The following is a 144,179-nucleotide window of genomic DNA, read 5'->3' as shown; positions in this document are numbered from 1 at the left end:
AGGGGGCTTCCAGGAGCCCAGAAAATTTTGTTTTCTGAATTCAGAATTATCTGACTGCTGGTTTCACAGATCGTTCAGTTTGTGATAATTCACCCAGTTGGACACCACTTATGGTGCTAAACTTCAATATTTAAAAAAGTTAAAAATCAGTGGAAACCCAGTGAACCAGCGAAGTGCTTATTAAAGTCTAGGGGGAAACCATGCTGGGCTAAGGGCTCTGAGCCTGAGCACCGCTCCCTGTTGTGGAGAAGAGGGGTCAAAGTCCTGCTCCTCCTCCTCAGAAGGTTCGGGGGAGAGCTAGAAAGGATGTGGCTTTTTCACCGCGAGATTTCAACTCCCAGCACTTGGGAAAACACGCAAGGAGGCAGTCTACCCTCTGCTCCAGGTAACTAGCTGCAATGCGGTCCGGGAGGAGAGTGGGGACACTGCGTGTGTGCGAGGGAGGCAGGCCGGCAGGTGGAAGGGTGGGGGTTGGGGGACCAGCAGACATCGCAGCTGAAGCCACAGTGCTGGGGGCTAGCGGGGTGAGGGCGGGGGAGCTGCCCCAGGCCCCGCGGGGTTGCTGGCTTTGAGGCCTCCCCGGCGTCTGGAGCGGCCAGGCCAGCGTGAGTGGCTTTGGGCTGCTTACGCACCCGTATCTCAGGTCTGGCTTAAAAAGTGGGCTAATGCCTCCACCCTCCCAGGGCTAGGCCAGCCGGCAGACAGGATCCAGCTCCCCAGGTCGGTGCCACCTCCGTGCCCCCCATTCGCCCAAATTCTCAGGCGCTTGGAACCTAAAGGACGCATCTGCCCACCCTGGGCGTCAGCAGGACGCCCCATAGACACTGCCTCCGTGGGAGCCCTGGCGCCGTGGGAACCCCGGAGGGCCCCCACCCCCAAGCGCCGAGCCAGAGCCTCCAGGGCGCCCTCCGCCCCGACTTGGGTGGGCCTCCTGGGGTTGCTTTAGTATTAAGCGTTAATGATTAAATCCGGGGTTCTCCATTAACCCCGCTGCCAGCCTCGGTCCCAGGCCGCCTAGGAGCCTCCTCCTTTGAAATGCCACATAAAAATGATAGATGCTCTTTTCCTCCCTCCCGGGATCGGCAGGCCCTCTTTCCCTTTAAAGTTTAAGTCGGGTGCGCCCAGCTTAAACACAGAAGCACGAGGCGACCTGGGCCGTGCAGGCCGGGGACTGTGGGGACCAGCAGCGAGCGAGCGAGGTGGCTGTGGGGACCAGGGCAGCCTCCTCCGGCCCAATCGCGCCGGGCTTAGGGCCGGCCCTGCCTCTCAGCCAAGGATCTCGTTGTTGGCTATAACAGTAACGTCAACCACAGGGGAAGAAAACTTGACCTGTCCACACGGCAAAGCGCCGGAATGAGCGCTGAATGAGGAAGGATGTAGACACGGTTGGGTTGGTGAATTCCGAATTCTGCACCCCCACCGCTCAGAGCGGGGTCCAGGGACCAGCAGCACTGACATCACGTGCGAGCTTGTTAGAAATGCGGGATCTCCGGTGCTCGGAATGAGAATCGGTGCTTTCATTAGATTCCCAAGCCACTCGTGTGCGCACTAGGGTGGGAGAAGTCTGGTCTACCTGCACACAACCAGTGGTTCTGGTCAGCAGAGTCACAATGCGGGCTAACGTGTATTGAGTGCTCATCAGGAGCCAGCATCGTTCTAAGCACTTTGTATAATTATTCTGTTTAATCCTTGCAACATGCCAGATACACCATTTTGTGGATGCCAAGGTTGATTTGGTGTCTTGCCAGAAGTCACATGCAGAGGGATTTGAAGCCCCGGCTGGGACAAGCACCCACAGAAACCCCTTCCAGTTAGCTTCTGTGTGTGCGCCACATCAAGTTGGGGGCTGTCCTTTGGAATAACCAGAGGCCAACTCCTGGCGGCTCCCGGTGCACCCAGTTCAGATGGATCAGTCGAAAGCACACTCTTGGCCACAGAAAGACCTGCTCCTCGAGGCACCCACCTGCAGCTGCAGACAGATGAGACCTCTCACCTCCGTACTCCAGCTTTTCGGCAGAAATACCAGCGCTGGGTGTAAGCAACTCCCACCCCCCTGCACACGTACCTCCCAGGTCCACTCTGGTGCCACAAAAGGGTTAAATTAGGACTTAGCCACTACATAAATCTGTGTTTATCTGCTGCAAAGTAAGCTATTTAGGTTTCTGATTTACAATCCTGCGTTTTCATAAAAGTCAGTCATTCCCAGTAAAAGAATGTAGGTTAGATTTATAGGATCTGCGTTAGTCTTTAAAGCCCAAAGCTGGTCTATGACTCACTCTCTTTAATGTTTTTGCTCTAGTCCGGAGACATTCATGTGCAAAGAGAAAGATTCAGATCTCTGCCCTAAAAAATAAGACTTTTGGGGGGAACTAATTATAATGGCGTCAATTGTACTATGCTTGTAAACTTGCCCTCAGCAGGCCCCCCTGGAGCCTGTTTTCCAAGGGTTTTATTCCACAATAAAATGTGCTCTGGTTTGCAGCTTGGCATATAAGACCTCCAATGGTATGAGCGCATGTTTTTTCCTACCAAATTATTAGAAATAAACAGCCCACCAGTGGAAAGGCAGAAAAATTATAAGCAAGGAAAATAAATCTTGGAATGTTTGCGTTTGGTGACTTTAATAAAATCGGTCACTTAGCCCAACGGCCCAACTGGCAAAATGGAGGCAGCCTAGTATTTTTATTTTAACTTGAGTTTGTATTTTGCCAGTGTGAAATGGGGTCAAGGCAAGGCACGGTGGAAAAAGGCTTTGATGTCTCCTTGAAAAATATTTTGCACTGTGACTTTATGGTATTTCATGCCCTTCTCCCCCTCCCCACCCCCAACCCCCAGCTTGATGAACTGCATGTCTAACTCATGACCATCACACATAATAAAATATAGCCATCACCAACAGTCCTCTTTCCAGCCTTCTCCCCTCCCCCAATGAAGTCAGAATTCAAGGCAGAATGCTTAAAATAAAAATGCTGATCAAAATAATCAAATATAATTAAAGGGGACGGAGGAAACTAGCCTTTTAAACTTTTTCCAAAGCCAGACCAAGGTGAGGGGCCCAAGTGCACGAGGTGGGGAGGGAAGGAAGGTCTCAAGGACTGGGCTGTCGGCCAGGTCTGTTGGAACTGGGTTAGGAGGGAAGGTTTGCCAGTGTGTGGAGAAGCAGAGAAGGATGGGCTAAAAGGATGACCGAGAGCAGTGAGCCCAGAATAAAAGCAAGCTCTCCTTCACCATATGAGTGAGAGAGAAAGGTGTGCTTTTATGTACAAGACTTCAATTCTGTCTCAGCAGGGGCACAGTAGAGATAGAGCGGGGTAAAGTGACAGACTTGGAAGTATCTGCTCTTAGTTGTGGGCAGGAAAATTTTATTGTGGGCCTGCAAAGTGCAGGCTGAGGCCCCCCGGACACACGGATGCCTGTGACTTGCCCTTGACTTTTTCCCAGACTAGCGCTGGAGCAGATGAGTTGGCAGAGGGTTTCAGTATGAGCAAGCAGCACCCACAGAACAGTCCAGATCTGCCCTATGTGGCCCATTCATGTTTCAGTGGGGCTGCAACAAAAATCCTGTTGGGCTTCTTCCTTAATTTGTCTTCACCTTCACCTTAGTGCGGGGAATCCTGGTAGGTAGGTCCTGTGGGGCTCTCAGAAATGAACAGAATATGATCCTGGCCTGAGTTCACTAGCACCAAGAAGTATCCAGGACTCTCCAGTAGACCACAAAGAAGCAGAGAAGGGCAGTAAAGAGAGAGAGAGAATATGTGCAAATCCAGAAACCAGGGAAGGCTTCAGGGAGCAGGTGGTGTTCCTATGGCTCTTGAGGACTCAGCAGTGGGTTACCATGGAGAGGGGAGGAGCGAGGATAATCCAGGGAGAGAGACGAATTAAAAAAAAAAAAAAAAAGGAGTAGAAGTAGAAAAGTTGGCCTGTTTGGAAGGAGGCAGGAGCTCTTTACAGGTGCTTCCTGGAACATGTGAGGAGTCCAGAGGTTAGGAAAGTGAGCCCAGGCCAGGGATGGACAGTCTTGCACACTCGCTAAGGAAACTGGACTGTCCTGCGAGTACTGGGCCTTCCCTGACCCACCGAGTCTGCGGCTGTGTCCTTATTTGTGGCCCCAGTGAACCCACTCCCTCCCTCCCTGTTACAGAACTCTTCACCCTATAGTACAGCTCCCTGTTTGTCTCCCCTATGGGATCGTGAGCCCCCAGAGCCCTGTTCACTGTTCCAGCCCTAGCTCCTAACACGATGCCCAGCACATAATAGATTTTTAAGAAGTATCAGATACAGAATGAACACAAGGGATTTTCCATGCTGATCAACTGAAGGCTGACAGCAGGGACAGACAGCTTAGAGCCCTTGGACTTTGGGCTTAGGGTGGACTGGAGCAGGGGAACCAGGACCCTGGGATCTGTTGGCGTTGACTGACAGCTGGGGAGTATAGTCGTTGGAGGTAGCAAATAGAAGGGATGGGGAAGTCAGGATGCAGAGAAGTTTGGAAATGAGGAAGATGGGCAAAGCACAGTGAATGAATGAATGAATGAATGAATGAATGAATTCAGTTAGGGATATGCTGCATTTGAAGTGTGCTATGCCTCTGAATAGAGGCTTTGCGGCAGTCAGGTAGAAATTTAGCATAGAAACATCTGCACAGTGAGCTCCAAGAGAGACAATGCAAAGAAAAAGCCAAGACTAGAGCCCAGGAGGTTGCCTATTTAGGGGAGATGGAACATCAGACACTAAATCTGAAATTCCCTTTTCTGTGAAACCCCTCTCCTCTACCTATTTTAGTTGAAATCAGTTTGGATTCAGTGGGTCGGCCAATTTCCCTCTGATGTTGTTTTGATCTTAAACCCCCATAAATTGGAGGTCTCTCTAGGCATTTGAAACGCACCCCCCTCCAGCACATTGGGAAGTAGCCCAGCTGGCAGAAACCTTGAACTCTGTGTCACATTGTGATAAACAGCCCTGGACAATGAACAGGCCTCCACTCTGTAGGCTCTGTGCATTGGCTCTTTTGCAGGACACAAGCATTATCTACTGTGAGAAGCATCTAGAAGCGGGTGATTTCTGCTCCCATGATGGAGCTGGTTGAGAGGATCCATGGGTAATGAACAGAGGGGTTGACCCTCTTAGCCAGGGAGCAAAGAAATAGAAATACAGTTGACTAAAGGTCAGAAATGACAGGGAGCAAAATGGGGGCCAGAATGGAGTGAACGGCAGGAGGTGAATATTTTAAATCCAGGAAAGATTGGCCTAACCTGAGCCCAGGAGGAGAGAGTATTTCTGGAGATTCTGAGTAAGTGAGTCAGGAAGGAGAGGTGACAGAGAAAACACTGCCCAAGGAGCACTTCAGGCCAGAGCCAGGGCCTCCACCTGAACAACCAGCCGGGAAAGGCCTGGTATCCTTGGGGGGGAGCGAGGGAGAGAGTGAGGGAAGGCTTCCCTGGCTAAGGAATCCCACACAACTTAGGAGACAAGAGCTTTCCATTAAGTTGGCCTCTGGAACCTTCCGCCCAGGCCTCATCTCTAGCAAAACAGTCTTTCCTCTCGGCAGACTCTCTGGGGGTAGTGTGAGATCACTTGGTTACTCACCCCTGACCCCGAAGGAGAATACAGAACAGACTCTCCTCATCTCCGCAGTGGAGAGAGATGTCAGAAGTGCCCAGGGTGGCCTCAAGTATGTTCCCAATATTACTCAAGAAATTTCTGGAATCTGTGCCTCAAACCAGCTGCTCTGCTCTCCATGCCATGCTCTAGTCAACAAAGGCTGCTGAGATGAAGTGACCCTCTTCTGCAGAGGATTTATTTACATTTCCAGGAGAAGACATGCTTTTCCAGAAGACATGCTTTTACAGGAAGGATCCTCCCAGAAGTAAACAGCAGTGGCTCCCATCATGGGTTGGACCAGTTGAGGTAGAGGATCCAGCCTTAGAAGTGATGTCACCTTGGTGGGATCTCCAGAGTCTGGGGGCTTCATCCTGGCAGGAGTCATATAGCACGTTTAAAATAATTTAAAAAAGAATTTTTGTACACATACCATAAAACTACCATATAAACCATTTTAAAGTGTATGATTCATTGGTATTTAGTATGTTCACAACATTGTGCAACAATTACCACTATCTAGTTCCAGAACATTTTCATCCCCCCAAAAGGAAACCATTGTGTGTATTAAGCAATCACTCCCATTCTGTCTCCCCACAGTCCCTGAAAATCACTCATCTGCTTCCTGTCTCTATGGATTTGCCTATTCTGGACATTCCATATAGGTGAAATCATATACTAATATATGACCACACCTGTCTGGCTTCTTCTACTTAGCACCCCTTTCCAGGGCTCATCTATGTTGTAGCATCTATCAGGACTTCGTGCCTTTGAATTGCCCAATAATATTGCAGTGTATAGATAGCATGCACTTTTTTCATCCATTCATCCATTGATGTACATTTGAATTGCTTCCACCTTTTGGCTATTGTGAATAATGCTAATGGTGAACATTCCTACTGGTTTTTATTTGAACGCTTATCTTTAATTCTTTGGGGTATATACCTAGGAATACAATTGCTGGTCCCATGGCAAATCTATGTTTAACTTGTTGAGGAACGACTAGACTGGTCTCCACGGTGGCTCTTCCATTGGACATTCCCAGCAGCCAGGTATGAGGGTTCCACTTTCTCTACATCCTCACCCATACTTGATTTTTTTCTTTTGTTTCCATGATAGCCATCCGAGTGTGTGTGAAGTGGTACCTCACTGTGTTTTGATTTGCATCTCCCTACTGATAAGGATGGTAAACATCTTTTCATGTGCCTACTGGCTGGCCATATTTTCTTTGGAGAAATGCCTACTCAGATCCTCTGCCCATTTATTGATTGGGCTCTTTGTCTTTTTATTATTGAGTTGTAACAGTTCTTTATATATTCTGGATATAAGACTCTTCTCAGATATCTGATTTGCAAATGCTTTTTCCTGCCCTGTTGGTTGTCTTTTCACTTTCCTGCTAGTGTTCTTTGATGGGCCAAGGTTTTTCATTTTGATGAAATCCAATTTATTTTTTTTTCCTTTGTCGATTGTGCTTTTTTTTTTTTTGGTCATCTAAGAATATTGATAAATCCAAAGTCATGAAGACTTACCCATATGTTCTAAGAGTTTTATAGTTTTAGCAGGTATATTTATGTCTGACGGGAACTTTTGCAAAACATGTGTGCAGAGTTAAAGGAAACCAACAAGGAATGGTGCAGGACCTTGGGGCAAGGCAGGCAGGGGCGCTGTTACCATCCCTAAGCCTGGGGACAGAAGAGAGAGAGGAACAGTGGGGCTGAGTCTGCTGCTGTGTAGAGGGGGAAGGGACTGACTGCCAGGTGCTGTGTGCTTTAGGAGAGGGACGCACCCATCCACAGCCTGCCACGGAGAGAAACTGGGGGATCTTCTCTGTTTTCTGATCTTTGCTGATGCTTCCATTGGTTGAGTCCCACCAGAAACGAGAGAACAAGGGAGCCACTAGATGCAATTGCTACAGGTCAGTCTCCAGGGGCACTGAGCAGCTTGGAGGAGGTGAGGAGTGTAAATCTGGGGCCGTGGCCAGCAGGATAATAGCCCCCAAAGATCCACTGGTCCTAATTCTCAGAACCTGTGAATGCAATGCAGCTGTGGTTAAGGATCTTGAGATGGACTGATTGTTCTGGCTTATACGGGTTGGCATAATATAATCACAAGAGTCCTTGTAAGGGAAGGCAAGAAAGTCATTGTGAGAATTTGAAGATGCTACTGCTTTGAAGATGGAGAAAGATGTCATGAGCCAAAGAGTGTGGGTGGCCTCTAGAAGCTAAAAAAGGCAAGGAAACAGATTCTTCCCTAGAGCCTCCAGAAGGAATGTGGCCCTGAGGACTCCATAATTTTAACCCAATGAGACCCGCTTTGAACTTATGACCTCTAGAACTGTAGGATAATAAATATGTGTTGATTTAAGCCATGAAGTCTGTAGTAATTTCTTACAGCAGTAATAACAAACTAACACAGGAGGGGCAGGTGGTGTTTCTCTCTGCCTCCCTCTGCCCGGGGAGACCTGGGGTTACCAGTCCTGGAAGAACTCCAGGTGACCACATTTACTTTCTCTGGGAAGACCACATTTCATGAGTCTTGGTTGCTGTTTTCTCTAGAGGGGGAGGCTCCATAACTACCCTTGGTGATCGAATTACCCAGGATTCACTCAGAAGAGTAGATTCACTCTGAGGGATAGAGAATCAGGGGTTTATTATAGGAATTGGGTTTTATGCAATACTGGAATCCGGTGGAAAATTCTGTGCAAGGCTGTTTTTGCCTCTGGTGTTGAGCCTGAAGTGGATTAGGTCAGCCAGACCAGCAGTGAGGAAGGAAAGCTGATGTGAAGTGCAGGAGAGCAAGGATCAGCTGGAATCCACCAGGGGCGCTGGAACCCAAACCCCTCTCCCATGCAACTTTGATGACATGGGTGACCTGTCAGAGGAAGTGGGCACTGAGCCACAGAAATCATAGGTACCCGGTCCAGGACTTGAAGACGTTGAAGAAGGAGACCCAGAGGGCACTGACAGAGCTGCCCCAGGCCAACAAAGTGCCCTATACCAACCTTCCAGAGCATAAAATGGCCACTGCACCATTGTGTCTCCCAAATTTCCCATAGATGTCTCCTGTGGTCAATCCAAACCCAGAGCCATATAGGAAAAGGAATTCTGGGAATCACGGTTGAGCCTAGGTAGGTTAATATGTTTCAAATCAATGGTGTGAAAGGGTAAGCGTTTGTTAAGTGCTTACTATGTATCGTGGACCCCAGCTCCTTTACCTCATTCAATCACCTTGCAATTATGTCTATTTCAGAGGCAAGAAAACTAAAGCTTCAGGATGACATACCCTTCCCAAATCATGTGCAACTCCAAAGAAGATACACAGGTGGCCAGTAGATGCGTGAGAAGATACTCAATGTCATTATCCATTAGAGATATGCAAATCAAAACCACAGTGAGAGGCCTCTTCACACCCACTAGGATGGTTATAATAATAATAATTTTAAAAAAAGATGGACAAACCACGTATTGGGAAGGCTGTAGAGAAATTGCAACCTTCATGCACAGCTGGTGGGAAAGTAAAGTGGGGCTGCCACTTTGGAAAACAATCTGGCAGTTCCTCAAAATGGTATATGCATTGAGTTACCACACGACCCAGCAATTGCACTCCCAGGCACAAGAGAAATGTAAGCATGCATCCATGCAAAATATGGCGCACAAATGTCTTCAGCAGCCTTATTCGTAATAGTCAAAAAATGGAAACAACCCAAGTGCCCATCAACAAATAAATGGATAAATATAAAATGGTATATCCACGCATTGGAATATTAGCCATAAAAAAGAATGAAGTAGTGACACGCAACAACATAGATGAACCTTGAAAACATTATGCTAAATGAAAGAACCCAGATACAAATAGCCACCTCTTGTATGATTCCGTCGATATGAAGTATCTAGCACAGGCAAATCCATAGAGACAGAAGGCAGATTAGTGGTTGCTTAGGGCTGAGGGGTTAAGGGTAAATGGAGAGTGACTGCTAATGGGCACAGGTTTTTTCACTTGGGGTAATAAAAATGTTCTAAAATTGATTGGATGGATGATGGCACAACTCTGTGAATATACTAGAAACCAGTGAACTGTATGTACAAAGTATATGTGTGGATTGCACGGTATATATATCTCAAAGCTGTTTAAAAAAATCGTGCCCCTAGTAAAGGGCGAAGTACAGAATCCAGCCAGGGTTTTTCTGACTTCAAAACCATGCTGCTCCCCCTCAGTAAAAGTGGATCCCTAACTGGGTGGAAGGGTCACTCTGTGAGCTTGTTAAACGCACAGATTCCCTGGCCCACTTCCTGGAGTCCAGTTGAGTCAAGGTAGTGAGGTTGGGGGATCTTCATGCTTAACAAGATCTGGGTGAGTGGAGTGTAGGCGGTCTGTGGCCACCCCTGGAAAACCACTGGCCCTGGTTCTGCATCTCACAGCGAATCATGGACGTTCGTCGGTGAAATCTGAGCACGTGGGTGAGTAGAGGGAAAGGAAGGAAGGAGTAAGAGAGAGACATGGAAGCTCATGGACTGGGACATGTATTGGAGGGAGCTGCAGTGGAGGCCTGGGTCAGAGATCCATTCAAGGGAAGGCACATCAAAGAGAAAAGGAATGTCAAAGGTGTGTGGAAATTTCTCTGGAGGGGAGAGAGAGCAAATACATACTGGTCAAGTTTGCCACCTGCCTGGGCCTTCCGGAATGACTTGCTTCACACTCAAGTGTAATTCTTGAGAGGAAGAGAATTTCAGTGAACTCAAGGTAACCAGTTCTCTGGGGCTTCTTTTTGAAGAACTAATGTGAACAAGCTTGGAAAGCACCCAGCAGTGGTTAAATTTCAATCTTTTTGTGCTGTTACATCTTTGTTCCCTTTACCTTCTCCTTGAAGTGGAAGTGATTGATGCTTAAGTAACTTTGGCTATTGAGTAATGTTTATTCAGACTGCAGGGGAACAAGATAGGGCTTAAGAACGAGGTGGGCATGTTTCCTTTGAATGGCACAAGTTGAGCCTTTGAAAGTCAAGTGTATTCCCAGTTGCGCAGGAGAATAAAGAGTGAGGGGCCAGCGAGCAAAAGGTCTCCCGCAGATGATCAATGTGCAGAAGTTAAAGTGGAGCTCAAACAGTCTCATGAAGCCACATGAGCCGAAGTCCCAGGTTATAAATATTGACTGGGGCCTGGAACGTTCTGAGGATATCTTTGGTCTTGTGGTGAGCACTTTTGACCTAGGAACTGGAGGGCTTTGTAAATAAGCTTCGAAAGCTCTGAGGAAAGAGGCAGGTCCTGTTCCCATATTTCAGACCTTCTGTAGATAATGGCGCTCCCAGCCCCACCTGCCACCTCAGGGGTCAGCAGAGACTGGCGAGAAAAAGAAACCTCCCCCCTGACACCAGTGATGCTGGTGATCGCCTCCAGAGGAGCCCGAACTCCTCCACGTGTGGGCTCCTTCCTGTCCATTGGCTCTTGCTGGGTGTGGTAGCAGCTGACAGGGCTCAGTCTCGTCCAAAACACACCCAAGGATTTGGCTTGGCATGCTATTATTTGATCTTAAAATCTAAAAATATGCAAGCAAAAGCAGGAAAGAGTAATTGTTTGTCTTCCTTTTGCTAGGGTAGTCTAACACTTGAAATTGGTCATCTTTGAACCTATGGATTGAAGATGGGGTGAGGGACCTACACTCTCTGGGGAAGCAAAGGGAAGTTAGAGTTTTCTGAGCTCTGGGTGAGGACTCCAATGACGAGTGTTGGTGGTGCTCAAAATGGCTCTCTCCTTCTGGGGGCGGGGGTTGTGGAAGGAAGAGCTGAGGGCCTCTACGTATTCTCTCTGAGAGCTTCCAGAAGGAACGCCACCCGGCACCGCCTTGAGATTAGCCTGGTATGCCTGTATTGGCCTTCTAACCCACAAAAATGTGAGATAGGCTTGTGTTGTTTCAAGTCAGGACATTTGCGATAATTTGTTACCTCCTCAATAGAAAACTAATACACGGGTTAAGATCATGGATGTACGAGTTCTTTGACAAGTGCTACCTAGATGGAAATCAGAAGAGTCCCTGTTGCTCAGAGGCCAGGAGGGCTGGGGACGTCTGCTGAATCGATACCACATCCCTGCAGATGAATGTGTCAGACTTGCCCTCCCTATTCATTTTGGGCCCTCTACAGGTGCATAAAACTCGCAAAGACCTCAGTGCTCAACATCACCCTTCCTGCACCCACTGAGGCAGGGATCTTCGCCCCCAGCAGAGGGGAGGGCCACAGGACAGAAACGAGGAGCCTGTCCCCTTTCCTCCAGCTCTGGGGTCCTCGGCCTCAGCCAGTGGTTCTCAACCCTGGTGTCACATTAAAAGCACCCAGAGAGCTTTGGACCCCTGCCAGGGAGTGGGCCCCCCACCTGGGAAATTCAGATTGGCTTGGTCTGTAGGGCCACCAGCCACCAGCATCTTGTAAACACTCCCACAGGAGTGGCCAGTACTGGGAGAGCTGAGGAGTCTGGGAGTGTTGGGGAGAGCTGGGGAGAGGTGGGGAGTGTTGGGGAGAGGTGGGGAGTGTTGGGGAGAGCTGGGGAGAGGTGGTGAGTTGGGGAGAGCTGGGAAGAGGTGGGGAGAGCTGGGAGAGCTGGGGAGTGGGGGGGAGCTGGGGAGTGTTGGGGAGAGCTGGGGAGAGGTGGTGAGTGTTGGGGAGAGCTGGGGAGAGGTGGGGAGAGGTGGGGAGAGCTGGGGAGTGTTGGGGAGAGGTGGGAAGAGCTGGGGAGTGTTGGGGAGAGCTGGGGAGTGTTGGGGAGATCTGGAGAGTGTTGGGGAGAGTTGGGGAGAGCTGGGGAGTGTTGGGGAGAGCTGAGGAGTGTTGGGGAGAGCTGGGGAATGTTGGGGAGAGCTGGGGAGAGCTGGGAGCCTGCTGGCCCAGAGAGGCCCCCTCATGGGCCACTGTGGGAGAGCCTTCCCTCTCACCCCGGGGGGACTCTGGTGTCCGGTTTCTCCCAGCCCCTGCAGCCTGCCTGGCGTCAGTTTGCCCACTACACCAGCTCCTCCCAGACCATAAATTTTAATTCAAAGCTTTCCCTTTTTATTATTTTCAAATGCTCAAGGCCCTAAATGCGATGCCAAGCTCCTCTCTTGCTCTGACCTGCAGAAAAGCAGCGTTTCCCTTCCACAGGGGGCATCCTATTTCGGCAGCCCCACCCCTTACACACACACACACACACACCTGTGCACACCCCCCGTGCACACACACACACACACACACCCGCGTGTGCACACGCACACGTTAAACTGGTTATTCTTCGCATCTGTGGATACACTTCGAGCCAGTGGGAGCCCAGTGACTTCACCCGGCTCAGCTCTGCGTGGCGGCTCCTTCTCTGGGGCCAAAGGGAAAGCGAACCCAGACAGTCGCGGGTACTGCCCGCGAGGACGGGACTCGGCCCGCACAGGCCGCCGCTCAGGGGAGCTCCCGGAACTTGTCGAGGCAGGGATGACCGCTGCTTCGGCGCCCTGGCTCTCCTGCATTCCTGGGCTGTTGTGTGTCTTGACTGTGCGCCTGACGCCGCGTGGGCCTGCGAGTGACCGAGCCCCTTGGGCCTGGCCTCCCACCTGGAATATGGGAAAACCTAAGCTGAAGGCTTGCTGTGCCCCTGGTTTGCCCCCCCACCCCACCCCCCTGCTCTGTCCTCCGTGGCCTGAGCCTGGGCGTGGGATGGTCCATCCTTGACACCACGTTGCCCCAGGCAGGGACCACCGTTGGCCCAGAAACCCTCGGGAAGTCCCATCGCTCTGGTGAGCCAGAGAAATCGGATCCGGTGGGTCTGGGGCAGGGCCTGAGGTTCTGCGTTCCTAACTAGCTCCCCGGGCCCCCTGATGCTGCGGGCTCCGGGACCAACCACACCTGGGGCAGCAAGGCCTGGGGGCTTCCGGCTGGCTCTGGAGCTAGGTCCAAACCCAGCTAGAGCGTCCGTGGAAACATCTCTAGTGTATAGGCGGGAAGGTACAAGGGAGCCCTAGAGTGCCGTGGAAGGATGCACAGCGGCGTGACCACTCGTGGTTGTGGCTTCCGGGTAGCGATGATGTTGCTGAAAAGGGGTCAGTGGAGGCGGCCTCCCTCCTCCCTCCCCTCCCCACCAGCCTCTACCGGGCAGCATGGAAACCAGAGCCTGTTCCCTCGTCGGCTCCGGCTCCGTGTGCGGCCCCGGACACTGGGCGATCCCCTCCCGGTTGCTGGAGTGACACGCAGGGCCCCTCGGTCAGGTCGCAGTCCACACACACACACACATACAGCCTGAGCCCCTGGCGGGCCTCCCACCCTCTCTCAGGCCTGAGCCCAGGGCCACCCCGCCATTTCAGAGCCCCAGCCACAGACACCTCCTCCGTGCGGTCTCCCCAACTTTGGCTAGAATGATTCTCGTGCTCTCCAGGCCTCGCGACACTCCGCGGACCCCCGCCCGCTCTGGAGCTTTCCCGGTGGTGCTGTCATTGTCTCCCCTGCCAGCCTCCGAGCACCTCAAAAAGAGCACCTGCCAGGCATGTGGGTGGGCATCCAGGCCATGCGTGTTCAAGGTCTAAATCCTCACAAGGTGGGGAAGCGTAGCCTGGTTCAGGGCTGGACGAGGCACAGCGCGTATTCTCAGTGCCGAGAGCGGCCGGGGTGGAGAATTCCTGCCCAGAGAGCAGAGGCCTTGGATGGGAAGCTCTCCCGCTCACTCCAACACTCCCCTTAGTCCTTCCTGGAGGAAGAAGCCCTGTGTCTGCAGCGCAGGCCCCCGGAACCTGGCAGGTTTGTGGGGAACCTGATGGGGTGAGCGCCGAGGGTCCCTTGACGAGGAGGTGTATCCCCAACAGTGAGGTCAGACCCTCACCCAGAATGTCAAACAGGTTAAAATACATCTCTGCTAATACTGGAACACATCTTTGTATGAATTCTGAAGTCGAGTGAGGGTTGATTCTAAATGCGATATGTTTTGTAGGCGTTGCATTCAACAGGTATTCCTTTTAGTCCTGTTTTTTACTCCCTCTCTTTGAAGGAGGGCTGTGGCTTAAGCCCTTCCGTGGGGTCTGGGTCCTAAGTAAGCCCAGTGCCTCTAGAGCCCCTGCAGACACCCCCAGGCTGGGGACCGGGGGTGGGGGGGGCCTGGGGGGCTCTGGGGCAGGGAGGCAAGGCTTCTCAGACGGGCAGCAGTACTCAGCTAAGGGCTTCTCTTTTCTGCTTCCGAGCTGGATTCTTCCTCCAGCTCCCTCCTCTCCTGGAGGGAAGGGGAGTGAGTTCCCTTCAGGGTAGAGTAACTCAGCTCAAGCCAGGAACTCAGTGACAGCCACCAGGAAGTCATGAGGGCCAAGTAATCAGTGGTTTGCACTTTGAGAGGGGCCCTCCAGGTGGGATTGTAGAGTTGATCCTCGGTGTTGTACAGCCCGAAGCCCCCTCCAGGGGCCTGGCTGGTGCTGCCCAGAGTGCTCATGCCCAGGGGCCATCCCTCCCCCACCCCCCCCAAGTGTATGAGCCCCTCTAACCCCAGGTGTCTTCAATGCCCGGCCCCTGCCAGGCGCCCCAGGAAACACACCTGCAGCCTGCAGCCTCCTGACCTGGGCTGGGCCAGGCAGGTGCATGCTCCTGCAGCCGCCCCACTCCACCTTCCACCGTGCCTCACCTCTGGGCTAGCTCAGACAAGCAGTTCCCCCCTCCTCTCCCCCCCCAGCTCCGGATGCCCAAACAGAGGCCTCTCCCTCTCCAGGACTGGGCCTAATTGCAACCTGGATGTGAGTGTCAGGAGGGACCGGGGAGAGAGTGTTAACAAGCCAGGAGGCTCCTGCTCTGAATGCTTTGGCAGTCAGGACTCCTGCACCGAGCATAAGGCCGAGAAACAGAGATAGTGCAGGGATGGGAGCTAATTAAGCTGTAAACCGTCCCCAGAGCCCCAGTGCATTTGTAATTATGCTCTCTGATCTCAGAAGCGCCTCGGGCGCTCTGGGAGAGCTGGGGGGGTGGTGGGAAGGGGGAGCAGATGATTGAGAAGTTCATCGGGGCTTTGAGAATGGATTTTCATGAAATTGACATTTACCCCGTTCTTGGAGAATCTGCTCCTTGAAAAGAACCATAAACCGTGCCTAATTCTGCCACGTGATCTGAGGAGCTCCAATCGGCCAGCCCCAGGGGGTACTGACTTGTTTTATGTAGGTCAGGGGACCCCTGTGTGGTATGATTTTGGAAGCCCCCCTCCCTCACTCCTGCCCACGGAAATACCCCAGCTCAGCGCATCGGTGCTGAAAATCGTGTAGCTGTTTAATTCTGGTGCTTTTAACATCGCCCACATCCAAACATCGTGATTTGCCTTCACCGATGCTGCACCTCAGTGGGAAGGAGAATAACCCAGTCTCAAGGACGGGACCTCATCGTTCTATTCGCACCCTGTCTTTTTTGTTTTTTAAACAGTCAACAAATCAAAACATGACCTAATATTTAGGTCTAATTTTTCAAGTGGGTAAACTGAGGGCCAGAAAGAGCTGGGGACCTCATTCGAGATCACACAGGCAGAAAGGTAGCAGAGCGGGACTTGTAGCCAAGTCTGGCTTCAGATCTAGCAGACTCCGCAGTTTATAAGAAGTTGAGTAGGGCGCCTGGGCGGCTCAGTTGGTTAAGCAACTGCCTTCGGCTCAGGTCATGATCCTGGAGTCCCGGGATCGAGTCCCGCATCGGGCTCCCTGCTCGGCAGGGAGTCTGCTTCTCCCTCTGACCCTCCCCGCTCTCGTGTGCTCTCTCTCATTCTCTCTCTCTCAAATAAATAAATAAAATCTTTAAAAAATAAAAAAATAAAAAAAAAAGTTGAGTAAAAAAGAAAAAGCTGGAAAGCTCAGGACTTGTCAAGCATCATCCTGCAGAGGCTGGTACTGGGGAAGGGTGCCATGCACAAAGGGCTGGAGCCTGAAGTCGTCTCCCATTACCACCTTTGGCCATATTTTTTATTTGTTGACTGTTCAAAAAAATCCGGGTTGGGGATATAGCCTTGCTCCAAAGGATAAGTTATAAGCAGAAACTCTCACGACGATGCACTTGCATCCTCGTGCAGTGATGGGCCCTGCTGACAACTGACTCAGGTCTGGGCTGAGCACACGGTCCCCAGAAACCCCTTCCCCCAGACAGTCCCACATAACTAAATAGCAGCAGCTCATCTGTGCTCAGCCTTTGAAGAAAACCAGATAATACTGGGCTCAACCCAGTTTAGGCAGTGGCTATTTCTTTTAAAAACAAAGAAGGAGACAGAATTCCTGCCTGAATCCGTTCACCCTGCCCCTGCGGCCAAGCCCCAGGAATTCTGCCCTGGCGAGGAAGACTCAGACCTCAGCACTTTTCTGAGAAATGGGGATTTGGGCCAGAATCTCCCCCTTGATTCTGGTTTCCAGAGCGGCAGCAAGGCACGTCAGCAGGAGCCGGCCCTCCAGAGCCTTCCAAATCTGTGGAGCGAAGCTCGGGAATCTTGAGACTTTTTTCTACTTTTACTACAAATCATAAAATAGAAACAGCTAATTTTTCATCAAGCTTTAATACAAATTGAAGAGTAGAGGAACTAGCCCAGTGCCTGGCATCGAGTAAGCAACCCCCAAACTGTCATTATCAAAAGAATACATTTCTAGCTATAAAGGTAGCTCTCGCATTGTAAAAAACTTATAAAACCCCAAGAAGTACAAAGAACGTAATTAAATTCCTCTATAATCCAAACTCCCAGACATGGCAACTTGTGGATCTATATCCTTCCAGATTTTTTTCTACCCATACACTCAATGTATCTATCATATAAACTGGGTATGTCGATATCATACACCATAAATGGAATAAATCTATTCACAAAAACGGGATCGCAGCATAGGTATTGTTTGACTATAGTTTCGCTGTTCATCATTTCATGAACTTCTCTTCGTAGTAATGAGTATTCACCTAATCCATTATTTTTCACAAGTGCCGGGCATTCTGTTGTAACATAACAGCTCTCCGATGAGCATCCCTGCACATTGACGCACATTCTTGCACAGCTTTCACTCCCTTGCCTGATGATTTTCTCTGGATAATTCCCAGCAGTTGGGCTGTCAGAGTTAAAGATTTTAGGGATGCAGGGCCCAACTGCCCTCCAGAAGGAGCACACCAGTTTCCTTCCCGACATCTTTTCGGGTATCAACAACACCTTGACATGCGTCGATCCTCACTATTCAGGGATCCCATGTTTGCGGATTCACAAGAATTGGTCCAGAAAATCTCTATAGAAAAGAGGATCCAAATTTTTAATCTTTTCACTTGTGATACCCCTGGTATGTAGTAAACACTCAGTAAATGCAGGGCGTGTTGAGTGAATGGGAAGAAAATCAGAGGTGGTTATACAATTTGGACCCCAGGTCAGGATCCTGGATTTTCTGTTTCTTCTTTTTTTTAACCAGTATCTTTCCCTGTCCTGCTAAAGGCTGGTTCTCACAGGCATCTCTCGGAGGAACAAGCACCCCTCACAGAAAAGCAAACTCCAGATGTCACCCTTGATCTTTTACCACTCATTAATTCGGAAGGTCACCAATGGCGTTGATGTAGCATGGATAATCATATTTTCCCAACTAAAAAGTAGGAAACGAGGATGTTATCTGATTTACAAATCTATTTATGTGGAAGAAGAAAAATATTTGCAGAAGAATAATATTTTGTGACACACAAAGATTATGCAGAGTTCAAATTTCAGTGTCCATAAAAAATGTTGTTGGAACGTAGCCACGCCCATTTGTCACCGATCGGCTACGGCGGATTCTGCTGTATTACCGGGGAGTGGAGTAATTCCTACAGAGAAGGGACAGCCCCCAAAGCCTAAAATATTTACTCCCTGGCCCTTACAGGAAAATTTGCCAACTTCTCGCCTGGAGGTAGGATAGAATACTTGGTCACAACATACTTTAAGTGTACGTGTGTGCACACACAGACACGAGGAGAGCAAAAATTCTTTTGTTGAGAATAGTGGTCCTCCAACTACCTGGCCTCAGAACGCTTTTCCATCTTGAAAACCACTGAAGACCTAAGAGAACTTTTGCTGAATGTGGGTTATATCTATTGAAATGTGCCATATTTGAAATTAATTCTATGAAACAAAAAGTTATTAATTCACTGAAAATAACACAATAATCCCTTTACATATTAATGTACATACCACATTTTTATGAAAAAAACAACTATATTTTCCAGAACAAAAATGTCAGCTGAGAAGAGTGGCATAAATTTATGTATTTGCCCATCTCTTCAAAATTTGGGTGAATAGAAGACAGGGAGATTCTCATCATCACCTCTGTGGTCACTCCATTGCAACATTACACCTGACGCAGCCTCTGGAAAACTCTACCATGAAGGCAAAAAGGACAAATAACATCTCGTTAGTATTATAAAAATGGTTTTGACATAGTGGATCCTGTGAAAGTTTCTTAGGGAACCCCAGGGGGTCCCCGGGCCACACTTTGAGAACTGCTGGTTTAGAAACACAAGGACATATATAGGACAATGTTCGCAGGGTGAAGCCTCTGCGAGAGGGCTGACTGAGCTGGAGCCAAGAGCACGCTTCTTTTTTGCCCCTGCTTCCAACAACGTAACCAGAGTCTCAGAGATGGAGAAGATTAGGACAACCCGGGCCATCCCCTCACTTGTCCCGCAGACCTGGGGAGGGGACAGCCGCTCACTTGCAGCCCCAGCAGCCAAAGCCAAGGGAGAAGCAGGAGGGGCTTCAGAGGTGACAGATCCTCCTCCCCCAGTGCCAGCCTTTTGCCAAGCCTCCTCTGTCTTCCTCCCTATTTCTTCTCCTCCCCTCCACCCTCTCCATGAGCTGGGGTGGGGGTGGGGGTGGGAGAGAAGCCAGCTGACACGCCACCGTGGGTGTCGTTGGGAAGGACCAGGGCAGCTCTCATTTGCATTTCCCGTGGACACGTCTGTCTGAGATCCTTCCTCCAGCTGGAGGGGCCGCTCCCCTGGAGCCCGCACCTCGAGTCCCTTCCGGGGCTCCCCCAGCCGCCCGCTGCACCAGCGCCCTCATAATCCTATTTTCTCTCGCACAGAACATGAGATTCAGTCCATTCCCCTGCTTGCTTTTGCTTTTTCTCATTTTTAAATTGTTGTTGCTGCTCTGCGGAGACCGCACTGTCTACATACGGAGACTGAGCACAGACGTCAAGTGTTGTGAGCACGCAGGTGGGGTCCACGACGTGCATGAGGCATGACCCTCGGCTTCCAGCACGGCGGGACTCTGATGAGAGGGTGAGTCTGCGGGTACCATCCACGCACTAAGTACCAAGCACTGTGTCAAGCCCTTGAGACCCTTGAGACCGCAAACTGTACACCTCGACATCTGCTTTCCCCCTTTCCTTTCTTTCTAGAAGCCACAGTTTTAAGTGAGGCATGCGGCTTCCCAGTATAGCGACAGCACCTGCAGGCCTCCCTTGCATCCAGGTGTGGCCACAGGACTAAGTTTTGGTCAATGAGACGCACAGAGGAGCCCTGTGCCTCTGTTTCTCTCCGTCGTTCCTTCCTGCTAGCCGCAGTGAGGCTCTGATGACCGAGGCTCAGTGACCATCTGGGGCCATACGGTGGAAGCCACTTGCTGAAGAAGGTAGAGCAACAGGTGAGAAGGAGCCTGGGTCCCTGACACTGGGCAACATACCAGCCTGGACAGCCTGGCTGTGGTCTTTTGAAGGAAATAACTATCTTTCTTTTGTTTTAAGCCACTGTCTTCTGTTACGGTTAAATATAATCGCAATACAGACCTTTAAGAGTCATTTCTTTGGATCCTTATAACAACAGTATGACATCAACACTTTCCAGGCGAGGCAGATGGAGATTATATAACGAACCCAAGGCCATATCCTCCATGAGGGCTGAAACAAAGATTCTAGCCCAGGCAGTCAGAATTCCAATCCTGTGCTTTTAACAACTATATTTGCTCCCCACTATTTCAATAAATGACTGGCCTTCTCCCTTCTGAAGTTGGTTTTCTGGCTTCTTTCACTTCCTGTTTATAAAAATCTACTCCTTGATAGTAGATTCTGGAGTAGAGCCACTGGGTTGCCAACTACAAAATGGGGCAATAATACCCTTATTTATTATATTCTCAACTCCTGTGAACTTACAGGTGTAAAGGCGCACACGCACACACACACGTGCACAGGCACGCATGCACACGCGCACGCACGTGCGCGCACACGTGCACACGTGCACACATACGTGCACACACGTGCACACGCACATACATATGCAAACGCTGATGGTACGTTTCCATCTCAGATGAAATGCCGGGTGTCCTCTTAGCTCCTCAGCCATTGGCTTTTAGACTCTCTACACACTGATCATGATCCTAAACCCACAAATATATCCTATAATTTGGGATTATACTCTCTGGAATGTAGAACCTCCATGATTACCATGGAAAGGGAAGAGAACACTTGGATATCCCACCCCCTCTGTTTTATGCTTCAACCCAGAAGTAACAGGTCACTTCCTCTCACAACCCATTGGGCAGAACTAGTCACATGAGCCCACCTTTCCACAAGGGGTCTGGTGGAGGACACATGATAGGTATATGGTGAGCTGGAAGTGTTTCTGCCATCTCATGTAAGCATCAACACTCTACAATCATGAGTCCTACTAAAAAATATTCTGAGTTCTTTCCTTAGTTTTTGGTGGGCACAGGTGGACACTTCTAAGCTCCAGCTAATGGGAAAGCACGGATGCATAAGGACTTCCGTGGGCATCTCTGTCCTAGTGACAGAATGGGTTAGGATTTTAATATCTGATGGTTGAGGAGCAGTTAGTCAAGTGGTGCCTGAGAATTAAAAGAGAATACTTAGGGGCCTGAGGAGAAATAAGTCCATTGGTCCATGTGGTTCTGCCTTCCAGCCACGAGAAAACCTTCAGCAGCACCTGTGGTTACCCACTCACTCTTCTACCCACTCCGGTCCTCCCATAAGGTTGACAGGAAATACAGGCACAGATTTGGAACTTTGGACTTGGGAAAGAGATGAACTCAAGAATATGTATCAGGAGAAATGTACGTTATTATTTATATCCTGAGTCCTCCAGTCTAAACACATTAGATTTTATTTAGAGGTTTGAAGAGGAACGATCAGCTTCTCTTTGTTTTGGCTGGCCAATTCCAATTAGTACCTAAGGATCTAGTTGAACCAGGGGCTGACTTGTTTTTGCTCTGGATGGTAAATCAGCCACTCAGATATTTACTTTGTCCCTACCATGTGCCTGGTACAATGCTAATGAATACTTTGATGTTTGCAAAAGAACGGTACAATGCGCTACAAGACAATGAGACAAGTTTTGTAGTAAAACACACCACTTTGGTAATATTTACAAATAGCCCAGAAAAACTTGCCCTTCAAAGTAGTCTTTTTAGAAGTCTGCACACTTCTTTCTTTTTTTTAAGATTTTATTTCCTTTAGAGAGTGGGGGAGGGGGAGCCAATGCCGAGGGGAGGGGCAGAGGGAGATGGAAAGAGAATTTTAAGCTGGGCGTGAAGCCCGATGTGGGGCTCAATCTCATGACCCTGAGATCATGGCCTGAGCAAATGTGCAACCGACTGAGTCACCCAGGCGGCCCTGCTTGCTTATTTCTGAGATGTAGCTGAGAAGGGTCTTGATATCCTCTTTTGGAAATATCTTCAGGCCCCGGGTAAAGATGCCTCTGAAAGTTGACCCCATTACTACGGTAACATGTCCTTTCCTATACTGTTGTTATCCAGCAGAGTTATCTACGAGTCTACTACATTGGCTTTCAATACCTTTTGTGTATTCTCAGAAATCAAATACATCCTCAACAGAGGAAGAGTAACCATGCCGACGGGCTATCTAGAAAAATGTGCTGTAGCCTCTGAAGGCAAATCCCTAATTACATTTCAAAACTCCATGACATATTATATTTTCCAAAAGCCTACCTCTCATCCTATTTCTCATCCTATATACTTTCCAAGAAACTTGACACTCACCCATCAAGAGGTGGACTCTAATCCCCTTCCCTTTGCAACTAGGTGAGTTTCTGACTCACTTATAATCAGCAGAAGGCAGGGAAGTGATGCTGTCGGGCTTCAGTGTGGGGTCATAAAAGGTAATTCAGTCCTGCCATGTGAGTCACTCTCACCAGAGCCCCGAATCACCATGTAAGCACTCTGACTAGTCCCGTGGTGTAAATACTCCCACAACGGCCAGTGTGGTGAATGGAGAGTTGGAAAGAGACGCACACAGGGGGCATGCTGGCCCCAGCCCACCCCCTACCCAGAGCTGCCGCAGACCCTGAAACAGGTCAGTTCTGAACGGCCAACAGGTGCTCCTGAATGTGTTTCAAAGTTCCTTCCTGTTTATGGGATGGAGCCCAGAGCCAGGAAGCACTGAAATTTGTGGAGCTTACCTGTGCTCGCCTCTGGCCAAGACAGAGAATGAGACCCTTCTGGCTTCACAGACAAAGAGACAACAGAACTGGACAAACAGAACTGAAACCTCTAAGCCACCCAAAAGGACCCCTAATTGGGCAGTATCTTCCTGTGATACAGAAAAATGTAGTGGAGAATGCCCTCACCTCCTGAGGGGTAGATACGCTGTGGGCAGCTTAGGCCATCAGCTCTCTAGGGTTTTGAAAGGCCCGGCCTCCCTAACAAGGCTGGGAAAACCTGCCCTGAGGGATTTGGCCAGTGTGGAACAAACTGGTGGGCGAGGAGCTGTGGGAGGGCTGGGCCTGCTTTGTGAGAGCATGGCCCTGTTTCTGGTGCGAGAACATGCCCGCGCCCCACCACCGGGGAAAATACCCTGAGTCAGCATGAGGGGGTCAGAGAGAGAAGGCCATGCTCTTTGCAACGACATGGTTTCTATCTTAAATTAATACATTGTATTTTGGATAAAGAAAGCACATAAAAGGAGAAAATAAAAATTGTACTTGATCCCCCGCTCTTCCTACTGAAAATTCGGGTTTGTTTACGGTCTTTGAGAATATATAGTATACACAGGTTTTACACCCAAAGTCTTTCCCTTAGCATTAATTATATCATGGTCATCTCCCCATATCCTTAAATCTTAAAAAATAATAATGGGTGTGGGGTGCCAGGTGGTGAAGTCGGTTGAGCGTGACCCTTGGGTTCGGCTCAGGTCATGATCTCAGGGTTGTGGACTGAGCCCTGTGCTGGGCTCCACGCTCAGTGCGGAGTCTGCTTGTCCATCTCCCTTTGTTCCTACCCCCCCAAATAAATAAATAAAACATTTAAAAATAATAACGGGTGCATAATATTCCATCATTTGGAAGAAAACAACTCTAATTGCTGGCATATGATATAGGCTAACTTTGCTCTTCCATGATGGAAAAACTTGTAAGTCCGTCTTTGTGCTCTTACCTGACTCTAGAGCGTTTGTAGCAACAGGAAAGCACCGTGGAATGACAGGGTCGTTGTTAAGGCCCTTGATGAACATCACTGTTTTACAGAAACCTGCTCTCAGTCTGAGCTCCCACCGGGAAAGCAGACCAGCGCAGGTCCTACGGCAGCGAAAGGGGCAACGTGAATTTGCATGATTGGCTTGATCTCCATTTTTGATGAAGACATGGAAACACTGTACATGTTTGCTGACCACGTGTATTTTTGCAGTTGGCTCATGTTCTTTGTCCCTTTTCTTACAGACATCCCAGCACTTTTGTGAGGTTTTGCAATAGCCTTTCCACATCAAAATAAAATTCTTTGTGATATTTAGCACAAACATCTTCCCAGCATTACTGAGAGCTACACTGAGTTCCAGTTTCTGCGATCAGATGCAATCATCTCTTACTTTTTAACTTACGTCCAAGCTTTTATATCTACAAAGTCCTTCTCTCAAGATCTGAAGTTTACGTACGTCTTCCATGCTTATGTTATTTTTGCATATAACTGTTAAATGCCTGTGGACTTAATTTTGATATATGGGGAGAACTAGGAATTATCTTTAATCTTTTCCACATGGTTGGTCCTGACATCATTTGTTGACTAACCTTCCTTTCCTCACAGATCTTAACCATGGACTAATTTTTTTATCTATAGTATTTCTATTAGGGCCTGTGTGTGAGACTCTGTTATCCCCATCCATCTGCTGATGGTTTGATTTGGCTATTGAAATTTTATAATATCTTTGTTTTTCTTCTTTTCCCTCAACAGCATACTACTTTTACTACGGTTCCTTCTCAAAATATTCTGGATGAAGCTACCAAAATTTCCTACTTCAGGCCTCATCCGAATACAACTCTTGTTGATTAGAGTAAATTGCCAACTGTCCCCCAAGAAACCACTCTTTTAATTTCTCCCTGCTCATCCTGGCCTTGGGCTTTGGGATGGAGAAGCAAACAAGAGCAGGTGAAGACAGAGCTTGGGCCTCATGAGGCCACCTTGACAGGAAATTAATTTGTGTCGTTACCTTCTTCTTATTAAGGGCCATGTGTCTGTTGTAGCTAGAAAGTAACAGCTTGCATTTAGCCATGTCTCCAAGGCGCCGAGGCAGAGAGACATCGAAAAATGAGACTAGTAGCTGCTCATTAAAGAACACTCAGCAAAGGGTCTGGGCTCTACTTGCAACTTTATCACTAAGTTATCTCGGGCTCGCTGCTGTCACACTGGAATTCTGCCACACCGTCTGTAAAATGAGGCTTCCGGACTGGACTCCCTTCTAGCTCTAACATGGTGCAACTGGTCGTAGGCAGCCCCACCCAAATCTTGCCTTTGTTTCCCTGAAGCCAGCATCCGTCAGAACCTTTCTTTTTTTTTTTAAAAAGATTTTTTTTTATTTATTCATTTGAGACACAGAGATAGAGAGAGAGAGCGCATGAGCAGGGGGAGAGGCAGGCAGAGGGAGAAGCAGGCTCCCCGCTGAGCCAGGAGCCCGACGTGGGGCTCGATCCCAGGACCCTGGGATCATGACCTGAGCTGAAGGCAGATGCTTAACCATCTGAGCCACCCAGGCGCCCCAGTCAGAACCTTTCAATGGCTCTGAGTTCGGACATCTTCACATATTCCGGAGCCTTCTTGCTTTGTGAACGGTCCTTTCAAGATCCAAGGAATAAAAGCACCCCCAAAGTACGAAGCAGATAAAAAGGAACATCTATCCAAGAGAAGAAGAAAGTTTTATGTATGTTTCTCTCTCTCTCTTTCTCATTAGTGTGACTTCTGACCGACTCAAACATTTGTTACACTTTTTCTGGAAACTTAAAAGTTTAATTTGGAATATAGTCATGGAGAGAAAATTCTGCTGAGTGTATAATATAAAAATATGGTTGCTAATGAGTGGCACTGATTTAACAGGAAATAAGGAAGAAAAATACAAATTTTGGAAGAAAATAAGCAATTTCAAAATATTTCCATTTGCTCCAAATCCAACTTCATTGCTTCAAGGGGTAGCTTGGAAATTCTTCTCATGAAAGTGCAGTAAATATTACTGTAGACTGTTTTCTGGCCTGGAAGACATGGGTAGAAATGACAGATTTCCTAAAACAACTTTTGGGAAATTTGTGTTGATGGTACCTCTGATTTTAAAGTCTTTATTCTTTCTTCCAGCAAAAACACACCAAATTGTTGGAACAACACAGAACAGAGTTGCAAATTCCTGCTTCTTCAATTAAAAAAAAATCTTTTTAGTCTTTGTGTCCGTATCGTGTGTGTGTGTGTGTTGTGAGTATCTGAGTGTGTGTGTGTATGTTAGATATGTTTTGAGATCGTTTTGGGACACACCACAAAAGAATCTCCTTCCTCCCTATTAGAAATTCTCATTTTACACCATTAATTGGCATTTTCAAAACACTAAGCACCAGGTTTGAAGTCTACAAATAAAATACAAGCCCAGATGCTGTGTTTACGCTTGCATGCATTAACAGTTCATAAGCAGTTCATTAAACTGATAACACTTTAAACAGTAACACTGGCTCTTTCAGACTCTCTCAGCCTGTAATTGTCCTGAGGCACCAAATGAACCCTTTCTAGGCTGGGAACCACAGGAATTTACATTCTTGACGTGTGTCTCTTAATTATGGACACCCTGGGCCCTGGCTGACTCAGGGAGGGCCGGGCTCAGGCCTGCATGCCCCACCGACTGCAGGCTCGGGCCCAGCCCTGGAGCTGTGTGCTGCGGACACCGCCTGGGGAAAGGGCCTCAGGACCGGGCCAGGGCAGCCACAGGAGCAAGGCCGCTCCACGACTTTCCTGAAACACCTCAGCTGGGTTTGTGCTGAGCCTCTGACCAGAAACCAGTTCTCCAAGGTTTTGGAAATGAACGCTCACCACCTTCTCAAGTTCCTTTCTAAGAGCAGCAACCCCCATCTAGAAATGGGAGAGCCGGGTGCACTGTGCACCCCATCTCCCTGCATGAACTTCTAGGGCCCGGGGGCTTGCATTATCAGAGAGGAAGAGGAATGTCTGGGTGTCTGCCTACTGCGCCCAGTCCTCTCTCAGGAACATCAGGGTTAACTGTCCCATTGCCACCGTTGTAAGCTCTTCATGCATTTCACTGAATTCCACAACCATCCAGGAGGCTCTCCCTGTTTGGGATGATGACACCGAGGCCTCCCTGGCCACAAAGGGGTGATGATTGCAGTTCCCCAGTGCACTTGAGCACAGGGCGCTGGGCCGAGTTAGCCTTTTCTAGCATCATCTCCTTCATCCTGCCAACTGATCTGGACCCTTGTTATCCTCACTTTGCAAAAGAGGAAAGGGAAGCAAAGGCGGAGACGGAATTGGAATTCAAGTCCACCCTGCGCCCGCGGCAGGGCTGCGGCCTCTACGCGATGGCCCCCTCTGAGGGCACAGGGCGTGCACGGCGACTTAGGGGCTCTCAAAGCCCGGCTTCTGGGGTTTCAGCCCGAGGGCAGTGAGAACCCGGCCCTTCTCGCCCCCTCCTGCCAGGCCAGGGCCCGCTGTCCCTCGAGTTCCCACGCCTCGGGCCCTGGGGCTGATCTCCTGCCCCACGGAACTGATGGTAACTGATAGGTAACTGATGAGTAACTGATGGGTAACTGACCGGCTGCTGATTAACCTCAGCGAGGTTTCGGCGAGCACTCTTCCCAGACCCGGAGTCCCACGGCCGCTTGGAGGCGGGAACCGAACGGGGAATATCTGGCGTGGAGTCCCGGCCGGGAGTCCGGGAGTCCGGGAGTCCGCAGCGAGCGCGCCGCAGGCCTGGACACGCGGATGCTCCGCGGCCGAGCGCACAGCGCCATCGCGTGGCCGGAGCGGGCAGCGCAGCTGGGACCGTGGGCTCAAACCTTCTCCAGGACCAGGGTGAGTTAGTTGGGTGATGCCAGCTGGGGAAGGACCAAATCGTCCTTTTGGGAACATCCCCTGATCTCCAGCTCTGAATTCAGGAGGCCCGTGTGGCTCTAACAGCAGGGGGAATGGCCCGGTGGGGTCCTGCTCAGCGGGGACACTTTGGTCAGTCCACCAAATGGGGAAGCAAGGGTCCCCACCTCTCCAGGTGGGACAATGGATTTCTTTCTCCTGAAGAAAGGAACACAGGTGGCAAATGGCCCCAAGAGCCTTCTGCTTCTTCGGAGATACATGGGTCTCTGAACGCAGGCAAGGTCATATTAAGCTCCCATCACTATTCATTCATTGGTTTTATGGTTCATTCAGTAAGTCAGCCAACAAAAAATGTAATGAGCACCTCCCATGTGCCAGGACCCCGGGGCGTGCTGATGATACAAAAGTGGACCAAAGGGATGGCTTACAGTGCGACAGGCCCCTTAGCAGTCCGGGGAAGCCCCTGGGCTCCTTCTCAAAACATTGGAGAACACATAAAATAAGGTACACAGAATTACAAAGCAACCAATTACACTAAAACACGGTCCCCAAAATATTTTTTAAATCGTGAAATAGTCATGTTCTTTGTTAATATATAGTGTAGCAAGATCTACAGACCAGTATGCTAACTATTGTTATTTCATATAGCGACGGGCACAAATGATATTTTGGGACAAGTGCCCCAACTGCAATGTGATACGCAAGTAGCTATGATTTCTGTTAGTGACAAAGTCGCAGGCACTACTGATACGCTGTGACGAATTGCCTGTATTCATAATTGAAGGAAATGTTAAATTTCTGTTAGAGGTTGGCGAAAGGAATGATGTAACTGCTTCCTCATCCAAGTGCACGGAGCTCCTGGATTTCATCCACGGGCGACTTGGTTAAGAAGCTGGTGGGTGAGCAGCTTGGTTAACAGGTAAATAAACAGGGTGCGTGTGGATGGTGGATATTCACAGAGCCTGTTAAATGCCAGCAACACTGGGGGGGGAGGCGTGATCTTGACACATCAGGCCCTTGCCTGGGGCGGCGGAGGGGGGCTTACATTCCGGGGAGGGAGATACAGCAATGAGTAAAGTAAATACACCAACAGGCTAGCTGGTGCCTGGAGTAAAGGCCAAGAAGGAGCTAGAGGAGGGGATGCGGTGGAGAGGGCCTAGAGGTGGCAGCCATTTCGGAAGGGGTGCCCCTGAGGGGGGGAAATTGCAGGTGAGACGCTCGGAGGGAGGGAACCTGCCTGGGGAGAGCTTTGCAGGAAATCAGTAGGGGGGATCCTGACGTTAAAAGCCAAGGGCGATGGAACAGGAAGGCCTGGATGAGAAGACACCTGATGTTAAGAGACTCTTGCAGTGGCGGGCGATGGCCACCAGGAATTCCAGAACCTGCACAGTCTGCAAATTGGCCTCCCCCCTGCAGGCCCTGTCTCCACCCTTGGACCACAGTGCCCCGAATTCCTAAGGCCTGGTCGGATTCGCTCACACGCCTGCCTGGGCCCTGAAGGCACTTGATTTTGCTGCTTTCCCACCAGGGCAACCCGCCGTGGCAACCAGGATCTGCCCTATGGAACTGAACCTGTCAGAATTTAACCTGAAGCTCAGGAGCTCTGAGTTTCATTTGGGACCCAGGCTCCTTCAGCTTTGGAGAACCGCCTGAGCCTTCCAGGTTTGTGATTCCTCAGGGTGCGGGACCTCTGGTCTCCTCGGGGGTCCAGTCCAGGCAGTGTTTTGGGGGGTGGTTGGTGAGCTTAGGGCCGGGTCAGAGGCAGTCTTTGTAGTTGGGTACGAACCAGTGTGGCAAGCTTGTGGGTGATGTCGGGGCCTGGACCCGGCGAAGAACAGCTTTGTTGACAAGAAGATTAATTAGACGAATGTAGCGCCCATCGGTTACTGCCCCCACCTCCTCTGGGGTCAGCTCAGTCAAGCCCTTGCTGGAGGTTCTTTTTTATTTTTTCTTTCTTCATCTTTTTAAAAGAAAGCTGAATCTCCTAACAAGGCAGCCAAAAAACAATTCAAGGCACGCCAGGGGAGCAAGTAGGTACAAGCAGGTTCTGAAGGGAAGGTTCCTGCCAGGCCTTGGGCTGGCCCAGCCTGGGAGCCGACTGGGGCCTCTTCCTTCTACCTGTACAGACCCGACCCCAGGAAGCGTGTTGAGCCCTGAATCCTTCCTCGTGAGCGGGGACGCCCTGTCTGTGAGCTCCCTTGGTCTCTTTTTCTCTCTGCCTTTCATGAGCGCGTGTCCCCAGAGAGGGGCTGGCGGCCCGCCATGCTGGGCCTTCCAGACGTGAGGCTTCCGCCACCTACACTTTTCCTCGTTTCAAATGCCCTCTTTGTCCCGTGTCCCATTGTCTCATTCTGGGAAGCGACAGGGATCCACGGAGTCGTGGTGGCCCCATTCGTCATTCAACAGATATTCACGGAGCCTGTTAAATGCCAGCAACACTGGGGAGGGAGGCGTGATCTTGACACATCAGGCCCTTGCCTGGGGCGGCGGAGGGGGGCTTACATTCCGGGGAGGGAGATACAGCAATGAGTAAAGTAAATACACCAACAAGCTAGCTGGTGCCTGAAGTAAAGGCCCAGAAGGAGCTAGAGGAGGGGATGCGGAGGAGAGGGCCTAGAGGTGGCAGCCATTTTGGAAGGGACGCCCCTGAGGAGGGGAAATTGCAGTGAGACGCTCGGAGGGAGGGAATCTGCCTGGGGAGAGCTGGCCGTTTCTCAGCCGCGGGAGACAGGAGTCTGGTGGTGTCAAGGGAGGGAACGCTTGGCAAATGCCAGTTGATTGGATGAATAGAAAAATATTTCCAAGTTGTGCTTCTCACACTTCAGCGTACGTCTGAATCTTCTGGGGGACTTGTTAAAATGTAGGTTCCCAGCCCCACTGACTCAGAGGGGGCGGTGTGGGGCCCAGAAAGCTGCATTTCAGCCCTGGCCTGGAGCGCACCCCTCCCCCGGGGCTGGAGAAGGAGCTGCTGCGGGTGCCAGCCAGTGGCCGCCGCGCAGCCCCCGCCGTCGGACCGAGCTGTGGCCCCCTCTCCACGCGGCCTGCTCAGTCCTGGATTCTGCCCTCTCTGTCCCATCAGGCTCCCCGAGACTCGAGAAAGCCCTTGCAAGGCTGTGGGTGCCCAAAGCAGGCCTGTCCTGGCAGCTTTTCGTAACCCAGGCCCTTCGCCTCCTAGCCTGCCGGCAGCACGAAGGCCTGGCCTGGGGTGGGGCCGCGTCCACCTCGGCGTGGCCAAGACACTGAGCGCACCCAAGACTCGTAGCCCCAGAGGACGCCTTGGAAGTGGAGAAGGGATCTGGCCTTCTCTCTAAAGGGGGCAGGTCTCTGAAAGCCTCCTGGGGCTGGGGGCAGAGCTGGCCGGCCACTGAATTGTCCCGTCCAACCAGCACCCCTCCTGAGCCTCCCTCAAGCCCCATGGGGTCCTCAGAGCCTCCTGGAGCAGGCTCCCAAATCCGTTTTCTCTCAGAACTGAGAAGCCCACCTGTGGGAATTAGGGTAGCAGTTGGGAGCCCAGGGTCTGAGGAGGACAGGTCCACATGGAGGGGCCCCAGGGTGTGCAGGGGAGACGTTGACCCTTTGGGGGGTGAAGTGCAGTGATGGGCACTGAGCACGGGGTATTCAAGGCAGGAGAGCCAGCAGCGCTAACCCCAAGGCAGGCTTGGCCAGAGACCCCGGCGGGACGGGGAGGACCTGCTCCATCCACCCTGTCTGCAGGGTGAGGCCTCCCAGGACTGGGACGTGCCCAACAGCCCTTCATGCTGACCTTTCAGAGTTCATCTTGGGTACCTGGAGCCTTGAGCCGACACCGGGCCTGTGTGGGCCTCTCTCCCTGGGGTAGCAGCACAGCTGGGTGTGTGGGTGGCGGGGGGACAGGACTTGGACGTGTGGGGCTGTGGGTACACACGCGTGAGCACTCACACGTGTTCATGTGTCCCAACAGAGTGCTGGGGGCGGACCTCAAAGGGGGCAGGCCGAAGCCCAGCTCTCAGCACTGCATGTTCTGATAGGCAACTCTTGAGATTTCTAAATTCAAACCTGGCCTTCCAGATGATGAGAAAGATATATTTATCAAGGTAGAAAAATAATACATGTCTTATCTGACAGCTTGTTGTTTTGATTAATAACTTTTTAGTAAAAGGTACAGGCATGGGGCCTCTACTTTTGCTCTTGTCCTGGGTGTCCCAAACATCAGGACACTCAGAGATAGTTGGAGGAGGTCACCAGAACCAAGGAATGCTCCTCTTGGAGGGTGGGTGATTCTGAGGACAGAGACAGGAGATTTCCAGAGTTGGCCAGGCCTCTGGTCTTCTCTGCACCCAGGCTTTACCTCCATGCACTGATTCTCCAGGTGTGGTTGGGGAAGACCAGCCTGAGTCTCGTGGGAGCCTGCCTGACACGCAGATCCCAGGGCCACCCCCAGACCTGATGAGTGTGGTCAGGTGACTCAGAGTCACTGGGGAGTGGGCCCACACCAACAGATCCACACTTGGAAAAGGAGCATAGGGTGCTCTGTTTGAAGACCTACTGGAGGGGGGCCAGACCAGGATCATCTGCTATCTCTGATTAGATGTTTGGGGACCCCAGGGCAAATATTTGTAGGGAGCTCTCTTTTCTGGCTGCACATGGAGGGGGCTTTAAACTCATGGGGCCTAACTCAAACCACTCACGTCCTTCCCATACCCATGGTCCCTGGGCCTCTTCCAGAGGGGTCCCCCTCCCCCCAGAGCCCCATGGCAGAAAGCTAGACTTCAAGGCCACCTGGCCTGATTCTCTTCTAGGAGCGAATGTAAGACTCACAATGGGACGGAGTGATAGGCCTGTGCGTTATCCTGAGCCTGCCGCAATGTGTGGCCATGGGCCCTTTCTCCCTCTCCAGGCCTCAGTTTCCCTGTGTGCAGGACTATAAAGGTGGTTTAGCATCACCTGACTCTACTAAATAAGCTTCCATGTAAAGCATCAATTTACTGCTCCTAGTCACAAAAGAGAGCACAAATGAAATAGGACATTTTTTTTGGGTCCTTCGGTTAATGGCTTTTGGAGTGCTGAGCTGCCGGACAGAGCGTCCACCAGAAGACACTGGAGTGGCTTGCAGAGTTCAGAGGAGGGGTTGAGCCCCCCCAAATAACTCCATTTCCCAATCTCTGCTGCCCTCTGCTGTCCAGTGGTGGCTAGGACACACTGCCCGGGCAGCCCCGCGCCACAGCCCAGGGGGTTCTCAGACGGGGCAGTGATTTTCTTCAGGCCACAGAGCACGGTGGGCAGGGCTGCAGCTTCGCGCCCACCCACAGGGCAGAGTCCTCTGGCTCACGGACACTTCACGGGCGCTGCTGGCACCAGCAGCCTCAGCATCACCTGGGAAGGGACTAGAAAGGCAGCTTTTCAGGCCTCCTGCCGAGACCTTCTGAATCGGAACTGTGGGTGGGGCTCAGGGTTCAGCATTTTAGTAAGCCCTCCAGGTGATGCTGATGCACACGCTAGAGAACCTTTGCTCTCTCTTTGGAAACAGAAGTCCGGAGGGGAAATGGAATGTATCTATTTTGACCGTATTGTGCATCTTCAAAATTAAAATAAGACATGAAAAAATGTAGGAGTTGCTTTTCATTTCATATTTGGGAAGGCCAGTGCTCCGAGAACATCAGGGTCCCCACATCACACAGGTGGGCTCAGAGCTTTTGCGGAGAGCAAGACTCCTCAGGGACAAACACGTAAGAAGTTTTTCTCTGATCTGGGTGATGGGTATGCGACTCCAGCGAGTGACAAAGAGCCTCCGCTGTCCAGCAGGATTTCTGCATTTCAACAAGAGGCATCTGATGGCTGACATCATCAGGCACAGGGATTTGAACTTTCAGAGACGGTCCTGATTTGAATGCATTCATGCACTCACTTAGTGACTGCTTATCGAGCACTCACCATGTATTCTAAAGACTGAGCTAGCCATGGGGCATTTGATTCCTACCCTTGTAGATGCAGCCCACTGGGGAAGACAGGTGGTAGACCAGACATTGCACCTAAAAATGATTTAGCGGACATGAATTGGTCCCAGCTAAAATCAGCACTGTGATGAGAACATTCTGCGGGTGCTGATAGGCAGGAGGGCCCCGCCTAGTGAGAGGGAGGCTTATAAGGCCCTGTGATGGCACAGTCTCTGAGGGAGGTGATCCCGGGGCTGTGGGGGAAGCTGGGACACGGCAGACTCACCCTCCCCCGTGGGCTGCAGGGGGAGCCCCGAGGAAAGACATCGCACAGATTGGGGATTGGTGGGCTGAGTCTTTTTGTCATCAGAATTAAACAGTACAGTACTACTTATTATGGGACAGTTTTTATTGTTAAAAAATTTAGAAAATATAGATAATACCGATAAGGTGAACATTTTAAACCACCTATAATCCCACCATGTAGACATAACCACCACCAAGAGTTTGTTGTAGAGATTTGACTTTTTTCATGTCTATATATGTAATATGACATTACATTATATTAATTACACAAATGGGAGGGGGCAGAGGGAGAGAGACAATCTTCAGGACTCGACTCCTCAGGCTCAACCTCATAACCCCGAGATCACGACCTGAGCCAATAATCAAGAATCAGATAACCGACTGAGCCACTGAGGTGCCCCAGTGATTCGCTTTTTATTTTTTTATTTTTTTTAATTTTAATTCAATAATTAACATAGAGTGTGTTATTGGTTTCAGAGGTACAGGCCTGTGATTCATCAGTCTTATATAATACCCAGTGCTCATGACGTCACGTGCCCTCCTTAATGTCCATCCCCTGGTCAGTCATTTCTAAATGAACAGCGTGGCCCGGCCTTCTTTCTTCTGCCCTCTGTTCACCTGTGGGTACCACTCCGTAGCAGCTGGCCGTGCCACGTGCCTCCGCCGTCGTTCCACTCTGACACCTGCCAGGTCGTCCTCCCACCGCTCCCAAGTGCACCCTGGACTGCAGGGATCTTTCTTTCTTTCTTTCTTTCTTTCTTTCTTTCTTTCTTTCTTTCTTTCTTTCTTTCGTCTTTCTTTCTTTCTTTCTTCTTTCTTTCTTTCTTTCTTTCTTCTTTCTTTCTTTCTTCTTTCTTCTTTCTTTCTTTCTTTCTTTCATCTTTCTTTCTTCTTTCTTTCTTTCGTCTTTCTTCTTTCTTTCTTCTTCTTTCTTTCTTTCTTTCTTTCTTTCTTTCTTTCTTCTTTCTTTCTTTCTTTCATCTTTCTTTCTTTTTTCTTTCTTTCTTTCTTTCGTCTTTCTTTCCTTCTTCTTTCTTTCTTTCGTCTTTCTTTTTTTCTTTCTTTCTTTCGTCTTTCTTTCTTTTCTTTCTTTCTTTCATCTTTCTTTCTTTTGTCTTTCTTTCTTCTTTCTTTCTTTCGTCTTTCTTTCTTTCTTCTTTCTTTCTTTCTTTCATCTTTCTTTCTTCTTTCTTTCTTTCGTCTTTCTTTATCTTTCTTTCTTTCTTTTCTTTCTTTCTTTCTTTCGTCTTTCTTTCTTTCTTCTTTTTCTTTCTTTCTTTCGTCTTTCTTTCTTTCTTTCTTCTTTCTTTCTTTCGTCTTTCTTTCTTCTTTCTTTTTTTCTTTCTTTCTTTCATCTTTCTTTCTTTCTTTTGTCTTTCTTTCTTTTGTCTTTCTTTCGTCTTTCTTTCTTCTTTCTTTCTTTCTTTCTTTCATCTTTCTTTCTTTCTTTCTCCTTTCTTTCTTTCTTTTCTTTTTTTCTTCCTTCCTTCCTTCCTTCCTTCTTTCCTTCCTTCCTTCCTTCTTTCCTTTCTTTTTCTTTGACAGAGAGAGAGCATAAGCAGGGAGAGAGGGCGAAGCAGGCTTCCCGCGGAGCAGGGAGCCCGATGTGGGGCTCAATCCCAGGACCCCGGGATCATGACCTGAGCTGAAAGCAGATGCTCAACCAACTGAGCCACCCAGGCGCCCCTTCATGGGATTTTTCTTATTGAAAGTATGGTCACTTTGGGGCGCCTGGGTGGCTCAGTCATGGTTCAGCGTCTGCCTTTGGCTCAGGTCATGATCCTGGAGTCCCAGGATTGAGGGATCGAGCCCTGTGGAGGGCTCCCTGCTCAGTGGGGAGTCTGCTTCTCCCTCTGCCCCTCCCCCTGCTCGTGCTCTCTCTCGCTCACTCTCTCTCTCAAATAAATAAATAAAATCTCTTTAAAAAAAGAAGAAAGTATAGTCACTTTAAGAAGACAGTGGCAGTGTCCTGGGGCTTTTGTGTGAAAGTGACCGCACACTCTCAGAGATAACAATGCCCCGAGGGCCAGGAGAGCATAGAATTGGGATCTAAGAGGTCCAGGCAGGAGGAGGGCAGAGACTGGGGGAGGAGGGACAGGGAGATGGGGTCACACTGGGGGAGCCAAGGCTGGCTGGAGCCTGGGAGGGGAGCAGAGAGGTGGGGGCTAGGCATTCACTGGCCAGTGACCTCTCTGAGGGGCGTTCAAGGGGTCGACATCGGTAACAAGGACCAAAGCCTCCTTCCCACAGCCTGTGCCAGTCATCAGTGCCAGCCATGTGCCCTGGACCAGACGTGGCCTTCGGCCAAGGCTCTGGTGACACCGGGGCCGGCACGAGGAGGGTGGAGATCGCCCCCGGGGCAAGGACCTGCTTGAAGCAGCGTGGGAGCGTTTGCCTGGGAGCCGAGGGCAGGGCCGAGCTAGGACACACAGAACTGTCTGGGGACAGGAGAACACTCAGAAAGCCAGCATCGGGGTATGCACTGCCCTCCAGTTTCCTAGCTGCTTGCAGACATTTGCATTTCATCAGCATTAGCTTCACCAAAATGTTGAACGTGGGGAAATTCAGATGGCAGAGCAAAATGCCCCATTCAGCCAACAAGGGACAGGAAGGACGCCGCTCTGAGTCTCCTGATGCCCCACATCCCATGCTCTTGCCCCGTCCCTGTGATGAGTCTGGAGAATGGGCCCACGAGTCTGTGGAGAGGCCGATGCACCCCTATGCTGGGAAGACGGCCCTTTCTAAGTCATCGGGGCCTCTGAAGAATGGAGGGGCTGTCCTGGGCACATCAGCTCTCAGCCACCGTCACTCCAACAGAAGGATAGGAGAGGGATAAGCCAAGTACACGCAACCCTGACTGCACATTAAAATAGTCTGGGGCACAGTGCGGACCTCCGATGCTCAGACCCCACCCCTCGGTCCTCCAACAGCACGAGGCCGTGGGGTCATGCATATTGTTAAATTTGCACCTACAATTCAGGTGACCAGGAACGAGGCAGAAACACCTGGGATGCACACTAGAACCCAAGCGTGCCAGGGGTGATGGGAGGGGGGACGGGGTGGGAAGCGTAGGGAGCGCAGTAAGACCAAGGTGCTCCCAAGAGTTGAGCATCTTCTGGCTCTTTGCTTAGAACATAGTGAAGCTACAAAATAAAGCGTGGTGCTGGTGCTTTCTTGGTTTTATGATTATGAGAGTCACAAACTGTTGGCATGAAAGCCGATTTTGGCCCAGAGGTGTATTTTGTTTGGCTTGTACGGGATTTTTTTTTTTTTTTTTAATCAAGCCAACATTTAAAAATCTGGATATTCTGCAAAGTTATTTGGACTTTCAGCTTCTTGTGAAAGATCAGATCTGACACTCAGGGCCTTGGTCTCCTGCGCCAATAGGCAGCAGGCGCTGGGTGGTGGCTCCCGCTCTTCCTTCCTGAGCCTGGGGCCCCCGGACCCCCTCACACAGGGTGGGCAGGAGCACTGCGCCCTGCCTGTCTCGCTCACACTTACGACTGCTCCCCGCCTTGGCAACGTTTGCCTTTCTGATTTGTTCTAGAGCCTGTGGGTCCCTGTTATCTGTAAAATAAAAAGTTTTAGTGCATCTGAACTTAATCTCTATTAAAATCAAGCAACACAAATCAAATTGCTCATGGGCTCTTTGTGCAACACTAGAAATGTATGTACATTTCATTCTACCCCTGAGCCAGCGACACTGTATGTTTTCATCTTTTAAATATGATAACCACAAATCTAGGGGAAAAAAAACAACTGTGGACCTTGACACTACTGGTCATTTGCTCAGGAATGGAAGGTGAGCATGGTGGGACACGGTGGCAGATCAGATCACGACATGCCTTCTTTACGGAATGGGGAGGAAGGTGCCTTATCTGGCAGTTACCAGCGAGCTGGCTGTGGCCTGTGGCCTGCTCAGCAGAGGCGCCAGGCATACTAGACACTTACCTACCGCCTTCTTCAAGAAGTGTCCAAAATGGTTTTTTTCTGTGTTTAAAAGAGGTGACGGAAGAAGGGGGGGCAATCGGAGGAAGAGAGGAACCATGAGAGACTATGGACTCTGAGAAACAAACTGAGGGTTCTAGAGGGGAGGGGGGTGGGAGGATGGGTTAGCCTGGTGATGGGTATTAAGGAGGGCACGTACTGCATGGAGCACTGGGTGTTATACACAAACAACGAATCATGGAACACTACATGAAAGAAAGAAAAAAGAAGAAAAGAAAGAAAGGAAGGAAGGAAGGAAGGAAGGAAGGAAGGAAGGAAGGAAGGAAGAAAGAAAGAAAGAAAGAAAGAAAGAAAGAAAGAAAGAAAGAAAGAAAACAAAGAAAGAAAAAGAAAGAAAGAAAGAAAAGAAAAGAAAAAAAAGAAAAAAAGAAAAGAAAGAAAAGAAAAAAAGAAAAGAAAAGAAAAGAAAAAAGAAAAAAGAAAAGAAAAAAAAGAGAAAAAAGGTGATGGAGAGGTTGTGAATCTAAGTGGAACTTGCAGTGGCCAGAGTGGGGTTAGGGGCCCTGAAAGGCTCCCTACGCTCTAAAAATAAGAGTCAACTAGAAATAGACCAGCCCTCTCAAGCCTCAAAGCCCATTTGGGATCATCTCAGTTCCCAACTGGATCAAGGTAACCTGGGATTGCTAGGGCATCTCCCTTTGGCTGCCTGCAAAAGGCAAAAGGAAAACCTCTGGAGGAAGACAGCCCCATCCAAGGCTTCAAATTCTATCGAGGTTTTTTACATAGAATGTCCAACAATCAAAAATTAACAGGCATATTCAAAGGAGCATCAGTAAGACTGACAACTGGCTTCTCCATAGAAATAGTGGCCGTGGGAAGACGATGGAATGTCTTCAGAAAGAAAATAATCACCAGGCTAGGGATGCCTGAGTGGCTCAGTTGGTTAAGCGTCTGCCTTCAGCTCAGGTCATGATCCAGGGTCCTAGGATCGAGTCCTGCATCAGGCTCCTTGCTCAGCCTGCTTCTCCCTCTGCCTCTGCCTGCCACTCCCCCTGCTTGTGCTTGCTCTCTGTCTCTGTCTCTCTCTCTCTCTGACAAATAAATAAATAAAACCTTAAAAAAAAAAAAAAAAAAGAAAATGATTACCAGGCTAGACTATGCAGTGAAAATATCCTTAAAATAATGGAGCTGAGAGATGATTGTTTAAGCTGGGTTATGGGTACATAGAGGTTCATTACATTACTTTCTCTACTTTTGTATGCTTGAAATGTCCCACAAGAGAAATGAAAGCAAAATAAAGACAGCGAAGACAGACGGAAGCTGAGAGGATTCATTACCAGGAGACACAGAGTAAAAACCCCACTGGAAGGTGTTCTTCAGGCAGGGGGAGAAGGGTCCCACATGGCAGTTGGGTAAGACAGGAAGGACCCATCCTGACGTGGGCAAGTCTAAATGGATATTGACCACGTAAAACAGTAATTATGTCTTGAGGAGGTTTGAAATATACATAGAATTAAAATACATGATAACAATAGCTCCTGAGCCAGAAGAGGGATAAACGGAATTAGCATGCTCTAAGGTCCTTTTCACTGTCCAGAAAGTGGTAAAAGTACTAATTTATGTTAGACTTTAATAATGAGTCAGGATGAGTGTTGTAATCCCCCAGATAATTGTGAAATGAATAGAACAGAATATGTAAGTAACAAGATCATAGTGGGGAAATGCAGTATTAAAAAATCCTCATCTGAAAGACCAGGGAGTGGGGGGAAAGGATATAAAATGAACAGGGAAAATTGAAAACAGATAGTAAAGATTGCAGATTTCCACCGCATCGCATGAAGTCACACCGCTGTGTGTAATGGTCTAGCACTCCAACTGAAAGAGTAAATAAAAAACAAAAAAACCAAGTCCATGGCGCTTAGAAGGGACACCCCTTAAACATAAAATACTCCAGGCTCAAGGGACACGAAAAACAATGTGGTTGTGCTCATCGCAAGCACAGTGGACCCATAAGGCAAGAAGCAAAGGGCCCCCAAACCTGTGGGATATGGACCCGACAGCCTGTCGTAGCAGGAACCTCGCCCTCTGGTAACACATGGCCCGTGGATGCCTCAGACCCTGACCCATCATGAAGCAGCAGGTGTATAGACACCTGTGGAAAATGCTAGAGATGCCTGGGTGAGACCCGCCCTGCCTTCCTGGGGCCTCCAGCCCAGTGGAGGAAACAGACTGAGGAATGGGGCATTACGGAGTGGAGCAGGAGGTCTTGTGCTGAGCTCAGAGGCATGAGATGGGGTGGGGGGCAGGTGAGGCAGGGGAGGCGTGGGAGACAGCAAGAGCAACGCCATGATGACGTTGCACAGTCAAAAACCACCAGTGTGTCACACGGGGCAAATGGCAGGTGCTGAGTGGGAGAGGTGGGCTGGCCCTGGTTTACTGAGGACCTTCTATGTCATTTGAAAGTGAACGGTCTGCAGGGAGACTTGGCGAAGGGTTCTGGGCTGGAAATCGGCATCGTCCACTGATTTATGGGGCAGACTAGAGGGGCAGGGTGGTTTTTTTGCACTTGGAAGAGAAAGCCTTGGCAGGAAAGAAGGAAGGGAGGGAAGTGCCGAAGAGCACAATCAGCCAGGAGCACGCAGAGCACAGTTAAGGACTGTGGCCAAATAGGTTTAGGAATCCCAAATTCCATAATCCATTGCTTGGAGGTACACAATGTGTATCTGGCATATTAAAGGCCTTGGGAAGGTCTGCAGTAAAAAGAACTTATTTAACTATTTATTTTGGCATTTCCCAAACTAATTTGATGATGATGCTTTTAAAAATGTTTGTTAATATTTTGCACGTTCCAAGGAACACAGATTGGGATATATTGGAAAAAAAAAAATTCTTGGCTTCAGAAGCCTGGAAAGCTAAAACCACAGAGAGTCCCACCTGTGGAATCTTCCCCGAGCCACAGTCATGGGTCTGGATGGTTTCGACTGCCAAGCAGGACTTTCCTGGGCTGTGGGCTTAGGAACTGTTGGTGCCTGTAGTTGGTCCGATCAGCAGCGAGCAGCAGAAAGACGTGCCCACAGCGCGTGGTGACAGCGGCTGAGACCCCGGCGCTGAACACCGAAGGCCGAGAGCCCGGCTCGGGAAAGCCGGTGGGAAATAGAATTTCCAGCTCCGGAATTACAACTGGAAGCCTTTCTTTTCCTTCTGGAAAGCAGACTCTGAGAGAACAAAAGCAAGCTAGAGGCCACCCGCCAGGAGAGTAGAGTCGGAATTCCCACTATTCTGGGAGGAGGGGTTGCGGGCCCTGCAACAGGGAGTCCCTGAGGGATTCTGGGTCCTCGGTTTTGGTCAGTGGCGGCGTGTTCGAGTCCTAGGACCACCGTAACAGACCACCACACACTTGGGGGCTGAAAGCAGCGGAAATGTATTCTCTCACAGTTCTGGAGGCTCCCTGGCTTCTAGAGGCTTCTGCCCCACCTTGGTGTTCCTCAGCCGGCGGCTGCATCTGTCCAATCTCTTCCCAGGGCCACCTCCTCTGTGTGTCCTCTCCTCTTATTGTAGACACCAGACATGGATTGATGATCTAATCACCAAGGTCTGCGAAGACTCTATTTCTAAATAAGGGCACGTTCTGAGGTTCCAGGGGGACATGCATTTTGGGACACCATTCAGCCCCTACAGGAGAGCCAGCAGTCCTCCCAGTGGGCTCTGTGCGTGGCTCAGGCGTGGGAGGACAGCCGTGGGCTCTCCCTCTGCCGGGATCACAGTCCCAAGGTCCGGGAGCCCAGGGGCTGGGCTGCCCATGCAGCCCTGAGACTCTCCAAGCATGGCGACTACTTTGTAAAAAGCTACTGGCCGCTCTCCTCCCAAGCATGGCGCTTCCATTTCCCTCCACTGCAACCATGGTATTAGAATCAAGTTGCTGCAACCACTGATGAGTCTAATGATCAGAGGGATAAAGCGGCATTTGCTCGGACCAGACCCAGGCTCACAAAGGGTGGTCTTCCCCGGGCCCCCATCCAGCCACTGGTTCTCCAAGGGCAGAAGTGAGCTGCTCCCGCCCTGGGTCTTCGGATGGGAGCTGGGTCTTTATGGACGATCGGACTAGCCTTTACCCCTCTCTGGGAGTGGGGCAGTGAGCTCCAGCCACTCTGCTTTAGTAGGGACTTGCTTCTCCATTTAGTGTCCTAGTAGCCTCCAGTGGCCTCCTGAGGCTCAATTTTCTGCTAGGAGGGCCAGCTGCCAAGTGGCTGGCGTTTGGGGACAGGAAAGGGGGAAGGGGGATGGCGTGGGGAGGGATGGGCCTAGAGGCAAATGCAAGCAAAGGGAGCAGCCTCTCTGGACCTGTCTCTGCGGTCTCCCCCGCTCCTCCCCCTGCAAGAGCAGGCGGCGTCCCCACCACTCATGACATCAGAAGCCCTGCCTGGTTTTAGTCTTTGTCCATAACACGTGGGCCCATGAGGCTGCTGGAGATTCGTCGACTGAATTTAATCCCACCAGGACTCCCATGTAGACCAAACAGTGCAAGTGGCCTGAACAGGAGAATCACCGAGACCAGGACTCCAGGGACCAGCGGTCACAGGCCCTGCCCTCGCGAGGATGGGGAGCAAACACTGTCCTCTGCCCTCATTGTACTTGGGAACAGAGCCACCTCCGTGGTGGCGGGAGGAAGCCATGTCTGTCCCAAGGCCCGTGACGAAGGGATGAAGCGGGCGCTGCACACGGACATTTAGATTTTCAGCCCACAGGTGAGGTTTCAGTCCCCCCAGAGCACCTGCTATTCATTAAAAATAAGGACAGAAAACAAAGCAATAGCATTCTTCAGTAGCTTCCTTACGAAAGGAGAGTGCTCCAAACCAAAATGGTATAACCTCTTCCAGTGCTGCAAATAAATCTACTTGGAGCATTCAAAAAGCATTTAAAAATTCACATTTTTTAAACAACAACAAAAAAATTTAAAATGTTTTGAAAAAGACATTCTTTCCAACAGCCGATGCTAAGAAGATAGTTCTTTAAATCTTGCTCCTGCTGATTGCCAGGCCTTCTTCCTCTGCCTAGCTTACGGGCTGAACCCAGCCTCGCCCCCAGGTGAGGAGAGTCCCCGGGAGAGGGGGAAGCAGTGAGAGAGCCACCACCCTTCCATGTGGGGTTCAGGGTTACTAGATCTTAATGTGAGCAGGAAATGAGGACAGGGCCCTGGAGAGGCCACCATCCAAAAGGGAGGGTTGTTTGATTTAGGGACCTGGGCTTTGGGCAACAAATGAGAGGCCTCCACATTCCCGCTGACAACGGTCTTCCCCAAAACAGCTGCAACCACTGATGAGTCTAATGATCAGAGGGATAAAGCGGCATTTGCTTTATAATGAGACCCAATATTCATCATGCCAAGAGCTTTAGGACTCCATGAGGGAAGCACTGTCATCAAGCTCACTGTACCGATGAGGAAACTGAGGCATGGGAATGCTAGATTAACCTGTTAGGGTCTCACAACCAGCAAATGGCAGAGCTGGAGTTCAGAGCTGGGGTGGGCTGGGGCGGGGCAGGCGCTGGTAGGACAGAGCAGCTGCGAGGGGGCAGGTGACAGAGCTCACCCCACCTTCCCCACCACTGGCTTTGTAGGACAGAGGTTGTCTCTTGGTACCTACAGATTTCAGAAAAGAAAATACAAAACAAGGACACATCATTTCTTTCTCGAAAGTGCTTTTTTTCTGTATTCATTAACTACAATAGAAGATGTCATCAAACTAAACACTCCACTTAGAAAAGTTTTCAGAGAATTGCATTTAAGTAAAACACCCATGTGCATTTGCTAAAGGAAATGAAAAGTGATGAGAAGAATGCCTGTCAGGAAAGGTGGAAACTTTCCAATGTGATTGCTCAACACCTGTTGGTAACCCTTCTAGAACACTCTGCAGAGTCAAGGGGGCCACCTGAGGACACAGGCAGGTGGGAAGGCTTCCTGCGCCGGAGGGGCGAGGGCTCAGGCTGGGCCAGGCTGGTCTCAGAAGCCGTCTCCACAGCCGTATCCGGCTGTGCCCGCCTGGGCCAGACCCTTCCTGAGAGGACCTAAGTGTGTGGCTGTCCCCATCACATGGGCTGTCTCAGCCTTCCACCAGCTTTGACTTAAATCCAGCCCCCTCTCTGGCTTTTCCCAAAAAGCCAGTCACATGGAGCATACGGGGGCCCACCCGGCCCGGGGGACGTGCTCCAGCGCTCCCGAAAGATGCAACCAGCTGCTGGTGTTTGCTCCAGGCCCGTTCTCATGACCACACCTTTTCCTGTGTTGTTTCATCTGCCTGGACACCCCAGGCTCATGCTTGCTGGCCCTATTCTGCAGGGCTGCTTGCACCTTGCAGGGCTGATACCACCTCGTGGGAGCTTCTGGGGCGTCAACCTGCTCCCCCTCATCCCTGAGTCCCCCACACCTGCGGTGCACCGTCCCTGGTCTGTCTCCTGTTGTTGAGGAGTGTCCTTTTATGGTCACCCCCAGTTGGTTCTGTTCAGCCCTTCTCCGGTCAGGGTGAACTTCCCCTTGTGCCCGGGGTTGCTCTTTACCCCCTGCCCCCTCCAGCCCCAGTCCTACCTTGTTTTCCAGAAGTGCCTTGGTGGTGGCTCTCCAAGTACTTGGAGTGTGGTGGTCCTCCCGGGTAAGCGACGGGGCAGGGGATGGGGCAGCAACAAAGACTGGGATGTAGGAAGGGGAATCTGAGTCTCAGGCAGGAGATGTGCTGCACGGGGGAGATTTTCAGAAATGCTGGAAGCTGCTGGAGGTTTCTAGAGCTGCCTCAAGAGAAAGACTGCAACCCGCTGGGCTCCAGATGAAGTGCTTTCTGCTCACAAGTTTTCCACAATGCCATAGTGGGTGAGGTTCGAGAAGTGAAGAGTCCCCCTTTCCTTCTTTGTGTCCGAATCCCAGCTCCAGCCTACAGTGCCAGGCAGCAGGGCTCTGGGTCGTGAGCAAAGTGACCCCATCCATCTCCAGCGAGCGGAGAAGCGGTGAGACCGCGCCTGCTCTGGATCATGACTGGGGTCTGGAGCACCCTCTAGACTGACAAGCCCCTGCATCTGCCATCCTTCTGTCTCCCACCTCGAGAGGTCACCAGCATGGCTACCTTCTTACAGGTGAGGGCAGGCAGCCTGATGGCAGGACACACTGTCCCACGCTCCACCCTCCCCTTGACTCCACATTTCAGACCCTGGTGTTCGTTCACAAGCACCACTGAGTGGGTTCAGAGGCAAAAGGCAAAATCCAAGATTCGGTAGAATTATTCTGTTGGCCAGAGTATGGCTCCAGCAGACCCTCTGCCATGTGCATCGGCATTTCCCAAAGCACGAACTTAGATCAGATTCTTACCACCATTTGGATTAACCTGCCGTGGAGTCTTGCTAGAACACTATCCTCTTGGGACAGCTTCCTAGCTGCTTGACAGGACACCCTGTCTTTTCCTTGGCCGACTCCTGGCGAAGATCAGCAATTTAAGACAAGCGAGGGCCTGTCGTTCAAATTCCCGATTGACATGCATTCTAGAAGACCACTAGGAAGCCAACAATCTGCAGAACTGAATGTTGTTGTTGGACAGGTAGTTATCAAGAAAACTCTCGGTCATTTCCCACAGATCAGCCCGAGAAATCTTGTTTCTCGGGCCTCCTCCTTTCCTCACTCCCTTCCACATGTCTGTGCAAGTTTAGCGGTTTGCCAGTTTCTTCCCGAGCTCTTCCATTTGATCGTATTGCAGACTCGTCCATGCTTCACTTCTGGTCGCTGTTCCACTTCCTGGGTCCTCCACATGGATTAGATGCAGCCTGAGCCATCAGTCACTGCAGTGCCCCTGACCCAGGACTCTCTCCCCAGGTGGGATGGTCATAAACGCGCGCACCCTGTGGATTCACATCGGCACCGGCAGTGCCGGCCGCTGGCCTAGGACAGAAGCGTTTTTCAGCTTCTACCCTGCCTGAAGGAGTAGGGCTTAAAGATGACGCTCAGATGTCAAAAGACTGGAATACAATGAGGGTTTTTTTTGTTGTTGTTTTTTACAGCAGAACAGGTTAGGTGTCTGCAGTAAACCTTAGATTAGCTTTAAAATGTTGATATGAAACAGCTCTTGGGTTTAAATTTTTCTATCATCCATTGATGCCCTTTACCTCAGAATTGTCAGGAATACAACTAAGGTCACCCCGCGTTTTTGGTTTCCTAGACCTTCCACCATGGGAACTTGGGCCTCTAAAGGAGCCAGATGGGATGGAGCTGAAACATCTTTCTGGAAAGAGGTTGGTTCTAGTGCACCTGGTCACAGGAAAATCGCCAAGGGCTTCACACTGATCTGCGCCCAGCAGGGCAGCTGAACACCTGAAACTTCATCACAAGCAAGCACGTGGGACCTTGAGTAGGAGTGGGTAACACTTTCCTGTAAAGAGCCAGACATTTAAATATTTTAGGCTTTTCAGACCATATGGTCTCTGCTGCATCTACTCATCTCTGTTGAATGGAAACAACCACAGACAAAGAGCAGATGGGCAGGATTGTGTTTCAGTAAAACTTTATTTACAAAACAGGCAGTGCGTGGGATTAGCTCCCCAGGCTAGTTTGCAGACCCTTAACCTAGAGGGACAGTCACAGTGAAGAGGCCCCTTTCCGGGCAACTCTCCCTCCTCCCTCTGCCCCCACATCAGCCCACTTCACTTCAGCTTTAAACATACCGTAAATGCAGAGAAAACGGGACTACATTTTTAAGGCAGTGACTGAGGAATGTCTTTTTATCTGATCTTAAATCCTCAACTACCTGTTCCAGCCCAGTCTTTCTGGCAGTACATCGCAGTCTGGAACAACCCTCTTCCCTAACTGCACTTGGCTGTGCTAAATATAAATATGCAAGAAGGGGTTGGGGGGGTCACCCGGTGGCTCAGTGGATCAAGCTCTCTGCTCAGTGGGGAGCCGGCTTCTCCCTCTCCTGCTGCCTGCCGCTTCCCCTGCTTGTGTTCGCTGTCAAACAAATAAATAAGGAAGAAGGGAAAGCTAAAAACCAACCCAAATTGCCTGTGGAACCCTAGTTCATATCAGTTCAGCTGTATCTTGACAGACCGGGCTCCGTCTTGTTGTGAAGGGTAACCGAACTGGGACAGACTTCAGGCCCTCGGCCTCAGGCGCTCTGCTCTCCCTCCTCCATCCCCCCATCAGGTAGTGCCTCATCACTTAGTCATTGGCCTCAAATCCAAAGCATATTTAATTTTCAAAATGTCCCACTCTAGAGTAAGATTTCTTTTTTCCTCTCTGCTTACTAAGGCCAGCATATTTTTTTTCCTTTAGGTAGCTGATGGTTGAATAAACAAAATGTATGTGGGCAATCATTTAACCACAGGCAATATAGAGAGACGGCTGTGTTTGCCCATGGCCTTTAGGAATTCCAATGTAAACCTGCCCAGGCACAGAAAGGACAAGGAAAGTGAGCCAGTTACAGGCCTAGTGAATGCATCCTGGATTTCTTCTAGAACTTTAGCCAAAGTGCCGGGCTGGGAACAGGCATTCCTGGGATAAGCCCATTCTCTCCATGGATCTCAGTCCCTTGTCGGAGGGGATCGTTGATACCTAAGGGTAGAGGCTGTGACTCTATCTGGAGGGTGTGAGGAGATGTGCCACCCTAGACATCCAGGAGGGGAGACAGGAATGCCACTTCCTCACCTCACCTCCGAGAGCCCTGCCCCCTTGGGAACTCTGAGGCAGATCCGCGCAGGGTGAGGGCGTTTGGTCCAATCCTGGGCCCACGCCTGGAATTCCTATGCTCCAATTTCTCTGGACTCAGCGAGCGGCCTGGGCTTTGGAGGGTGAGCAGCTGGAATGACTCCTGAGAGGCCAGCACAGGCCCGGCCTCCTGCACGGCAGTCTGGGGAACACAAACACCTGGCCGGAATTTCCTTTTTATTTATCATTTTGGTAAGTTACAGACAGCAATAATTTGTAAGTCACATCTCATATATTTCAGTTGTTGGACAAACACAAAGAAAATTAAAGCACAGAGAGTTCAAAAAGGAGGTTATATAATACATCAGAGGACTTAAAATTCAAAATACCCAAGACCCCACATACTAGAACAAAACATAAAGCTTAAAATTACCCTATGAGCCTATGAGCCTGAAATTACAAAATGTAGCAACTGCCTAAAACAGAGAATCACGAGTTCCATGTTCTCAAGGTAAGAAACAAGGAATGCTTTGGTAAGTCGTCTTCACTGTTTCAACATCTCTGCTCTGTCTCTTGAATGATTGTATATAAACACAAGCACAGCACATATTTGAGAATAAGTCTCACAAACTTCTCTTACTATTAGATTTTTCAAATATCTTTCCATTCAGTCAATGAGAAAAACAATTCAGTCACTTGAATTTTAAGTTTTAAAAAAATTAAAAGTATTTCCAGGGACTCTTAAAGCTGTCTCCGAAAGTATAAAATGTTACAGCCTTTCCAAGTCTGAAGCATTCGAGGTTTTTCTCTGAGATAAACACAGGAGGAGGAACTTGCTCCTGACTATGTAGATGCTCACTGGCTACTGTCACCTGCAGCCTCAGAGAAGTGGTGAGCAGCTCCCGGGGACCCTGGAGGACGGCATCCTCAGCAGTCCGGACCGTGGCCACGAGCGTGAGCATGAGCACAGCCAGACCAGCCCCCTGTCCTGCTTGCGAAGCCAGGCTCCCCAGCACATACTGGCCTGTCACTCTTCGGTCCGTTCTTGCTTGGGGGAGTCCAGCTCATTCAATAAATCTCTGCCAGCCGCTCCAGCTTTTGAAGCAAAAAGAACGGCTCCCTGTTTAAAACCGAGGTTCTTCAAACTTCGGGCATAATCAGCATATATAGCAGAGATGAGTTTCTGTAAGTCACAGTCAAGGAAAAGAAGGGCAGAAGGAGATGTGATTACACGCCACCAAGCTCCCATAGGCAGGAAGAAACCAGCTCCGTGGGGCTACTCAGAGGGGTGAGCGGGCCCACGGGAGGGCGGCAGGGGACGAGCACGGACACGCTTCCCTGGGGGAGGGCGACTCCTGGTTGGAGGAGGCGAGGTCTCAATCTGCAGTGTCCCCCACTACTACCCTTTGCAAGAGCTGAGTGCAAAGCATCTCCTTCTGGAAGATCTAGCTAACATTCTCCTAGACTATCTCCAAGCCTAACACAACTAAAGACTACAAAAAGAAAGAGGACTCAAGTGCATACCCTCTGGCATCTGAAAGGCTGAGTGGTGGGTGGTTTGGGGGCAGATACAGCTTAGTGAGAGGTTCTGCTAACAAAGCCTTCCTGGAGGTATTAGGTTTCAGACAGCCCTGTTTCCCCGTGCTCTGACATTCCAAATGGCCCCTTCCAACGGGAGGCAACTTCACCAGTGTCTGGACACAGGACACTAAGTTCAAGTTCAGTTTCATTTTCTGTAACAGATGAAACAAAACAAAATATATACACACACAGAGAAGACCAATATCCGACATGTAGAAATGAGGCCACAATGTAGTAAGTCCAAGAGAAGATGTGATGAGAACAAGCAGAGCTCAGCAAACACGAGCAACTGGGACCTGTATCCTCAAGCCCAATCCTTTCAAAGAAAAACATGTGACTCAAGTGGTGTCGGCAGGGGGCCACTGTGACCTGCTGGCATGACACATATCTTTGAGCTGCCTTGTCTGGTTCCACGTTAGACTGTCACTATGGATAACAATGTCTTTTTTATTTATTCCAGAATGTATATTCCAGATAAATATATAAATTTTATTCCATGGAGTACATTCTTTTAAATAGTACTATTTTTAAAGTAGCAGGCTCCTACACCTTTCCTGAATTATTTCCTTTATCTTTTTTTACGTTCAAACAAACCTTCACAAAATTCGGAGTCCCATCCCTTTACAGCCCCACCTGCCTCCCCAACCATCTTAGAGCTGATGCCAGCGACGCCCCCATCTTCTTCCCGATTCTTTCTCATTTCTCCCTCTTTCCTGACTTTGGCCAATCTGAGTATGGATCATTCCTGATATAATACAGTTCTTGCCCAGGCAGTACGACTAAGAGGAACCCACTCGTGCCACCTGTCTCCTCCTTGGCATAATCATCCCAGCAAAGGATATCTGTGTCCTCAGTGACTCTGACTGCACCATACTTGAGACAGGCTTCCACAAACAAGGCAGCTCTATCGAAGTATCTCATGCTGCTCAAGAGAACAAAGTGAGTTAAGCTTTGTGATTTACAGCATTTGGGGGTAGACCCAGCCAAGGGTGTATTTCCGTATAAAGACTTGTACCCATTCTCCCTGGAAATCTGAGTGCCAGTAAGTTACACTAGCACCTTTCCAAGCCCTGGCTCACAGAGGAAAGCAGGGGACAATGCTCATGTCCCTAACCCCAGGCTCTTTCTTCTTTTTTATTTTTTAAGATTTTATTTATTTATTTATTAGAGAGAGAGAGAGAGCAGGGGGAGGAGCAGAGGTGCAGGGACAAAGAGACTCCATGCTGAGTGCAGGGCCTGATGCGGGGCTCGATCTCACCACCCTGAGACCACGACCTGAGCCGAAATTAAGAGTCAGATGCTTAATCAACTGAGCCACCCAGGCGCCCCAGCCCCAGGCTCTTCCTAATTAATATTTACAAAAACTGTGACATAGTTGAAATACACACAAATCTACAGAGATAGGACAAGTATCCACATACCCACTGTCCAGATTTAACAAGGAGTCTTTTGCCATATTTGCCTCAACCTCCCTTAGTTTTAAATAAATAAAATGTCCCCTAAGTGATAGGTATTATTTTTGGAGGGGACATCTCCCCCGGGCAACGCTCTCTGTCATCCTTCCTACTGCTCTCTGGCCTTCATCTTAGTTGTTCTATTCAAAGCTGAATTCTCTGAAGACTTCTTTTATGTTCTTTTTAAATAGATACCTGTTAGGTTTGGCGAGTATACTGGTAGGAAAATAGAGATCCTAGACCAAGTGTAGATGACTAAACATGGACTGTGGACTGTTCCTTTCCCTGTAGGATTTTTTTTTTTATAAACCTAAAAGGTAAGCTTCTCCTTTCACTCCACACAGTGAGTGTTCCATCCATCCACCAGAGTCTCAAGAGAGCACGAAGTATTCGTCCCCCTGACCAGCCACGAAGCACTCTGGGTGTACCTGTGAAGTGTCTCAGCCACGCTGAAAAAGCAGCCCAGGGAGAGGAGGACCAGGAGGGCCTTTGACTTCTGGTTGACTTGTGGAGAGCAGAGGTGGTCAACCCACCGCTTTAAAACATCGGCACACTCTTCAGAACTTAAACGGACCTGAGAAAGATGCCCACGTTACAAAGACATCCTGCACTATATAAAGAAAACTCTAATGCAATCAAAATGGGATCTGTTCCTGTGAAGCCAACACTAGGCTTGGCTTTGCTAGCACACGCCCTGACCTTGCTGCTTACCATGAACAGCAGTGGTAACAATCCAGGCCTGCAGAGCTAGGGACCTGGCAACACCTTGGGGCTGGAGTCTGGGCTCACACCCCAGCACCCCAGCAGGGCAAGGGGCCACCTGCTTTCACTTAATTGCCACCAAAGCAATCCATTGCTCCATAAGAATGTGATTTAAACTCATAAAGAACAGGAGCCTTAGAGTTGCAAGAAAATATCTGCATAGCAACTCTGCAGCCAAAAAACTGCTGCTAAATCATGAGTCCAAAGTTCAAGACTGAACTCTCTACCCCAAATGCTCAAGGCACCTCGGGCAATGACCTACTTTTGCCAGCCACGCCGCCCGGTTCCACTCGCCGTATGTCTGCAGGTAGCGGCAGGCGTCTGCAGCTTTGTCTATCAGGCAGAGCAGCTGCACCCCCTCTGGAAGACAGAACGGCAGCCCCTCAGGTGACGCCGCGGCCCCTCCCTGACAAGCCACCACCGCGTGACTGCACCCGCTCCTGTGCATTTCTGATCCACTGCAGACGCTCTTGACTGAAATTTTCCAACAAAACGCCACGGCAGAGTTTTAGAGCGCTGCCCCTCGAGTCAGGAGGGGAGGCAGGAGGGCAGGCAGCGCCGCTAGAGTCCAGCCCGCAGCCCGGGAAAGCGCGGGCCCGGCGTCGGGCCTGGCGGTTATGACTACGGCCCCTTTCACACGTGACACGTGTTCTGCTTCAGATGATTAAATGATGTGGTCATCATGTAAACAGCTAGCAACAATCGTCCTATTTCTCTCCAGCACGCAGAAAAAAGAAAAGAACTATCTTAATAATCAAATGCTTTGCTGGGAAGGGGCCTGATTTTCCAGAGGACCGACCATTGCACCCACAAAGCACGCCTTACCTGCCAGTTTGCCATTGGCGATCATGTTAGTTGCCACCAGCTTAATGGTGCTCTGGGAGGGGCCTGAGGAGGTGACAGTTGTGACCAAACAGGCTTTCAGGGAGTCACAGTAATAATGCTGGTTATCCGCACTTGTTTCCAATAGCAACTGCACAGCTCTGTCTGTCTAATGAGAGGAACAGTTCTTCCAATTATGAGACCATTTTCTTCCAACATCATCTTATTGAACTCATAATTTGAAATACTGAAGTTACAGCTTAGAGAAGACTTTCACTTTCAAAACTTGCTTGCCAATGCTTTGAACAGTGTCCTCCTGCTTCTTTGGAACAAAGGTAAAACCACAGTCTGGTTTACACAGATGCTCAAGAAACTGCTTACTCTAGTTTTGCATCAGTCAATTCAGAGACACCAAACCAAACCAAACCAGTCAGGTCTCATTTGACATTACGTAAGCCAAAATTCCAAGCTAGTCAACTACAGACTTTTGCTTTCTCACGAGGTTTGTTCATCTTATTTTGAAATAAAGTCTAAATTTATATGTATGCTTTCAGGGAAATACTATGATCTACCTATCCATCTGTGTGTGTGTGCGCGCGCGCGTGATCTAAATGATGCTAATCAACTAGCAACTCCGTGAAACATGAAAAGAGTTGTAAAAATTGCACGTACTTGACCCAAGAGAAGTAGCTGGTCTGTACATTTCCTTGTATGATCATAAGTTGACCGCTTCACTTCCTGTAGATTAACCCTTTCCAGCTGAAATTTCTAGAGTAGAAAAAAAAAAAGAAAATTCAGTCCGGATTTTAAGACAAAATTTACTATATTTAATAAAATCCTTTTATAAAGATTATTTTGACTTCTGAGGTTATTAGATAATCAACTTCATAGAAATCCAACAATGTAATAAGAATTTGATTAGAAAAAAACGTTGAAACGAATTCTCATTTCTGTGCGAGTTTGCCCGCTTACAGAAGCCAGCCCTCCATGTACTGAAGTACTCTCCTGCAGTGAAAAGACTGTGAAAGTACCTTTTTATACAAAAATTCAAACCGAATAAAAGAAATATGTTATTTATAGAAAATAAAATGAAAGAATAAAAATGAACCTTCTAAGTTAACAATTTTAAGACAAAAAAAATAAAGAATAGTAAAATTCTAATGTGTATTAAAAAACTCGATAAGCATTTATGAGCTTTTCAAGTCCTGAGTCAGGCCTTTTTTATGCAGAGGTGACAACGGACTCATTTCTGTTATGTGGACCTTCACTTAGCTGGAAAGTTTCCCAAATTTAAGATACTTATAAAGACATAAGTCATCAAGATGGGAGCTTTATTTTATTTATTTTTTAAAGATTTTCTTTATTTGACAGAGAGAGACAGCAAAAGAGGGAATACAAGCAGGGGGGTGGGAGAGGGAGAAGCAGGCTTCCAGCCAAGCAGGGAGCCCGATGGGCGGCTCGATCCCAGCACCCTGGGATCATGACCTGAGCCGAAGGCAGACCCTTAACGACTAAGCCACCCAGGTGCCCCAAGATGGGAGCTTTAAAGAGTTTAATATATGAAATATAATACCTGAAAATAGGCATTTTCACAGAGTATATCATAACATATATCCAGCGGGTTGTTCACTTTGTCCCGAGGCATGGTTTCTTTAGAGGCTGGGGTGCCTGCTGGCTTTTCCTGGGACAAGCTGTGCAGGTAGTGGGCAGCAACGGTCCAGAAGTGCAGCTCCGACTCATCGCCATAAAGCCTGAGAAGGGTGACACCAAAGTCCCACTGAGCACACACAGCAGACTTGGGCGTGGACAGGGGCTCGCCACAAAAACCTCAAGGACCAGGAGCACAGCACTGTCACATGAAAGACCATCTGGAACACTGGCCTGTGCCTGGCAGGGTGACGGAGGAAGCAGGCTGTTCTGCAGCCCCGTTACTGGGTCTCAGACAATCCAGGCGCCTGAGGGCACAGCCCCTTCACACCCAAACCCCCTCTGTGCTGTGTTAAGAGCAACACGATGGTTCCAAGGCCTGGGCAATGATCACCTGCTTTGTCATCAGCACATACACCTTTCAATCTGGACCACAGCTTCACACTAAGGAAGAAGTTCCTCTGGGAAAACTGGCTAAATAAGGTATGGAAATAACTGTAATTTATTCTCTGGGGAATGGATGGAAATGCCTTTTTTGTAAGTGACAACTGTACCGTTCGGTGAGGAAGTACAGATTTTTGCTTCTAAATATAACTTATTGGTGTAATTAAGGACATGCCCTTTGTAGCTGATATTTTAAAACACAAATTTTAAAAAGCTGTCTGTAGGAGGCAGCCTTTTCAGTAGAGAAGGCCTAGATCTCATATTAAAATTTTTTTTTTCCTATTTGTATTACTAGTTTCAAAATTAACTGTAAAGCAAATCTAAAGGATGAACTGATATGTTGTTCTAAAATCTAAAAAGGTTTGTTTGGTCTTAACTAAAAACACTTAATAAGAGAAATGAGTTCATCTGAAATTCTCTCTTACACAGAACACTGAGTGTTACCTTGAAACAAGCAGGCATCTCTGCAGGAGAGTGAATTCTGGGTCGAGCAAGAGTTTCTTGATGTCACTGCAAACAGGAATCCAGACAAAGGCAAGCCAAATTTTTTAATCAAACAATAAAGGATATAGGCCAATATACTCCTGAAAGGGGAAATCTACTCAAAATTGTTAATCTATTTAGAGTTTTGCTATTTCTGAAATATTTTGTTCTTTTTGAACTAGTTACTATGCTCAGAACTGACAAAGGAGGTCACTTTGCCATGACCCTGAAATGACAAATGCTTTAAAAGGCTTACAGTATGTCTAGGCCTAGAGAACTGGTACGGGGGGTGAGGCTCTGATTCTGGCTTACATTCTTGCAATAGTTCAACTCATGGTTTTGAAAACACGAATAGCTGCCTAACTATAGGAACAAGAATGTCACTGTTGGCAATGATTCTGCTACTCCTCAGGAACAGTATATACTTTAGAAGAGACAGATTCAGAAACTATTCCAAAAAATAAAATATTTAAGGAAGAAAGGCATGTTTTTATAAACTGATATTCCTAAAACAGCCACATACAGAATATTCATAAATCGGGGGCGGAAAGATGCTCTTTAAATCTTCTCCACTTAAATAACAAATGTTAACTTTTGGATACTGAAAACAATAATTATTTTGAATTTGGCATCAATAAAACATGGTAAATTTATTAAATATTATGATTACATGTGACAGATTCTAAGACTGCAAAAAATGTATTCTATTTTACCCAGAACTCATGGACCCATATTTTTCTACTTCCTTTGCAGTATTACTCCCAATAGGTACTTTTAAATGCTCTTGGCTCTAGGGAACACAGTAATTTCTTAGAATTGTGCCCACATAGCACCTGACACAGAGAACTTATCTCAGAAAAGTCAGCTGCCACCGAAGAACCACGCTGTGCACGGCCTCTAACTTGAGGCTTCGTGGGGCATCTGTGGTAGAGGCAGGCTGAGCTACGAGGATGCTCACACCACAGCTTCCAGTCCTGCCCTGACACGGGACCACAGCCATCTAACACTTAGGATCTTGGTGAAGGTAGATGCTGTCACCGTAACTATTAAATAACTACGTTTTCTACAACACAAAGATTCTCGAGGGAAATAAGCCTTCGAATAGAATGGTCTCTCCTTGCACTACTAACATTTTCTAAAACACAACTTACTTTAACTTCAAAAAGCCTAAATGATTATATTTTCTTTCTCATAGTCGTATCCTCTATTAAAACATAGCTGGGGTGCTTACTTTGACAATGAATTCAGCTGCTCTTGAAGGAGATTCTTTATTTCTTCATTTTCTGGATAATCACTGTACAGAAAAGATTTTGAATAAGCTCATTCTCTCTTCACTTACAATCATGCATTTCTTCACCAGAAAAAAAGTTGTACCAATATAGAAATAACCTCTTTGCAGTCCCTGGTTTAAAAAGCTAGTTATAGACCAAACAGCAACTACTCAAGAACCCACCAACCACCTTTGATGTCTGCTTTTATCTTATTTAGTTAAAACAAAGAAATGAGTAAAGCACGTCTCTCTGGCTTTCAAGAAACCAGAAAATTTATCAGTGGGCTCTAAAAACTATCATGCTTAGATTCATGTTAATAAGAAACCTAGCAATGACTAAAGCAGTTTGTTCTTTCTCCTCTGCAAAACGGACATTCATTTCTCCCAAGTAGATACTTCTTGGAAAACAGATACCTCATCAACATTATTTTTTGTATTCCCCTAACCCATGCCTATCTGTGCTCTCCACATGGCATAAGTTCAGTAACACTAGTGGGTTTAACTAATAACTATTATTAACTAATAATAGTTACTGTGAATGTGTTTTTGTAATGAGGCAGTGAGATTCATAAAACAGAAAATATCTCTGCAATAAGCTCATTCTTGCCAATTTAAAAGATTTTATTTATTTGAGAGCGAGCAAGCGAGCGAGCACAGGAGGAGGATCACAGGTAGAGGGACAAGCAGACTCCATGGAGCCTATGTGGGGCTCCATCCCAGGACCCTGACATCATGACCTGAGCTGAAATCAAGAGCTGGTCCCTTAACCGACTAGGCCATCCAGGCACCCCTCGTACTGCTTTTAAAAAAAGAATTTGAAGCCTGGCCTCAAATTCCTTTTGGCCTAAGTGGCCCTCTTCACACTCATCATGCCATACCCGTGTTCAGACCACAGCCGCCCAGAGTAGCTCACATACCCCAGCTCCCCACGCCTGCCCACTCCCAAAGGCCCCAGAGAGGCAGATGAAGGATTCTTTCAGTGTGTCTGCTGTCTCTGCCTCAGCTTGTTTTTACGGTTCCAATCCTTTTAAATCCCAAAGTACAGGCGCCTGCTGGTTTTCATGGGTGCCCTTCAACCCCAAGCAAATTAAGAAAGGAAAATAAAAATGGTAAAAACTTACACCTGAGAAATGTCCAAAGAATACTGTCCATTCCACGGCTGGTGTAATAAGAAAGCTTTCAAGGCAAGGGAGGCCCTTGGAACAAGGAGATAGGGGCACCACACAGGCTCTAGATAAAAATAATTAAATAAGTTCTTTCTTTTAATAAAATAGAATTTTATAGTTTTACTGTGAAGCTTCAGCTATAGAAGTTTACAGAGAAGTCAACAGAGAACAAAGTATAAATCTGGTGGCAACTGAGTATATTCAGTGTCATCAGTGCTTAAAGACAAACGGGCTAAGAGTGGAGAGATTCTCTTCATTCAAACTGATTAATAGCTCTTTCTTCACCTTTTTAAAATTTAAGTGTCCTGTACGGTATAAAAACACTGGTCCTATGTGAATAAAAGGTTCAATGCAACGACTCAACAGATATTAATAAAGCTCATTATTTTAAAATACTAAAAGTAGTATTTACCTGTATCATCTTATACCGTTTATCTTTGCTTTTCTGAGACTATTCAGCTAACACAGCCCATCAACCTTGAGCTTGTTACTAGAGGGATCAGGTCACCTCTGATCAAAGGTATCCTCAGGTCTCACTTACAAGGGCAGCTCTTATCTCCCTAGACTATGGGCCCTAGCATCCTCTACATGCAGCAGTGGGCTTACTTAGGACACAGTAAACAAGATTTGCTTCTCTTTCAATATGTTCTAACGCGAGGAAGCAGAAGACCCGAAGGTCCCAGCGCCCAGGCGACTGTGCTGTGACTACCTTACACAGATAGCCCCACTCGGTCAGACACTCAGTCTGATAAGAGTTCTTTAGGACTTAATTAATTTTAACTAATTAACCTTAATTAATTTTAACTAACTTAAATTTTAAAATTAATACTTGATTCAGTCATTGGGTAACTTTTATGTCTACTCAGGAATACATAACTACTTTTTCAGTTGTCAGTTTTATAAAATCTAAATACAGCTTAAATATTTCTGCTGAAAATGTGTCCCCTAAATTGATCCATGTTTTTGTTTTTGTTTTTTTTAAAGATTTTATTTATTTATTTGACAGAGGAAAGCAGCAGGCAGAGGGAGAGGGAGAAGCAGGTTCCCCGCTGAGCAGGGAGCCCAACGCGAGGCTCGATCCCAGGACCCGAGCCGAAGGCAGCCACCTAACCACTGAGCCACTCAGGCACCCCATGATCCGTGTTCTGATGTTAAATACACCCTGGATTTTGAAAACTGAGCATGCAAAACTGTGAAATATCTCATTAGTAATTTTTAATACTGACTATATGTTGAAATGATAAAACTCTGGATATACTGGGTTAAATAAAATTTTTTTTTAAAGATTTTATTTATTTATTTGACAGAGAGAGAGAGCGAGAGCAGGACAAGCAGGGGGAGTGGGAGAGGGAGAAGCAGGCCTCCCGCCAAGCAGGGAGCCCGATGTGGGGCTCGATCCCAGGATCCTGGGATCATGACCCGAGCCGAAGGCAGATGCTTAACGGCTGAGCCACCCAGGCACCCCCCATTCACATTTTATTTTTTAAAGATTTTGTTTATTTATTTGAGAGAGAGAGAGAGTGAGAGCAGGACAAGGGAGAGAGGGAGAAGCAGGCTTCCTGCTGAGCACAGAGCCTGATGTGGGGCTCGATCCCAGGACCCTGGGATCATGACCTGAGCCAAAGGCAGACACTTAACTAACTGAGCCACCCAGGGGCCCCTAAATAAAAGTTTTATTAAGATTAATTTCATCTGTTTTTCACTTTTTTATAGTGGGTACCAGAAAATGTAAACATACGCGGCTCACATTACATTTCTGTTAGCACTGCTTTAGAAAACGTCATTCTATGTAGTCAGCTAAGTATTAAATCATAGATAAAATATCTTATGTGGACTTTCCAATTTCAGAGTCAGAAAATGGTCAGAAATATTTTTAATATTACTTTTTGCTTGCACCCAAGAGTTTTAATATTGATTCATTACAATCACTTAAACTGCGGCCCACGTTCAGAGGCCCTCTGGTTGCTCCCTCTCCTGAGAGCTGTATTCTGCCTCCACTGGCTGCTCGTGTCTCCTGAGTCTCCCTCAACCGACACCAGTCCGCTCACCTTTTTGTCTTTGGTCTTACACAACGTTTTCATTTTTGAAAAGTCCTGGTCTGTTCAATGTCCTAGGAAATGATCTCCATTGAGCATTCAGACTCAGGCTAAACATTTTGGGCAAGAACACGACACAGGGGTTGCGTACTTCCTACTGCATCCCACCAGAGGGAGCATGTCAGTTGGCCTCCTGGTAACACTATCTGATCATCTAGTTAAGGTGAACTCATGGGCTCTCTCCTAGTCAGGGCACCTTTCTCCCCTTCACAATTATGGCGAGATACTGTGAGACCGAATTTCCTATTTCCCAACACCCTTCCACCCAGTAATCTGACACCCACTAATGATCCTGGCTTGAATCACCTGTTACATTAGGAATTGGAATTGGTGATTTTCTAATTCCATCACTCTGTCTACATTTATCAATAGGCATTCTTCTGTAAAAATGAGCTTTCCCTTCCTGCCCAGGCCCCTTCCTCTTTGTGAATATTACTATGGAATAATGGATTAAAAAAAAAAAAGTCCAACACTGATACCAATACAACTGTTATTCTTTACGATACACTGATACCAATACAACTGTTATTCTTTACGATGCTCAAACTGCCCCAGATTTGGCAGTGGAAGCCTCTAAATGCTAGTTTCTGTATGTTTGATTTTTAATAACATATGTGTTATTTCTCCAAAACCAAACATTGTTGATAGCATCCCCATGAGCAGGAACAAACTGAAAGTGAACTCTATTCCCTCCTACCTTCAAATGAATTTAGATCTTTCTTCTCAAAGGCAAAGATCAACCATGAAAAAGTAATAGGTGATCGTCTCCCAGCTGGAGAAACTCACCTACAAGAGCTCACTCACTTCCGGAAATTACAATTAGAATGGAAAGGCAGCTGGCATCACTGCTCCTTCTCTCGCACTCGTTCTGCTTACTCTGGGCTACAGCTGTCTGAGGTGTTCAACAGAAACACACCCAGACTGCTGGCTGCCTATGTGACAGCAGTGCAGGAAATCAGGAACCCAAGAGCCAAGAAGAACAGTAGGAAAACTGCTCCTCCCTCACCTGGTGGCCCACGGCACGGTGAGCAGGCAGTCGGGGAAGGAGAGGACCCTGCTCGGGTGATTTCATCACTGTGATGCAATGGGGGAGCGGGGGAAGGGAAGACAAGGGACACGACTGACATTTTGGGCAACACCATTATTCACTGTCCAGGTTGTTCACTGCACTGCATGCTGTTTAGTAACCCCCCAGATGCCCCCCAAACACACCTGCACATCCTGACACATTTCCAAATAGCCCAGATGAAAACCACTGGAAATGAGTAGAAAGCAGAGGCAGACGAAGAGGCAAGGTCTGTGTATAAATCTGATTATAGAAAGTTTCTTTCTACGAGTGCTCCCTTACGAAAAATGTGTTGTTCGGCATTGGCCTGAGCAGCTGTGAGGAAGTTGGACTGGACAGTCTCGAACACCCTGCGGATACTATGTAAAGTGTGTGGAAACTGCAATAAACTGGAATGCTATTAAACAAGTCTCACCCTCTTGGACTCCTTCTAGAGGCTGCTAAAAAACGTATTATGATTTCTTTATGCTGTTTTATGACCCTGATAAGACACCAGACAAGAAGGGTTCTCCAACTCAAAAACAGAGTTCCTCTTCTTCTACGTGTGTCTGGCCTTCCCCTTTACTGAGGCGGGGGGGGCTGAGACAAATGCAAACACGAGGGCGGAGGGGAAGGAAGCGGGCCATCTAAGCTGTTCTAAGAAAACTGACAGATTTGAACCAGTATTTTAGGATATTTTCTACTTGTTATTAAGGAGGATTAAAGGAAATTTATTAAATATATCACTGCATATGACCTAAAATGATTTTTATCCCATATCAGTAAGTCCAAACTCTATTTCTAATTCCCCAGAATAAAAATATATCAAACATATTTTTCCAAGACCAAGTCAGCATGCAACTGGAGATAAACACATAGACATCTTTTTGCTAAGTCCATAGTTACACACACCACCACTTTTATTCTTTAACATGTATCGAATGTTGTTCTGACTTTAAAGGTTAATATTGAACTTCCCTGTTACTATTTCAAAAATTTTCCCTTTCTGGCTGAGGCTGCAGCACTACAGACTGGGTAGGAATGACTTTTTTTTTTTTTTCTTGAAAACTTGAAAAGAAAATGTCATCTAAAATCTGTCTGCAGGTCAGATGTTCAAGTATGGTGTTAATGATGGGCTCCAATTCTGTAGTCACTTTAAGAAAAAGCTACCCTGGCTTTGGTAGATTCAAATTTTAAATTAAAGGGGGACAGAAAAGCTTTCCAAACATTTTGATTACATTCGCAAACCTCTTTAACCTCGAACCAGGAGCCGAACTAAAAGGAAAACCACCCCTGAAGTTCCCTCCATTTCCTTCATAACTAAGTTTGTCTCGGAAGGAAGGAGACGCTGCCACTTCTGCGGCGTGAGCGAGCACGTCGGGCACAGACACGGGAAAGCGCCGCACAGCTTCAGGCTTCGGCACAGGGCGGTCAGGGTCACACGGAGGGGAAGCGGCGGTGCCGAAGCCACTGGCAGGGCTGGGGCAGCGACAAAAACAAAAGCACACCTAACACAACTTCAAGGGAGCCCAGCCAGCATCGGCAACAACCTGGAAGGGCCTCGAGCACGGACACAGGGTGAAAGCACAGGTTTTCAAAACGTTGCTGCCTGTGAAGGTGCCGAAGGCCGACCCTACAAAGGTACAGCAGTTCCCAGAGCGGACTGCCCTATGCTGGAACCCAGTGACTCAACGAGTCTCTTCTGAAATTGTTCAGCAGCCTGGCGTGCACACCAAAGCGATGCCTGGAGAATACTTAATGCAGGAAGTTTCCTGCTTTGCTCCCATGAGGGTCAGAATGTCTGTCTCCACCCAAAAGTATCTGGCAAGGATGAACACTGCATTTCATCAGACGAAAGCTGACTTTCGAACTGACTGATGGGTGCATTCATAATCCCATTCTTTTTTTTTAAGTCACATATGAGGTTATAGTTACTAAAATGTTCCTCATTCTGGTAAAAAACAATCTCAAAACCACCTTACAAAAAAGGTACAATAGCACAATCGTCTATTTTATTTTGAGAGGCATCAAAATTCATGACACTCAGAACACTTTCCAAAGTGACTTTCCAATGATATATGCTTACGCTTTTCTTTAAGTAACCTCTGTGGCCAACGTGGGGCTCCTACTCACAACCCTGAGACGAAGAGCTGCATGCTCCTCTCACTGAGCCAGCCAGGCACCCCCAGCGATATGTGTTTGCAAAAGATATAAAGCTCATTATTAAAAAGCCAGTGGCACCTTACACTAGATTCATGTCCTCTGGTGAGTTCTCCTAAATTCTTTTTTTTTTTTTTGGTTAAAGATTTTATTGAGAGAAAAAGACAGAGTGTGCATGAGCTGGGGGGAAGGGTCAGAGGGAGAAGCAGACTCCCCACTGAGCAGGGAGCCCAACGTGGGGCTCGATCCAGGACCCTGGGATCATGACCTGAGCTGAAGGCAGCCGCTTAACCAACTGAGCCACCCAGGCAGCCCTGAGTTTAACTAAATTCTAAGGGAATCATTTTTATGTAAACATCTCTGATCTTTTGACAAAGCACTCCTCAAAGGGTCAAAGAAGGGGCACTTGCCAACCTGGAGTTGGAGAATGACTGACATCGGCAGTGACAGAGTATAGCATCTCAGTGGTAAAACACTCAAGCTTGAAGTTAATCTATTTCCTTAAACTCAGACTGTTAGAAAGTAAGACTGAAATGAAACAGAAGACAGCAGCCTGTGCAAAATAAAGAAGGTGTCACAGAGCCTTTCGTTGGCACTCCATACCGGTTAACTCCTGTTCATCCATTCTAAAACAAGTGGACTTCATAGACATCTCCAGGACTCTGATACACCCGTCATCTGATGCCAAGATCACTTTATCTGATGTACACCAGTCCACGTCCAATATCCGAAAGGTCACATTTCTTCCACTTCTTAAACTGCTCACCATCTGAACCTTCAAGAGGGAATTTGGTGGTCATTTTCAGAACGGAAAAGAAGATGTTTATCACAACAGCGGAAAAGAAGATGTTTATCACAACAGTGCCGGTGGCAAAGACCCCGTGCAAGTTAAAACAAGTCTCTGGCAATCTCTCTTCCACGTGCAGACTGAATTTTGAAGATCCCAAAGACAGCGATACCATTAAAAGCAAGAAAATCATTTTAAGAAGCTTGACAAACCCATTAAATAGGCTTCATTTCTAAATCAGGAGGAAGAAAAAAATTACAGCTCCTGTGACCAGCAGCTTGGTTTGAGTGTTCCCTCATGGAGCTGGGCCTACCTCTTTAGTATCCCACACTTCAGCACCATCATTGTACATTGCTATTAATTTCTGGTTTCCTTTACCAGGAGCAAAACGAATCTTCCTCACCCAGCTTCTGTGTGTAGGTATTCCTCTGAGGAAAAACAAACAAAAACAAAACACCAATATAAAGTAGGGTAATACCTTGTCACTGGAAACTATGTCCAACAACTCTTTCTAGGTCTGCTTTTGACAAGGTCTAGTGATGTGAGAACCACTTTACTGTCTGGGACAGGGGACCCATCTGACAGAAAAGGTCAGCCCTTTAAGGACGATGGAATAATATCGCAACACTTCTGCACGGGTCACCTGCAAATAAGTGTCTCCTATGAATGGCCCAGAGCTTGGCTCAAGGCTCTTCCTCCCAAGTTCAGCGACAAGAGACCCAAGGGTCCAAGCTATACTTGGTCATGTTTAATGATCCTACTTAGCAGGTCACAAGCCTCCAATGGAACCGTATCAAGAAGTTACTTTTTTTTTTTTTAAAACAAATAATATTGTATTTTTTAAAAAAGATTTTATTTTATTTAGAGAGTGAGAGAGAGAACGAGCAAGGGCAGAGGGAGAGGGAGAGAAGCAGACACCCCGCTGAGCGCAGAGCCCGACAAGGGGCTGGATCTCAAGATCCTGAGATCATGACCTGAGCTGAAACCAAGAGTCAGATGCTTAACCAACTTAGACACCCAGGTGCCCCAAATAATACTGCATTCTTGAATCATACCTGGATACTCTGCCTTTCAAATCCCAAAAATTTAAATTTCCATCCATATCTCCAAGAACTAATGTGTCACCTTTCCAAGCGATGCAGGTAATACTACCCATACTTCCCTAGAAAACAAAAGCAGCAGATACATGATACACCTAGTTTTCACTACTTATAAGCCATCATAGCAGAGAAATGTTTTTACTCAATAAATGTGATAAAATAATAAAGATATTTTAATAAAAACCGTAAATGGTTTTGCTTTGGTATGAATGCCATCAAACACGAACAGACTTGGGACACTAAAAGAGCTACCTAGCTTATCAATTTCAACTACAAAGAAACAAGAGATTTCAGTTTGATGGACATTAAGTTATCTGAACTAAATTTATAGAGAAGAGGTACTTTTTGAGGAAGAAATACCTTAAAGAAAGCAAATTAAAAGCAATAAAGAGAAGGAAGGAAAACCCTTTCCAAAGGGCCCTTGTCTCCAACTTCTCACTCACTGCAAAAGGATAAATCAATCTGTTCCAAAGGAAACTCAGAGCTGTTTCATAATTAATTGTGCAGCAGTTTTTCTACTGAAAAAGGATCTAGAGCTTCACTGATACCTTCTGGATAATGACAGTGAAGAGATACTGTAAATTAAAGGCATCTGCACAGTCTGAATTAACAGAAAGCTTTGCAAAGAAGGTACATACGGAAACCCAAGTAGAAGAATGAAACACTACTGCAGTAACTCCAAAGTGTGTGTGTGTGGCGGGGGGAGACGGGGAGAAAGGAGCTTGCAGCTCGCTCTAACAAATGCACAGAGGTAGTGTGACAAAGACTACCTTAAGAGCCTGGGCTCTAGAGTCAGCTGCCGGGGCTCGAATCTGGGCTTCATCAGGTATATTTGTTGTGTGGCTTGGGGCACATTTACTTAATCTTTCTGCATCTTGGACTTATCATCAATAAAGGAGGTTAAGCTTATGAAACTTGAGGAGTTCCAATTAGCATTAATAAATTTATATAGGAAAGGGCTCAAAACAGTGCCTGCTACACAGTAGTCAATAAATGCTCACTATTAAATAATATTATTGCTCAATTACTTTTCTACTTATTAAAAGAAATCTTGTTTTTTGCATTTATAAAACAAAATAAAAATAAAAATTCACATGCTTCGTTCATAGTGGGAAAGCTCCAGGTTGGCCAAATTGACTATTAATAGACTGGCCCATGCATCAAATACTGCATAAATCCTAGTGGTAGTTAAGAAATAAAAGAAAAAAAATGGATTAAAAATGAGTATTTTAAATAGTTCAATAATAAAAAACTTAAAAGTTATGTTAAATAGAATTCTATATAATACGAAGCCACACTTCAAGATCTGATTTCCATTTTCCTCACCACATTAACAGAATGTTTAAGCATTTGCCTTTAAGTTTACTTTTTTAGTCTTGAAAACTTTCACATTTTATAATCTTACTTTCTAACCTCTAAAATTAAAATATTAAAGCTTAAATAAGCTCAGAAATCAGCTTAGAGTTACAAGTGACATATTAATACAACTATACAATTAAATTATCCAGAGCTTTCTACCTAAGAGTTTGTTGACGGGCTACAAGCCATATGCAGATACCAAGGAGCTTTTAGAGGATGTGGCATAAAGTTGCTTTGTGGCTCCAAATAATCCCAAGAGAACCAATTTAAGATTAAAACTCAATAGAGTATTATTAGTTGACACTGTTATGTTCCTATATACAAAATATGATGTTCAGCAGGCTGACAGCAAAGCAGAGATACTCATTCTCTCTCACTGTTCCAGTTTTCTGAATCAAGGCAGTCAACTACAGATGCTCCAAAACTTAAAATATGCCAAGATTTCCTCTTCTTTTTACCATTTTTATATACTCTATAGTTCTGGGGCCAAAATTCAGAGGGAAAATTTCAACTCAAAGCAAATGTTTAATACTTTACATTTGGGAGGAGGGTAAGATAAATATTGGATTAAAATGAGCAAACAAAACCTCTGCCTAAATACTATATGACAGTCCCTAGAAAATATTTAAATTACAGAAAATAAAAAAAAATGAACCAAAGCCAGTTTCTCACGTATTATACAGTAGCTGCTCAGATACCTTTCCCTAAAACCAACCTGCTCTAAAGTACGTACTAATTTCACCGGAGGCTGGATCTGTGTTAGGCTGCTTATTCCCTGAGAAAGCTGCTTCTAGCTGTGGAATAAAAGGATCTGGCAGGCAGATAGAGACCTGCTATACCCTGACTTTGGATCTCCACAAAAAGAGACAGAATCTTAAAAACTGTGAGGCACAATTACCATCCTGAAAAAAACTCTGTATTATAAAAAGGAAAATTAGGGTCTAATGTCCAAAAGCTTTAAACTTTTTCTGGGGTAAGGAGGAATTGGCATCTCAAAAAATTACTGGGTTGTTTCTACATCCTAATCACAAGTGTGAAGTGATCAGAGACAGATGGAGCTGCCTGTGAGTGGCACTAGAAGAGTTCAGATGGGGCCTTCTCTGGGTTTCTAGAGGAGGAACTCTTTATATTCCTAAGACAGCAAACTGATTTTTCAAAGGACAGCTACATTAACACTGCAACTCTTAGGTCTGCTCTTCCTAGCAGTTTTTCTTTCTATACACTTAAACTAAGTTCCTTTTCCTATTATGACCAAATATTAACCTTTCTTATTTGCATTACTACTTTCACCCTTTCAAACTAGTGACAATGAGAGAAAGTTCAAAACAGACATTACTAAGTCTCAGGTATGACTTGTTCTATATAATAGTAAAAAAAAAAATAGTAAAAATGAAACTTTCACATGTTAGTTTCCATTTTTAGTAGAGAAGGTGGTTTGGATGGCCTCAACTCTTCTTATGTTGTCTATAAGGAAGATGTGGCAGCAGCCTCTAAGAGACCCCCACTGATCCTGCCTTGTTGTATTCATGTCCCTTGGCAGTCACCTCCCAAATGAACAGGACTGACCCATGAACCAACAGCACACTGAGGAACCGACGGAGTGCACTTTCTCAAACTAGGTCCTAAAAGACACTGCAGCTTTCTTTGTGTTCTCTTGGATCACTCACTCTGGAGGAAGCCAACTGCCATGTGGTGAGGACACTCAGACAGCCCTATGGAGATGCCCCTGTGAAGAAGAACTGAGGCCACTCATCAATAGCCAGCGTTACTCTGCAATGGCCATGTGAGTTAGCCATCCTGGAAGTGGACCCTCCCACCCCAGCCACCATCCTGACTACAACCTGTAAGACTCTGAGCCACCTGCAAAATATAGGGGTTGGCATTCAACTAAAACAGTCTATTTTTAGACAACAATTTTAAATAAATATATTTTATGAAATCATCTCATGCCTCCACTTAGGCATTATAACAGTATTATTTAACAAAAGCATTTTCTTATCTATCCATTAAAAACAACCTATGAGAAGCATGCGGACACAAATGAACTACAGAACCTCAGTCAGAGGATTTCACAAGGTCCTAGAAGGATATATATACATTAGTAAATATTAATAATGCTATTACACTTACAACCTGATTACTATTACCCCAAAATGATGCTAGACTGTAAGTCAAATCCTCCAAGGTAATGCCTGAAGTGGAAAGAGGAGATATACTGGAATCAGACAGACAGACAGACCTCAGTTTAAAACTGCCATGTCACTAAGCTGGATAACATTGGGAAAGTTACTTACTCTCCCTTGATTCTGTCATAGTTAAAATGGAAAAAATTCCTTATGGATTATTAAGGGGATAAAAAAGTAAGTAGCACAAGGTAAGTATTTAAGTAGTTACAATGTTATTCTCTAGCAGTATGGAATAATATCTCCTTAAATAGTCAAGTTTATTATTTACATTAAACTTTCCTGAAATAGCTTCACAACTTAACTATGGCTTCACTGGATATGGAATCAACAAAATCTTTGATAAGAACTCTTCAGGAAGACGTAATCAAGAGTTGGACTCACATCTGGTGGAATCCGAGCACTATCTTTCACTGAGTTTCCTTCCACTGTGAGATGATAAACTTGGCCATCATTATCAGTAAACACAAAATGCTCCCGGGCAGAGATGTTCTGACTGAGTTCAGATTTACTTTCTGCCTCCTGCAACAAGCTTTGGAATAGAGAGGAATAAGATAAAGATATTTCTTTTCTCTAGAGTGACACACACATTAATTACCTTGCCCAAAATACAGATGCATTAACAGGAGGTCCAAAACTATTTACAAAAAAAAAAAAAAAAAAAAAAGCAACTGACACTAATCTTTGCCCAGCTAATAACAGGAAAACACAAATTACTTCCAGCAGGTCATTTACCCCATACAGAGGAATGCAGTCAACTAGACTTCACACAAGAAACTTGTTCACTATTTCTGCCGCAGAAAGAGAGGACTTACCTTGACCCATCATTCTCTCTGAGGTTTTTTTATTTGTAAAACTGGTGGGGATGGAGATGGGGACAGTCCATATAAATCTAGCATTCTCTATATATTTTCTTTGGTGTATATAAACGACAATATGATCTATCTGGATGTTCATGCTACATTCATTTGAATTCCAGAAGCTGAAGTTTAGGGAACATCTGGGTAGTGAGAATGATCACGCTCACTAACGGAGGCTGACACGTGGATATTACCATATGCGTTACTGACTGCACTAAGCAATGAAATAATAAAATTAACTCTTCAGTCTTCCAGGTATGCACTGAAACATAACAAGGTACTACAGATGCCTTTGGATGACAGACACCTGTCAAGTTCCCCACCATGACACTGGTATCACAAATGACAGAGGCAGGAAACAGCACACTGCACCTGATCACGGAGGACTCCACGATGCTCAGCTCTGTGTCTGAGACCACGGTCTGGCGGGCCATGGCCTCTCGGGTGGCCAATTGTTTCTTTCTCAGGCTCTTCAGGTTGTGAGATGGGGACCACTCCTGAGAAGCAAAGACACGCACACCTACAAGTGCTCAGCTTACTGCTGTCAAACAATCTTTCCAGAACAGCTGGGCATTCTCAAGCCACTGCTCGGCATTACTTATTATTACTGCACATGAATTCACAATTTGTTCTTAGGTTTTATCTATTTATAGAAAGGCTGAACAAATGCATTCAATTAGTGCTTAAGGCAGATTTTAATAATCTACCCTCCACCTCCTTCTACCTCTAATCTTTAATGAGAGCTTAAGGTAGAAGAGTTTAATGGCAAACTTCCAAAAGGTCTAACTTTTTGATGCTTTCTTTTTTTTACAAAACAAAAATAATAAATGCAATTATGGTGTCTTTTCTTCCCTACCTCTAGCCCTCCCCCCAAAGGTGCATGGGGTGAGATGATCATGTTCCTCCAACCATGGATCACTGTCCTCCACAGATCCACCTCAAATCTCTCATTTGATTTATTTATTCTTTTATATTCCCGCCTATTCTAATGCCTTCAATCTAATATCCTCTCATATGCATCAATTCTTCACAGTAGTTATTTTACATGCATGTATTCGTAACTTACATAAATAGAACTTCGTCATATCCCACCGTTTCTCTTTTCATTCAGTACAGTGTCAGTCCCATCTCTGTTGTTTCTGCATGCTACCAAAGACTCCGCGAGTGCATCCACCAACCTTTAGTCTCTCTGTTCTCCCAGCAGAGAATACCCTGATTGCCCCCAAACTCTCTGACAAACAACACCGCAGTCAATATCCCCACAGAAGCTCCTTTTTGACCAGGGGCTGAAGAGCTGGTGCCCAGGGGATGTCTGTTTGCCAAGGCACTGTCAGTCCGCTCTGCAGAGTGCCTCACCGGTCTGCATTCCTACCCGCAGTGCATAAGGATTCCTGCAACCTACACTACACCCACATCGGATGTCATCTGGCTTCCCAGTTTTTGTTAGTCTAAAAGTTACACCTTGATTATTTTATTTTGCCCATCTCTAAAAACTGCTGAATTTGACTATTTCTTCAGATGCTTGTTGGCCTTTTAGGTTTTTCCACCATTCATGAACTGCTCCTGTACTCTGGCCCTCTTTCTACTAGGGTTCCTGTCTTTCCACTGTTTATGTGCAGGAGTTCCCATAATCCTAACTCCCTACAGGGATTAGTTAGTCCTTTGCTGGTTTCGGACATTGGTAAATTTCTTTTCCCAGCTTGTCTTCTCTATTTAACTTTGACATTGGTGTCCTTCACTGAAGAGAAAGCATCAGTCTTGATTAATTAAAAGCATTTTTTCTTTTTTTGCCTTTTGGTTTGAGCCTCTGATGTCCTTTCCTGCCCCAGAACAGAAAAATATTCTTCTTTTTTTGCCTATATTAATTTTATAGCTTTATATTTTTACATTTAGGTCTTTAATCCCATGGAGCCCACCTCTGAATATGGTATTAGGTAGAGATCCAGTATTTTTCTCCATAAAGTGACACCATTTTCCCAGTACTGTCCTCTTTTTTTAAGGTTGAGGTAGCTACCATGACCTTTATTCTCTCACAAATCTTTTTATCATGTTTAAACATGAATATGTTTATCATGTTCCTCAAAATATCGAAGTAAAATCTGAATTGGAATTGCACTAATGCAATATTTGCTTAACCCATCCAAGAAACTAAAAGTTATCTCCATGTACTTAGATCATCTCTCAACACACATTTTTAGCAAGGAAATACATGACACTAATGATTTCAATTCAAGCAAAAGAAAAATATTCACGACATACAGAACATGCCTAGATAAACTAGTTCTTCAGTTGTAACTTACCAAAGCAGTTATTGCAGGGAAGTTTTTGGACATTTCTCGAAGAATGGTACAAGTCCTAACATCCCATAATTCGAGGGGTTTATCTTTGAATACAACTGCCAAATACTGCCTAAAATAAACAAAAATACTAAATAAGCCCCCTTTTGCAACATTTTCACCATAAGTAATACAAATAAAAAGTTGAGTAAATCAGAAAAGTCACATAATGTATTCTAAACATAGACCATATAAATTAACATTTAGTTCTCATGATTAATAGTCATTAAGAAGGTAAAGCCCTAAGATGACCTTTGAGAGCCATATAGCCATAATTAAGCAAGGAGCCCAGGAAAGAAGAATGAAAAAAGGAACAAGTTCATATTTTACCAGTTTATCAATTTATGGTAACCCTCCCAAGGCTTCATTTTCTCACACATGACATGAGAATACCACTACCTATCCCAATGGACTGGTATGCAGGTTATGGTAAAAATTAAATGAAAAGTAAAGGTTTTCACAAAGTTTCTATTAGGCTGACACTAAGGAAATGTGACCGAGCAAGAAAATCCCTACACTCAGTGTACCAAAGGACTTAGGTTCTCCTGCTCAGGACAAAGTCTGCCACTTGATAATTATGTGGCCTCAGATAAACCATGTAATCTTTTTGAGTTTTATTCTACTTATCTTTAGAATGGTGTTAATAACATCTGTCTTACTCCCTCACTAAATGCCCTAAGAATAAAAAAGGGGGGCAGGGGATAGCACACATGAAAGAATTTTATACATCATTATGGATTATACAAAGGCAATATGTTACATTTTTTATTATATCTAACATAAAGGCATTAATGGCTTATATATAAATAACTAATGTAAGATAGAGTCTGGTGAATGCGACAAAGATTCAGTATGAAAGAGGAGATTTATTTTGACAACTGGACAATGGCATTTTAGGCAGAGTTACAAATGTGACAAATGGCCAAGACAAGAAAGGACACAGAGTGGGGGAACATGCTACTTGAAATGTAGAGAATGAAAGAGGTAGCGTCATGAGAAAGAAAATCGAAGTGTGAATTTTGGATCACATTATAAAAGATTTAAAACACCTGAATAAGCCATGCTAGATATACAGAGATTTATTCTGCAGAGAATAGTGGATCACTGAAGGTTTTAAAGGAGGGGGGATAAAGTGATCAGTTGTTTTAGAGGTATTAATTTAGCAGGCGTGTATGGAGTTAAGACTGGAAACAGAAGAGACTGAAGTCCAAATAGTCTGTCATGTTTAAACATGAATATGTTTATCATGTTCCTCAAAATATCGAAGTAAAATCTGAATTAGAATTGCACTAATAATGCAATATTTGCTTAACCCATCCAAGAAACTAAAAGTTATCTCCATGTACTTAGATCATCTCTCAACACACATTTTTGAGCAATTCTCAAACCCTGTAATCTCAGGACTCTTTTACATTTTGTTTATTTTTAAAGATTTTATTTATTTATTTGACAGAGAGAGACACAGCGAGAGAGGGAACACAAGCAGAGGGAATGGGAGAGGGAGAAGCAGGCTTCCTGCCGAGCAGGGAGCCCGATGCGGGGCTCGATCCCAGGACTCTGGGATCATGACCTGAGCCGAAGGCAGATGCTTAACGACTGAGCCACCCAAGCGCCCTCTTTTACACTTTTAAAAATTATTGAGGACCCTCCCCCAAAGAACTTTTGTTTACGTGGTTGATAACAACTGACATTTTGCATATTAGAAATTAAGTCTGATAAATTAAAAACTATCCATATTAATTCATTTTAAATTAAAAAATAGAAAACAACTAGCAAGATGGTAGATTTAAATATAAGCTGCATTGATAATTACACCCAATATGAATAATTTAAACACTGCAATTTGAAACACAGATTACCAAATAGAAAAACAAGCCCCAACTACATGCTTTCTAGAAGATATCAACTTTAAATGTAAAGACATAGATAAGACACAAGTAAAAGGTAAGAAAAAGATACACTATGCAAACACTAATCAAAAGAAAGCTGGAGTGGCTATACAAATCAGACAATCTGACTTACTTCTGAATATAGTACCAAAAATATAGAGGATATTTCACAATGATAAAGAAGTCAATCAAAAGGACAGAACAATACTAGATATGTATATACCTAATAACAGAGCTTTAAAATACCCAAAGCAAGAACATGAGCTCTTCAAAAGATAAACAGATCCAGAATAAAGTTCATTTCAACACTCATCTCTCAGTAACAGACAGAAAAGCGGGCAGAAAATCAGTATGAATATGAGACCTGAATAACTACCAACCAATTTGAACTGACATTTATGGAATATTCTAATCAGTAACAGCAGAATACACAATCTTTTCCAGTGCATACGGAACATTCACTATGACAGACCACAGTCTGGGCCATATAACAATCACATTAAATTTAAAATGATGAAAATAATATAAAATATGCTCTCTGACTCTAATGGAAATCATAAATTAACAGAAAGATATTGGAAAACCCCTAAATATTTTGAAATAAAATAATGTATCTATAAATATCCCATGGAAATTTAAAAATATTATAAAGTGAATTAAAATGAAAATTCACCATATCAAAACATGTAGGGTACAGAAAGAGTAGTGCTTATGTGACATTAAGTGCTTATATTAAATTTTAAAGAAAAGCCTTAATTCAATCATCTAAAGTTCTATCTTAAGAAACTAGAAAAACATATTAAACCCGAAGTAAGCAAGAAAAAAAAAAGATACCTATGGCATTTGATGAAACAGAAAATAGAAAACCAAAGAAAAAATGAGAGAAACTAAAAGTGTTTCTTTGAAAAGGTCAACAAAATTGATTAACATAATTTACTGATATCAGAAATAAAAGAGCCATCATTCAGATGAAACTGACATTAAAAGATTAAGAGAATACCATGAACAAGTTTTTAATTAATAAATTCAACAATTTCAATGAAATGGACAGATTACTTGAAAGACACTAACTACCAAAGCTCAGTGAGGAAACAAACCAACCAACCCTGAATAGTTCTACATCTATGAAAGAACTGAATATGTATTTAAAAACTTTCCTGCAAAGGAAGTTCTAGGCCCAGGTGGGTTCCCTGGTGAATTCTTCCTATTTCAGTTAAGGTATAATACCAATTCTACACAAACTCATCCAGAATAAAGAAGAGGAGGGAATATTTCACAACTCATTTTACAAGGTCATCATTACCCTGATTCCAAAACCAGACAAGGATATTACATGAAAACTAGATCAATATGCTTCATGAGCACAGATGTAATAAAATATCAGCAAATCAAATCCAGTAATATATCATCACCAAAAAGAATTTATGCCAGGGATTTAAATAAAGTTGGTTTAACATACAAAAAATCGGTCAATGTAATTCACCCCATTAGCCGACTTAAAACAAAAGCCCATCATTATGATGATGTCCTTAAATGCAGAAAAAGCATCTGACAAAATCCATCACCTATTCAACGATACAAAGTTTCAGTAAACTAGGAATAGAAAACTTAATGTAATAAAGGTCACTTACAAAAAATCTACAGCTAACGTATTTAATGTTCAAAGACTGAACATTTCACCATAAGATCCAGAAACAGAACAAAGATGTCAATTCTCATCATTTCTATTCAACACTGTACTGGAGGTCCTACTTAGTACAGCAAAGCAAGGGGGAAAAAAAGGCCCATTGTCCAGAAAACAGAGATGTAGAAGAGTCTTTACTGGCAAACAACATGGTATGTCTACAGAGAAAATACTAAAGAATCAACAAAAATGCTACTAGAAATAATAATTAAGTTAGCATGGTCATGAGGCCATTACCAAAAATTAACTATTTCAGTATACCATTAATGAATAATTGGTAACTGAAATTAAAAAAAGAAAAAAAGAACATGTGTAAAAGCAATGAAGAAAAAAAAATTACTAGCAAATGATGTGTAATACCTTGACACTGACAATGAAGAAATATTACTGAAAGGCATTAAAGCCCTAAATAAATGGAGCGATAGATCGTGTTCACGAATCACAAAACTTGTTAAGATGTCAATTCTTTCCCCCACATTGGGTCTATGGATTCAGTGCAATCCCAATCAAAATCCCAGGAAGCTTTTTTGGTAAAACTGATAAACTGATTCTAAAATTTATATGGAAATGCAAAGATCCTAGAAAAGCTAAAGCAATTTTGAAAACTATTTTAGACAGCTTACTCCTTTTTTTGTTCTTCTGATTGATTTTCATTCAGTCTCTATGTTTAATAATCTTGCTTTATGTATTTTCCCTTGGAACGAAAAACTAAAAAACTTACTGAAATTAAAATAGGTCTAAATTATAAACAAAGAAAATCAGTTCTTTGACTCAACAAACCTACGTTGAGATAGAAATGCATAAGAATTTAATTAGATGACAACATTTTCTTTGTGGGTGACAGGCATTTACATCAATATAGCTATAGCACAACAAAACAGATTAGTGGTTTTACCAATCTAATGAAATATTAAGATTCATACAAAAGGTATCTCATCTTTTTAAGAAGTAGAAACTAAAAGCAACAGCAGTTTAATTTTATGATGAAAATATTTTCTTGGAAATGGCTGCAAAGCACCATTTACTATCACTAAGAAGTTCTATATGCATTCTAGCATATTCTTACTTTCTTAAAGATTAAAAAAAAATCCTTAAGATTCCATTGTGATAACACCAGATTTTTTTTTTTTTTGGTTCACACTTACTTCAAATGAGATACTTTAATCATTTCGATGGGTGACTCATCATTGCCTCGTTCACCGCGAAAAGCAATGCTCCTACCTTTAATTGCAAATATTAAAGAAAATGTGAAATATCAGATGAAACATGTAAGACACAAGAAGCTATACACACCAATGGAATCTGATCAGTGCTGCCTCTACTCTCCCTTTCATTCTTCTACTTGCTTCTAAGCTGTTTCAAGTAATCTAAATTCAAAACATATTCTCAAAAGTATTACACATTGAAGACCAATAATATATTACTTGTATTCAAAGATCTCTTATAAAATGATATTTACCTTTGTTACAGAGTTTCTTGAACACTTTCAGTGGTTTCTTTTAAATAGTTGTATTTTAGAAATTCAAAAATACCAATTTCCAAAGTTTCAATGCATCTATGGTAAAGGAACTGTCTACTGTAAAACTACTGGTATATTTAAAGTAACATAAACACTCCCGTGCTCACAAATACTAACCAGTGGGGAAAACACTCTTTAAACAGGTATTTAAGATTTCCTGTCCCAGGTACAAATTGCTCAACTGAAATACTTTTGACCTGGTTCCTATCAAAAGGTCTCTATACACTGAAACTGGGGAATGATAAGAATTAGTTAACTGCCAAAGAAGCGAAATGGTTTTCTGTAATTAAAAAATGCAAATTCTACTTTATGTCTGAACAAATATATTTTAATAACATTTCCCACGTTTTTATTTACATTAAACAAAAGAGAGCATGTTCAATTCAGAGAGAATTGAGCGCCTGCATGCCTCCCTGCTCCTCATTGCTGTCAAATGAGGCCCCTGTTCTTATTTGCCAAACACCCACATCCTTTCCTGACCCTCTTTAGAAGACAGGCTAGAAAAGTCTATAATCTATAAACTCAAATATCCCACTTAAGCAAGTTAGTAACTATGACTTATAAATTTGTTGCTCAAAAATAATCTGTAAAAAAAAGACTTTTAAGTTATCTAACAGTCCTGAGCTGACTGGAAAAAATGAATACACTTTTTTTTTTTTCTTTTAAAGTGAATGATACTAGAAAACAGCAGTTCGCCCCTGGGCTACCATGTAATTAGAGAAACCCCAATCTAGGGGCAGGGGTTACTAGGCAGGTCACTTCCAGATGAGACCAGAACAACACTGGAATGATTCCAGTGGGGCTAACTCCTTGAGGTTTAGTAACATACTCAGATAAGTAAGAACAACCATATCTTGGAAATACATATTGAGAAAATACTCAATTTACTACACACACGTGCACACACACATATCTTAGGATTCAAACTATCTACATATATTCTTATTGCTACACCATTTTAAAGAAACTCACCACAATTTTGTTAAGAATTCAATTTGAAATCATGCATCTGTCATAAAATAATTTGAAACTCTCACTTTATTCTATCTTCAAGTTCTTCATTTTGAAACTCATTGAGTTGTAGGTTTTTAAACAATTCTGAACAAGTTACTTTACTGGAATGCTTCCTCTTGTAAAGTCTTTAAGCTCTCAGTCAGAGACTATCAAAAGTTTTAAATTTGAGCACTTAAAGACAATCCTTACTTACAAATTTATAAAGGTTTTCCTAACAAAGGCCAAAAGTTTTAGAATAAAGCCTACTACAAAGATTTATTTTAAAACCGTACTTTTGGTTATCCATAACAATGTGCTTAAAAGTAGAACTGATACCATATGTACTTATGAATCCGTCTGTTCACACTAATGGTACTCCATTTACCATGCACTTGTGTTAACACAATTTGCATACAAACAACAACCAGGAGCCTTTCCAGGGCAATTATTACAGAAAAACAACAACAAAATGAATATACAAATAGGATATAAAAAAAACCTTCCAAGTTGAAAGAAAGTTTTCTGGAATATGTTTTATAAATAGCAACATCTTTGATCAATATGACAAACCATTTTCAATCTTTTAATAGTCTAAATACACAAACCTGTTGGAAGATCAACCAGCTGAAGTTCATTTCTCACTAATCCCATATTGTTTGGTGTTGAAGTAGCAAAGGAAAGAAAACCAGTCAAACTTGTCCATTCGATACCCCTAAAATGATAAATTAAATAAAGTTTAGTCAAATACCTTTTTTTGTTTGAGCAACTTACCTGAAAAATAAGTTTTTCCTAAGACCTAAATTCTATCATACAAGTAATTAATATTAATATGACCTTTCATTTGAGACTAAATTATCATATGTTTCCAATATATATATGAAATTATTTCTAATTAAAACTTTATCTCCAAATGTTATGGTGGGCAAGACAGTTTAGTTACCAGGATTCATAGCAGCATTAAAATGACTATCAAAATCTGGCAGAGGAGAGAGACACACATCACAGTAGTGTCCAAGAATTCCACTGCTTAAGACAGAGTGGTACTGAAATATTCTGAGCCAGACTGCTTAAAGTTGGGTACACTGAGGAATTTTTTTTTTTTTTTAAAGATTTTATTTATTTGAAAGAGAGAGAGAGACAGTGAGAGCAGGAACACAAGAAGGGGGAATGGGAGAGGGAGAAGCAGGCTTCCCGCGGAGCAGGGAGCCCGATGCGGGGCTCGATCCCAGGACCCTGGGATCACGACCTGAGCTGAAGGCAGACGCTTAATGACTGAGCCACCCAGGCGCCTCTACACTGAGGAATTTATCAAATTTCCTATTTGGTTAGGAGGCAGAAATTCCTGAAGTAAACAATTCGAACCGAGCTATTAAATATGGACGTGGCTGACAGTTCCAAATGGTGTATTAGAGAAATGCACAGAAGAAAAATCTCAAAATAATGATAAGACAGCAAGCAACCTATCAGCCAGATGCCTCAGAGTCTCCTTTTTGAGGACTGATAGCAAATGAGTCCAGTTTCTCCCACTGACACTAACTACAGAGTGGTACCGCCATGGCTTGTGGAGAATGGAGGCAGGGGGTGGGGCAGGGAAGGAGACACAGGATAAGTGGACCATCAGCATCATGAGAAGAAGGAGAAACACTGTACTATTGCCCTGCCTTGCTTACAAGGTAATAGAGGCTGGTTGGGAGGGAAGTCCAAACCTTTGCTCTACATGCAACTGCTCACCAGAATTATAGGACAACCGTTTTTAACAATGTATCGTCTATGGCTGCTTTCATGATGTAATGGCAGAGTTGAGTAGTTGTGACAGAAATTTTATGGCCTGCACAACCTAAAATATTTACTATCTGGTCCTTTACAGAAAATGTTTGTTAACCCCTGATCTAGTTTATCCACATCTACTTCAATTTGAAAGCTATTGCTAGATTTAGCATTAAATACTGCCTGAACATGTCCCTCACTTGCCCAAGAAGGTATGCTGGCTTCCTGCATCATATCCAAACTCAGGTGACTTTCAAGGCCTTCCAGTCACTTGCCTCATCCTACCTAACCAAACTTACCTTTCAATCCTTTGAACCTTGTCTGCTATTATAACTGCAGTAACTTTTTCTCACTTACCCCTGTGTATCCACCTATTTGTCTTTTCTCAGAGGGGCAAAGATAATCCCAAAGGAACTAAAAATAGTATTTGTTAGAGCAGGGAATTGCTATAGTCATCAAGGATTATAACTCTTGAAGTGTAAAGTTGTGTTGAAACACTCAGATTAGGCTGCTGAAAACTGAGTACTCTTAAGAATTTCCATGCCTGGAATGACCTCTCTCCTTCCCTCTTCAAATACTATTTGAATTTAAATCCCAGCTCCAGCACTTCGAGCTCTGTGTTCTCTCTTTATCGGTCTCCTTATCTTTTATCACTGCAGGAATAACAACACTGTGTACATAAAGAAAGCCTGGCACCTAGTAAGCACTGCACGTATTAGCGATTACCATCACCATCATCATCATTATTATTCTAATTTCAAGATCTAACTCAAGCCCTATTTTTGTCATGAGGCCTCCTCATTTACTAAACTCAAACCACATCTATAGTGAATACAATATAAATTTGATGAACTACTCACTGAAAAGTCCCTTTGTCTCTTCTCTTTCCTTCCCCTAACATGTAACAATATTCACTAAGTTTTCTACTTGGAGTGAACAAAAAAAGTGAGAAATCATTTTGAACTTATTGTGCTGTTTATGTAAGTCTGGTAGCGTCAATCAGATCTGTTTACCCGTAGAAACCGAAGACATACTATCCAAGGCTTGCTGCTGTCAATCTGAACACCTACACTCCATACAGTAATGCCATGATCTCTGGACACTAAGAATCCCAATCTGCCCATTCTTCATTATTTTTAAAAATGTATCTGTGAAGTAGCCAGTGTATACCCATGACTGTGCTAGGCACTAGGAGTACCACTGTGAATGATCTGACTGCTATCCTTCTGGAGCTTATGATCTAGCAGAGAAAAGACATTATACAAGTGCGTTCTGGACTCCTAGTACAAAAGAACTGGTATAGAGTTCAACAGGAGCTTGTGAGAATCACATAGAATCCGGCCTCGGGTGCCCACTGAGACCCAAAGGGCAAGTAGGGTGTTGCCTCAACAACATGAGGAAATAGTGTGGCTAGCTAAGAACCTCTGCACTTGATTGCACTCTCTTGGAAGGGAGGCACACCACATCATGCCTCTCCGGGCATGTGCAAGGCACTCAATACATTCTGTTGGATTAAATGAATGATGTCCGAGGAAAGCCTAGCACTCCTCCTTATGATTATTAGTGTCATACATACTCAGCCTGCTTTCCCCGCTGTCTACAAAACAAAGACACCCCAACGTTGAGGACAGAACAGAACGTGGAGTGGCTGCTTACTTGTAATGCAGCGCTATGAGCATGTTGCCTTTGAGCAGATTCCAGCAGCAGCTTTCATATCTGAGTCCTACTGATCAACTTGAAGAAAATAAAAGTCAAGTTGGACTTCAAAGAATATTAGATAAGGATGGGATTATCTCTCAATAGAAAAGAATGAAAACACAGCAAGCACCCATGGCTCTCGGGATTAGAAAGCTATTGTCTGGGTTTAACTACACACTGAGCTCTATAAAAATCTCGTAAGCACAGCAGCTCATTTTCTGACTCGATCTAGGATTGTTCTGTTGGATTCTTAACTAGTGAACAACTGTAACCATAGAATCTGTCAGCAGGTATTTGTGGTTCTGACTCCTACAGGTTCCCAGGTTGGGCCTGCTGACTTCTCCTGGGGCCGCTGCAGAGGCTACTTCTCCACCCTGGGGGACTGTGGGGAGCACCCACCTCTGGAAGGCCTTGAAGTTCTGCAATCTATAAAACTAACTTCTGCAAATTTATAGACAAAACAGAGATTATTATTTTACTTTGCACAAATCACTCAATTTACTCAAAGCAATACTAAGTCAAAGTTCTGACACCCATATAAACTGCTGTTATTTAGTAAGTTTTGACACTGAAGAGTATTGTGCTATATTATTGTAAACTTAGCCTACTGGACAAAGATGCAAACTAATAATCTAAGAAAACCTCCATGTACCATTTATTTATTCCTTGGTATCTTCCATTAGATTATAAGCATCAAAGGTTATGTTTATAGGAATACAGAAGATGCTCAATACGTATTTGTAATGTATAACTGGCTAAAACATCATGATTTTAAAAACAACCCACAGACAAAACTATCTGCAGTTAGGTAGTCCCTGGCCATGTATATGCTTAAGATTCAAGTATGTAAGTGGTTTTTAAAAAACATATTTAGTACAAGGCAAAAGCAACTTTTAAAAGTTGACCTTAAATCTGCGTATGAATATCTAGAATGTGTCGGGTTTATTGCTAGTAAGTTCAGCAATTTTTATAACACATCTGTGAAATTTTCATAATGGCTTTTAATTGTAATATTATAATCACATTAATTGAAACACAAAGACGGCAGGATTTTAGCAACCTCCTGGGCATCATCTCTGAATATAAAAGGTGAATTATCTTCAAAATGGCAATTGAGAGGGAAAATTCATATAAAAAAATGGAGCACATCTGTGTGATCATTCACAACATCAGCCTGAGCAGCATATCCATTATTTGGTATCCCAAGTCACACTATAATTTCAAGTATTACTCAATAACAAATATTATCACAGCATGAGTAAGTCATGTATTTAGTGACATCTACCATCTGAACGATCCAGGAAAACAAATCTTATTTAAAACTAATAACTTGCTGATAAACTGGCTACTGAGTCTTTATTAAAGATTTCAGTGATCAGAAAAAAATGAAACTGTATGGATTTTCCAGAGGGAGGTATAAATTTCTAGCACAAATCCTGGCTTAGACAACATTTTCATCTTATTGCCAAAATGTGCCCTCTGTGCATTTTTTTAGCTGGAGATGTAGCACATGTACTGTAAGTATAAAGGTCAGTTCTGAAGCCTGAAAGGCCCAGATTAAATTTCACAGATTACAATACTGAGTTTCTTCTATAAATTGGGAATAAAAATCGTGCCTACCACATAAAGCTGTGGTGGGGACTCAAAGAAATGGTCATGCAAAGTATTAATACTTAACACGTCCCCAGAACAAGTACTGATTAAATGGAGAGTTTGATTGGTGGGTGTTAGCCACGAAAGGAAACACTATACCAAGCCAAGGGTGAAAGGAAACGTCAAGAGAAGAAATGTAGACTGGAAAGAAGGAGAGAGCAGGTAGCAGCAGCGGCAGAAGGATCTCCTGGAAGAAGAGAAAGATGAACAACAGCCTGACATGGTCCAAACACAGACCCGTGTCATTGCACCCAACGGTCTAGTGACTCTGAAAACATTAGGACACCATGTAAAGGTATTTAGGGAGCTCCTGGAGGGCACAGCATGAGGTGGAGACCAACAGTCAGCTACCTGGGCTGTACCACAATATACTCAAAAGAATAAGGCAATGTAAACTTTTCTGGAACTTCCATCACAATCAGAAGTTGTGATACTTAAAGGGTTAACCTTTCCCCATTGAGAAAATACAATTACTCAGAATAACGTGTTCATGAAGGATTAACTACGAATTTTAACATATGCATGAGACCTATAATTATATAATGTACAGAGGACAGAAAATGGCCTTTCTTATATGTTTGTTAAAAGATCATCAAAAAATACTGGAAATGTAATAAATTTATATTATACACACATAACTTCACAATCCATCATTGCTAGGGCAAAGAAAGGACAGCAGACATGCCATCAACAAAATAATGCTATGGAGCAGATATGCATGCACTTCAAAACAAAGCAACCTTCTTCCCTCAGGTATCTCTGAATGCACAGCACTCATAAAACACATCACATCTCAAAATGAAAGAAGAAATGCTATACAGTTTGGTCCTTTTCTAAAAAAAAACAAATGAGATTAGTTAATAATTAACATGACTTCAAATTTTTCAGGAATAGTCCTACAGATGGATCTTTATAGAAATGAAAAACAAACTATATAAATCTGAACAAGGGAACACAGTGATAGTCAGTGAGAAAATATCCTAGACCTTAGGAGAAATCAGATGCAGCAATAAAAGTTAGAAAAAATTTTCCACTGCATAATATCCTTTTACAAAGCAAACAATTAGTGCTCAGCCTTGATTAACATAACCATTACTTAAATATCAATATTTATTATTTAAAACTTTCAGGCAAATAATCACCACTGCAAAGTATTCAATGTAGTAAAGTCTCCCAGAACTTTTTTCCAGTATACTTTCTGTTTGTGATCTCAAAGTCATAATGCATACTCACTTGACTTCACAGGAGTGGACGCTTAATTCCTTATGCAGCAGCCCGCTGGTGAGATGGTACACCAGGACAGAACCGTTACTTGTACCTATTGAAATGATGTAAGAGAAGAGTATTAATCTAGCCATAGTTCCAGATCTGTCCAAATAGTCTTTTCTCAAGATTTTAATAATTTTATAACATTTATCTTTTATAAAAGGGACCCAAGCTATGTGTTAAGAAAGAGTGAATTTCTCGGTCTTCTCGCTTCTCAAAAATGGGCCTAATCTCATGTGCTCTAAGATCTTACCTAAATCCAGGGATAGAGTTTCACAGAAAGGCTTCAAAATCTAACTCAATACACATGAAATTTGAAGAAGCACTTTGCTAAGCTTTTTTACACATGGGAACTCATACTTTTTGAGATTTGGAATGTTTACAATAGCCAGGCCTCAAAAAGGCAACCTAACAGAACTCATTAACCAGATCTTTTCTATTTTTCTTTACAAAGATTTTTGTTTTGTTTTGTCTTTTATATTACATAAATCATAGAGATGGTCAAGTATGGTGGTTAACTGTGGATTTTGTAGTTAAACTAGCCTGAGTTCAAGCTCTGGCTCTGTCTTACACTCTTACAAATTACCTGCCCACACTAAATCTGTGTTTTTAATTCCTTTAACATGGGAATAATAGAAAATTTACTTGCTGGAGAGTAAATGAGAAGACATATTTTAAACACTTAATACAGTACCTGGCACAAACTAAGCACACGTTTATTACTATTTTTATTATTGTTGTAGTTTGGTTTGTAGTTATTTTATGCCTAAAGCTTTTCATGGCCTCAGGTAGAGTCTGTCTATAATTAAATTGAAGAAACATGGCCATACTTGGAAAAGTAATGTTTCAGTCCTTAAAATGTTTTTATAAGTTAAGCAAGAAAGTGAACAGTATAATTGGTTGGACAATCATTTTCTCACTGCACATGACTTTAAAAAAATTAATGGATTCATGCAGAGTAATAGAATGTAGAAATGACAGAATAATAATAGAAATAAAAACACTAGGCAAGTTCCAATTTTAGCTTACCTGCTGAATAAAGCTTCATTAAATATTTTACAAAGCTATTCTAGAAAAATACAATATTATACTTGTTTACATTTATCATCTATTCCATGATAATACCTTCTAGTACTGAGACAATATCTAAAGAATTACTAGAACTTTTCAATTAATAAATCATCATCATAATAAAATGATTTTAACATTCTGCAAGCTTTCTGTTTTTTGGGGGTTTTTTTGGTTTTGTGTTCTGTTTTTTTTTTTTACAGAGAGTGAGCGCCCACACACTTGCACACTTGCACGACTTGGGGGGTGGAAGGGAGGGGCAGAGGGGGAAGGAGAGAGAATTTTTTAAAAATATTTTATTTACTTATTTGACAGAGAGAGCGAGAGAGCACAAGCAGGGGGAGCAGCAGAGGGAGAGGGAGAAGCAGGCTCCCCGCTGAGCAGGGAGCCCGATGCAGGCTCGATCCCAGGACCCTGGGATCATGACCCGAGCTGAAGGCAGACACTTAACCAACTGAACCACCCAGGCACCCCAAGGAGAATCTTAAGCAGGCTTTATGCCCAGAGCAGAGCCCTACACAGGGCTTGATCCCATGACAGTGAGATCATGACCTAACCTGAAATCAAGAGTCAGATACTGAGTGAGCCACCCAGGCGCTCCTACATTCTGTAAGTTTTAATGATGCTGAACCTATGACCTAATATTCTAGGGGCACCACAAGGAGCAGTAATTCCACAGTGGAACTCTGCCTCTTTTCCCTAGTGACTGCAAAAGTTTAGGCACTTATTTTATATTTTTTCCTTTTACTTTGTGATTATACTAAATTCAATAAATGACTTGATCATCACACTATACCAGTAAAATACAGCTTATTCTACAATAGAAATCTCAGACCCTGACTTAGCTCCAATTACCTAGCTGTGGCAAGAAGTAATTTTCTCCAAGAAATTGACAAAATCCTAATTGACAATTTAGGTATACTGACACTGTATATACATGTATATACATGTACATATAATGTACATTGACAAATTCCAATTAAAATCTCTATAAGAGGTTTAATATAAGTCAAGAGTTTCTAAAACAAAAACTATCTGCATTTATATAAATCTGGACACATGTACACACAGATTACCAAACATTAAAATGCAAACCACTTTCAGAAGACAGTAATGGAAAAACTGGGAAAATCCAAATACTGCCAAATACGATTACTCAAGTGAGCCTTTAGTACTCATGAGTAGGCTGTTAGCTAATTGAGACCTACTAGCAACAAAATAAATGTGGGTCAGGTTTTCATTTTAGAAAAAAAAAAAAATTACAAATCATGTTATAGACCTGGAGTGAAAGCCAGAAGCCAATGAATAGCATCTTAAGAAAAAATGTTGACAATTTCAAATGAATATACTACTTTTTGAAATTTTCGAGAAATGCATTTTACCTTATATACGTAATAGCAAATTAAAATTTGTTTTTTTTCCTATGGAGATTAGATTACTCACATTACTACGAAATTAATGTGACAGCAAGTTGAAACCCAGACCAATTTTCTATCTACAATATAAAACTATGCAATTTCAACCCAAAAGGCAAATCTTAGTTTAAAGAGACCATAGGCACTTTAAACAATGTTTAATATACAATTCTTGGCAAATGAAGAGCATGGCTATTATTAAACTACTAACTATGTATCATTAGTTAACAAAAACCCAATACAGAATAAGCCTTGGGTGGTCCAAAAAAAGGCAAGGAATCTGGATTTAGCATCACACAGGGATTTTTCTCCTAACATTTCAGAAAGGTACCCATTGTGGTCAGGGTCTCTATCACCCAGTGTCAGATGGATGAGTTAACACTGTGATTAAAAATAAATTAATAATAAGATGGGTGGATTAAAAGGACAGAAAAACAAAAAGAAGAAAAATATTTTAAGATGAGTATATATATGATTTCACTGGGCCTCTTCTTCCTTATCCTCAAAGAAAAGATTTTCTTTTTTTTTTTTTTAAAGATTTTATTTATTTATTTGACAGAGAGAGACACAGCGAGAGAGGGAACACAAGCAGGGGGAGTGGGAGAGGGAGAAGCAGCCTCCCCGCCGAGCAGGGAGCCCAATGCGGGGCTCGATCCCAGGACCCTGGGATCATGACCTGAGCCAAAGGTAGACACTTAACGACTGAGCCACCCAGGCGCCACCGAAAAGATTTTCTAGTAACTACCAAACTCAAATGTCCTATAAAACGTAAAACAGGCATGAAGGATTAAGAAAAGAACAGGTCCAATACTCACCAACCGCGAGCAACGGCTGATACACCTTGATGTTTTTGGTGGTCAATGGTGGGCACATACGGATGGCAAACTGCGGAGAGGGCAGCCCTGAAAGCAGTCCTGTCAGCAGGAAGCGGAGGTGCACTTCCTGAAGAATGGGGCCTTTAGGATGCTCCTCCCCAGCAATGGCACTTTGTCCTGATTGGTGAGCGCAAGTACAAATATATTCATTACAATGTATGCTGAAATTTAAAGAAACTTTTCAGCAGAAATACTCTTCAAGTCTAGAAGAAATACTCTTCACACCTACAAGGTACCAGGTGGCACTCCAGGGGCTGCAGTTGAACAATGGCTCTGTACTTGGCTCTGGGATGGAAACCGCACTGTCTGCCATCTCAAAGGATAGATTACTCTGGAGGACTGCTGTCCAGAATTCAGGGACTTTTGTCATCTAAGAAGCACTGTTTCACCCAAAGTTCCTGCTATTAGGCACCAAACAAGGCAAATCAGGGGACTTGCGTTAGAGAGCAGCTTCTGTGGAGCAGGATGCTGCAGGACATTCCCATCTCACTACCTGCCTTTCTAAAGGGTTGCTTTTCCATCTGATGCACTTCCTCAAGTACATATGAAACTGGTGATCACCAACTGTAGGTTCAAAGAACTCATTTAGATTTCTAATCAGAAATCTTCTCAATGTGTCAATGTAATTACAAAATCTAAGCTTTATAATACTTCATACATAAGTATATGAAATAAATATATATAACATAAATTACATATAATTAATTATATATAAATAAGAATATACAAATACATAATACAAAGAATATATAAGCTGTCACTGTTGATAGTTAATCTTAAATGGGCATTATTTTCAGATACAGCATTTGTACTTAGGTTATTAAGTTTCAAACTAAAAGGATTTAGTAAAACCATTCTATGTGAATATGAAGAGTACAACAAAATCCAGACCATTCACTAAAAAGATTATACAAATTTTCTACCTATAAACCACTCTAGAATACTGAGATATAGTTTTCAAAAACACGTAATAAAGGAAACATGAGTGTGTGTTTATGCACACACAACACGTACACACCCATGAAAGGGAAAAAGGTAAATAATTACCATAAGTGGGTGATGGGACTCTGAATCCTGTAACCTTCTGAGGCTATAAAGTTGTTTTAATAACAATGTTATTTTAAAATTCATAAGATGTACAGAAAAAATGGCCATCAATTTAATCCAAATAAGATGATCCCATGATATCATATGATTGATATCAACCTTTGGTAACAAAAGATGGAGTCTACAGGAACGTGGAGTTCAACAGAGAGGTACCATGTTTACAAACCCTCCACAGCTTGGAGCTGACTCCTGGGAATGGCCATTATTTTTCTTCAAACTTCTTCCATAAGAGGCAAATCACAAGGTAGGGCAGACTAGGCCTTAAAAAGCAGCAGGCTTCACCCAATGAATATAAATCTGGCCTCTATATTTAACTGAATTGCTTTCAATTATCACTAAGGACATAGTGAATATCAAAAGTTTAATTAAAAGTTTTAATTAAAATGTTTTCAAGTAACAAAGCTTTATTTATTTAATGCTTTTATTTATTTATTTATTTTAAGATTTTATTTATTTATTTGACAGAGAGAGAGACAGCAAGAGAGGAAACACAAGCAGGGAGAGTGGGAGAGGGAGAAGCAGGCTTCCCGTGGAGCAGGGAGCCCGATGCGGGGCTCGATCCCAGGACCTGGGATCATGACCTGAGCCGAAGGCAGACGCTTAATGACTGAACCACCCAGGCGCCCCTATTTAATGCTTTTAAATCAACTACATTGTCAGGAACTGTATACAATCTGTATCCTTTTGTCTTTTAAAAAAATGTAATTTATATCACTTAGACACCTAAACAGCACGAAATTTCAACCTCCTATGGGCTCCATATTACTGATTAGTTCTGTGCATGAGTATTTACAATTCTTTTCACTTTTAACATTTTATATTAAATGGAGCCAAGGTCAATTAACTCAGAAAACTGTGTTACTGATAAAACGAATTTTGCAAAATAAGTATGTGTCTAAACTTCCTCATATGGATTTATGTCTGGAAGATGAAGAGAAAAAACTTTAAATATACAAGTTAGTGTCACTGAACAGAAGGATTTTACAAATGGCAAGAACCACGAGAAAACCAAGGCCCTGGAGAGGTCAGGTCTTGCCTAAGATCACGGTGGAGCAGCCAGGACTAGAGGTCATGGCCAAGGAGGCTCAAGATTGGGGTGACTGGGCTCACATTTTGGCTCTTCCTTTTACTGGCTGTGTAGTATTGAGCAAGTTTTTTTTAGAATCTCTCTGGGTCTCAGTTCCCACTTTTATAAAATAGAAATAATAATATTACCTACTTTGCAGGGTTATTAAGGTAATACACAGTGCATTTAGCACAGTACTTAACACAGTATTAAGCACCCAATGTCATTTCTGATTAAGATTAGTAAGGTAATACTCTTCCTAGTATTATCATCTATCTAGCATCTAAACAAAAAAACCTACTAAATACTGATCTCCAATTACGTTATGAAAGTACAAATAATGACAAAGAAAATCCTTTATAAGCCACAGCCACAATTTTAAAAGAATTAAGACATCAAAATTACTTGGCATATTTGCAACTTCTATTTGTACAATATTTGAAATCACAAATCCTCATTCTTCCTTTAATAAATACTGACCCTATAATAATTAAACAACTCTGAACCAATATTTTATTTGTAAATAAATTTGTTGAAAGAATCCCCAACGTGAAAGTTTAAAAATGTACATCAAGATGCTAAAATAACTTTTTCTAATACTGCTCACTTTATTCCTTCAATAAATGTTTATTGCACATCTTGAACGTACAAGGCTCTTTGCCGAGTGCTGGGGATACAAAGTGGAATCAAGCATGTCCCACACTTACAGAGTTTATAATTTACTGGAGGAAACAAACAAAATCACAGTTACAATCAACTGATAACTACTAGGGACTGCAAATGAAGAACATTTAAGTCAGGCTAGGGAGACTAAAGAAAGCAACACTTGAGTCGAATTTTAAATTAGGAGTAGCAGAAAGGGAGAAAGAGAAAGTATGTATTCAGTTCCGAGCCAAGGGACCAGACTGCACGAAAGCCCTGAGGAGCAGGGGATAGCTCAACACAGGATAGATCTAGCATTCAAACGCCTAATGTCATCTCCTTCATTTAAATCAAGAGTCTCTCATGAACGAATGTTTTCTAATTCCAATAACTGTAATGCCAATATATGCATTTATGCTTAAATATTTCATACCCTCTGATTTAGTGAGGAAAAAAATGATCCATTTTAGTCTTCTCAAGTATTAGCTTTGACTTTAAAACAATTGCAAATCAGTGACTCCATTAATTTTGCCCTTCAAGAATACCTAACATAAAAGAGGAAAAAAATAGCTTACCAATCATGTTATCTAAGGAGAGGTCTGGGAGTTTATTCTGTAGCACTCCTACAGGAATTCCACAGAAAGACACGGGTGAATATAAAGGTGATACACCAGAACTACTGCAAAGACATAATAATTACATGTTTTTACATACTTAAAACCTACGTCACATTTTAGTAACCCAAATTACTAATTTCAGATCATGGCATTCTATCCATTTTTATAGTATTTATTAATCTTAACCAGAGTGAAATATTTCTTGCAGGTTTAGATAATTCCCTAATAATCTAAAGTCTAAATTCTCACTTTAAAAAAAATTTTTTTAAAGTCCCTGTTATTTCCATATGATTCTGGTAATTTTTTTTGAAGATTTTTTATTCATTTATTTGAGAGAGAGAGAGAGAGGGCACAAGCAGGGGAGAGGAGCAGAGGGAGAGGGAGAGGGAGAAGAAGGCTCCCTGCTGAGCAGGGTCCCTGACATGGGGCTTGATCCCAGGACCCTGAGATCATGGCCTGAGCTGAAGATAGACGCTTAACTGACTGAGCCACCCAGGCGCCCCGGATTCTAGTAGTTTTCTTAAAAGAGGAAACAAAGCAAACCAGAAAAGAATCCTATTGATTCACTTACCTGCTCCGTGAATTTCGATTACAGACGGCAGACTTCAGTTCCCATATCATGACCCTGCCATCACTCACAATGAGGGCAGCTGCATTCTCATTGACAGGACAACACACCATACTGAAGGGACGGACAGTTTTTGTCACCCTGATTGCATCGCACTGGCTTCGTAAATCATAGGTAAGCTCCTGGACAGGATCTGGATCTTAACATAGTATTGTTTTCTTTTAAATATCAGAAAGCAACACAGCAATATCACTACTATTTGCTTTAATTTAAATAAAACCTCAACTAAAAAGAACATCATTCCTTCACTAGCACAAAGTTTGTCAACAATGCCTTCTCCTTTTACAAGTATTACTAATTTCTTGAGAATATAAATATAATTCATTTAATGGCTGTCTATACCAAGTTTAGTTTCCAAAATAAAAACTACAATCAACATAGTTTGTTTTTTAATATTTTACAACAAAGAAAATAACTTTGAAGAAGGATCAATAGTGATATGACTAAATAATGTACAGTACACTACAGGTCATCATAATTTATAGTGGCCTATAGTAAGCCTGAAAATAATGGTACTCTACAAAAGATGTGAAAGTCACTTTTTTTTTTTTAAAGATTTTATTTATTTATTTAAGACAGAGAGAATGAGAGAGAGAGAGCACATGAGAGGGGGGAGGGTCAGAGGGTGAAGCAGGCTCCCTGCCGAGCAGGGAGCCCGATGCGGGACTCGATCCAGGGACTCCAGGATCATGACCTGAGCCGAAGGCAGTCGCTTAACCAACTGAGCCACCCAGGCGCCCCGAAAGTCACTTTCGCTTTTAGGTAGTACATCATTTTACAAAACAGTGCTTTTATTCTCCAGGATAAGACTGAAACTGACAACTGAATACCCTGGAGACTTATTAACCTATGTCATTTTATAATGGAAGTTCCTAAAGCAGAGAAGTCAGGGGTGTAATAATAAAGGTATTTTACAAGGTTCCACTTGTGCTGAAGAAAAATTCACAAAGATAATATCTACTTGGCTCATGGATATAATTAAGGAATTACAAAATATTACTTTCTTTGCTGCATATAGGAGGAGCACTATTATAACACCATGAAATTAACCATGGGCTTGTGCTTTTTTATGCCTCATTTTACAATCATAGTCTACTTTTCCAAGGCCAGGACTACCATTAACTCCAAGCTTTGGCTGGTATTTGTCACATAAAGACTTATGAAATTCTGAAGAAAAATATATTAACATTATTCTGAGATGTAAACTCACCTGGTTCCTCATTTGAAGTGGTAAAAATACTATTATAAGATCTTCGAACACGTAAAGTTATACAACCATTTTCATGTAGGCAAAATAAACCGTCACGTTGAAAGCAGGGTATTACCTTTAAATAGATAATGTAGTCATTTAAAAAAAACACAACAGATTAAAAGGTATATGCTGGGAAGCTCATAAACTCATATTTAGAGAATATGGGCAGAAAAAAAAAGAAAAACAAAAATACACACATAATCCCAAGCTTTAAAAACTAAATGAATTATTCAAAATCTCCATTTATGGGGCACCTGGGAGGGGGGGCTCAGTCAGTTGAGCAGCCAACTCTTGATTTCAGCTCAGGTCATGATCTGAGTCCTGGGATCAAGCCCTGCCATCAGGCTCCGCACTCAGCAGGGAGTCTGCTTCAGGATTCTCTCTCCCTCTGCAGCCCCCCAACCCCCATCCCCCGCTTGCTGGCACTCGTGCGCATGTGCACACGCATGCTCCCTCTCTAATAAATAAATCTCTAAAAAACAAAGAAAATCCATCCATTTATTATCATAAAAAATTTGTCTTTATCCAGGTAACTTAAATAGTTCAATAAATATCTTCAGATCAGAAGAATTTCTAGGGTAAATCAAATCAAAAGTGCAGAAAAATAGGAATATACAATAACATCGTTAATTTTTAAATAAATAGAAAAGACAAGGTGGAACTAAGGACTTCTGCAAGATTATGTTTTTTCTCCCTATAACATTCATAATCAACTTGGAGGGATGTAATTTTTAAATCATAGATACCTGCAGAAATGGAACTCCTGTTCGTTCTATTGCAATCACACCCACTGTTTGATTCACCTCAAGGTCAAGGATTAAAATCTCTCGAGGATACAGTAACAACATGTGATTTCTTTTGGAAGGCAGATATGCCAACTGAAGGCAATCGTTGAGAGTTATAAATTCAGCGCTGAAAAAAGTAAAGATACTTTAGGGATCAAGAAATGAGTCAAAGACTTTATTCATATCAAAAAAGCTAATAAAGGACTGAATTTTGTCCTTTCCACCTAACTTGTCAATAAGAAGGTACAATTGTTTCCTGAAATGACCAACAGGGACTAGCATCTAAAACTAAGATCTCTGTGCCAATTATGACAATAGTATTGCATAGGTTGGATAGAGATACGTTTCTAAATTTTTGAAAAATTTAAGTAATAAGTCTATAAGATGGTAAGTGACAAAACTAATAGTTTTATTTTTATTTTGCCATCAGAAGTACCGAACAGATTGCTGAAATCAAGACTCAGCATCAAAACAAAACAATCTGGGTAATTAGGGCCCTTAGACCAGGAGCCAATGGATTATCTGTATGGCCTTGGGCAAGTCACTTCCTCCCCTCTGTCTTCATTCACTTTTAAGCTGTCTTAAATCTTTTTTGAAACAAAGTAGGGTATTTTACTCACTTATCACAGCGTTTTCTTCTGTGTAAATAAAATTAATAAAACTTTATAAAGATTGTAGATAGTTCAGAGTCTCAAGACTCATTTTATTCCTAATCAATAGGAATAAACATTAGGAATAAACATTATTAGGAATAAACATATAATAAACATATAATTATATACTACTTTCTTTTTACATAATGATTACAGAGTTTTAAATTTTAAATAAAGTTAGGCAGCTCTTTTCTGCCCACAGGTCCTATCCCCGTGCTTTAATAAAACCACCTTTTTGTACCAAAAATAAAATAAAATAAAGTTAGATTAGAGGACTACAAAGAGGAACATGGATTGCATTAAAATCTTGGCTCTGCCACTTCGTAGTTGGGTAAGCTTGAGGAACATATTTAAAACAATGTGGAGCTCAATTTCCTCACTTACAAAATAGGCACAGTATTACTGCCCAGAACTGTAGCAGGACCACATGTAATAATGTACATAAAAGCACCTGGAGCAGTTCTATTTGAAGGGATTAATAATTCATTTCCCCAAAACTCAAAATGAACGTATGACTCATGAGAAGATATAACACATACAAATCATAATATAAAACAATTCAGACTTTAAAAGATTTATCTATAACACAGAATCAATGAAAAATAATAGAAAATTCTCTTAAAATATGTAAGGAGCAAATTATTTCAGCACAGGGTGGGGGATAAATTAGTGAACTTAACGAGCCTATGGTTTAATACATAAAAATGATATTTATATATAAATTCAGAATATATTTATAGAGCAATCTGTATTTTACCATATATTTTTCAGGTAATTACCCACAAAATCTAGGCAGAATAATCTTAGCATATTAAAAATAAGAGTCTTTTTAAAATGAATGCCAAAATACTGCCAAAGCAATAAAAATAAGAACAATCATAGCTTTCTAGGAAAAAAAATTGAAATCTATTTTTCCAATGCACAAAATTAGTTACTTAAAATTTTATTCAGTTGCAATTTCTGAAATAAACAATAATAGGTAGCATTTACCAAATAAATGCTTACCAAATTATCTGCCACTACATTAAGTACTTAAGCTACTGTATTTTAATCCTCACAACAACCATCTAAAATCCTATAAAATGCTGTTTTAGAGATTGGGAGAGTGAAATTTGAGCAAGATTAAAGAATTTTCTGAGTCACGTAGCTATAATTTCCCCTAGAATCCTGGTCCTTAATCAGTATGAGAAACATCTTTACATGCATAAGAAAAACACCCATATTTTACTAGCTAATGAGACTGCACAGCACTTAAGTGAGGAAAATGTATTTAAAATGAAAATCCAGCTTTCGTCCCCAATTTTTTAATGTATTCAATTGCCAACGGTAGAATCTTCATCTTATATTTTCAGATTTAAAAATCAGAAGCCAAAAACTGTGATCTGTAAAAATCAGTGGGGGAGAGGTTAGCATGATGACTAGAAACAAGGAGCCACATCAAAGGTGGAATCTCCTCTTTGGGGAAGAGACAGAGAGAACATTCTCCTCCATATAAATTCAAAACTGGAAATGAGAAAGGGTGAGGTAAAGAATAAAATCAGTATTAGTACATCTTCAAAAATGACATTTCATGAATGGATGATAAATAGATGAACGTGGTTAGTTTTATACTTGTAACTTACCTAGGTTTCTCTTGAGTGATTAAGATTTTTACTTTATTAAGAGCCTTCTTGGCCCCTGTGGCTGCAGCCAGCTTGTTATGAGCTGGGCTAGAGTGTGGGCTGGATATGTAAACTTTTTTCCCAGGGCCCGAGGGAGGCTTGGATGGAGAGAAGTCTGAGATGAATACAATACCCTCGCTGGTGAGTACTATATTGAGAGAAGCAAAACTCTGATTAAAGTTTAATCAAGTTTAGCACAGAGTTTTATTCCAATACAATTTTGAAAGCAAGGTAATGATAATTTTAATAATATAGAATTGGCAGTGTAATGGAGTCATAACATAACTGGAATGTTCTCCAAGTTGAACTGAAACAGGTGGTCCATTACAATTCATCAGAGGCCTCCAAGCTCAGCATTCTAAATTAATGTTTTATATTAAAAAGATATCAGAAGGTTACTGGCAGAAAGCAGAAAGAACAAATGTTTGTTCTTCCAAATAAATTCAGTGCACGGACTTTCATTAAAAACCTTTCCTCATTATATCCCGTAACTTCAAAATCCAGAGACTTTTCAGAATATAAAATTCACAGAAGAAAAAAAAAAAATCCCATATATAAGAGGCTTTGCATATCACACTTAGCTAAGTTGAAATATGTGATGTGATACTAATTTTTTATGATTATCATGAGCTACTCAGTCTAAAAATATTTCCTTTTTCTTTTGGAGCATCAGATTGAACCTTAGGAAGTATAACAGAGTGTTCTTTTTCTCTTTATATCTAGGGTAAAAACAGAGTGCCAACAATGGCTTACTAAGTGTACAGGAAACAGAAGTATGCAAGAAGGGAGCACCATATTTAGCAATACAAATTTTGCCTTTTTATGACTGAAAAATAATCTCCTTCAACACCGGGGCTAATACAAGGATATCTAAACAGAGAAATCTCATCTATCCTGGCTCCCTGCAGTTAGTGAGGCTGCTTTAAGCACAGGGAGCAAAGAAGTATTCAAGAGCTATGACAGTCCTAGTACATTCAAGATGAGTAAATCAAAGCTGTTAGGTGAACTGATGCTTTGAAATATACTGTGCTTTTATCAACCAAATTACAGAGATGCAGTAAGTTAGCCTGAGGCCTTGTCTCCTTTTCAGATGACAGAACTCACCTTCCAAGGTCTCATTCTTCTTCTTTTGTGTTGCCCTCCCTCAGTCAGTGGATCAGCTAGAGCAGCCCTGCTCTGTGTTCCCACAGCACTGCATTTCATTGCACACTAAGGAGTGAGTGCACGTATGCACATGTTCGTACACACAGACCGTATATGTGTATAGACACGCAACGCCTAACCACACACTACTGTAACTGCACAGCCGTGTTTCCCATTTTAGTTTCTGCGTGTACACACTTCTCTTCTTTCTTCAGCACACAAATACACACTCAGGAATAACAAATGCTGGTAGATAAAAGAATTCTGAGTCATTCAAATTCAGGGGAAACATTCTTTCCCACAGCTAATTCCCTTATCTCTTTCCAGTTTTTGATCAAATATCAAAATGAAGCCTACTCTGACCACTTTATCTAATACAACAACCTGCCCATTCCCAGCCCTCCCATTCCCCTTCATTCCCTTTATACCTGGAATATAGTAATAGCTCAAGAAATATCTGTTGGATAACTGAATGAAGAATATTTCCTAAATCATTTAGTCACAAAAACATGTGTCTAAAAACAAATCAAATTTTTAGATCAGCAGCTCAGTGAAAACACCAAAAGCACAGTAGCAAAAACAACCTCTGCAAGAAAAAATTCCCTTGGGCTTATTCTGTGCCTCACATGCATCTATTTATGGCACTCAAAACACATGCATGAATTTAAATGGTTTTTAGAAGGAAGAACTGAATTTGGCCACATACCAAATGAAACCTTTGACTCAGGTTCTTTATATGTTCCTAGAAAAACAAATTTAATTAAGCCCAAATTAGAAGAGCACAGCAACTCTCTCTCCCCAGCTAATTGAATTCTATTTACAAATTCAACACAGTGAAGGTACAGCTTGCTGATTTAAATTTCTAGCCATCAAAATACTTGCAAATGATATGGGATTATGATTTAGTATCCATATTAGATGCTGCAGATATATGGACTTCTCCACTTTGTTTTAACATATTAGATGTATGATATGGGTTGTGTATATCTTATGTATAGAGCATTAACTATATTATAAAGAACTCATTTTCCACAAGAATCTATTACTCACAAGTTAAATGTGAGGGATCAAAAGGGTCAAAAGAAAAAGAAAGAATGTTATCTGCATAGCTTTTCTTCCACAGTTTGGTGCCAGTATCTGCATTCCAGAGCACAATATAATTTGGTGGGTGGATAGCAAGTAGTAAATCTCGGGAAGCATCTTGATTCCACAACCACTGAACATCTGTAAAGACCAGATAAAGGCAAAATTCAGAAATCACTTCAGAAGACTTGGTTAATGTGTCCTTGACATTTAGGGTTTTGTTTTTTTTCCCCACAATCCTTAAAATCCTAACTTCCCCTCTCCCTACATTGCATATATGTGTATATATGTCAGGACTGCACAGGAAAAGTAGTTTTATATTAAAATGAGCTGTCTGGACATTAGAATCTCAAGATCAACATTTTCAAATTACTTCAAAGAAAATACAAGACAATTTTCACTTAATCATTACTTAAAACTTTGCGTCAAAGACTGTCCTGGCCATGATCAACGTCAGGCTCTCCTAACATCTTTGTGGAATTACTTAACGGGACTTTGCAGAGTTTCATGTTTTTTACACGATAATAAAGAGAACAAATATCTCGTTCAGTACCTAGTACAATGCACTCAACAAATATTTAAATAGTCATCTAAAAAATTCACTCCGTCAAGACAGCCATTCAAAGCCTTGAGTAGAAAGAATACCATATTGGTTTTAAGTAGTAACATAAACACACAATCTATATGAAAATGAAAATAAAATTTGTATCATCTCTATTAATGGAAAGTAAGCACTAAGGGCTAATTCAAAATAGCAATTCATCCAAGTTTACTTTATTGTAGCTTAGATTACAAGACTTTTATAGCAGCTTAATTTTTCTCATGCTTGATAGAGGCCAATGCTAAAATTAATGCAATTTACTAAAGCACAAATCATCTGAGATTTGAGGAAATATGCACAGAAATATACTGATAAGGACAAGAAAGCTAGATTCAGATCAATAAAACACGCTGAACACAATCAAGAGTTAACTGGGAAGTGATGAAATTAAAAGGGAAAAAAATCACCCTAAAAGTAAGTGTATTAATATAAACACTTAGCAGAGCACAGACTTTCCTCACCCTGAATAGGTTTGGCATGCTCTTGGATCTCACACTGAGCTACTCCCGCAGCTACATCCCAAACGATGATCTTTCCATTGACATCAGCAGAAGCTAAGCGCAAGGAATATGGTGAGCCAATGTTATGGTGATAATTTTCCCTGGCCCATTTAACCTAGTATCAAGAAGAAATCAAATCAAGTAAATACTTGTACTGGATGAAACTAAACACAATTTTCATAAAACATCAACCAGAACCCAAACTACATTCTACACTTATGTTACAAAAACATTTAGAAAGAATAAACAGGAAACTGTTTTCCATCTCGAAAGTCAGACTTTTATTATGTGGTATTTTTTTTAAAGTTGCAATACAATCATAAAATCTAATCATGACAAAACATCTAAAATCCTAAATTACTAAGTAGAATGGTTTTCTGTACTCTACTCTCCTAATTAAAAGGAGACAACTTAGAACTACCAAAGCCTTGCAGAGGAAAAAATGGAAAAAAACAAAAGCAAGCAAAAAACCCTCTAGCTGTCCTTTTCATAAAACTGGAAAAAAGATGTTAATTTTTTTCTTAAAAAAAATATATGCTTCATACCTCTAGCAACATCATAAGAATGGAGTTTTTACAATAAAAACCACAAGATTCCAGCACAAATCAAGTTAATCCTGAGCATTAAATACTGACAGAGTCATGAACAAAACACACGTCTTCATTTCACCCTAAGCCATGGCCTTCCGTGGCCACAACCTCCCCTCTGTTCTAGCTCAGCATCCAGTTTGTCTTCTTCGAAGCATTTAACAAACAACAATTTGTAATTGCTTTATTTACCCCGTTTTGACCCATCACCAACCCGTGAACTATAAGCTCCACTGGGTAGGATCATGCAGGCCTTGTTCACATTTCTATTCCCAGATCTTAACAGACCACCAAAGCTAGTGCTCAACAAATATGTGTTTAATGAATGAACTCAAACACCACAGAATCTTCAAATATATACATATATAAACATATGTATAGAGACACATGTGTGTATATATACATAAACACAAACTCATACCTAGTGCCAAGGCAGGGAAGTGTGCCTTCCCTACAGTATTCCTAAAGAATTCATAAAAAAGACAAAACAAAAAGTTTTCTGAACTTCAGTGTTGATAAGCCTTAAGGTTCTGTTGTAATACATCTTTTCCTCAGGCCAGAATTTTTTAAAATAAAATGTGTTAAGAGAGTGTATATGCATATATGTACATGTTTGAATGTGCGTCTATGTGTATATTTATATTTAGTGTGTATATATACAGTCAATCCGCATTATTTGCAGATGTGTTTGCCCACTCACTGGAATTTGTGGTTTTACTTAAAAAATGAATACTTGCAGTGCTTTCACAATCATTCAGACACATGCAGAGTGGTGAAAAATTTGAGTCACCAATAGACATGTGTATTCCCAGGTGAAACAAAATGTTCTTATTTCAGCTCTCATAATGCAAACGAGTGTCTTTCTCGTGGTCTATTCAGCACCACTTTTTTGGGGGGGGGCATTTTTGTGCTTTTTATTGATGATTTCATTGTTCAAATTCAAAATGGTCCCCATGCACAGTGCTGAAGTGCTGCCTAGTGGTCCCAAGCACAAGAAGTTGTGATGTGCCTTATGGGACAAACACGGAAGATAAGCCCTGTTCAGGCATGAGTTTTAGTGCTGTTGGCTGTGAGTTCAATGTTAATGAATCAACAAAACAAATATAAAACAAGGTTATATATTGATCAGTTGATGAAAATGTTGTGACAAGAGGCTCACAAGAACCTAAGCTGTATTTACCCTACAATCAACAATTCAATCAACTGAGCAATCAACATTTCAGTATTTGCTAATTTCAGTGTTTGCAGCAACTTTACAGAATAAAACTATCATGGATAAGAATTGATTGCATCTATGTATATAAGTGCTTGAATTCCATTTTTGTAAACCCCAAGCAGTGCGTGTGTGTATTTTTTTTTTTTAATCACCTAGACATATCATAATCAAACTGCTGAAAACTAAGGATAAGGAGAAAATCTTGAAGGCAGTCAGACAAGAAAACATACACTGCATGTAAAGAAATAAAGACAAGAATTTCTCTCAGAAATTATGGAAGCTGGAAGATAGTGGAATATCTTTCAAGAATTACAAGAGAAAAAAACTGATGAAATATCTTCATAGACAAATAAAAACCAAGAGAATCAACCTATATTAGATATATACCTCAAGAACTTTAAGGAAATTCTTCAGGCAAAGGGAATATAATACCAGACTGAAACTTGGATCCACACAAAGAAAAGAGAACGCCAGAAATGCCAAAAAGATCAGGGAAATGGGTGGGAGGGAGAACGTATTTTTTTCAAAATAAAACCCTATACCTAACACCAGACTTAATGGTAGAAGACTGAATGTTTCCCCCCCAGGCTCAGGAACAAAACAAGAATATAGTCTCACTACTCCTGTTCATTATAGTAACGGTCCCAGCCAATGCAACATGACAAGAAAAAGAAAAAATAGAGGACATAGAGATTATCAATAAAAAAACTAAACTGCCATTATCTGCAGATGACATGATTGTCTACGTAAAAAATCCCCTCAAAGTTACTAGGTCTAATGAGTTTAGCAAGACCACAGGATATAGGTCAATATACAAAAATCAGCTGCATTTTTCCCTACTTCACATTATATATAAAAATTAACTCAAAATGGATCAAGAACCTAAATGTAAGAGCTAAAACTATAAAATTCTTAGAAGAAAACAAAGGTGTAAATCTTAACAATGGGAGAAACAAGAAAAACAGATAAATTGGACATCAAAATTAAAAACTTTAGTGTGTCAATGGACACCAACAAGAAAGTGTAAGACAGCTTACAGAATGAAAGAAAATATTTACCAACCATGTATCTTATAAGGGACTTCTATGTAGAATACATAAAGAATTCTAATAACTCAATAATTAAAAGAATTTAAAATGGGCCAAGGATTCAATAGACACTTTTCAAAGAAGATATACAAATGGCCAATTAACACACGAAAAGATGCCCAACATCATTAGCCACCAGGGAAATGCAAACCAAAATCACAATGAGAACCTCTTCACATCCAATAGGATGGCTAGAATCAAAAGGACAGATAATAACAAATGCTGGTGAGGATGTGGAGAAACTGGAATCCTCATATACAGCTAATAGAAATGTAAAATGGTATAGCCTCTTTGGAAATAGTCTGGAAGTTCCTCAAATAGTTAAACACAGAGTTACCATATGCGTCAGCAATTCCACTCCTCTGTATATACCCAAGAGAAATGAAAACACATGTTCGCACAAAAACTTGTACATAAATGTTCATAGCAACATTATTCATGATGCCTAAAAACTGGGAAATACCCAAATGTCCATCAATACATGAATGTGGTATACTTGTGGACTAGAATATTATTCAGCAATAAAAAGGAACAGAGTACTGACACATGCTAAAACACAGATGAACCTTGAGTGAAAGAAGGGGAAAGAAGCTAAGCACAAAAGGACACTTAATGTGTGATTTCATTTATGTGAAATGTCTAGAATAGACAAATCTACAGAGACAGAGAGTATTTTACTGGATACCTAAGGATGAAGGGAATGAGGGGATGGGGGGCAGCTATTAACAGGTGCAGTGATGAAATTGCAGTGCTGGCTACACAATTCTATGAATATATTAAAAGCCATGGAATTGTACACTATAAACTGGTGAATTTTATGGTCTGAATATCTCAATAAAGCTTTTATCAAAAACAAACAAACCAAAATCCCCAAATCTCAATCTCTAATCTTCTCTAAGATTTCAGGTCACTGTGAATCAATTGCACCAGGCGTCTCAGACTTTGCATGTTGAAAACTTAAACTCACTGATTTCACACCTACTCCCCTTGTCATAGCAACACTATCATTCAGTTATTTAAACAGAACTTGGAATCATTCTATTCCCTGACTCTCCTTCAACTGATTACTATACAGGCTATCAAGTTTACTTCTTCAGCAGCTCCTGAATATGACTCCTTCCTGCCTCAGCTTTATTTTAGGCCCTTAGAATTTCCTGCCAAAATTTCTGCAAAAGTCTCCTCAATGATCTCACTGCCTCATCTTGCCTTTCTCCAAGAAATCCTCACTGCTGCCAGAGTAAGTTTTTATAGAATACAAATACAATCTTATCAATTGCCTACTTAAAAATCCAAATTCCTTCAAAACCATCGAACACTCTCAGGACAGACGAATTTCTCTGGCTGCCTCCTCGTCCATAACCCTCTAGCCATATCCCAACTTTTAGCCAACTTTATACCCCACTACTTACTGTTGTGTACAGTCTTCTTTTTATCTGTGGTGCTCCTTCCCCTATTCTTCACTTGGTTAACTACTGTTTACCAGTCCCTAAACTGGAAAGACTTCTGGGACCCTCCCCTGATCCCTACAACTAGGTGTTAGGTAGCTTCTTCCTTTGTCCCTAAGCATTCACTTAGCATACCGTATTTATATGTTTTCATTGTTCCTCATTAGACAATGAATTGCTTGAGGGCTTTCATCTCTATATCCTTAGCATATGCTAAGTGCTCAAAACGAATGAATGAATGAGTAAATGGTAGAACTGGTGCTATCCATCATCTTTAAAATCACCTAAGAGCTAGTGTTTAATAGCTCATCCTGGATTGCCATTAAATCATATACACGGAAATGCTAGGCTACCCCAAATGAATCATTATGTTTAAAAGCTATTCAACATTTACATATATGACTTCATGAGAATCTAGTGATATTTAAAACCTCAGAATAGGCAATATGTTATAGGGTGAAAGTGGGATTTGACTTACCTTGACCACATCAGCTTTATGTTTTTCTAAAACTTGAAGAGTTTGGGCAGTATTGGAATCGATCACTACCACAAGCGAGTGACATCCATAAGCAATTAAACCTTGCCAGCCCCTAACAAAACAGTGATATTAAAATTTGAGTACAAAACAAAGACTTAACTTCTCTCTTGCCAAGAGGCATGCTAAAATAAATCACAAATCTAATATGTACTACCGTTAATAAAATTATTATTGAAGCATAAAGGCCAGTTTTGTTTTCTTTTTACCTTATCCCATTTAAATAAAATGTCTAGCTAAACTAAAAATGTTGACGTTTGTTTTTCACGTGGATAAAAAAGGTTCTAAGAGACATGCATATACAGCCCCGGAGACGTACAAAGCAACCCCTGTCCTCTATTTGTCTTATTCAACTTCGAATCCTGAGCACTCACAAAAAAAGTGCCTGAGATCATGTTCCGTAGGCACCTGTGACCAGTCCTGGTCCTTCCAACCAGATAAAAAGACAAACACTGGACAGGAGGTTTCCTCCCTCTTGCCAACATGCCCAGCAGCCCCAGCTACAGAATTTCGCTTTCTATCTAAGTATTAATGTTCAGAGTTCAGTGTTAGTTTACAGTGGAAAGGTCAAGGTGAGATGACAGGTGAGGGTAGAGGCGACTAGCACTGGCTCTGGCAGGTTGTGGAATGACTCAAGGTAAGAAACGGGGAGATGAAAGAGAGAGAAGGAAAAGACAAACCGGGGAGGAGACACTGGGCAGGGGAATTTGACGGTGGAGGGAGAGGAGCCTGGATGTGGGAGGACAGGTCAAGGCAGGCGAATGCGATGGGGAAGGCAGGCTTGGGGAATGAACAAAGAGAAACACATTTGGGAGAAACAGGGCCACTATCTTTGCACAGGGAAGGTTCACACGTGGGGCATTTACTCTTTTCATAGTAACCACAAAAACCCAGCATTGAAAGAAAACCTCTAGCGCGAGGGCAGCAGCCAGGCTCGCCGAGGCCAAATGAACCGGGGGGTTTCGAAACCTCCTGTTCCCCTTCCCTACACACTCATGGCCGAACCCGGTGTCCTCGAAGCCCGGCGCCCTCACCAGTCCACCGCCGCCTTGTTGTGAGCATTGAGGGCCCCGGTGAGGGTGCGCGCCGACACCTTGAAGTTCACAGTGAAGGGCAACATCGCCTCAGCTCAACGCGGCCGTCGGCGCCCACCGGCAACCAGGAAGCGGCGGCCACTGCGCTTCCGTTACCAAAAGAGTCCGGGTGGCTCCGTGAGCGCCGCCGTTTGGTTCCGTCAAAAGCAAGTTTCCACCACCTTGGATTCCGCCTTCTTCAGGTTCCGCCCTCAGCGGTTCAGCCTCGCTCAAGGTCTGGCCGCCCAGCTGGCGCTGCCAGTCCGAGGAGGGCGGGGCTGTGCTTTGGGGGCAGCGGTGCTGCTTTCCATTGGGTCTGTTTTCTTCACGTTGGGACTGCGTAGGCCTCTGTACCCTGCAGGAAATCGTGAAAAGCAAGAGCTGAAAGTCCCCATTAGCCTTTCTGACTTTGATCTATTAGCTCAGGACAACGACCAAATGCCAGGCACTGTCGTAGGCATCGGGCGTGGAGCGAAGACACGGCCTCCGCTCTCAAGAAGTTTATAGAACAAATATAGGAATAGGACTGGGTGAAATGGATAGAATGCATGAGATGAATGGCTCTAATATAAACAATTTCTAAATATGGAGATCACGCCACATCTGGTCTTGAAAATACTTGAAAAAATATATTACTCCTGAGGCCAGCTGCTTGTCGGGGGCAGCTTTCATTTTGCAGTTTCTCCTCTGTCTCCTCTCCTTCAAACCAGACTCCACCTCCCTCTCTGTGCTCAGCACATCATCTATACTGTCGGTCAATAAGAAGAGTGTGTAAAGCAACTAAATTATTTATTTGGGATTTTACGGATCGTAATCCCTGGGGCACAGAGTCCGCTGAAATAAAATGTATTCTCTGAATTGCCAGGGAGCAGGAGCTCAGTCTTAAAAAGGCAAAAATCGCAAGGTTACATACTTGTTTGGAAAGAATTAAGATTGGTGCTGGCAGAGTTTACGGTGACCATCCGATATATGTTTAGATCTTTAGCTAACAGGTATTATATTATCTTTATTATGGTTCAAAATAGAAGGATGTATTCCAGGAGGTGGTGGAGTTGGAACTGACAAAAGTCAGAAGTTCCTGGTGTTCCCAGGATTGAATCAGGAGAGGGGCATACGTCCTGCTACTTCTGCCCGCATCCACATCCTCTCCACTCCGTTTCAACTGACTGTCTTAACAATCCTTACTTCATTTCGAATCTTTCACAATACCCTTTACTGTAACACTTGCCATGATTTCTTTCCAGCAGTAATTTTGGCAGATGTCTGTTTCTTCTCCAATGCATTCAACAAAAGGGACAAAATAATTGGTAATTTTGTCATTTCAGGTTTTTGCGTCTATCTCACTCTGAGAAAACAGCTTTCTCAAAGATCGCCTCCAATACCATCTTAGTTGTTGAAGCCAAAGAACGCGCTTTGTCTCTTAGTTGTTCTCTGGCCAACTGTTGTTGCTTCCCTTTCCTTTCCTGCCCCACATCCTTCCCTACTGATGCTTTTGGGGCAACCAGAGTGCCAATAACCACAGGTCTAAATTTATCACTCCCTTATTAAAAATCTTTGATGCTTCCTGACAGAGATTGCTAATTGGCTCCCCAAATTCATTTTCCCCTTCTTTCATAGGAACAGAAGGACAATTTGTATCTGAGCACATTGTCATTCCATGAAATGAATACATATCCCACGTCCCGTTACAACCAGATCAAGCCATAAGACTAAATTCTGGCCAATGTGATGTAAGTGGACATATTGTATAGTGGCCTCTGAGAAATAACTCTTCTGTGCTGTACTGTGTTATTTCAATATACATACCCCACATGATTGCTATCTGCATATATGTCTGTCGAGCAGGGGAGACTAACACATTTTTAGGCAACTGCAATATAGGAGAAAAAAATATGCCCTACTAGACTTAGAATTCCTTTCAGAAAGGAACTAAATCCCAATCTTTCTTTGTCCCCAATGACAACCACTCTTCCTGGCATGCAGTTGGTCCTCAATAAGTGATTAATGGAGCAGCAGTTTTAAATGGCCGTAAGCATAAGGTCAATCAGGGCTTGAGATGACAAAAAGGAGTCAGTGATGGCACTCACAGATGGAGAAGAGCAGCAAGTAACCCTCTTGGAGGAAGAGGGATTAATTAGTTTAAATCTGTAAGCTACCTTGAGGACATGAATGTTGAATATTCAGGGCAAGGATGGATGACCAACTGGGATTGGGACAGGAATGTCTCCCATGGTACAAGAGTGTGAATTAAATATGTTAATGGATTTTTATGGCCTTCCCTGAAGCACCTGTCTTGGCCAGTGTAGAGACAGAATATCGAACACGCTGGACTATTGATCTCTTGAATAGGACAGAACCTATGCTCCTCTTCCATGCCTGAAAAACTACTATTTCGCCTCATCCCCATGCCAGAAGACATCAACTCCAAAGCGTGGTAATGGGGGCCCAGAGCATCCATCCACTGCTATATCACTTGCATCCCTAAACTAGAACAACTTTTTTTTTCTCTTTCGTTTAAAGTTGGTGGAAATAAGAGTACAGATAACCCTTGAACAACACGAATTTGGACTCGACTTATATGCAGATGTTTTTCAGTAAATACAGGACTGTAAATGTATTTTCTTAATAATATTTTCTTTTCTCTAGCTTATTATAAGAATACAGTATATAACACGTGTAACATACAAAATATGTGTTAATCAACTGTTTATATTATCGGTAAGGCTTCCAGTCAACAGTGGGCTATTAGTAGGAAGTTTTTGGGGATCCAAAATTTATATGCAGACTTTCAACTGCATGGGGGGGTCGGCACCCCAAAGCCCTTGTCGTTCAAGGGTCAAGTGTATAATGGTGATATTTCTTTTTTGAAAAAAAGATTTTATTTATTTATTTGAGAGAGAGAGAGAGTGACAGAGAGAGAGAGCATGAGCGGTGGCGGGGGGTGGGGAGAGGCAGAGGGAGAGGGATAAGCATACTCCCCACTGAGTGGGGAGCCCAACATGGGGCTAGATCCCAGGACCCTGGGATCATGATCTGAGCCACCCAGGTGCCCCAATGGTGATATTTTTGATTGCTGTTCTGCTCAGGGATGAAGATAGAAATAATAGGTAACTGAACAAATCACTTAATTCATAAACTTTCCAAGGTCACATCAGAAAGAGTGCTGCTAAAAAGATTTGGGCGTGCATGGAGATGTTGAGGATGAAGATGATGAAGTCAATACCTTACTGCTGAGCACTCATAAAGTGTCTGGTGCTATGATCTACCCTTTACCTGTATCATCGCACTTAATCAACTGAAATTCACAAGACCATGATCATAAGTGTCCTATAGATGACAAAAATTAAGATTCATAGAGTTTTCTGAAGTTAGACAGCCAACAGAAGACAGAGCCAGCATTGGAACTCGGGTGAGTCTGATTCCAAAACTCATGCTGCTAACTACTGGCAGGACCATCCTGCCCTCCATGCCACAACCCACTCCACAGCCCAGTTGCAGTGAATTCCAGTTGTCTGGAAGCATGGGATTAAGCAACAACAACACAGATCTATAGAGATAGGATTCATAATCCCTACAATCATCTACTGAACATGCACAATTTGGTGATGTTCACAGAGTTTTGCAACCATCACCTCAATCAGTTTCAGAATGTTTTCATGACTTCATAAAGAAACCTTGGCCCCATTAACAGTCACTCCCCATTTCCCCCCAACCTCCTGGCCCCTTCCCCTAGACAACCACTGATCTCCTGTCTCCATAAACATGTCTCTTCTAGACATTTCATATAAATGGAATCATATCCCATGTGGCCCTTTATACCTGGCTTCTTCCTTTTAGCATAATGTTTTCAAGATTTGTTCGTGTTGAAGCATGCATCAGTACTGTATTCCTTTTCATTACTGAGTAACATTTCATAGTTTGGATATACCACCTTTTATTTATCCATTCACCCGTTGATGAACATTTCTGTTGTTTCTACTTTCCAGCTATTACAAACAATGCTGCTATGAACATTCCAGTATACTTTTTTTTGCATGAACACGTCTTTTCATTTCTCTTGAGTATATATTGAGGAGTGGAATTGCTGACTCATATGGTAACTCTATGTTTAACTTCTTGAGGAACTGCATGACTGTTTTCCGAAGAGGAACCGTTCTCATCAGCAGTATAAGAATTCCAATTTCTCCACATCCCAGCATTATTTATCTCTGTGTTACTTTTTTATTATAGTCATTCTAGTGGGTGTGAAGTGGTTTTGATTTGTATTTCCCTGATGGCTAATGATGCTGAGCATCTTTTTATGTGCTCATTGACCGTTGATATATCTTCTTTGGAGAAATGTCTATTCAGATCCTTTCCTCATTTTCAAGTTTGGTTGTCCTTTTACTACTGAGTTGTAAAAGTTCTTTATATACTCTAGATGCATAGTCTCTAATTAGGCTTGAAAAATTTCTCCCATTCTGTAGGTAACAACATAGACTTTGAGCCACTTGGCTGAGCAAATATTGCCCATAAGTTTAAGGACTGCAGTCAAGATCTTATTTCCAAAACTAAGAAAGATAGCAGTGACCTGGTTCTGGCCTAATTGTGGAGAGGGAAGGGAACATAATTCTGGTGCTAAAACATTATGTATAAGAACAGGGTACCCTTCCAGGAATAAAGAAATTGATCGAAGAGAAAAATCTGTGGATCATTTATTATTTCCTTCATTTTATTTTTGTATTTTACTACTTGTGCAGCTTCAATTTGTGGTTTTGTTTTCTTTTATTTCACTTGAAATGAAAGGATAATGAACAACTTCAGGCACACTGTTGGCAGTCCTGCTCAATTTCTGACCTTCACACTTGTCCAAATGTCTTCTAGCTCTTCTGTGTGCACGAGCCCAGGGAAACCATGCACTGTATGCAATACTCTACAGGTCTTTTTAATGCCCTTCTATTACTAATACAAGTCTCATTTGTTGAGGATTTAATCATGTGTTAGGCAGTGAGATAAGGACTTTCCATGTTAGTTAAACTTTTTAATCCTTGCTCTGGATTTTCTTCTCCTGGGGGAGTCATGGATGGTTATCATCAGTAAAAGAAGGGCATTTGTTGTGACCTTGGACAGATAGATTACTTGACCTCCATAAACCTCTTTTCTTCCTTCTATTATTTAGAGGGAGGGGTGAAATCATCCTTGGATGATTAAGAGCATTACATTAGACAATATATTCTAAAAGCCTAACATAGCACTTAGATTCCTAAGCACCTTTCTTATTTACCAACAGAGCTGGACAATAAATCTAGACCTCCTGTTTTCATGGACAGCACTGGCCTGTCCAAGCTATAACACCTTGAATGTGAAGAAAGATCGTCCCTCTTTAAGGGGCAGCCTGCAAGAGAAGTAGTAATAAGGACTTGGGTAAAAGTGGAATTGAATTTTCTATCGTCATCAGGATACCAAAACCACAGTGACCAGCTTCTAAAAAAAGGCTTAAGGGGTCACCAGCAGTGAACACAACAGGCAGTGTTTGGAAATCACAGTTCTGGACCGAGCATGCTAAAGTGGGCCAGGAGGGGCCAAATCAGCGCTTTCTACAAGGTGAAGCTGTCCTCACATAGCCAAAGAAAGACTTGGGCTGTTAGAGCTGTCAGGCAAGCCCCAACCTGTGCTCCACTAGGAGCCATGCGCAGGGACGGCTGTCCTGAGAACCATATCCTACACGGTAGCAGATGCGGCTCGGGGCTCACTTCCGGTGGTCGCAGGGATTGGCTTTTAAAGGAGGGGCTGCAGCCTGAGTGTCTTTCAGGATGATGTTACCTCATGTCTCTTCGAGGCCTGGGTCCTTTAAGCCTCCCTTCTCAGGCTATGTCCTCACTCAAAACCTTCTCTGTGGCATCGATACGTGTCAAGACATTTACTGCATTTGTTATTTTCCTTAATACATTCGTATTTTAAATTGATCAGTCCTCTGTTATTTAAAGAAAAGCCTTGAATTCTAAACCAAACCTGTTTTGTTAGTGGTAGGTGTCCCCAACTCCATGTTCTCAGGGAAGGAACTTAAACCTCAGACAAGTTAAGTGACTTACCCAAGATCCCACTTCTAGCTGGTGGCATAGGCAAAACTCTACCAGGTCTTCTCACTCCAAAGCCAGGGCTCTGTCCAGGATACAGAGCTGCTCCACATGAGACATAGGAGTAGTTGTGAAATTCTCCTAGGGGATGAGATGGGGACCGGGAGTGCACACTTCAGCACAGTCAAAACATTTTAAAGGAAATGCACCCAGTTACGTGGGCAAAGTCAGAAGGGGAATGGGTGACCGCCCACGTGGGAGGGAGTGTTGGACTGACAGCCTCGACTTGGCATCTGTTCATCTTTCCTTGGATTTTTTCCTTAAACACCTTCTGCCCACGCCTTACTTCCTTGTGAATGATCATCAGCCTGATTTATTATTTGGCTACTGTCATTACTGATCGCCTCTCATGTCTACATACTACAAGTACTTATGACAGTACAATGGATTAGTTGTTGTACTTTGTGACGTGGTAATAGAGGTTTATTAGACTAAAGGATGTTTTCGGAGAAAAACAGTCATGGTGAAATGCATTTCTCCCAAGTAGGTTGTGTGAGGGATGTGCTTCTCTTAGAGCCTTAGGACAGGAGGGGCAGTGGGGTATTGCTTGAAATGGGGAGGGCTTTGCCGTTAGACAGACACAAGATCTGTGACTTTGGATGATTTTAGGGGATAAAAATACCACATGTAAGATTCTCCAATGTAATGGCTGTCCTGGCTACTAAGGATGAGGACTCAGGTCACCCTTTGCCTCCTAGTAGCTCATTCTGGCCCTTTATCTCTTTCCAGTTGGTCTACAAAATTGACCTGTCAGCATATCTCATTCCTGGGACCACTTAGGTTCTGTGAGTGCACGTTTATCCAGTTATTGGCTGTTTTTAAAGGAAGAATAAACTAGAGGACTTTCTTATTTGATTTTTCCATCAGAATTTTATTAGTCCAAATAAACAGTGCTTTAACAATGTGTTCACAGAATAGCTTTTCATAAATTAGATTAACCTAACAAGATTGTATCTGGTACATGATCATGATTTCTGGGGGGAAAAAATGATTCTATTGATTTCTTGCTCTTAACGAGCTTGGACGTCGGTGGAAATAGATTGTGAGCCACTCTAACAGGTTTACGGACTCTATAATGCTGTCTGGTCTTTCACAGGATCCACTAATTGTTGCAATTAAAAATAAATGCCAGTTTGTCTCTGTTAACTTTGAATCTCTGAGTGTTATACTTGCGTTTCTGCCCCAGGTAGGTGACTGACTGACTTGTAATTCAGATTTGCCCTGTAATGAGGCTTGAGTGTGGATGGACTGAATCAGGAGACTCAGATGCCAGCATAAAACCAAGGGGGCTCCTACCACCCTGACCTATACTGAAAGTGTTTATTCAGAACCATCTTGTTTCACTCTTTTGAAATATGAAAAACAATATAATTTTTAGAAAGGTATCTGTAATCTTCACTTGCTAGTGTATCTATTATCATATTTACACATTTTCTCCCAGTTGTTCAAATGAAGATGTATTTTACATAGTTGCCTAATACACCTACATCTTGTCAATCTTTTTCTTTGAACATTCTATCAAAATTATATTTATAATATTTATGTAGTCATCATAATTATCATTTGAATGACTCCACAATATTTGGTAGAGTGGACTTATTTAGTTACTCCACTATTGCCTGATACTTAAGTTATTTCCATTTTTTTTAAATAATGAAAATAAAGCTGCAGTAAATATCTTTATGCCTATAGTTGGTTTTCATTCTATTAAGTTATTTCCCTAAAATAATTCATAGGAGCGAGTATAACTATCTCTGTTTTACTAAAAATTTCTAAATCACAGAATAAATAAATGTAGAAATGCTTAATGTAGAAAATGTGGGAGTTTTAGAAAAGCATAAATACAAAAAAGTCAATTTTATGATCACTGGTCAGATTGGCTTCTTTGAAGTGACTGTGTCTTCCCTTTAAAATGCATACATGTTTTATTTTTTGTAAAATAGAGGTCATGCTATAAGCACTATTTTTACTCTCCTCTTTCCCATGCAATAATCAGATGTAATCATTTGTAAATATATTCCACTTGGTAACCAGATACCGTCATTTGCAAGTATTTTCCTAATTTAATCTGCCCTTTATTTTGTGAAATTTTTTGAAATACAGGAATTTCATGTTTTTTAATGGAAAAAAAAAAAAACAGTCATTGTTTTTGCCCCACTGCCGTTTGACAACATGGTGTTCTGCATCAGTCACAGTGTATCTGGCTCTAGGCCAGGTGTCAGTCACAGAAGCTAATGAAAAGGAACCATTATTGAAGTCCTCAGGTGATAAGCCAGGTAGCGGGTGGAGGAGGTGCCATCCCTCCTCCCCTCTTACTCTGCTCCTCTCACTGGCCTGCTCAAGTTCCCATGGGGGCACTGATGTAGTAGGAGCTGTATCCTAGAATTATCATTTACTGTCTACATGGACCCTGCGGGGACCCTGGGCTTCACAGCCTCACCTTGCCTGTGAGTCATCTAGCCCCACACCCGGGAGGCTGGTTCAGGTGACCAGAGACTGCCACCAGACCCACACATCTGCCTCAGGACACACCTAGCTGGGTGGCTGCCAAACCAGCTGATTAATGACAAGTGGGCTCCTACCTCTGAAGGACACTCTCTTGAGGGTGAAGTTAACGCCCAGGGGTTTCTAGCCAAATTAACTAGGAAAGTCAGACCTGACTTTGCTATGTGTCAAGTTCCTCACATCTGTCTCATTTGCATGAAGGGTTTCAACAGAAAGTGGAGAAGGAAAATGGCCATTAATCTTCTCGTGGGTAGAATGTAGTTGTTATAAAAGTCAATTCTCTGTCGGATCAGGCTTCAGTTTCACTTAAGATATTTTAAAAAGGAGAGCCACTAGGATTCTTGCATAATTGTAGAAAGGGACATTCTATAAAACTTGATGAGCTAAATACTGCTATTTATTGAGAAGCAGTTTATTAAATGGAAATTTGTGCTTCTGATTATATATATGTTATATATATGTGTGTGTGTATGTATAAAATCACAAATATAAAAAATACATAAAATGTTTTAGTTCTTACCATAACTTGCCATTGGGCAAATGGCAGCAATATTAAAATGTTCCTGTTTTAAATCCTGCCTTTCCTAGCTGAGCCCTCTCTGGGGGCCCTGGAAGTGGGGGATATGAGTTACTGCTGAGAGCCCAAACAGAAAGGGTGAATAGAGCGGCCATTATGGAAGACATTTATGGTGTCTATGATTGAGGAATCCACTGCTTCTCTGCTTTATTTAGCCCGTAAGAACAGTCTTTACATGGTAATATGTTCATGTCGGCGTTATATTGGTATTACAGAATTTGCATTAGGGCTCATTAATCTACAACAGGAGATAGTAGGTGCTTTCATATGTACTTTAATGATTCGAGGAAGCAATAATAACACAACATCAATTCTTAAACTGGGGAAATTCTCTATCCCTGAACAGTACCTATTCTTCTAAAACAGTGTTTCAGGTACAGTAAAAATTTCCTTTATGCCCTGAAAACTGCATTCACAATGCCCTCCTGGATCAAATCTGTCCCCCTGGGCAACGGTGTCCTCCCCTGACTACTGCCCTTCTCTTCCCACCCTACCCCATCCATCCTCATTCAATGTCACACCTCTTAGGGCTGGTGCTGTGGGTCCAGCTGGAGGCCAACCACCTGTCTGTGACTGCTGGAGAGACAGCAGTGAGGCAGGCTTGGTGGACCTCACTGTCAACCAGGATAATGCCTCTTTTCTCCCACTGCTGGGCCTTCGCTTAGGCTGTTTCTTCTCTCTGGGACACCCTGTTGTCTTTCTTTGAGTAGCTCTTCCTCCTCCCTTAAAAATCAGATCTAGTATCTTCTCTGGGAGGTCTTTCTAGAGTGTCCAGATTCAAAGCTTAATGCCACTATTTTTTTTTAATGCCACTATTTTTATGCTGTCATATTTTTTTATTTTAAAAAATGTGTCTATAGCTAGACAGCGAAAAACAGCAAGTATCTACCGTGGCCTGTTCCTCTGGGTGCCCAGGCACACTTCTTCCTCTATTTACACTTATAAATAATGGCTCCTGGCAAGCAGGTCCACTACTTCTTATAGCTCAAAATGCAACAGTGCACGCTCAGAAGAAGGGTTCATCCAAATCCCACCAGTTGCTGGATTGAATCATATGAAATTGCCATTCTTCTTGATCAAAAAATGGTTGAATATGATAATTTTCATATGGTTCAAACTGACATTATGCTCAGCTCCCATTTCTCCGAACTAGCAGAGCCTTGGGTTGTAGATGGGACAATGGCCCCTAAGACTGGTATCTCCCAAGGACACTTCTCTCATCAAGAAGGAAGTTCCTTGAACAGGAGTGACACTGTGTGGGCTACCATGATACATCCGGTAAGTCATGGAGGTTGGTTCCAGCAGAAGCCTCGTGGGCAGGAAAAGCAAATCCAAATTCAGAAAGAGATCTATTCCAGTGAGGGAGAAGCTCTGCTCTTCCATGATGGAGTGAGTCTGGTGTAGTTAATCTACCACCAGCTTATTTAACCCTACTGGGTTTTTAGATTTGGTTGCTGCAATAGCAGCGTTAGGATCACCTCCAGAGAGAGGAAGTTCATGTTGTTGAGCCCATCAGAGCCTCTGCTTCATGAGCAGGCTCTGGGCTGACTGAGGAAGGAAGTGAGCTGACATCTTTAGGGCCTTTTCCCCACTATCTCCTCCTACCACCGTGAGCCTCTATCACAGAGGGTAACTTTTGATAACTCTCATGAGGCACAAATATTCTCATATTCTGGGTCCAATCATAGAGGCCTACCCATACATCTCTCCGCAATCCTCCTGTGACACCATCTCAATATTCATTAACTGAGTGAAGGAACTACATTTTCTCCCATTTACTACTAAGACAGCCTTCGACTCAAGAGCAATAGGAGCCCCAGGTGACACCAGAATTGAACTTGTATTAACCATCACATGCTGTGGCCTCCTTCCCTCATTTGTCTGCCTAATTCTATCAGTCCTCCCGCACTTACCTGAAGAGACATTTCTCCAGGAAGCCTCTGTTGATGTTTGTTGCTGGTTGGGTTTTCCTAAAGCAGATGCTGAGACGGAGTTTGACCTACCAGAGATTTACCAGAGATCAACAGCTGTGTCAAGGGGCGAGCAGAAGCAGGATGAGGCAGAGGGAGAAGTTGAATTGTGCTGGAGACCCAACAGTGACCTCAGCTCTAGGCCCAGAGGTTGCCCAGCATCTCAGACCCCTGCCAGGGCTGGACACAGATGTCTAAGAAGTAGCTGGACTCCAAGAAAGGACAGTTTCTTCCCAGAGGGATGAGAGCTGGGCTGTCCCCAGGTATAGAGGTTTCTTAAAACAAAACACAAAAGCAAATTGCAGAGTCTGGGGCTTTGGAAGAAGAGGAAACACGCAGAGTTCTTATTGAATTGCAGTCACAGGTGGGGCCCTACGCTAGGGTTTTTGTTTTTTTAAAGATTTTTGTTTATTTATTTGAGAGAAAAAACACGAGCAGGGTGGGGAGGAGCAGAGGGAGAGGGAGAAACTAACTCCCCACTGAGCAGGAAACCCAACGCGGGGCTCGATCCCAGGACCCTGAGATCATGACCTGAGCTGAAGGCAGATGCTTAACCGACTGAGCCACCCAGGCGCCCCTGTGCTAGGGTTTTATAAGCATGATCCCTAGTTCTGGAAGAAAGCCTTCCTTCCCAAAGAAATGCCTATGATCTCTGCCCTAAAACCTCAGCCAAAATCTGCAAGCAGCACACACACAAATTTGTTCAAATATTTATCATTCTATTATTTCTTGACCAGTCTTCACACAACCCAGAACAACTTGGAATATGAGACACTCGACAAAGGTGAGGTGGAGGGTGTCTGCCAAGTTTGCTCTTGGTTCAAGTCTTCCAAGCATGATGTAGCACACTCTGAGTCTAAAATAGAATTGTTTCTCCCAGTCTGGTTTGGGAAGCCTGCTGATTTCATGATGCTCATTTGCCATACACAGTAAGCGCAGCCCACAAAATCCAAGTCAGCTTTCAGAAGATTCCACACGATAGAACCCCCTCTCTACCTGCATTTACATCATCTCTCAGTCCCTCAGAGATAACTTCTGAGTATCTTTTAGGTAAAGACTGTGTCTAGTAAGTCACTCTGGCCCCTTATAATGCTGACCAACAAGGCCTGGGCATATGACATATCCAAACATTTCCACTGTTAGGTAGGAGAAGGAACGGAAAGGGGGTGGAGAGGGGGAGAGGGAGAGAGAATATAAAATGTGTAAGGTTTAATGCAATCTGCTTTGTACTTGGCTGTTAGCAGGATTATGGGGGACTGGTTAAGAAGGTGGGTTTTCGAGCCTGGCAGACCTAGGCTTAAGCACTCTGCTCTACCAAATCACATCACCTTTTTGAACTCAATTTATTAATTTGTAATATGAGAAAAATACCTACTTAAACAGTGTTGTTGTAGGGGTTGGGTGTGTTTCTTACAGTGCCTGGCACACAGTGAGCCTTAAGAAAGTGAAAATCAGCCCCTCTGATCATCAGAACATAAACAGTGTTTTCTGTGGGCAGGAAAAGCCATGCAGACAATGCTTCTATGTAAGGCCATCCTGGGCAGCAGAAGTGACTAGGGATCTCTTCCAGGTGATCACTGCTTTTTATCAGCGCCATCCACCCTTCCCCTGCCTTCATTCCTCAGCCTCCTGAACAGAGCTTGCTGAGACACTGGATCTATGAACTGAGCCTCTTCTTGACAACACCCAATCCAGAACTAGTCCCTGCTTCCTTGAGCCCTCCTTAGAATGGTCCAGAACAAACATATCCTGCAAGAGGTCCCTTGCAACTTCCTCCTACCAAGACTCTCCACGGTTCCTCTGGAAAATGTTCCCCTTAATGCAGGTAGGGGAACCTATTTTGAGTTCCTGGTGTGCTCTTATCCACAGAGTTTGACAACATAAAAGACACGCTATGAAGTTCTCCTCCTCAGAGGGGCCTCCCAGCACCCAGAAGATGAGCCCTTCACGTTCCTCTCCCTTACCTGCCACTTTTCCTCCACAGTTCTTATCACTATTGACACCATAGTACATGTTTATCTTTTTGTTGTTCATCTCTTTATTGAGTGCCTTCCCCACCCAGTTGTAAGGGAATCTATCTCTTATTTTCTTCAAGGACTAGATCAATGATAGACACAATATATAGGTGCTCAATACATTTTGTGGAATGATGAATGAATGAAGAAAATTGTAAGTTCCTTAAGAAGAGAAAACTGCCGTATGCATTTTTTATCTTCAGTCTTCAGTGGGCACCTATGATTTGTTGAATTCATTATAGGAGTGCCTTCATAAACATATATTTCTTTTTTTTAAGATTTTATTTATTTATTTATTAGAGAGAGAGAGAGAGCGCGCAAGTGAGAGAGTGGGGGGGAGGGGCAGAGAGGGAGGGAGAGACAAGCGGACTCTGTGCTGAGTGTGGAGCCCAACTCGGGGCACGATCTCATGACCCTGAGACCTTGAGATCATGACCTGAGCCAAAAGCAAGAGTTGGATGTTTAACCGATTGAGCCATCCAGACACCCCAATATAAACACATTTCTTAATTGTCTGTGCTTCAGTTTTCTCATCTGTAAAATGGGGGTCAGCATCCTCATAAGATTGTTGTGAAGACCGAATGAGTTAATATATGCTTATAACATCTGGCACATGGTAAGCTCTATAAAAGTGTTAGCTGTCGTAATTAGTATAGCCGTATGTATTGTGCATATTAATTATAATATTGTTTCGATATTATTAAAATGACATGTTAATTTATGTTACTCTTATGGGTTATACCTAAAATTGATTTATTTTCTGCCTTACGCTTTTTGACACATAGATACAAAGCACACAGCTACAGACAGCCTGGTGTGGGGCCAGGAGTCAGGAGGACCTGCACTGTTCCCAGTACCCCTCACCCTTATAGCCTAGCATGGGATCGCCTCTGTTTGGTCCTTGTTAATGAGGAAGATTCCACAAAGGATGCTATCGAGTAACCAGCATCCTCTTCAGATTTTCTTTTCTAGTTCATTCCTTCTGGGGATAAAAGAGTCAAGCTAGTGTGTCAAGACCTCTGAGGCCCAGATGATGAGCAGGGATAATAACCTCACAGCCTGAGGTTAGCATGACAGGCTATTGGTAGAAGGGCTCAGGGTGAGGGGTAGTGCTATGGTCTGTTTGTGTGTGTGTCCCCCTCATTCATATGTTGAAAACCTAACCTCTAATGTGATGGTATTAGTAGGTGGGTCCTTTGGGAGATGATTTGGTCAGGAGGGTGGAGCCTTCATCAGTGGGATGGTGCCTTTATAAAAAAGACCTCAGATCTCTAGTCACCCCTTCCACCATGTTGAAAACACACGGCAAGAGGTCTACAACTCAGAAGGCCCTCACCTCACCAAGATGGCACACTGACCTCAGAGTTCCCACCTCCAGAACTAAAGGAATACATTCTGTTGTTTATAGGCCACCTGGTCTCTGGCATTTTGTTATAGCTGTGCGAACAGGCAGGAAGAACAAAGGGGGAGGGGCAGTCCACATGGTGAATGTGAGCATAGGCTTCCTCAGCTACTGACTAGCTGCTTGACCTTGGGTCTGTCTGCACCCCCGTTTCCTCATCCGTAAAACTGAAATCATGGTAGTGCCCAAATAATAGAGCTATTATGAGGATTAGAGAAGATAGTGTATGTAAAGGGTTTAGGATGCTGTCTGGCACGTTGTAAGCTTTCAGGAAATGTTGTTTTCCCACTGCTCAAAGACCTTGGAGCCTGGCTTAGGAAACAAGACACAAACTTCAGTGAGCTTCAAAAAGTGATTTAAAAAAACAAAAACAAAAACAAAAAACAACGTACATGAATCCCAAGCAATGGACTGGAATTATACTCACCAAATTCATAGTAGTCCTTGATCTGGGAAGAAAGGATGGGAAAGGAAGCCTCCGTGTTATCCATCGTCATTTATTTTTTTGGTAAAGGAAAAGATTTGAACTAATATTTAGGAAAGTTCTAGGTGCTGGCATCTGAATGCTTGTTGTATTATTCTGCGTACTTTCTGATAGCTGTATAAAAATATCTTTAGAAATAATTAGAGAGAGAAAGGACAAGCTTCCCTTGGTGTCTTCTATGGGCACGATTCCATTCATCAGGGCTCTACCCTCATGACCTAATCATCTCCCGAAGGTCCCACCTCCTAACATCACTGGGGGTTAGGATTTCAACATGTGAATTTGGGGGGGATGCAAACATTCCATCCATAACAGGTACAGAGGTAGCACTTGAAGAATTGAACAAGAAAGGGTATTTGTATTGAAACTACAACCTAGAAAGGGAAGTAGTTTATTCAAACTTTTAGCTGGTTAACATAGCTAAATGCATGACTGCCTAGCCACGTACTTGTCCTGTGTCTTTTCTAAGAGTGCTCAGATTTGACTCAGCTATCTACCCTGTCCCAAATAATCTACATAATGCAGGAGAAGCTGACTTTATCACCCGTGGCTCTAGGCATGTGCCTGTGTGGTCCAAGTGAAGTCCCTTCCTTTTTACCAGGAGGTAGTTTGGAATGGGCATGTGATATGCTCCTGGTTAATGAAATATGCTAAGTTTCTTGCTGGAAATTTCCGATAACATTCTTCCCTGCTCCTCTGAAAGACTTCCAGAAGCAGCTCTCCCTTTGTCCTGTTGGTTATGAACAAGAGAACACACAGCCTGGTTGCTGCCAGAAGCCACCCTACGATGAGAAGGAAAACCAGCTTTAGGATGCAGTTGACATTGAACTGCAGAACAGAATCACAGAGACAGCCTGGGTCTCAATTACATCGTGAGCCTGGTTACATCACCCCACCCAAAGCGCACCCTGTCTTTGGACTTCCTCTTACATAAATGATGGATTTCTAGTTTAATCCAGTTTGAGCTGATTTTCTGTTACTGCAACCTAAAGCACTCAGGTTGACATGTTTTGACATTGGAAAGAATACACACTTCAAAAGTGAAATCTTAGCATAAACTACTGGTATGAGCAACGTCTGAAGATACGCTTTGAAAAGAGCTCATGAGCAGTCCACACTCCCTTCTAGATGGCATCAAATGCAGAAAGCACACCTCCTATCAGACACACCAGTCTCCTGGGAAGGCAGTACGTGTCTGTAGTAGGTGCTTCTGACTTTGGCAGACCCCATTCTGACCAGCGTTACAGCCACTCAGCTATACTCTAGACACTTAGCTTTGAGTTGCACCATTGATTTTTTTTAAGACCTCATTCTGTTTCTTTCTTTCTTTTATTTTTTCCCCAATGTTGTCACAACAGGCAGAGGAAGGCAGCAGTCACTTACCTTGAGAAGCACTTTCATTTATATTCATGATTAATTTGTGGGAGCCAGCTGAAGGACAGCAATAGAAAAGCTGTTGCCTGGGAAACAAGATTCTTCCTGGCATTTTTTTGAGAAATGTTGGATCTTTGATGCTTCACAGAACACTCAACTTCATCTAAGAGCTGATCACCCAGGGTAGCCCTGCCCAGCCATGCTAGAATGCAGAACTCCAGGGCCCAAAGTCACTGTTGACTTTTAACTCTGCCTAAATGTTTTCAGACTGGTTAAAGGAGAAATTCATACTCTCTTCTCAGAAAGTTAGGTCTACTCTGTAATGAATTCCACACTTACAGACAATAACTGAAAGCTGCAAAGTCTGAGGAATTCCAGACAGTTCGATCTCTCCACCTGCTGGGCAGGTGGTGACTGCTCTCTGATTTTTTTTTTTTCCCCAGACCTTCCAAGAGAGGATGTCTTTGTGCCCAGAGATGATAGGATTATGTACCCTTGAGGGACTCCCAGTTTTCCCCTGGGGTAACAGCATATTGCAACCTGAAGCTGAATTCCAAGGATAACGTAACAGTAGGTTTAATAAAGTATTGAAAACCATGCCATCCCACCAACAGTGTACAAGGGTTCTAATTTCTCTACATCCTCACCAACATTTGCTGTCTTTTGTGTTTTGGATAACAGCCATCCTAACAGGTGTGAGAATGATAGCTCATCGTGGTTTTGATTTGCAATTCCCTGATGATTAGTGACACTGAGCATCTTTTCATGTACTTGTTGGGCATTTGTAAGTCCCTTTTAGAAAAGTGTCTGTTCAAGCTGTTAGCCCATTTTAAATATTGGGTTATTAGGTTTCCTGCTATTGAGTTGTGGGAGTTCCTCATATATTTTGAGAATGAACCTCTTATCAGATATACGGTTTACAAATATTTCCTCCCACCCCATAAATGCCCTTTCCACTTCTTTGCTGTGCAGGTTTTTAGTCTGATGTAGCCCCAAGTGAGCCTATTCTTGCTTTTGTTGCCCGTGATTTTGTGTCATATCCATGAAATCATTGCCAAGACCAATGTCACAAAGATTTTACCCGGTTTTCTTCTAGGAATTTTATAGTTTCAGGCCTTATGTTTAAGGCTTTAATCAATTTTGAACTTATTTTTATGTATGGTGTAAGACAAGTGTCCAATTTCATTCTTTGCAAGAGAATATCCAGTTTTCCCAACACCATTTATTAAAGAGCCTCCTTTCCCCATGGTGTATTCTTAGCACCCCTGTCAGAGATCTGTTGATCATATATGCATGGATTTATATCTGGGCTCTCTATTCTGTGCCACTGGTACATATGTCTGTGTTTATGCCAATATCATACTGTTTTATTTACTGTAGATTTGTAATATACTTTGAAATCAGGAAGTGTGATACCTCCAGGTTTGTTCCTTTTTCTCAAGATTGATTTGGCTATTCAGGGTCTTTCGTGGTTCCATATAAATTTTAGAATTTCTTTCTATTTCTGGAAAAAAAAAAAAAAGGCCATAGGGATTTTAATAGAGATTGCACTGAATCTGTGTATCACTTTGAGGGGTATGGACATTTTATTTTATTTTTATTTTTATTTTTTAAAGATTTTATTTATTTATTTGACAGAGAGAGACACAGCAAGAGAGGGAACACAAGCAGGGGGAGTGGGAGAGGGAGAAGCAGGCTTCCCGCGGAGCAGGGAGCCCGATGCGGGGCTTGATCCCAGGACCCTGAGATCATGACCTGAGCCAAATAGCAGACGCTTAATGACTGAGCCACACAGGCGCCCCGAGTGGTATGGACATTTTAACAATATTCTTCTTCCAGCCCATGAACAGAAGATATCGTTCCATTTGTTTGTGTCTTTAATTTCTTTCAGCAATGTTTTGTAGTTTGAAATGTACACATCTTTCATCGCCTCAGTTAAATTTATTCCTGAGTGTTATATTCTTTTTGGAGCTATTTTAAACGAAATGTTTTCCTAATCTCCTTTTCAGGTGGCTCCTTGCTATTGTTTAGAAACAGAACTGATTTTTAGATGTTGTGTTTGTATCCTGCAACCTTATGGAATTCACAGAAGGACAAATAGAGCACAATTCCACTTATATGAAGCATCTAAAATAGTCAAACTCATAGGCGGTCTTTGTCAGCTTCTACCATGGCGTCCTGTGGCCAACGCCAAAGGGTGCAGAAAGTGATGGTTCAGCCCAACAGCCTCATCTTCACATACTTGCAAAATAGATCTCAGATTCAGGTGAGGCTTTATGAACAAGTGAACATGTGGATGGAGGGCTGTATCATTGGTTTTGATGAGTACATGAACCTCATATTAGATGATGCCAAAGAGATTCATGCTAAAACAAAGTCAAGAAAACAACTGGGTCAGATCATGCTAAAAGGAGACACTCTAAAGTGTCTCCAACTAATGGATAAAGAAGATGTGGTATATATATACAATGGAATATTATGCAGCCATCAAAAAAACAAAATCATGCCATTTGCAACGATGTGGATGGAACTGGAGGGTATTATGCTAAGCAAAATAAGTCAATCAGAGAAAGATAAGTATCATATGAGCTCACTGATATGAGGAATTCTTAATCTCAGGAAACAAACTGAGGGTTGCTGGAGTGGTGGGGGGTGGGAGGGATGGGGTGGTGGGTGATAGACATTGGGGAGGGTATGTGCTATGGTGAGCACTGTGAACTGTGTAAGACTGATGAATCACAGACCTGTACCTCTGAAACAAGATAGTAGGAAGGGAAAAATGAAGGGGGGGGGAATCGGAGGGGGAGACGAACCACGAGAGACTATGGACTCTGAGAAACAAACTGAGAGTTTTAGAGGGGAGTGGGATGGGGGGATGGGTTAGCACAGTGATGGGTATTAAGGAGGGCACGTATTGAATGGAGCACTGGGTATTATATGCAAACAATGAATCATGGAACACTACATCAAAAACTAATGATGTAATGTATGGTGACTAACATAACATAATAAAATTAAATTAAAAAAAAATAAAGTGTCTCCAACTAGAAATGATCAATGAAGTGAGAAATTCTTGAGAAGGCCATGTAGTTTGTTTTTCTAGATGTCCTCTGTTGAGAATGTAGTTCTAAAACATTTGTTTGTATTGTTTTGATTACACTTATGTTATTACCAGAGGACAATAAATGCTGTGAGATTGTTTTTATTTTAAAAAAATAGTCAAACTCATAGAATCAAAGAAGAGAATGGTGGTTGCCAGGGACTGAGAGTGGGGGAAATGGGGAGTGGCCAATCACTGGGCATAAACTTTGGTTGTACAAGATGAATAGTTCAAAAGATCTGCTGTACAACACTGTGACTATCGTTAACAATACTGTATTGTAGGCTTAGAGAGATTTTTTAAGAAGATGGATCTCATGTTAAGTGTTCTTATCATAATAAAACAAAACAAAATAAAGACAACTGTGCCATCCCGAATCAACATGAGGAGTGTTTAGGTCAAACAAAAAGGTGTTCTAAGTCAGAATTTTTGGTTGCAAGTGACAAAAAGAGAATTCTCTGACTGAAAGAATCCAAGGAAGGAAATATCCAAACTGTAGGGAGGAGAGGGATGTGGTGGGCATCTAGGAAATTGGGATTAGAAAGTCAAGGACTGACTAGACTGAACTCTCCCTGTGTCTTTGCTCTCAGCTTCTCTCTGTGTGTGGCTTTTTTCTCTCTCATTGCAGCCTGTTTTCCACCAAATGGCTAGCAAGATGGCTGTCCGCAGATTTTGAGCTATATTTCATTGCTTCTCATCGCTCTTCCCCAATTCCAGAACAACTCATGGGGAAGAACACTGATTCATCCACTTTGGTCAGGTGCCTGTAACAGACACCTCAGGCCCAGGGAAGCCAGGCTGTGTAATAACAAAAAATCCCATATAGCTGTGTAGATGGACACACTTTTCTGGAAAAAGAAGGCATTTGGTCAAAAATCCCTGAGTGGTTCACCACTCTACAGGGCCTCAGCCACCTCAGAAAATCAGAGGCAGCAAACAACAGAGTGGCAAGTCACTGTGAGGACTAAGTTTTCCAGGTAACAAGGGGTCAGACGGACCAGGAGTATTCTCAATGTCACAGAGAAAATTAGAGGAAATAAAAACTGGGTGTGGTTCTCTTCAAAAGAATCATACTTCTCAGCTTTTCATAAACCCATAGCAAACAGGAATTTGTAGCATATGGTAGTTAGCACTGTTTAAAGAAGAATTGAGAATTCCCTCCCTCATCTATGTTGGAAAGGAGGAGAGGGCTGGGGGACAACTCTCACGAGCACTGTGCTCAGTGCTTCATGTGGGTCATGTCAGTGAATCCTCAGAGCACACTATGCCTAGACATCCCCATTTTACAGGTGAGGAAGCTGAGGATCAAAGGCCCAAGACTTCCTAGTGAGTAAGGGATGGTGCTTGCTGGCAGACAGCAGGTTAGAGACCCTCTCCATGGACCCCTGTGTGTAGGAATGGAGGTAGCTGACTGAGAATCTGCTCAGCTCTGATGTGGTGAAAACATACTCCCTTCTGCCATCCCTGGGATAGATTCCTACTTTAACTCTGGAGGATATTTACAGATTAGGAGTTATAGCCCCCCATCCTTCCTACCTGCCCCACCAGGAAAGACAGACGCCCAGCCAGAGGATAGCTATTCGGGTTCCTCTTTCCTTGTCCAGGTATATGGAAACCACCTTCCGCCTCAGGCCCCGGAATCGGCCTGAGAAGGTTCTACCCGAGCCCACCACATTGCTGGGCCTTGAGGCCAGCAGCATCTATACAAATCATAATTTGGAAAGTTATATGTATTTTTGCTCTTTTAATAATAACCAGGACTGTTTTTTGTTTTTTTTTTTTTATTTTTAGATATTTGACTTCCAACCATAAGAACATCAGAATGACAGTAGTGGATTATCCATGCTGGGCCTTACTGAAATGTCTTACATTTTATATTAAAATATTTATTTATTCCCTTAAGAGTCCCCAGGGTTGCTAATTCCTTTCTTAACATCACTTCATGCTAAAGCTGACAAGGCTAATGAAATAATCCTCCCTATATTCCCCTCCACCAAAGCCATCATATCTTATAATCATATCTCAGAAACTAGTCCTACAAAGTCATTTGAAGTACTTTTGGGGACTTTTTATATAGATGGATTTGTGCTATGAGTGTGGAATTCAATTTCTATGTTTTCAGCTGGTTGTCCAGGTATCAGAAAGCTTTCCTAGTGCTTAATGGAGCCATTTGCCTCCAGAAAGAAACACTAATACAATGTGACATGTCCAGACCCGAAGTTCTGCCTTTTCTCTCTTGCATGAGCACCCAGGGGAAAAGAGGCTCTGGTATCGATGAAAATTACAAGTGGCTACTTTTCTAATAGAGATTGTGTGAATCTCCAGGGAACCGCAGGAATGGCCAGACTGTGCAGTCTTTTTGTGAAGGCACTTAGATTCCTGCTCTAGAATCTTCTCTTCTGTGTGCTTTTGGATTCTGATTGTAGGGATGCTTTAGAGCTAAGAATGTCTGGAATTGAGACTTAGGAGAAAGGCTGGCCTGGATTAGAGCTCTATCTTACTAATCTCATCACAGTTACTGGGGCTGTTACTGTTCTTACTCAATTTTCTGTAGAAATTTTCAAACGGCTTTATAGTTATCTGAGGCAAAAAAACAAGAGCTGACTGAGTATTGCTAAAGCGCATGCAAAAATTGCTGATACCTAGACAAAGATTCAGGGTACTGAGGAAGTAAATAACCGAGACTAATTATAGAAGTCTAAGAACAGATGATGTGGCACATAATAGTAGTGGTAGTTAAGCACGACACTGTGCTCGCCATGTTCTGTCTCAGTGGTTTCTATCATTTCACTCATTTCGTCCTTACGACCACCTGGGAAAGCAGGTATTCCCACTATTCTCATTTTACAGACAAAGAAACTAAGGCACAGGGACTTCTTCAAGGTCACCAAGTTAGTTACTCAACCTCTATTGCCTTTGCCCAGTTAATACCCATTCCTGCTTCCGGTAGCAAGGAGCCTTCCCCACCCATCCCCTACTCTCAAGCCTGCAGTTTGCTTAAAGTTTGCCAACTCCCTCTGCCCCCATCCTCCCAAGTGACTCAGGTCTAGGCCCCTCAGCATATCCCACACCCCTGGCCACGATGCCTGGTTCAGGGATGACCATGGACAGTCAAGCTGAAAACTTCTGGGCAGTATTAAGAAAAGGGAACTTCCCTTTGAGCTCCTCAAGGCTGGGAGGCTGTAGACCTGGAGCTGCAGGAGCCACCAGGGGGAGAAGGCAGTCTGGAGGGAGGGGCTGCCCCAAGCAAAGCCGAGCTGCGGGTGAAGGGACATGGGCCTGATGGTCTGTGAGGCCCCCGCATCCAGCCACTCCCATGGTCTGCACTGGACTTGTCCCAGTGGTTTTTGGTTTTTTTGTTGTTTTGTTTTGTTTTGAAATTCAATCTTTCGCTTTGTTTTTAAAAATCTTTGCAAAGGTTGTACCACCATCACTACCAACACCAGAAAATTTTCGTCATCCCCCAAAGAAACTCATTGGCAGTCACTCCACATCCCTGCTCCCACCAGCCCTTTGCAGCCTGCATCGGGCTCCAGTTGCCCCAGACTTAAAACAGAATCACGTTCATTCGTGCTTCAGGTCTTCATCCCCTTGGTTTCCATCGCTGCTCTGGGAGAGTGTGGTTTTTAGGAAGATCATTGAAGACATCCATTGAGGACACTACTCACACCTGGGGTGGGGAGCACTCTGTTACAGATAAACAAATTAGAATCAGAAAGTGGCATCAAGAGACGTAGGGTGATGGGGTGGCTGTGCCATGGACTCTCATGGTGACTGGGACATCGCTGCCCTGTGGTCTCTCTAAGGTTGTCATCAAATCCCCAAATTCAAAGCCTTTCCCACAAAAAGGAAATCACCAATGGGCTCAGGGTCCCCAGGCTGCCGGCCCTATTATGAGGCTCCTGCTTCCATATCAGCTGTGTCAACACAGGCCTTAGCTCCTATTTGATTTTGTTTCCACTTAAACTCCATTTGCACAAAATTTACTGGTAGAATCACCTTTACTGGGAAGCTGGGTGAGGGGAGATAAGAGAAGGAATCTTGTAACCCCACACACAGCTCCACAATGAACAGCAAGCTTCCCTTGTCTCACAATGGCCACCCACCTCAGAAACTCCTCAGGTTGTCCCTTCACTCAGGCAGGCCCATGCCACCCATTGATTTCTCTCCTTAGGGACACTCTACTCCTCTCCCTCTCTCTCTCCTCCTTCTGTTCCTCAGCATCCCCTGCCTCTCCCCACAGAGCCCAAAGAGACTAAATTAGCTGCTCTTGAGGAAAAGCTGACCTACTATTTTGTTGCTCAGGCACCTGACCTCAGAGTCCCATGTTCTTCCCTGAGCAACATATTCCTGTTGGCTCCTAACAGATGCCAGTCCCTTCCTAGGACCAATGCAATGTTTCGCTGTAGAGCAGGGCCACATGATGATTTTGGTGGGCCCAACATGCTTTATCTTCATGGCCCACTTCCTCCATAAAAAGTTTTAAAACTTATATTTATGACAGCGTTGGTATAAGAAAAATATAATTCCAGCTGGGTTATATTTACTTTTTAAAATTCTGATTTTAAGAGAAATTAAAACTTGTTCATGGGTCCCTAAAAGGATCACTGGCCCTGGGTGTCAGTCCTGTGGTTCTTACTTCCTAAGTTGACCCTGCTGTTAATACATTTTTCATCCTGCTGCATGCATATTCAAGTGAGGTGGGATCTCCCATCAGTGAAGAGAGGGTTCTGATACTAAGACCTCCCTCACAAACTGACTTCTTGGTGCCGGAATACATCCGGGCGGGGGCCATGGTGGGTCTCCTTTTGCCACCCCTTTTCTGTTTGCTGCAAGAAAACAGTGCAGGAGCTGACTCCCCTGCACTCATGGGGAGGACACCTAGAAAGATCAGTCCAGGCACTTGGGCTCCCCAGCAAACTCTTCATTGAGGTGATTGGAGGAAGAAGGACCAAATTATGGTAGAAGAGGGAAGAGGCAGAAGGGGACATATAAGCTTATTGGGACCTGGTGGGCACTCTGCCAAGCATTGCTTCACTTACTATTCTATGAGCCTCTGAGAGGTGGCCATTAGGGTCTTTACTGAGTCTAGGCATGATGCTGAACACTAATTAGCTTCTTTAATATTTGTAGTCACCTGAGAAGTAGGTATTATTTTTGTTTCTGTCTTACAGGTGAGGATGTTGATGTTCAGAGAGAGTTAAGTAAAGACTTAGAAGTGAAGTCAGGGATAGAGGCAAAGCCCAGGACTGAGTTTCCGGGAATATCCCAGGACCAGGAATGGCTCATGGCGAGTCACAGTCTGGAGAAGACTTTGACACAAAGGGGCCATCAACTGGAGCATGGAGCATCATGACTGACCAAGGGCTGACACATGTTAGTCCTGGGCTCATGGGCAATGCAGTGACTATGTCCCCTGTTGGGGGCTTAGGTTAGATTTTGGGAGATATGGGGTTAAACCACAGAGGTCAGGCTATATGATATTTTGAAAACCCCATATGCCATGGGTCTCAACAATCTTTTAATATGATAAGCATGTACCCACTTGATTACCAAATCGGATCCCAAAGAAGCAGGCTTCCAACAGAACTACATGACAGCTCCAAATATTTACAGGCAATGTATATTGATTTTTCTTTTAAAGGGTCCATTCCTAAGAAACTTGACTCATTCTCAGTACCTTCCAAACATAGCAGCCTATTCAGCAATCACATGACTCTGCCCCAGGCCTAATAACAGTAACATCTAGTATCATCACGGTTACACTATTACTGGTGTTTATTGTATACCTCAAATGCATTAAATGCTCTATATTTCATGTCTCTTTTAATCTTTGTAACTGCCTTGGGAGATAGGGATATTCTTTTATCCATTTACAGATGAGAAAAAAGGCTCAAGTAGGTCGAGCAACTTACAAAGCTACATAGTTAGGATGTCACAAAGCCACCTTCAAATCAGTCTGGCTCTAAATCTGGAGCCTATGACCACCCGTATATTCTGCCAAACCCTAAAGGTAAGTGTTGCTCATTTTCTGATTCAGGTGCTATTTCAGACACCATGACTGTCCCAGGCTGAAATCTACTCAGATTTTACACTAAATTTTACTGTTAGAAGTACTACATTGGTGCTTCTCAAAGAGGGGCAGTCTTACCTCCCAAAAGACATTTGACAACATCTGGAGATATTTTTGGCTGTCACAAATGGGGGCGAGGAAGAGGATGGGGGCTACCAGCATCTATAGGGTAGAGGCTGGGGATGCTGCTAAACATCTTCCAATACACAGAAGAGCCCCACAGCAAAGAATCATCCAGCACTGATATCAATAGTGCTGAGGCTGAGAACCCCTGTGTTACATAAACTACCACTGGATTCTAAGTTAAAATAGAGAAATCATATCATTTGCTCCCTCCCGATGCAGTGTGTTATTTGCCAAGGATGCGAAGTACAGTCTTAGTACCAGCCACTGGATGCTGAGTCTGAAATGAATGGCTTCCCAAGGGTCCCACCAGGTAGGGTGACCAGATATTTTATCCTACGAACCAGACACTGGCTGCAAAAGGAGACAATTATTTTTTTTTTTTTAAAGATTATTTATTTATTTATTTAACAGAGATAGAGAGAGAGCATAAGTAGGCAGAGCGGCAGACAGAGGGAGAGGGAGAAGCAGGCTCTCTGCCGAGCAGGGAGCCCGATGCGGGGCTCGATCCCAGGACCCTGGGATCATGACCTGAGCCAAAGGCAGCCGCTTAACCAACTGAGCCACCCAGGCGCCCCAAAAGGAGACAATTATTGCATGACAACAAGCGTAAACCTGGATGAACAACCCCTCTGCTGTCGAGTTTGCTGGCAAACACGTGCTCATGGCAGATGCCAGCATAACGGTAAAGATGAAAGGCTGCCACATAAATCTTGGCAATGACTTCAAACCCTTCCAACTTCAAGGTGCATTTCCCCAATATGGACACGTTAGATTCCTAAAGGATGTTCCTGGGTCCCTCTGTCCTCCACACAAGTGACACCTAGCTCCACCTGTTGGTATCAGGCAGAGCTGAAAAGCCTTTCCTCTATAGCCAGTTTTCTTGCTATTTCTGAGAGGTCATCATTTGAACTTTGGCAAGTCAAGCACCCCGTGAGGGAGGTCATTTGTTATGGTCATTTTTAAGAGGTGTATATGGAGACGTGGAAGAGCTGGTGCCTCTGGGGAGCAAAGCAAGTTGGGAGATCTGAAGTCCATGTTTCTAGGTCATTCAAGCCCAGTGACTGTTTCTGTCATAAGACAGGAGTCAGATGGTGTCACATTCTAAATACACTCCCACGGGGTTTGGGGGGCACCTGCATGGCTCAGTTGGTTGAGTGGCTGACTCTTGGTTTTAGCTCAGGTCATGATTTCGCGGTCCTGGGGCCAAGTCCTACAATGGGCTCTGCACTCAGCATAGGGTCTGCTTCAGGTTTTCTTTCTTTTCTTTCTTTTTTTTTTTAAAGATTTTATTTATTTATTTGACAGAGAAAGACACAGCAAGGGAGGGAACACAAGCAAGGGGAGTAGGAGAAGGAGAGGCAGGCTTCCTGCTGAGCAGGGAGCCTGATGTGGGACTCGATCCCAGGACCCTGGGATCATGACCCAAGCCAAAGGCAGATGCTTAATGACTGAGCCACCCAGGTGCCCCTGCTTCAGGTTTTCTCTCCCTCTCCCTCCAGCTCGTGTGCTCTCTCTCTCAAATAAATAAATAAAATCTTTACAAATAAATAAATAAAATAAATATACCCCCATGGGTATAACTAGACTTTGAGAAAAAAACCTTAAAAATGTTTTTACTACAATCCTGTCTAACTGCCGTAATTATTAACAGGGTATCAATAAAGGTGTGTCCTGAACTGAGGAAGAGCCAAGGTGGTCCAGAAATTCTGGGTGTGCTGCCTGTACTTCTCCCCCCTTTTCTTGCACTCAAGAGACGGTATCAGAATGTGAGTGAAAGTCATTTCATTATAAGGATAACCTTGGATCTACTATATTTTATTAGAAAAGAGATTTATCTAGAGGCTTAAATTAGTAGCAGCAGCTTCCAGGGATCCATCTCAGTCTACCCATGACTCACCAGTGTGTTGAGTGCCCTGCTTGAGAGCGGGGCTCCCCTCCGCCATGCCCCGCCTCTGGGGAAATGAACACAAACAGTGAGCAAGACAATAAGACATTGTCGCTAGTTTTGTTCTTCAGATTGTTTTTCTTCACTTCTCTTTTGAACTCAAAATCAAATCCTGGCTAAAGCTCACGGGTTTTAGGAAGATAATAGGAGGTAATTTGGTAGTAGAGAGGGCTGAGGTGTCTGGCTGTGTTTAGACTAATCATGGAAAGATGGCCTGGCAGATAGAATATACTCATGAAAGGTAAAGAGGCTACAACTAAGGCTGAGGCATTATGGAAAGAAGTGGGCTCTCCCCCAAAATAAAAATAATTAATTAATTAATTAAAAAATAAAAAAGAGGTGGGCTCTCTCTCCCCCCAGTCTGGAGGACGTAATATTGATAAAGTAAAAAAAAAAAAAAAAAATGAGATACTGAGGTTGATGTGGAGCTTTGTCTCTCATCCCTTTAATTCTACAATTAAAAGAGGAAAATAAGCGTGCCATGTTTCTTTTTCCTTCAGAGAGATGGTTGAAGCTGTAGGTGGAGTTTCTCACTGACAACCATAAGAGGAAGATGGATGATCCTGGCTCCTTGGAGAGTTGGTAATGGAGTTTTCTCCTTCACCGCGTTCCATTTTTCCTTGCCACAGACCCTGAGTTCTCCCTCTCCGCAGCTGAAATAGACTGCCTTCTGTCTGCAGATGGCAAATGGGACAGTGCGGTGAGCTGTGGGCTATAATCCGGTCTGATGGGCACCCTGGTCTGTGAGTGGAGCCCAGAAATAGCTGGGGCAGAAATGCAAGCCTTGGAGTTGAGGTGCCCTCCTGGAGCTCTAGAGAGGCTCAGGAGGACTCTGGAGGGCTAGCTTGCAAATCCGTTTTCTTCTTGTCTCCCATTCTCCAGGCTCCTCAGTCTCCTCCCCCCCACCCCCCACAGCCCCTCTCCCCATACTCCAGGCTCCCCCTCCTTGGAATTCAGAGCACAGCTGTCGCACTGCAGGAGTCCTCTACACTGACTTCTGTTTGGGGTTAGTGGGGAGAAGTGTCTCTCTCCACAGAACCTGCTGGGCAGCTAAGGGAAGGAAGCTGAGAGAAGGAATGGGCCCTGGGACACCCGCAGCTTGCAGAAATTGAAAGCACATCCTTTCACAAGCACAATGAATGTGCAGTCAATATGAATATTACCCTACATCTGTGCCACATAAGAAATGTTACAGTGTTTTCATTTTTCTAAATCAACTCAAATAGGCTCTGAACTCCCATCAACCAGACTGGCAGGAAATTCCTTCTTGCTTATGGAATAGGAGAACTCCTTCCCCTCCTCCGAGTTGTACCCAGGCCTTGAAGATATGGCAGAGTCCAGATCATTCATCAACACTCTGCTGGCCTTTGGCTCATAGTTCTTATTCAAAGAGTGCACTGGGATGCCCTTGATGTTGGTAGCTTCCTTGTACAGGGTTTGCATGGAGATCTTTGCTGGGGATGGGGAGGTTCATTCCTGACTCATTCCCATGGGATGTCCTGTAAAGCCCCACCCACAGCCCAAGTCCCAGTGTGCAGCCTGGGAACAGGACTTGAGTTCCTCTTACCCGTGCAATCCTCAAAAGCCCCCAGCTCCTCTTAGAGCCCGGGGAAGCTCTAAGTGACTTTCCCCTCCCTGTGGCTTCACCATCCCCTAAACACTTAATTTTCACCCATCCCTTCCCTTGTCTGCAACCATCCAGCATGATTGCTCTGTGAGCCCAGACTTTTATCAAAGAGCAATGTGTTGGCAGGGTTGGTTCCTTCTGAGGGCTATGAGGGAGAATCTTCCAGGACTCTCTCCTAGCCTCTGGTGGGTGGCTGGTGATCTTATCTTCTTGACTTCTGCCGCATCACCCCAATCTCTGCCTTCATCTTCACATGGTGCTCTCCCTGTGTGCATTCCTGTCTCCTAACTTCCCCTTCTTATAAGGACACCAGTCATATTGGATTAGGGGCTCAACATACTCCAGGACGATGTCATCTAATTACTAATTAACTAATTACAACTGCAATGGCCCTATTTCCAAATTAAGTCACCTTCTGAGGTATTGGGAGTTAGGGCTTCAACATTTTGGGGGGACGCAACTGAATCCATCACAATGACCAATTTGCTTCAGTTTGTCTGAGACTGCCCTGGTTTTAAAGCTGAAAGTTCCATGTCCTGAAGACTTCCTTAGCCCAAGGCAAACCAGAACAGTTGGTCACCCTAGTGATCATGCTGAAATGAGCATGCTGAAAATGATGAAATAGTAACAACAAATGTCCAATACTTGTATTGCCTGATTTATACATTTATCAGGAATCTCAAAGGAAAGGTTGGCTGGTGGCAGATAAATTTGGGTGCTCCTAGGTTCATTGGATGAATGGCACTTAACTCTTGACACAAAGCAGATAGTCATCAACTGTTGATGGAAATGGAAAAGAAAAGTGCCCGAAGAGATGTGCTTGGACTGGTGTGGGAGGAGGAAGGAGGAGACGAAGCTGGAGTAAGGTGGAGGAAGAGTCTGAGGGAGGGCTGAGGTGAAGCAGCTGTCCCAGATGCTGGGTGCACAGAGGAGGACCTGTGGGGGCGCTTACACCTCAGGCCCCCCTTCTCTATGGGTAGGAAATCCTCACCTGTTGAGAGTGAGCCATCATGCCCAGGAAGCTCGGCATCCACTCGTTCTAATGGCTGCCATGTTTTCAGGTTCCTACCACATCAGAAGAGTGAGAACAATTTCAGTTCTCTTCTAAATTGAAAATAATGACCATCGTGTGTTTAGAAGCTTATATTTAAATCATGCTTAGAGCACATCGGTTTTGCAGTGTGGCTGGGTGCAAGTCTCCACCAGGACAGATCTCAGTGAGAACAAAGAGAACTAACTTCCAGGAGACAACTCATTTGAGTGGGTAAGAGAAGGAGCCTCCTGGCCCCGCTGTGATCTGCAGCTGCTGCTATTCACAAGTTGGGTTTCAGGAAGCTCATGCAAATGCCTCCTACAGGATCCCTCTGTTATTTTACATGATCTTGAAATAATCCCCTCAAAGCAAGCTTTCTGATCACTGATCCAGCTAAGAGAGAAATAAAAATAAACTCATTTCATAAACGCCACTACCATGGGTATGTAAAAATGTGAGCAGAGAAATAATTTCAGAAAAAAAAAAGATGTGATTTTGACAAATGATAGTAACTGCCCTCGTTAAATAAACATTCTCCTTTCATAAGACCAGAGATAAACCATAGTTTGGGTGAGGCACAGTTGATCAAAGAAGCATATTTTCTTGTTTACAATTTATTGGTAGTACTATCCTCAAACAACTATTAGGTAGACAGTAAGATTTTGAGGGATTCCAAACACTTTGCCCCAAATAGATTTTTCCTCCTTTACCCAGAAATTTATGTCACTGTCCACATTACTAATAGCCCAGTCCTAAAAGACAATCTCCCTGGTTTTAATTAAAACATCATCAGGATTGGTCTGTGGTAACCAACAAACCTATTTTATAGATGGAAAAACTGGGACACTCAATGCCTTGTAGAAGTGTGATTAGAGAACCAAAAGAAGCAAAGTCATCTCTGAACTCAACCGTAGACACTGGGAGGTGCTGTACATAAGTTTCTGCGGAACAGGTGAGTAATTGAATAATACTTGAAAATACTCTGGGATAAATTTAATAAGTATAGTAGATATACCCCTCCACTTGGTTTTGTTTTGGAGGATATGGTATTTTTTGTTAAAAAATTACATTACTTAATATGGTTTGGGTTTATTGTTGTTTTAAAATGAATCGATAAATATTTTTTAAACTTCTCAGTTTCCATTTCTAACATGATAAATGTTGAAAGATACACAACCCACAAAAACAAAAGCTCTTTGTGGTCTTTGATCTTTTTTAAGAGGGTAAAAGTGTGCTGACATCAACAAGTTTGAGAACAATGTGCCCTTCAAAAGGATGTGTCCTCCAACGTTCATTATGTTCTAGGAACTGATTCCAGAGTCCATTCTCCAAGTATGCTACTGCACTGCTTCTCAAATGTCAAATAAAAAAGAAAGAAAAGGGGTGCCTGGATGGTTCAGTCGCTTAAGCGTCTGCCTTCGGCTCAGGTCCTGATCCCAGGGTCCTGGGATCGAGCCCTGTGTCGGGCTCCCTGCTCATTGGGGAGTCTGCTTCTCCCTCTCCCTCTACCCCCCCAACTTCATGCTCTCTTTCTCTCTCAAGTAAATAAATAAAATCTTTAAAAAAAAAAAGAAAGAAAGAAAGAAATGAAAAGTTCAACATTATTTTATTTTTAAAAAGTAGAAATCTAGGAATAGGAGAAAACATTATTACTTGATAGAGAGTCTGCCTAATATAGGCATAAATATACCGAAAGAGTGGGACCTTACACATATTCCCTGTGAGGTCGGGGATAGCATTGCTTCAACCACTTCTTCTATTCAACATCACATAAAAGATTTTAGGTCAGTACGGTAAAACAAGAAAAAGAAATAAAATGTATAAGAATTACAGAAGCAGAAGCAAAATTACCATTATTTGCAGACAAAATTTCTGTTGACATAAATTCTAGGTGTATCTACAGAAAAGCTACTGGAACAAATAAGGCAGTTCTATATTGTCGTTGGACAGAAGATCGATACGAAAGATCCATAGCATTCTTATATCCAGGGACTATTAAGTAGAAAATGTAATTTTAAAACTTGAAACTGTATATTTTCATAACAGACATTCATAGAAAAAAAACCCAAACTGAACAAAAAACTTTACTGTTAAGATGTAGGAGATTCAAATACTAGTTCGTAGGTGGGAAGATTTGATATCATAGAGAAGACATATCACTTTATTATTTTAATGATAGTCTAATGTAAGTCCTAATGAAGTTTTTCACACAATCTGACAAGGGTGAAGAAATGCTAACACAAATTTGAAGAAGGTGGCCATATGTATGGGAAGGGAGAAACCTGGAATAGGGAATAAAACTTGTCTTGTTAGATAACAAAGCTTACCATACAGGCTTGGTAAATAAAACAGTGCAGCGTTAGCCTGGGGATATATACAAAGGCCATGGAACACCTCATGCAGCCTGAAACCAGAACAACATATGTGTGCGAGCTTGGTCCATGACAGAGGTGGCTTTAAAATCAGTATGGAAAACAATGGACCAAACAACTAGTGATTCCAGGATAATGAGATGTCTTCATTTCAGAAAAAGCATCAGGTCATTATCTCAACTATATGAAAAAATAATTTCCATTGTGTAAAAGACACAAATGTCAAAAAAAAAAAAAACCTATAAAACTTCTCAAAAAAAAAAAAGCATAGGTGAATATCATTATGACAGTAGAATAGGGACAGAGTCTTTTTAATGATAGGAAAACTCTAGACCACAAATAACAAGTTTGATAAAATTGTCTAGTTAAAATGATAAATTCTCATGCCAAGAGGCCAGTAAGAACATGAAAAGAATAGATTTCACAATGCATGTAATTGACGAGACATCAGTAACAAGAATATACATAGAATTCCTACTTAAAAAGACAAACCTAATAGAAAGATGGGGAAAATAATATGAATAATTTCCAGAGGAGGAAACCTATACATAGATTAAAATATTCTCAACCTCACACATAAATATGCAAATTTTGAAATGAAACAGCAATGAGATACCATCCTACACATCAGTTTAGGACAATTAATAAGCCTGTTCATACCAAGTGTCAATGAAGATGTAGAGAAATAGGCACTCTGTACCATGGATCTACATGGTACCAAAGTGGGTGCATTTCAAATGCAAAGCAAAATCACAGTGAGATACCACTTCATACCCATTAGGATGGCTATTATAAAAAACAAAACAAAACTAAACCCAGAAAATAAGTGTTGACTAGGATGTAAAGAACTTAGAACCCTTGTGCTTTGCTAGTGAGAATGAGAAATGATACGGCTGCTGGGGAAAACAATATGGTGGTACTTCAAAAATTAAATATAGAATTACCATTCAATCCATCAATTCCACTTCTAGGTATATACTCATAAGAACTGAAAGCAGAGAGTTGAATAGTTGTACATCCATGTTCATAGCAGCAGTGTTTACAATAGCCAAAAAGTGAAAACAATCCAAATGTCCATCAACAGATGAATGGATAAAGAAATTGTTGTACATACATACAATAGAATATTACTCAGTCTTAGAAAGGGATGGAATTCTCATACATGCAACAACAGGGATGTATTTTGAATACATTACGCTAAGTGCAATAAGTCACATAAAAAAGTATTGTATGCTTCCACCTATAGGAGTTACACAGAAGAGTGAAATTCATAGAGACAGAAAGTAGAACAGAGGTTATGAGGGGCTGGGAGGAGGGGAGAACAGGGAATTATTTAATAGGGACAGGGTTTCAGTTTGGATGATGAAAATGTTCTGCAGATGAATGGTAGTGATGGTTGCACAACAGTGTGAATGTACGTTCTGCCACTGTACATCTAAAAATAGTTAAAATGGTAAATTTTATGTTATATCTATTTTCCCATAATAAGAAAGCTTATGAAGAGATTTTAGGATCACAAGTGCTGCACTGAGTACATGAGTGCTGGTGTGGGCTTTGTTGATCTAGTGGGGAATTTACATGTGCCTAGTACCCACCAGGTGGATGAAAAACCCAGGGCACTGGGCTCAAGGTCCTTCCCAAAAGCCAGCAGAGCAGGAGGAGGGAGACCCAGGGTAGATGGAGAGATCAGAAGGGCTCAGGAACTCGGCCTGCTGGAAAGCCTGAAAAGGCAGAATTTGCTGGTTGAGCGGGAACCGCTGGGCTGACACAGAACCAGGCAGCTAGCTGTGAATGAGGCATTTAGATCTGAAGTCTAGGCTCCCAGGAAGAGCCCCTCCTTCTGGTTCATGGATTTTGGTCAATTGTTAGGATGGAGGAAGTGGGGAAAGAGGAGGCAGAAGAAAGAGCAGAGAGAGAGGTCTTGAGGTGTTGTGTGCTCATTCAGGACCCAGGGGTGGAAGGAGAGAGGTGAACTGTGAAAGAGGATCCTGGGTAGTCAGGAGGGCAGGAAGGGGAGAAATGAAGTTGGGAGACCATCATATGCAGCCTCAAGATGTGGAGTGGAAAGAGCAAGGGCTTTGGAGTCATGAGGACCTCTGAAATCTCATCCCACCATTCATAGTCAGTGTGAACTCACTGAGCCTCAGTTTCCATATTTATATGTAGGGGGAAATTTTTTTTCCACTTAGTTTTACAGAAAGATGCAGTTCTAGCTGATCTTGCTTCCATGTAACTCAGAAAAATAAATCCAATTATTTAATCAAAGATCTTCTTTGGAACACTGTGCTTGCCTTTTATTTATTTATTTTTTAATTGTTTGTCTTGGGGTGCCCAGGTGGCGCAGTCAGTTAAGCGTCTGACTCTTGATTTAGGCTCAGGTCATGATCTCAGGGTCATGGGATCGAGCCCCGTGTCTAGCTCCCCGCGGGGCATGGAGCCTGCTTAAGATTCTCTCTCGGCCTCTCACTCTGCCCCCTCCAGCCCCTCTCTAAAAAAAAAAAAAAGAAATTGTTTGGCCTTCTACATCTACTGTAATTATTCAATAGAGGCTTCTTTTTTAGTAAAATCATGTTGATGTCCTTTTGAAACATGAAAAGTTGTCTAATGTCAGAAAACCATAGGGGAGAGAGTTCTCTACCCCAGATTTTTATCTATAGGTCTCTTTTCTTCTATCTGGTTTTAGTTAATTGAAAGTTGGTTCATACATGTTTCTTCTCCTCATATCTGGTTTTGTTCTTTCTAGTCTCATTTCAGAACTCACTCAACCATTTCTGCTTCCTAAAGAGATGCTATTCCATTGGTAATTGAGAAAGCTCCAGGTGCAAGGCCATAATCTAATTTCAGGATATTAGTAAGAGCATTTAATTCCCATAATTGTCTTTGATTAGAAGAGAATGACTAAATCATGGATTGAATCAACTGGAGCACAACAATTTTAGGGCTTGCTATTAAGAATTTAAATATTATTGGGCAATTTCTTGTGGCTGTTTCAAGTGTCTGTTTTTACTTACAACAATGGATCTCCTTGTAAAACCTTCTGTAGGATAGCATTTTATACTTAACAGGGGGCTGGCATATTTTATTTGATATAATCACCTTAATGTCTCAGATGTTTTTCCTTTATTTTCTTTTTTTTTTAATTTTATTTATTTATTTGAGAGAGAACACAGAGGGAGAGAGCACAGAGGGAGAGAGAAAAGCAGACTCTCCACTGAGCAGGGAACCAGACGTGGGGCTCGATCCCAGGACCCCAGGATCAAGACCTGAGCTGAAGGCAGACTCTTAACTGACTGAGTCACTTAGGCACCCCCCTTTATTTTCATTTTAAGGTTGAAGACATCAAAGCATGAAGCTTAAATAACCTACCCCAAACTCATTAGTACTAGTAGCTTCTTCGTGTGTCCTCAGGTTTTAGTTGATGCTCCTGCCATCATTGTTATATGAAAGCCAACACTGCATGTTCCATGTTATCCCTGAATTTATTTGTCCATTTGTCTTCAAGAAATCTGAGAACTGGGTGCCTGGGTGGCTCAGTCGGTTAAGCGTAATAAGTAATAATTTTTAAAATATTTTTTTAGTAAATAACCAAAATCTAGTTAATTCAAATATAACCCCTGGGACCAGGTAATTAAAGATGTTCTTAACTGGCTATCCTGCCAAAGTCAATACAGACTAGAGTTTCATCCATCTTAACCACAGAACATGTTTTCTCCTAGTAATATTCCTTTTAGTGGTCTTGGAACTGGGAACCAAGATAACAAACCAAGGTCAACATCTTCGGTTATATAATACATGCAGTTGATACACATTAACCTGATTACTCTGCACATTTGATCATTCTACCAATTTTCATTTATGTCGTTTGAAAAGAAACAATCATTTATGATAGGGTAAAAAGAAGGTAAGGCTCTGCGTAAGAAGGCATAAACAGGAAAAGGAGGACAAAAGAGGTCAACACAAAACGCTTGTTACTTGTCAGCTCCGTCCAGCACTCAGTTGGGTGGCCAGGGGGGCAGCACCCTCCCTCTCATGGGATGAAGCAAACAGGGTTGAAGTGTGGGAAACAGGAAGAGAGCAGGTCAGGCAGATCTGGAGTTGAAAGCTCAGTGGCTCGAACTTTAACTCCACTGAGCCTCATCCTATCTGTAAAATGAGAATGCTTCACATAAAAGTTGTTTTGAACATCGGAGATAGCATTTACAGAAACCCTGACCTATGCTCAATATTCAGTCACCGGCAGCTTTGTTTCTAACTTCTGTAGAGCCCCATGTTTCTGCTGGAGAGTTGGGCTGCTTCATTTGTAGATTCTATGCATGACTCCATCCTGATAGATATCCAGGAATTGTGGCTATTTAGAGTCTGCTTCAAAATGGCTTTATCCATTACCATAAAGCAAACATTTTGCAATACCCATCAGATGCGTATTCTTATTAACTTTTCCCTGAAACCAGCCTTTACTGTGTCACGGATTAAGAAAAAGAGTGAACAAGAAGAATAATGGTCAGGGGCTCCCTGCGCTGAATCCTGGTTTATGGCAGCAATAAAGGCAGTGTGTTACCCAACCATGGGCATGTCTATTTTTAAGTAAGCTAAGCTCCTCCACTTACATTATGCAGACCTGCATGGAAGGGTAGACTGGAGTGTGTGAAACTATCTTAGGGCTATGTTATGCTGGTTCAGCTTCCCTGGCACAGGAGGCGAGGTGGGAGAGAGCGAGAAACCACCGGCAAGGACAGAATGCCTTTCTCCTCTTGCTGGAGTGCTTTCCCTCTGCAGGGCTGAGAAGGGGTGCCACACACCAGAACAAACCAACCCAACTGTGTTGACTGCAACCCAGCTCTGACTCAGTCATTCATCAAAATATTTGCTACTTCAAACTACTTTCATTCCAAAGACAATGCTTCATCAGTAAGGCTCTCTAGCATGCTGGAGTGGGACGTAGGCTAGTGGTTTTCAATGACTTTCACATTGATAGAGCCCTTTCTATACACAGAACTTCCCGGGGGAGGGGGCACTGATCTGTAAGACAAGGGAGAGGGAGGCCCCCATAGTGGGAGGTAGGGTGAAGATCAGGAGCTTTGAAGTCTGTCCACCCCTGGACCACCCTGCACAGCTCATTCTAGATGCCTGGAGGCATCCCCTTGAACTTCTACAACTCCTGGGATCCGGATGGACAAGCAGTGGACACAGTCCTTTCAGGTCCCTTTCTTGTTCAATAGCCTTCTTGGTACTCATTTGCACCTAGTGCCCTTGCGAGCCCTTCTAGCACCAGTAGAGGATAAGAGATCCAAGGCCCTTCCCTGCCAACTAGGTCTTTCGAGACACCTGAATATAACAGAGTCCCTGTTCTTAACTCAAAGAGTCTTTTAATGACATTTAATAAGAGAACAGTTTTACTTTATTTTGCTCCTGATGCTTTTCCCTGACTTACCATTTTTTTCAAAATAGAAGGTTGTGGAGGAGATGGTAATACAGTAGCTACCAGCATTTATTGAAAGAACATCCAGAGATAGTTGTTCACTTGACGCCGCCATGACTTTAACTGGGGAAGAGCCCCCGGAAGTAGAGTTCTGAGTGTGAATAACGGTTCTGCCATCGTTGGGAAGCTGGGGGTCCACTCTTGAGGACACTCAGCTGATCCTGCTTGGATTTTGAAGTGTCTGAAATGGAGTCTGGCGCATGGTGGGTGCTCAACATACACTGGCTGCAAAAGAACAAACCCAGGGCCCCAGAAGCAGCCTGGCTTGATCACTCTCCCCGGTACACTGCTAAAATGTAATTCCAACTTGGCATCGCTGGATTTTGCTAATTGTTTCCCCCTCCCTTCTGGCATCCATCTCCCCCAGAACACAGGAAAGCAATATGAGGGAGGATACATTTGTGTTTTTCATTCTCTTCTAGAAGCACAGCTTCTTCTTCTTTTTTTTTCTTTTTTTTTTTTTTCCACCATGTAGTGGCAGCAACTAGCATAAGTAGATGCTGAAAGCAATTAGTGAGATGACATGAAGCAAGACCCCTAAAAATGCAGATTTAATTGAAGAAAGTTGCAATATAAAATCAAGCTGGCAGGCTTTAAAGTTGTAATGAGTGTAGGAGGAAGAGAAGGCTCATCCAATCTCCCTCGGGGCACCCTTGGTAACATGTGCCCAACCACCTCTCTCCCTCAGCTCTTCCTCCCTTCAAGGTGCTCTCGGACACCTTCCGATCTGTGACAAAGTGTCTTCTCTGGATGGTGACTTTAGGACTCTGTGGCTGCAGAGTTCTTCCCTCTGGGGGCGTTTTTAGCACTCTCTGTTTGAACAATGCCAGAATGTCATACATCCTGCCGGAAGACGTGAAATGTGACAGGGGACAGGATCGGGCTGGTAACTAGCATCCCAGGTCTATGTGGGGTCAGAAACAATGGCTTTGTTGGAAATGCTGGAAAAATAAACTGCCACCCAGGGAGCTAATGATATCAAGCTTCCAGTCAGGGCAAGCATGAACCTTACCTGCCGATGGGATAGTTGGCGTTCAACAGACTCACTAAACAGTGAAGAAAATCTGGAGGGGAGGGTAAGGATTTGAGCAGAGCCTGAAAATTCTCCCCACAGTCCCCAAATCTCTCCCAACCCCGCCTCCTTGGTGCCTGAAATCTCTCCATTACGCATTTCTACTGCAGCTGATTTCTCCAGGTATCTTTTTAAAAAGCTGCAGACTC

At 43.4% G+C, this 144,179-nt stretch overlaps 1 protein-coding gene across 2 annotated transcripts; it reads right to left on the bottom strand.

Annotated features, from left to right (window-relative positions):
* Positions 1 to 46,960: 46,960 nt before the first annotated feature.
* WDR11 (WD repeat domain 11) lies at positions 46,961 to 104,884 on the bottom strand. Of its 2 annotated transcripts, XM_032423072.1 has the most exons (30): positions 104,722 to 104,884; positions 103,631 to 103,742; positions 98,778 to 98,931; positions 97,683 to 97,856; positions 95,451 to 95,637; positions 93,137 to 93,302; positions 92,349 to 92,463; positions 91,082 to 91,277; positions 90,469 to 90,572; positions 87,019 to 87,195; positions 83,688 to 83,772; positions 77,942 to 78,048; positions 75,970 to 76,045; positions 71,216 to 71,324; positions 69,288 to 69,412; positions 68,440 to 68,587; positions 64,469 to 64,575; positions 63,727 to 63,841; positions 63,230 to 63,401; positions 57,281 to 57,389; positions 56,121 to 56,183; positions 54,851 to 54,916; positions 53,889 to 54,066; positions 52,988 to 53,083; positions 52,319 to 52,484; positions 51,756 to 51,853; positions 51,160 to 51,305; positions 50,072 to 50,199; positions 49,269 to 49,429; positions 48,828 to 48,879 (listed from the first exon to the last, which is right to left on the bottom strand). In XM_032423072.1, exons 1-29 carry the CDS (start codon positions 104,805 to 104,807, stop codon positions 49,311 to 49,313), a joined length of 3,684 nt encoding a protein of 1,227 aa, XP_032278963.1. In that variant the 5' UTR covers positions 104,808 to 104,884; the 3' UTR covers positions 48,828 to 48,879; positions 49,269 to 49,310. The 2 variants fall into 2 exon arrangements, with proteins under 2 accessions (XP_032278964.1, XP_032278963.1); XM_032423073.1 differs by lacking the exon at positions 49,269 to 49,429 and having other exon boundaries at positions 46,961 to 48,881; positions 50,120 to 50,199.
* Between the last annotated feature and the right edge of the window lie 39,295 nt (positions 104,885 to 144,179).

This window comes from Phoca vitulina, unplaced genomic scaffold (assembly GCF_004348235.1).
Source record: "Phoca vitulina isolate PV1807 unplaced genomic scaffold, GSC_HSeal_1.0 scaffold28, whole genome shotgun sequence".
Lineage (NCBI taxonomy): Eukaryota > Metazoa > Chordata > Mammalia > Carnivora > Phocidae > Phoca > Phoca vitulina.
Note: the sequence above shows the minus strand (reverse complement) of the source record. Positions and strands in the feature narration are given on the sequence as shown.

Bases quoted from the DNA above. Each gene is read 5' to 3' on its own strand.
- WDR11 (XM_032423072.1), bottom strand. From the start codon at position 104,807: ATGTTGCCCTTCACTGTGAACTTCAAGGTGTCGGCGCGCACCCTCACC. The intron at 103,743-104,721 runs GTGAGGGCGCCG...CTGTTTTGTTAG, and splicing joins AACAAGGCGGCGGTGGACTG to GGGCTGGCAAGGTTTAATTG. The intron at 50,200-51,159 runs GTACACCCAGAG...TCTCTTGAGCAG, and splicing joins GTGGCTGAGACACTTCACAG to CATGAGATACTTCGATAGAG.